Genomic DNA, 102,545 nt, shown 5'->3' with positions numbered 1-102,545 from the left:
GACGTGTCAGAACGCATTTTTGCTAATTTAAAGACGAGAAAATCCGCTTTGCGCCATGGCGCATGGTCTAAAAGGGTTGAGTTTATTTTCTTAATGAGTTATTGGTGTGTTTTGAGAATAAACCAATCAGAGTCTCATCTCCCATTCCCTTTAACAGCCAGCCGCGTCGCGCCATAAGCGCATTCGCTATTTACAGGACGTATAGTAAGTCTAAGTGGAAAAACTGAGCATTTCACTAGCAAACAGTTAACAGTTTTTTTTTACAGAAAACTGTTAAACAGAGCATCTACTGCATGAGAATGAGTGAGAATCGATCTACTTTCACTTTCGCTCTTGGATAGGGAAATCTTTACGCACAGACATCAATTAGTCTATAAATAATTAATTGCATTTGTTAAGCGCAAATTTTCGTTTCAAAACTATTTCTAAATTCAGTTCTAATTTCCAGCAAACGAATAAATGAACAATAATAACGAAGTGTGGTCAAAAACCTGAGTTATATCCTAATACACATGCTGTGCCCCATATGGTCTAAAACCTGACAGGTGGGCAAATCTAAGCTTGTATTTCATAAAACAAATATAAATATGGAGATAATAAATAATACTGCTAATAATAATAACATTATACAAAAGCAAATTGTTATGAATGAACTGAAAAAGCCCTCTGAGATGAAGAAGACATAAAAGCAGTGATTTTTCATATTCATGTAGGCTAGAAAATAATATGTTTTGTAATATTTTAATCCTTTATATTTATATCCTATATCTATTCTTATTATATTCTATATCCCTAATATTTAATTTTTTTCATATGTAAAGATTTGCCTATTGCTCTCTTGTGCGTATTAAGCAGTGTGTAAGCGAGGTGCAACTCTGCGCTGGAGTTTAGACCAGGTTTGATTTGGTCTAATTAAAAATCTATTTTTGTTTCGCAAAATAGCAACGCGCCAGCAATGCGCCTGAGAACGCCTTCCTTTTTAGACCAGAACGCCTATGGAAGCACATATGAGCGCAAATGCATTTGCTATTTAAACAGCGTAGCGCAACGCCTCAAAACCACTCTTGCGCCAAGCTGAAACTAGCAAAAGACTATTGCACCGCGCCTTGCACCACATTGCGCCGGGTGTATGATAGGGCCCTAAACATTAACTTGTATTTGAAATATAACGTTCACAATTACAATTTAAATTAGAGATTAGATCTGCTTACAGCGCGTCATTTACAGTATGTGTTTCAGAAAAGTGAGTGATTATAAATACCCTGAAGAAAATTCATAAGTGATTTATCAATTCATACATGCAGCATTTCCATGATTTGGTGGAATTGAGATCATATCATAAGTAAACCGCGGAGTTTGTGTAAACTGTGCATCCGACCACCGTTTTTCAGGTCGACTTGGGTAAGGTTTGCAGGTGCTCCGTCTGTGCACAAACTTCCATTTTGTGTTTTTTCAAGGTTCAAACATGGTAAAATTGGCTTTAATCTGTTCTGCGACCTGCACCATTTAACAAACCAAATCAAAAGCCACACCGCTAGGCTATTTACAAAACAAATATATATCGAAATATGTATCGGCTATACATCGAAAACACACATTATTTTACACAACTATGAACACGTTAACACGTTTGTGATAATTATTTCACCAATGATGCAGCTTGTAGAAACTCCTGAGTTTGCAGTAACTGAAAAGCACTTCACTAGTGCGTATCTGCTCGAGAGCTCCACAGTTTTTTTCAATCTTAGCATCTGATGACATGATGCACTAAACATACTAATAATAACAGTGTGATCATACAGTACAGGGAACAGCAAATGCTGATCACATCGGTGTTATCACACGCATCAAAGGGTAAAAGGGCGTTCATATATTTTTAATTATTATTCTGTGATTCCTCCGTGCACCACTAGAAGAAAGCCTGCGTACCACACTTTGAGAACCACTGGTATAGATAGATAGTTAGGCCTTTTCTGTGTCAGGTTTTTCCTTTTTCAGCTAATGGAGAGCAGGCAGAAGAGGGAGACTCAAAAGAGCATCGGTGGACATTTATCTAGAAAATGCTGGAGAACAGCAGGTAGGGCTCTGTCAGTACTGTCTATGGGTGTGTTCCAAATCACATACTTGTACACTATTCTATGCCATTTTGTAGTGTAAATGGTGTAAGTAGTGTGTGCACTAAAATATTCTCCTTTTTTCTACTTTTTTGCCTTTATTAGATAGGACAGTAATGGGACAGGAAACGAAGTGGGAGAGAGAGAAGGGGGTAGGGTTGGGAAATGTCTTCGAGCTGGGATTTGAACTCGGGAAGCCCTATTGTGCTACTGCACCATATGTCAGCGCATTGACCACAAGGCTATTGCGCTGACAATATTCTTTTATTTTAAAAAGATTAAGTTCACTTTAAATTCACGGATGATGCTCTTATTTAACCGTTTAAAAAGAAGTGTGGACTGTGCACTTGGGGCTGTCTTTGTTTGTTTGCTGATTGGAGTGGAGCAGATGGAGACTCACAAGCGGAATGGTGGAGATATACTGCAAGACCGGGAGCTCAGGAAGCAAGTAGAACTGCTTGAACAGACTGAACAATGGAGTTTGTTTCCAAAAAAATGTATTGCGATTAAAGACCTGATATCTTTCTCTTTGACAGGTTGGCATGGAGCATGTGGAGAAACAGCGAACCACACATCAGTATTGACAAGTACATCGTAATAAATTAGGTACAGACTTACATTTTTAGTTGAATCAAATTAACTTAATAAAACATTTTTAAATTATTGTGGCGAGGGGGCGTGGCCGAGAGCCGTGGGAACGGCTAGATGTCCTTCCAAGTGGAAGGGGGTGGTGGTGGGCATAGATTGTTAAATAGATGTTTTGTCTGTGGCTGTTATTTACATTGTAGATAATGAATCCTCAACAGGCGGAAGAGAGATACTCACGAAAGCATAAGTATTATAAATTATTTTTGATGCATTTTGAAATATAAGTTGCATGTACATATGATATATTTGTATGGGGGAGACCGGGGATAGTTGTACTTCTATTATATTTCTCTATATATCTTTGAGATCTTGAGTTACAAGTGTCTGCTATTAAATGGCAATTAAGTTATTTTTGCAGCGCAAACAGTAAATATGAACACTTTTTAGTTTCAGGGCGTACTCACACTATGCTATCAGTACCGTGCCCAGGCCCATAACGTTTGAGAAGTGTGAGTGCTCCGAATCTGGCTCAGGTGCGGTACACTTTGGCGGCCCTGGCCTGGTTGGAAGAGGTGTGCCAGAGCGCGGTTTGCTTGGGCTCGAAACTGAAGACGAGACGTGACTTTTAAGTAGGGTTGGGTACCGAAATCCGGTGCCATTATAGCACCGGTACCTAGGTAACCGGTACGTACCGGTATTAAATCAGCGTTTGAATTTCGGTGCCTAAGTTCGGTGCTGCGGCAAGGACGTTATGCCTGTTTCACACCGCAAGCGAAAGCAGTGCGTGAGCAGAGCGTGCGCAGCGCGTATGTCGAGCAGAAGCAGCACGCAGGCGTTTGCCTTTGACGCCTGTTTCACACCGCAAGCGAAAGCAGTGCGTGAGCAGTGCGTGTGGAGAGCAGAAGCAGCACGCAGCCGTTTGCCTTTCACACCAGCTGCGTCTGCAGCGCGCAGCTTTCCGGCAGCTGCTGCAGAGATCAATATATCTCTATTTCTATCTCTATGTCTATTCTATCTAGTTATGAACAGCTCTCGGGTGGAATAACTTGAGTGAACATGAAACAAAGCCGAGTAAAACTTTCTTCCTCAGCTTCAGCTGCACAGCACAGCACAAATTGAGCTCACATCATCCAGCATGCGTGTCGAACTACACTACCCACAATACACTTTGCTATGGACTACAACTCCCGTAAATAGCAAATCTTTAAGTGACCACTCCCCTCTCCTGCAACACTAGCGTGCAACTTAAGCAAAACTGATAGTAAAATAGTTTTACATTTGGTTTTGTAGTTCGGGCCTAAATAAATGTTTGTTGCAGTTTTTAATTGTTTTAAGATCATTTGAATGACTATATATAAATCAGTTGATATTATTAAAGCATTTATTGGGTAAAATTGCTACTTTTTACTGTCATTCAATGTGTCTTGGTCATTATCAATGCACAAAATAAACAATAAAAAATAGGACTTATTATGACTCCAGAATAATTATTTTTTAGGAAACAGTGCAAAAAATTTCAGAAACATTATTGTGAATAAATGGGAGGGCAAAATAAATTGACTTCAACTTTAGGCCTGTTAAAGTTTACAGGTGCAGCAATGTGCCTTGATGTACTTGAATGTTAGAAATATGTTCTCCCACACCAGTATAATGTTACTTGTCAAATAAATAAACAAGGAAGATTTTTTTGAGTTTAAGTTATTTAATTATCTTGTTTATGAAGACTGCAGAGTGATGCATGAAAACAAATCACTTGAAAAGTGCATGGCCCCTGCCCGCCCCCCACAGGTTAATAGTAAGCTAATGTAATTTCATAATGCAAATCTTTTTTTTAATAATTTTTTATTTGTAGTAGCAATAAACACAGTACAATGATTCCACTTAAGAGAAAACATTTCCCACTGCTTAACATTTTTCTTTTTCACAAACTCTAAAGTAACAGAACACAAAAAAATAAAAAAATATTAAAAAAAATAAATAAATAAAGGTTTCATCAAATACAATATATGAAAATAACAGTAAAAAGGTAACATAAATAATATCAATACTAAATTTCCATAGGTCAGAGAGGGTCAAATCTTTATTTATTCATTCAACTTTAGGTTATTATCAACTGTGAATTACTAATTTAAAAAGAGGATTAAGAGGGGGAGTGCAATGGGTCGTAAATTGAAAAAATGTTTGTTATGTGGATGGGAATTAGATAGTAATAGTTTTATATTTCTATGAAGATTGGATGGAGCAATCTAACGTAATCAGTCCACTTGGACCAGATGTTTCTAAATGTATTAATTTGGAGTCGAAGGGAGAATGTAATTTTTTCCATCACATAGATATTATATACTATCTCTAGCCATTCTTGGGTTGTTGGGGATTCAGGAAGTAACCAGTGTCTTGTAATTGCTTTTTTGGCTGCGATTATTAAAATATCAAGTAAGTATTTATCAGATTTACATATTTGGATATCAGAGCTTCCAAAATAAATAACTATAAATTGAAAGGGTAGTGTAATATTAAGTATGTTTTCTATTACTCCATGTACTTCTACCCAAAATTGTTTTATTACTGGACATTCCCAAAAAATGTGCCAGTGATTAGGTTCCTGAGACCCGCATAGTCTCCAGCACTTAGTGTTCTTTCCTGTGGTGTATGCTCTTTGTTTTGGCGTGATGAAAAATCTCATTAGACATTTCCATCCAAATTCTCTCCACATATGTGAATTAGTACATTTTGATGTAAATCTACATATGTCTAACCATTCTTCCACCGTAATAATGGAATTACTTTCCTTTTCCCATTTTTCTTTAACATATTCTGTTGAATGGGGTTTAATCGATCTAAATCCTTTATAAAGTTTTGAAATTATACCTTTACTCCCACTGCCTTTGTAGGCATCTATAAATATTTTCAGTATCGAGTCATCCAGATCTGTTTTAATTTTAATATTATTTCCAAAGTGGTTACGTAATTGAAGGTATCTATAAAAATCAGATTTATCCAGGTTATATTCTTTCTTCAGACTTTCAAAATCTTTCAAAAGGCCTTTCTCTGTGAGTGAGTAGAATGTTAATATTCCTTTAGAAATCCAGGATTTAAATCTATAGTCCATTTGATTTGGTTTGAATTCAGTGTCATAAGCACACCATTGAATTATTTGTAGTTTATCATTCAGTTTGTATTCTTCTTTTATAATGTTCCAAATTTTTAATTGGGCTTTAATCCATAAATTTTGCGTTTTTTCTATGTATCCCCCCAGGTTTTTATGTGCCAATATAGCTTGTAATGGGGGATCATTCATTAGTGTAATTTCAATGTCTTTCCATTTTGCTTGATATGTTGGGTTACATAGGTTAACCAGATATTTAGTCTGGGCTGAATAAAAGTAATCCTTAAAGTAGGGTAAAGCCATTCCTCCTTGTTCCTTTGGAAGTTCTACTGTTTTTAATTTAATCCTTGTTTTTTTCCCCTGCCAAATGAATCTAGAAATGGTCTTGTTAAATTCTGACCAATGTGTTTGGGGTATTTCTGTTGGGAGAGCTTGGAATAAATAGAGGTATCGAGGAAGGACATTCACTTTTATTGCGTCAATTCTCTGGCTAAAGCTCAAGAAAGAAACGGCATTCCATCTGTGTATATCATTTTTTATATTTATTAGTAGAGTATCATAATTTACTTTTGCCAATGTTGAAATCTCTTTTGTTAAATGAATTCCTAAGTATTTCAGTGATTTCTGATCCCATTTCATATTAAATTTGTCTTTTATAGTTACTGGGGGTGTATATTTAAAAGATAGGGTCTGTGTTTTTTGTATATTTAATTTATAACCTGCATAGGAACCAAATTTCTCCAGTAAAGTCATTAGTTCAGGAAGTGAGGTTGTGGGTGTGCTTAAATAAATCAAAATATCATCTGCATACAATGCCAGCTTGTGAATATCTCCATTTATGTTTATACCTTTAATATTTTTAGTTTGTCTTATCCATTGTGCCAAAGGTTCTATATATAGAGCAAATAACAATGGTGAGATTGGGCATCCTTGTCTTGTCCCACGTTGTAATGTTATGGTGTCTGTGAGGTATCCATTTATTTTTATCCGGGCTACTGGTTTATTGTAAATTGTACGAATGCCTTTTATAAAGTTTTCATGTATGCCAAATCTTTCAAGAGCTTTATATAAAAAAGACCAATTTACAGAGTCAAAAGCCTTCTCCTCTTTCCAGTCTTTTGGCGAGAATGCCTGTGTATAATTTATAATCAACATTTAAGATTGAGATTGGCCTATATGAACCGCATTCTAATTTATCTTTCCCCTCCTTTGGTAAAACAGAGATTACTGCTTCATTCCATGATGGGAGCATCTTACCCTCTTTTATAGTGATATTGCTCGCTTGGAGTAGGCTTGGAGTTAAGTTTGATCGAAAAGTTTTATACCATTCTGATGAAAACCCGTCGGGGCCAGGTGACTCATTTGATTTAAGATTAGAAATAGCGTTGACTAATTCAGTTTCAGTTATTTCAGCAGTTAATATTTTATTTTGTTCTTCTGTTACAACTGGTAGGTTGATAGAATTGAGAAATTGTTCTATTTGTTGGGCGTTCTTTAAATGTGGCTGAGTATACAAGAGCTTGTAATAGTTTTTAAAAGTCTTTTGTATTTCATGTTGTTTGTGTAGTGTATTTTTAGAATTCAAATCCCTTATTTTGTATATTGATCTCTCAATTTGTTGTTTTTGCATCCTTCTTGCTAACAATTTAGTGCCCTTTGGACCAGATTCATAGTATTTTTGTTTTGTAAATTTAATCTTTCTTTCAATTTCTTGTGCATATATTAAATTTATCTCGTTTCTGATTTTCTTTATTTTAGTCATTAAATCAGATTTTTTTTCCTTCTTATGTTGTAATTCCAGATCTTTTAGTTCTTCATTAAGGTTTGTTAATTTTAATCGTTTTTGTTTCTTTTCTTGAGCACATAGTGATATGATTCTACCTCTAATGACTGCTTTTAATGTATCCCATAATATGGCTGGGTTAACTTCTCCATTATCATTCTCGGTAAAAAATAACTTTATATCTTCCTTAATTTGAGTTTGAAATTGTTGATTATTCAGCATATTTGTATTTAATCTCCACAATGTTCTTCCTGGATTATCTCTAATATGTATAGTACAAGAGAGAGGGGCGTGATCAGATAGGTCAATCGTTCCAATATCACAGGTTTGTACTCTATGTCGATCTCGATTGAGTACAAAAAAATAATCTATTCGTGAGTATACATCATGGGGGTTTGAGTAAAAAGTGTAGTCACGGCCTGTTGGATAAAGATCTCTCCAGAGATCTACTATACCTAGCTCATTCATTAAAAATTTTATTTTTTTATGTAGGGGTGTGAGTTTAGAGTTTTTTGATGAATCTAGATTTGGATTAAGACGGATATTCCAATCTCCACCACATATAACAATTCCTTTGCCTTCTATCATTAAGTCAATTATTTTCCTATAGAAAGATAACTTGCTTCCTTGGGGAGCATATACATTACATACAGTTATATTGATATCTTCGACTTTCCCTGTTACTGAAATATATCTCCCTTCCGTGTCTGAAATTTCTGAGAGGTGTTCAAATGGTTTTTTTGCGAAATTAATATTGCTACTCCCCTTCTATGTCCTGATTTGTAAGAAGAATAATACACTTTGGAAAATCCCATTCTCTTTAATTTTTCATGTTCTATTGGTGTAAGGTATGTCTCTTGTTACAACACTATCCCTGCATTTTCTTTTTTCATTTTTAACAGTATTTGACTCCTCTTAGCTGGATTCAACACTCCATTTACATTAAATGTAATAACTTTAAGATTACCTTTATTCATATTTTTGTAGTTTACTAACCAATTTAATTCCCCTCTGCGTCTCTCTTATTGACCGTAGTGTATATTTTGACATTGCCTCTCTTAAATTATAGATACTAAACTGATACCAAATTAGAACAATTTTAAAGAAAATTACACCACCGTAACTAACAAGAACAGTTGCTTCCGGTGTAGAGGCTCGATTCTAAAGAGCCTTATGGGGCTTACTGCGTTTTAAGCCTCCGTAAGGGAAATGTCCACTTTATTCAAGAAGTGGGGCCCTATTAATTGGTCGTAAATTAGTCCAGACAACGCAAAAAAAAAAAAGTCTAACTCCAAAAGAAAATTATCCTCGGATGACAGTCAATAATCAAGTACCGACATTTTCAAACATTATTCGAACGCAATTAGGAATATAACGTTATTCATTCAGATGATTGTTTCAAAAACAGTCAGATAGGATAAAATATTGGTGTGAAAGACATATGAGATCTTAGCTGTTTTCCTGGATTAGATGTCTAGAATTCCGTTTTTGTTCATTTTCTAAATTGCTTAAGCTTCTCCTTATACTGACTACGGGAAGCTTTTTTGGGTTGTGCGTCACCGGCCACCTCTCCGTATCTCTGATCTTCTCCCCGGTCCCGTCGTTTCAGTACCGGTTGCCAGGTGGTTAGTTGTTTAGCTGTAATTTTCTCCTGTTCTATTGCCACGGAAGGTTTCACCACCGCGACCGTAAATCCACGCTTGACCAAGTCTTTCGTTGCCTCCGTCGCACTCTGGTACAGTTGGGTGCCATCCTCATAGAAAACACGCATCCTTGCCGGGTATGGGGTCTGGAATTTTATTTGCTTCTCCTTCAATACTTTCTTGACTTCGACATACTCTCCTCGGTTTTTAAGTACCTCTAAAGGGAAGTCGTGGTCTACGAAGAAACGAGTGTCATTAAAATACACCTTTTTTCTCTGCCAGGCCTTTCGAAGCACTTCTTCTTTCGTCCGGTAGCTCGAAAATTTCACTACTATTGAGCGTGGCTTTGCCTCCGGGTTACTGGGTTTCGGTTGTAACGCTCGATGTGCTCGTTCAATTCCAAGTTCACGGTCCCGGGGTAAGTCCAATGCGTTTTTCAGCAAATTATTTAGAAACTCGATCATGTCTGTGCCTTCCTTGTCTTCAGGTATACCGAAAATCCTTAGATTATCTCTGCGTGCCCGTCCTTCCTGATCGAGCACTCTGGCTTCCAGATTAGCTTGGCGCTGTATGAGGCGTTTGATTAACGTCGATGCTAATTGTAGCGTGGTCTCGGTCTCTTCAATTCTTTCCTCAGCCTCTTCCAGTCTATCGTTCGTTCTTTTTAATTCCTGTTTGAATTCGTCAAACTGCTCCATGTTATCCTTTCTGAATTCTCGAAGTTCGATGAGAATACACCGCAGACTGACCTCGGGGCCCTCTTCGTCATGAGGTGATGGTGTCCGGGAACGGCTTCTGTTTAACGTTACTTGACTTGTTTCAGGGTTGTTTTCTGATACATTTGATGTTATTTTGCTCCTTGTGGTGACCCCTTTCTCCATCATTACTTTTATACTCCCAAAGTTTCACAAAATCAGGTTTTAGGGGGTTATTTTGTTAACCGTCAGCGAGCTCGAAGATTAAGCAGTCATCCTGACGGTGGCGCAACCGGAAGTCCTCATAATGCAAATCTTAAATTCATGCTAACTGTAACGGGGAGACTGACACGGAGGGATCCATTTGCAGTATTTATTAAGTCACACTTAATCAACATACAACACGCACGACTGTGCGAACATACAACATACACATCAATGAGAATGGGCTGGAGATGACAGACACAGAGTGATTACCAGGCATGGGTCAGAGGCAGGCAGCGTGATTCAGAGTCCGTGTAACAGGCTTTGGTCGTGGGCAGGCAGAAGACAGAGCAGAGTCAGGAAACGGGCTGAAGTAGTAAACGGGAGATCAGGCAGGATAGAACGCTCAGAAATGCTGGCCGGGGCTAAACAAGACTTCGCACAGAAGAGAGAGTGGGTCATTAGTGGAATGGATATCAGGTGTGCTGGAATCAGAGTGGAGGGATGGCGTAATGTTAGAAGTCCGGAGATGGTGGCCTCTGCTGGCCAGCGAGGGGAATGACTGGGACCGAGTCGGTGACAGAGCCCCCCCCAACAAACGGCTCCTGAAGTGAGGCGAGTCTCGACGCCGGGGTCTTCCACGGGGGCGAGGGGCCGGCATATCCGGATGTTGTAAGTGGAACTCTTCCAGTAGTGTTGAGTCAAGAATGTCCTTGCGGTTGATCCATGATCTTTCCTCCGGGCCGTACCCCTCCCAATCGATGAGATATTGGAGTTGTCCACCCCGGCGTCTGGATCTCAGGATTTCGTGGATCTGGTAGGCCTCCTCTCCATCGATCATGAGAGGCGGGGGACCCTGTTCACCGGCTGCCACCTCCCTATCCGCCTCGGCTGGCTTGAGCAGGGAGACATGGAAAGTGGGAGAAATACGGTACTGATTAGGGAGTGTCAGTCGGAACGAAACAGGAGATATTTGTTTATCTATTTGGAAAGGACCCACGTACCTGGGGCTGAGCTTCTTGCAGGGTAGTCTGAGGCGTAAGTCACGGGTGGAGAGCCATACCCATTGTCCTGGGGAATACGTGGGACCAGGGCGTCGGTGTCGATCGGCTTGTTCTTTGAAATGCTGTACGCCGTGAGAGTGATGGGTGTGAGCTGCGTTCCATACTTTCTCGCAACTTTTGAACCAAGTATCTACAGCGGGGAGTTCAGTGGTCTCGCCGGACCAGGGGAAGAGAGGAGGTTGGAAGCCCAGGACGCACTGAAATGGAGTCAAATCTGTTGATGCCTTTCTCAGAGAGTTTTGAGCGTATTCTGCCCACATAAGGAATTTAGCCCATTCAGCCTGATTGGAATGACAGTATGTGCGGAGGAATCTGCCGATCTCCTGGTTCAGGCGCTCTGTTTGACCGTTGGATTGGGGATAGTAGCCGGATGTTAGGCTAACATTTACTTGGAGGTTCTTAAAGAAGGCGGACCAGAGTCGGGAGGTAAACTGGGACCCTCAATCCGATACGATGTCTTCAGGGAGACCATAATATTGGAACACAAATTCGCAGAGCAGTTCGGCCGTTTCCATGGCTGTAGGCAGTTTGGCTATGGGAATGAGGCGACAGGATTTAGAAAATCGGTCCACAACAGTGAGGATGGTGGTATTTCCTTGTGATACAGGTAAATCGGTGACGAAATCTATGGCAATGTGTGACCAGGGATGACGTGGCACCTCCAGGGGTTGGAGCAGTCCAGCTGGACGGTGACGGGAGTGTTTGGACATCTGACAGGGTGAGCATTTATTAATGAAATTGATGACGTCCTTGTTTATAGATGACCACCAGTATCGGGATTGGATTAATTGTGCTGTGGCAGTGCTGCCTGGATGACCGGAGCTGGGGTGGTCATGTACCTCGGCGATGAGTCTCTCACGGAGTGACGGGGGAACAAAGATCTTGTTTTCAGGACAGGACTGTGGCATGGAACTGTGTTCAGAGGCTTGAAGAATTTCATGCTCGATGTCCCACTGAATGGGAGTGATTATCAGGGGATCTTTGAGAATGGGCTCATCACCGTTATCTGATGTTTCCTCGTCTGAGAGGCGGGAGAGAGCATCTGCCTTAATGTTCTTCGAGCCAGGGATGTATGTGACTTGAAAGTCGAAGCGTGTGAAGAACAAAGCCCATCTTGCCTGTCTAGGGTTCAGACGTTTACAGGATCGAATGTATTCCAGGTTTTTATGGTCTGTGATGACGGTGAAAGGATGTTTGGCGCCCTTAAGCCAATGTCTCCCCTCCTCTAAAGCAGCCTTCATAGCGAGGAGTTCACGGTTTCCCACGTCATAGTTCCTCTCCGCGGAGTTGAGTTTGCGAGAGTAGAAAGCACAGGGATGGAGCTTCTTCGTAGATAGGGATCTCTGGGACAGAATGGCTCCAATGCCAGTGTTTGATGCGTCGATTTCAACCACGAAAGGTTGCTAGGGATTAGGATGACGCAGAATGGGTGCACTGGAGAACCGGGTTTTGAGCTGGGTGAATGCTCGAGTAGCGTCTGGGTTCCACTTGAGGCGAGCATTATTTGCCTTAACCATGGCGGTAAGTGGAGCAGCAACTGAGCTAAAGTTTCTTATAAAGCGTCGATAGAAATTGGCAAAGCCCAGGAATCGTTGCAGTTTTCGGATAGTTTCTGGTTGTGGCCATTGCATTACTGAATCGACCTTCTGTTGATCCATGGCCACGCCCTCGGGGCTGATGATGTAACCCAGGAACGATATACATGTTTGATGGAACTCGCACTTGGAAATTTTAGCGTATAACTGGTTCTGGATGAGGCGTTTGAGCACCGCCCTGACGTGCTGAATATGCTCTGATAAGGAATTGGAGTAGACCAAGATGTCATCAATGTACACTATGACCCATTGGTTGAGCATGTCTCGAAATATCTCATTTACAAAAGCCTGGAACACGGAAGGACTGTTTGCTAGGCCGAAGGGCATAACGAGGTACTCGTAGTGGCCGTTGATTGTAGAGAACCCGGTTTTCCACTCGTCTCCCTGTCGGATGCGGATGAGGTTATATGCACTGCGGAGGTCCAATTTGGTGAAATACTGGGCTGAGCGGAGTTGTTCGAGGGCTGCTGAAACCAATGGTAAGGGATAGCGATATTTGACAGTGATTTCGTTCAATCCTCGGTAGTCGATGCAGGGGCGTAAACTGCCATCCTTCTTTTTCACGAAGAAGAAGCCAGCTGAAGCAGGTGATGTAGATGGTCTGATAAAGCCCTTTTCTAGCTCCTCTGAGATGTAAGTATTCATAGCTTCAGTCTCAGGTTGAGAGAGAGGGAAAATTCGACCACATGGTCGATGGCACAGTCATTTTCACGATGAGGAGGGAGCTTGGTAGCTTTCTGCTTATTAAAAGCCTCGGTTTAGTCGTGATAAGCCTCGGGAATTTGACAGAGTTCAGGGTCTTCGGTGCTGGTAATCGTGTTGATCTGGACTGGGGAAACAGAATGCAGACACTGGGTAAAGCACTGATCGCTCCATTTAATGATCTCACCAGTTCTCCAGGAAACTTGAGGGTCATGTAGTTGTAACCATGGTAACCCGAACATTACAGAGTTTCGAGGGGAGTCGATGGCAAGAAGGGAAATCTCTTCGTGGAGAGAGCCTGTTTGAAGAGAGATTGGTAGAGTCTGGAATTTTATGTGTCCCTCTCCTAGTGGGCGCCCGTCTACAGCAGTGATGGCTAGGGAGGAATCACAGGAGGTTAGAGGAATGGAGTGAGTGATAGCAAACGTGTAATCGATAAAGTTGCCAGCGGCTCCTGAATCGATCATGGCCATGGTCACAATCTCATCTCCTTTGTGTTTCAAACTGACAGGTATACTCATAATGTCATTAGTGGTCGTGAACATTGTGGTAGCACTCACCGGAAGGGTTTTAGGGGGAGGCTTGTTGGGACATAAAACCTTAGTATGACCTGGAAGTCCGCAATAGATGCACAGGTGATTTCTCCTCCTTCGTTCTCGTTCCTCAGGATTCAGGCGGGTTCTGCCCAGTTGCATGGGTTCAGCGGAGGTTTCAGGGGATACAGGACTGAAAGCAATTGAGCACAGTGGGTTACGAGTGCGGAGGAGAGTGTCTAACCTTATGGATAGTTCAATCAGCTGGTCCAGTGTTTTTCCCTCGTCACGACATGCCATCTCTTTTTGTAGTTCTGGTTTCAGAGCCTTTCTGTAGAGCGTAGTAAGTGGATCATCAGCCCAGCCTGTTTGCGCTGCCAGAGTGCGGAAATGCAGTGCGAATTCAGCTGCAGAGCGATCTCCCTGTTGGATAAACAATAGCTCCTCGCCAGCATTACGACCACCCTCAGGGTGATCGAACACAGTGCAAAAACGTTTGAGAAAGTCTTTAAACGAGGGAAATATCGGGGTGCTGTCTGGCCAAACTGCAGTAGCCCAGTCTAATGCTTTCCCTGTGAGCAATGAGGACACAAAAGCAATTTTCCATTCTCATCCTTCAACAGATGGGGCTGTTGGGCGATAAACAGTTTACATTGCAACAGAAAGCCTTTACATTTTGCTTGGTTACCTGAGAATTTGTCAGGAAATGCCAATCGAGCTCCGGAGACCATCGGGGGTTGTGTCACAACAGGTGGGCTCCGAGAGTAGTTGGCGGTGAGTTGCGCTGTGGGAGCAGCTTGCAGGTTTTGCAGTGATTTTCACAAGTTCGTCTGTCAACTGAGATAAGTGCGTTAGTTGCTGTTGATGAGTGGTCAATACCTGAGCTTGAGCTGTGACTTTGTGAGACAAAACCTGTATGGCTGCTGGATCCATGTTGGGCGAAGTCTTCTGTAACGGGGAGACTGACACGGAGGGATCCATTTGCAGTATTTATTAAGTCACACTTAATCAACATACAACACGCACGACTGTGCGAACAAACAACATACACATCAATGAGAATGGGCTGGAGATGACAGACACAGAGTGATTACCAGGCATGGGTCAGAGGCAGGCAGCGTGATTCAGAGTCCGTGTAACAGGCTTTGGTCAAGGGCAGGCAGCGAGTATCAGAGTCCGTGTAACAGGCTTTGGTCGTGGGCAGGCAGAAGACAGAGCAGAGTCAGGAAACGGGCTGAAGTAGTAAACGGGAGATCAGGCAGGATAGAACGCTCAGAAATGCTGGCCGGGGCTAAACAAGACTTCGCACAGAAGAGAGAGTGTGAGCTGCTTATAAAGGGTACGTGGGTCATTAGCGGAATGGATATCAGGTGTGCTGGAATCAGAGTGGAGGGATGACGTAATGTTAGAAGTCCGGAGATGGTGGCCTCTGCTGGCCAGCGAGGGGAATGACTGGGACCGAGTCGGTGACACTAACCAACAAATGATCAAAGAAAATGTATTAATGTAATACAATATGAACTGATTTTTACTTTAAACTGTAATTATTTATTATGTATTATTAATTAATCATTCATACAGTTCAATGAACGCAACCTGTGGTAGATTATTAAAGACACAAACCCCTCACTGCATGACAGCTGCACCTGTAGCAAACCTCTTAAGTCCTGCAGCGCGATGACTTTATAATTGTTTATGAGCGTCAAACATGGCGGATCTGTTCGGCAAAATAATTAACTGCGTGTCACCGCATCCCAAATGATTTACGTGAAGTTTATTTATAAACTAATTTCCAGAGGATCACGTGATTTTGATTGAACACGGCTGGTTCTGCATTAGCATGTATGATCCACCAATCACGGCATTCCTAACCCACTGTAAAGAGCCAGGGTTTCCCACTACAGTCATCTTCAATTTGAAGAATCCCCCCTTCCACCCTTACCTCTCCAGCTTTCCCTTCAAAGGGTGGCACGGTGGCCCAATAGTTAGCACTGTAGCCTCACAGCCAGAGCGTCACCGGTTCTAGTCCTTTAACAGGCCAGCTGTCATTTCTGTGCATAGTTTGCATGTTTTTTCCGTGCTCGCGTGGGTTTTCCCCAGGTTCTCCGGTTTCCTCCCACATTCCAAAAACATGTACTACAAGTGAATTGATCAATCTAAATTTAGCACTACAGTCAAACTCTCATCCAGCAGCACAAATTCTGTGAGTAAGCCCTCAAACAGGAGGAGTGAAATGTTACAATTCAGCCCACAGTCGGGGTTAGTTGTAACATTATAAAATGAGAATTATGACATAAAAATGGATTTGAAAGCTTTTTATTCAGCATTGAGCTTTCAGTATAGTTTGTGTGTCTCTGTGTTACAAAGCTGAATGAAATGTGCAAATGTGCATCAGCTTCAACAATTGAACACTATTTGTGTTTGCAGGCTTCATGAGCCCACAGAGGTCAAACACTGAACTCAAACTACTTTTGACTTTCTCTTTTATAAGCTATAGCAATACTGAAATTAAATCATATAAATACAGTTTTAAATCTGCTTGGGGTTGGTGGTAACATTTCACTGATGTGACTAGCAAGTTACTAGCTTTTGTTGTTTCAACTGACCCAGCATTATGTGGCCATGAATCTGTTCTCCTACAGCAAACAGCTGAAACATTATCACCAACAATGTGGATTAAGTATATCCACAATCAGACACACAGATTACATGGGTTTAACTACAAATCAGGCAATAATATCTTAAAAATAATTAATTAGCTAATCTTAGCTGAAGTGTAGTTTTTCTGTCTAATATCTGCTGTGTCTGTCACAGGACTTTTTCATATGTGGTATGAGGACTAAAATGAGCATGTGTGAAGTGAATCAGCTGATTTGTAACTAGTTCCTTGTTGTAGAGATTTTAAGTGTTACAACTATCCCCGGTCTCTCTCTTCAAATCTAAGAGCTCTATTTTGACGGTCCATGCGCAGAGCGCAAAACGCAGGGCGCAAACGCTTTCAGGGCGTGTCAGAACGCATTTTTGCTAATTTAAAGAGGAGAAAATCTGCTTTGCGCCGTGCTGCATGGTTTAAAAGGGTTGAGTTTATTTTCTTAATGAGTTATTGGTGTGTTTTGAGAATAAACCAATTAGAGTCTCATCTCCCATTCCCTTTAACAGCCAGCTGCGTCGCGCTATAAGCGCATTCGCTATTTACAGGACGCAAAAGTAAGTCTAAGTGGAAAAACTGAGCATTTCACTAGCAAACAGTTAACAGTTAACATTTTTTTAACAGAAAACTGTTCAACAGAGCATCTACTGCATGAGAAGGAGTGATAATCGCGATTAATTGCGTTTGTTAAGCGCAAATATTTGTTTCAAAACTATTTCTAAATTCAGTTCTAATTTCCAGCAAACGAATAAATGAACAATAATAACGAAGTGTGGTCAAAAACCTGAGTTATATCCTAAAACACATGCTGTGCCCCATATGGTCTAAAACCTGACAGGTGGGCAAATCTAAGCTTGTTTTTAATAAAACAAATATAAATATGGATAAAATAAATAATACTGCTAATAATAATAACATTATACAAAAGCAAATTGTTATGAATGAACTGAAAAAGCCCCCCGAGATGAAGAAGACATAAAAGCAGTGATTTTTCATATTCATGTAGGCTAGAAAATAATATGATTTGTAATATTTTAATCCTTTATATTTATATCCTATATCTATTCTTATTATATCCTATATCCTTATTGTTTATTTTTTTTCATATGTAAAGATATTTGCCTATTGCTCTCTTGTGCGTATTAAGCAGTGTGTAAGCGAGGCGCTGGAGTTTAGACCGGGTTTGTTTTGGTCTAATTAAAAATCTATTTTAACGCCTTCCTTTTTAGACCAGAACACCTATGGACGCACATATGAGCGCAAATGCATTTGTTATTTAAACAGCGAAGCGCAACGCCTCAAAACCACTCTTGCGCCAAGCTGAAACTAGCAACAGACTATTGCGCCGCGCCTTGCACCAGATTGCGCCAGGTGTATGATAGGGCCCTAAACATTAACTTGTATTTGAAATATATGATTCACAATTACAATTTAAATTAGAGATTAGATCTGCTTACAGCAGTACAGGGAACATCCAATGCTGATCATATCTGTGTTATCATACGCATCAAAGGGTAAAAGGGCGTTATATATTTTTTTAATATATATATATATATATATATATATTTTTTTTTTTATATATATATATAATATATTTTTAATTATTATTCTGTGATTCCTCCGTGCACCACTAGAAGAAAGTCTGCATACCACACTTTAAGAACCACTGGTATAGATAGATAGTTAGGCCTTGTCTGTGTCAGGTTTTTCCTTTTTCAGCTAATGGAGGACAGGCAGAAGAGGGAGACTCACAAGAGCATCGGTGGACATTTATCTAGAAAATGCTGGAGAACAGCAGGTAGGGCTCTGTCAGTACTGTCTATGGGTGCGTTCCAAATCACATACTTGTACACTATTCTATGCCATTTTGTAGTGTAAATGGTGTAAGTAGTGTGTTCACACTGAAATATTCTTTTTTTTTTTGGCTTTTTTGCCTTTATTAGATAGGACAGTAATGGGACAGGAAACGAAGTGGGAGAGAGAGAAGGGTGTAGGGTTGGGAAATGTCTTCGAGCTGGGATTCGAACTCCGGACGACCTATTGTGCTACTGCACCATATGTCAGCGCATTGACCACAAGGCTATTGCGCTGACAATATTCTTTTATTTCAAAAAAGATTAAGTTCACTTTAAATTCCTGAATGATGCACTTATTTAACCGTTTAAAAGAAGTGTGGACTGTGCACTTGGGGCTGTCTTTGTTTGTTTGCAGATTGGAGTGGAGCAGATGGAGACTCACAAGTGGAATGGTGGAGATATACTGCAAGACCGGGAGCTCAGGAAGCAGGTAGAACTGCTTGAACAGACTGAACAATGGAGTTTGTTTTTAATATTAAATAAAGACCTGATATCTTTCTCTTTGACAGGTTGGCATGGAGCATGTGGAGGAACAGGGAAACGCACCTTAGTAATGACAAGTGCATCGTAATAAATTAGATACAGCCTTAAATTTTTTAGGTTGAATCAAATTAACTTTATAAAACATTTAAAATCATATACTTTCATTTGTACATACTAGATGATGGTCTGGTATCTCTTTAAGTCAGATAAATGTCTTGTCTGCGGCAGGTGTTTCTTTTTCCTGTAATGGACACACAACAGACAGAAGAAGGAGACTCACAAGAGCATCGGTGGAGATTTGTCTGAAAACCGCTGGTTAACAGTTTATGCATTTCTGGAGTTCAGCAAGCATGTAGAGCTCTGTTAGTTGTGTCTTTATCTTTTCCAGGCTGGAGTGCAGCATGTGGAGACAAATAGGAATCACACACCTCAGCAATGGACACTGATGGTCAGGAATATCCTTTAAAGGCAGATGAATGGGTGCATGGATGGATGTCCTTCCAAGTGGAAGGGGGTGGTGGTGGGCATAGATTGTTAGATATATGTATTGTCTGTGGCTATTATTTACAACTACAAAAGGCAGAAGAGTCAGACTCACAAGCAAAATGGTTAATACTTATCTTAGGAACACTGAAGAACGTTTGGTTTATTGATGCAGATCATCCAGCAAGTAGAGCTTTGTTAGTCTTGTTTTTGTCTTTTGCAGATTAGACTGGGGCCTGTGGAGAAATGGGACTCGCACCTCAGCATGACTGGAAACTGATGGTCTGGGCTGCGTTTCCCAAACAACAAAGTAACTCACGGCTAAACTATAAAAGTCTGATGCATAGTTTGAGAAAAGAATGATGTAGTGACGAGTGTTTCCAAAAACCTGTAGTTTCTCTGTCGCAGCTCTATCGCTTAAACCAGGTTAGTTATAATTATGATAAAATGCCCGTAATGATGCTCTAAACTACGTCTTTAGAGAAAAGAAACTTAATTTCTTTGTGCAAATTATACACGCACACGCATTTAAAATAGAATTCAATATTAGATTTAGTAAAAATATGCACTCGCTTTCCATATTAACTGAAATATATGTAAATGACACAAACAGGGCTAATGTTTGCTTTACTAATATTATTGAGAAGTTAAACATTACACATTCTATTCTAAAACATATCACTTACAAAAGCTAACACGTATTCTAATATCATATAAATCATAAAAATAAATAAATAATAAAGGCTATTTATTATAAAATGAAATGTAATATTTTTTATTTATTAGAAATGAAAAAATGATACTTTAATAATAATATTAATGATGGTGATGATGATGATTCTTATTATTATTAAGAAGGATATTTATTTATTTATTATTATTATTTTTTTAAATCTACTTTTACAATTTAACACATGTAAACCACTTTAGAAAGTTCTAACTGGCAGGCCCATGTCATATACAGTACAGATAGTTAATAAATGACCCAATATAAATGAAAAGAATTACCGTATGCTTTTTGTTTTCACAAGCTTTGGAGACGTAACATAAATTCCGCTTTTAAATAATAGGTCACCTATAGCTTTCACCATGAGGCTGTGTTCAAAATGACATCAATGTTTTCAAAGTGCACTGCGAAGGGAGCACAGTTGTAAACTGTAAGATCTGTAAGATCACGAAAACTGAACTGTAAAAATAGTTTGAATGCAAATTACACCTAAGAGAGATGACTTTAATGTTTTTTTTATTTTTTAATAATTGCAACTTTGAATGTTAAAATGTTCTAAATGAATAGGGCATAGGGGGATAACTGAGAATAGAACACAGTCAGGAACAATGTTTCTAACTACAGCTCCAGATAGTTGGAAAGATGTCTTCTTTGTGGCAGCAAAAGTATCTTAAATCAATCAAATGTAAAGACACAACTGGAATGATTTAATTATGTTAATTATTTAGAGAAAAAAGTATTATTATAATACAAATATTAAATAATAATAATAATAATAGGGCATAGGGGGATAACTGAGAATAGAACATAGTCAGGAACAATGTTTCTAACTACAGCTCCAGATAGTTGGAAAGATGTCTTCTTTGTGGCAGCAAAAGTATCTTAAATCAATCAAATGTAAAGACACAACTGGAATGATTTAATTATGTTAATTATTTAGAGAAAAAAGTATTATTATAATACAAATATTAAATAATAATAATAGTTTTATTTATAATATAATTCAAATTTTAATTTAAAATATTCAGTATAGCTATTTATATATGGGTAAATAAATGTTTTTTTTTTGGGTGGGGTGCAGTTGAGGGGGGCTCGTGGCCCAGTAGAGCTTTACCCCTGAGACTAACAAGGGGAACAGTGGAGATAAACTGGAAGACCTGGAGCTCGGCAAAGAGGTAGAACTGCTTGAACAGACTGAAAAATGGAGTTAGTTTCCAAAGAAATTTATTGAGATTAATTATAGACCTGATATCTTTCTCTTTGGCAGATTTGTACGAAGCATGTGGAAGAACAGGGAAACACACCTCAGTAATCACAAGTGCATCATAATAAATTAGGTACAGCCTTACATTTTTAAGTTGAATCAAATTAACTTCATCAAACATTTTAATTTACATATTTATATTTTTACAGAGTGATAGTCGGGTATTTTCTTTGGACGGACGGACGGACGAACGGATAGATAGTATTGAACAAGCAGGTAGAGCTCTGTTGATGTTTTCTTTGTCTTTTACAGAGTGGAGTGGAGAATTTAGGGAATCACATCTCAGCAATGATAAGAAACTGCTGGTCAGGTATCACCTATCACCGAAAGATGTCCAAGAGGAAGGGGGTGGTGGTGGGCTTGAGCTGGGCTCAGACTATAGGAGTTTTAAAAACCTAACCGATAATGAAATCTGGTTGCTGTGAACACATGAGGAGAATCTTTGGCGAGTTTATTAGCCCACCTCAAATCTTAAATATGTGCAAAGTACAAAATATGAAAACTGCGCCACAGCACACAAGATGTTAAGGTTATCCTGACCGATGGAGCACATCATTCTCTTTGTCAAAAATTACTATTTATTATTTTACTAATATTAGATTATTAAATTATGCGGTGGTTCGGTTCTGGGTTTTTCGGGGTCGACTGCTATTCTCGACTCCTAATTTTGGAGTCAGTAGAATCGACTCAAGAATCGACACCTTTTACATTCACTTAAAATAGTGCAAGGATTAAACATGCTGTATCATATCGTTCTTTATACAAGCAGTTCTCCTGTGGTCAGACAAAATCAGCATTTTAAATCATCTGCAGTCAAAATAAAATAATAATCAGCCTATACTTTTTTTTAATTTAGAAAATTACATTGCGACCTTCGAGACAGAAAGTTAAAACCTCAATTTATTATCAAAATATTTAATGAAAAGATGTGTAGCAGCAGTTCAATAACAAATTAAAAAACACCCCAATTGAGCCCAAACAACGCTTAAATAAAAATCATGAAATACCCTTAATATCTTCTTAATATAAATGTTTGATACATGAATACAGAGTATGAGTGAACAAAATAATCTGGAGTAGTGAACAGTCTGAGGTTGTTTAGTACTATATTTGTTTTAAAGGCAACAGAGGCTCTAACTCAGGGGTGTCCAAACTCGGTCCTGGAGGGCCGGTGTCCTGCAGATTTTAGTTCCAACTTGCCTCAACACACCTGCAAAGATGTTTCTAGAAAGCCTGGTAAGAGCTTGATTAGCTAGCCCAGGTGTGTCTGATTGGGGTTGGAACTAAACTTTGGAGGACACTGCCCCTCCAGGACCGAGCTTGGACATGCCTGCTCTAACTGATTAATAAACAATATAGCTAGATTTCAATTTGATTTAATGACAGATTAAATATTAACCCCCTACACAAAATTCATAACAAACCTAAAATAATAAATAAAATCAGCTGTGCCTCAAAACATATCATATTGCTCTCTCTTGTAAATTAGATTTTTTTATGTGTTCTTTTAAACAGCCTATTACTTTACTTTTAAATATCACTTTTGTTTTGTGCAATTTGTTCATTGTAGTTAAATAAGGGTTTGTTTATGGGACAGCATAAGCCGGAAGAAAAGGAGTGAGTCAGAGCTGTTTTTGAACTTAGCCTTGTCTCTATTTGTATTTAAAAATCCTCTTTTTGAAATGAATTTCGTTTGTTATTAATTGTATTTTAATTTTAATGTATTTAATTTGTAGTTATTTACAAAATAAACAAGAAGAATAGCCCAAATATTAGAGCTAAATTGTATTGATAACACAGCAAACTTGACATCGCAGGCAGATCATCTTTAAAACCAAATTGCACAAAGTTGTGTTTCATAGGTATTTAAAAGTGAAAGCAAACTTTCTCTGCAGCACTAAATTTATAATTGCCTTCAGAGTTCATCGTGCTCGAGAATGAGCATTATAACTGCAGCTTAAAACAGCTTCATTCAGGAGGATTTGAAAAAAACAGACTCAACTCTCATATTCCTGTCCTGAAGTCGATTTCAGTACTAGGTTCATTGAGAGTCGAGGAGTCGACTCCCCGTCCCTAATGCCCAGACAAATGTCTAATAATAATAATAGACTTATAATCTCTCCATCATGCCACGATGTGCTGTGCTTTCTTGCTCAAAAGCTAAATTGTTACCTGTTGCACTGCCTATATTGTGTGTAAAAATAATCTGTTATAGCATATAGAGCTACTCTATGTCGGTTTACGGCACTAGACACAGGCCTCACAGAAAAGATATATCTGTGATTTCTAAAAGCACATTTTAATGTTGAAGCTTTTTGTTTTTTGGAGATAACTAGCAATTTAGTAGGCATAGCTACCCAGCTACATCTGGCTCATAAATATTCACACACAGAATAACGTTAGTGGCTAATGAAAACTGATCATTTAAGCTTATTATAAATGAATTATATTTATTTATTTTGTAAAAGTAACGTGATTCTCTTCAGCTCTTTAGTGATGCTTGGAGTTCGTTGTCCTATCCACAAACTGAATAACTCACTTTTTTAATAACTTATTATTAATTTAGTAATATTTGACCAACTGCCACTACAGGAAAACACTAATATCCTGCACTCGAAATAGGCTACACTACGTCTCAGTTTGCGTAGCTGTTCATGCAGTTAGCCTGTAAAATTTAATTAACACACGCAAGTTGAGCCGCAAGTGTCTTTTCAATTTGCTCTCACACACAAACATTCATTTCATAAATGCGTATTATATATAGCTAATAATAATTGGCAATTGGGATGTTTATAAGGGTCTGACATGCAGGCAGTGGACAGCAGAATGAAGAAATGTTGATTTGATATGTCTAAACGAATGTTCAATTATAATTATATCAATTATTCACACACATACACTATGGCCAATTTAGTTTATTCAGTTCACCTATATCGCATGTCTTTGGACTGTGGGGGAAACCAGAGCACCCAGGGGAAAACCACGCGAACATGGGGAGATCATGCAAACTCTACATAGAAATGCCAACTGACCCAGCTGGGACTCAATCCAGCAACCTTCTTGCTGTAAAGCGACAGTGCTAACCACTGAGCCACCCTGTCACAATGATATTACTATTTATGACAATAATTGAAATCTCTCCATCTCTTGCTGCGATGGCTGTGCTGTGTTTGACTAGCAATAGCTCGGCTTTTAGATTGCTAGAGCCTCTTTAAAAGTGAAATTGTACCTGTCACGCATTTAATAAGCACAGTAGTGTAGAAAAATAAAATAATTCACTCAGTGCAACACCCCTGATCTTCAGTTATCACTTACTGTCAAATTATTCTCATAGATTAAAATATTGTTTACTGGACTAGGCTATATAGACGTTGACCTAATGATTTTATAGGCTATTGAACTCATTCTATCCTCATCACAGAAAAATAAATAAATTAATGTATAAAAACACAGTTTAGTTTTTCTCAGTGGCTTTGGTGCATTTCTCACAACACTTTTTACATTTGCACAACAGTTAATGCATTTCTCAAAACAATTAGCACAAACTGCAAAACCTAGTTGATAACCTGAAAAAGTGAGTCACCTACTCAAAATGGATAGCTCATTCCTCAAAAGCAAGTATTGATGTCAATGAGAGTGTCAGTGTCATCAAGAGGAAAAGTCCTGGCAAGTGTTTATAAAAAGATAGTCAAATGGCTTTGTCATGTTTTTATTATGACAGTTTGCTCTATTTTTTTCAATGCAATAAAGTCTGATTTTGGTGGCACTTTCTGAAAATGCTCAAGACAGCACTATATACTATTTGCTCAGCCATTTGAAAACTACAGTAAAGTTAGACATCACTGCATTTAGTGAGGAATCTGATTACAAGACACTGAATATGTATGTTTCACATTTTTACTGCAGATGCTCTTTGCAATTCTAATTTATTCACAGCATTGTGCAAAAGAATAAATACACTCTTATTTACAACAAACATAAACTCCCTTTGGGCAGAGCTGTGCACAACTGTAAACAATATGTGCTGTGCACAACTTTCAAACATTAAGTACATATTGCAACTGAACCTACAACATACACAGGTCTGTAAATCATTCATGAAATTGTTCAATTTAGAAGACATTTTCTGGAAAATAAAGATGTAAAAGTTTTAATAAAATTTTCTTGTCAGATTTCGACAACTAGTTCAACATTTTTGTATGTAATGACTCAAGTAATGAGATGAGGACTATTAGTTTTTAAATGGAATGACTTTTCAGCATTCACAAGTTTAGTTTATTTTGACTGACATGACATAAGCGAATGATAATTTTATAAACAGCAGAGAGTTGTATGAAAGCAATTGATACATGTCCAAAAGCATTCACAATTTGTTGGAAGGAATGAGAAACTGCTACTATGATGTGCACAAATGACTAATAGTTTTGAGAAATGCATTAACTGTTGTGCAAATGTAAATAGTGTTGTGAGAAATGCACCAAAGCCACTGAGAAAAACTGTAATATGTTGAATCATTTTGGGTTTTGGAGATAACTGGCAACGTTCTAGTGCCCGGCTACACATGTGTCATCAATATCTGCACACCGCTATAAGAATAACGTCAAATCTGGCTATTAATAAAGGATAATTCAAGCTTATTAAAAAAATGATATATTTATTTATTTATTGAAAGCAACATGATTCTCTCCAGCTCATGGCTTTGTTAATACTGAATAGGTTTGAACTGCTGTGATCAGCCCGATTTGAAATTCTGGATTTCAATCATGTCTGTTATGATCAGGGAGGCTGCGATTTGTGTTCAAGATGGCGAGGTGCAAGATTCTATCTTTAAACGGCTCACATTACCAGATAATCTGCGCTGAGAACCGATCAAAGTCCTCGACAAGATTTCATCTCCGATTCTCGGGAGGTCAAAATAAATTGGACTAAAACTTCTGTAGTCTGAGCTCAGCTTTAGATAGATAGATGTATTCTCTGCGGCAGGCGTTTCTTTTTCAGGTAGTGGACACACAACAGACAGAAGAAGGAAACTCACAAGAGCATCAGTGGAGATTTGTCTAAGGAACGCTGGAGAACATTTAGTGCACTGCAGGAGTTCAGCAAGCATGTAGAGCTCTGTCAGTCCTGTCTTTGTCTTTTACAGTCTGGAGTGCAGCTTGTGGAGAAATATAGGAATCACACACCTCAGCAATGACTGGACACTGATGGTCAGGAGTGTCCTTTAAAAACAGGTGGATAGGTGCATGGCATGAATGTCCTTCCAAGAGGAAGAGGGTAGTGGTAGACATGGATTGTTAGCTAGATGTCTTCTCTGTGGCTGTTATTTATTGTAGGTAATGGACATACAGCAGGGAGAAGACAGAGACTCACAAGAGCATCAGTGGAGATTTTTTTTAAATTGCCGGAGAACCGCATGTGCATTGCAGGAGCTCAGCCATCAGTTAGGGCTCTGTTGGTGCTGTCTTAGTCTTTTGCAGACTGGAGTGAAGCAGAAAGAAGAGAGTCACAAGGGAACAGAGGAGATATGTCTGAAGAGCACTGGAGAAAACTTTGTTTATTGCTGGAGATCAGCAGCATGTGAAGTTTTGTTAGTCTTGTTTTTGTCTTGTATGTCAGATTACACTGGGGCATGTGGAGAAACGGGACTCACACCTCAGCAATGACTAGAAACTGATGGTCTGGTTAGTCATTTTACTGAATAGATAGGTGGATAAATGAATGAAAAATAGATGTCCTTCCAAAAGGAAGGGGGTGGAGGTGGGCATAGATTGTTAGATGTCTTCTCTGTGGCAGTTATTTAAATTGTTCACTGTTAACCCTTGATGTAGATTATGCGGTAAATAACTCTAAAATAGCCAGTGTTCTGCTGTAATGAAAGGAAACAGTATTTTACTGTAAAACCAGCAGGATTTGTATGAAATTAGATCATGCAAAGAACTAATGACTGTAATTTACTTTATGTAGCCATTACAGGTAGTAACTGTGGTAATAAATGGTAAATTACTGTTCATCTACTCTGATGCTTTATGTGGATATTTATAGAAAGTGGCATTTATTTTAAGACAGAAAACAATGGTTTAGGCATTAACACACACATACACTGGCTGTCCGTCTTATTCTAAACACAAATGTGTTGCCCATTAAGGGAGCCACAGGTGTTTGATTTGTTTACTTCTGAGTGTGCTCTATTCTCTGTCTGTCAGTTCAGATGCAGAGTCTGATGTGTTTTAAGCTCTAAATAAGAATCTACAATGAGTGTAAAGGAGTAAATGTGTTCAAATATTTTGAGGGTTTCTAAAATAATGTCTGTGTGTTAAATCCAATTGTTGTTATCCTGAACTGTGCACTTGAAAGCTACATCGTTAGCTAGTTAACATCTCCTCACACTTCTTACATGACTTTCATTGAAGTATATGTATTAATTGGACAACTCATCTTTAATGGTTTTGCCATAATGTACAGATGCAAACAGTGTAATGTGCCTTTCTGGAACTAAGCAGATTTTATACACATTAAAATCCTTCAATTTTTTTTTATCTCCTCAGTTAGATAACGTGCACAGAAATCCTCACAGGGAATCATAACAAAGGATTCATACTGTACAGCCATCCACACACAGACCTCCACTGTCAGGTTGTAAATTTGTTAATGTGTTACTTGTTACTTGGAAAAGTCATATTATTTCATAACTTGTGTTACTTGTAATGCGTTACCCCCAACACTGTAACCATCGATGTCAAACTCAGTTCCTGGAGTTCCCCCCCTACTTCAACACACAAGTCCTACTGTATATACACTGCATGTGTTGTTCATTATTGAACCTTTTTGTTTCATTGTAAATAGAAAATGTCTTCATACCTGCTGATTTGTTTAATTTTGTTAGACTTTTTCTGTTGTTTGTTTGTTTGCTGCCAAAACAATAAAATACATTTGTCTGAAGAATTGATTTGCTTTTTATTTTTCATAACAGTTCAGAAAACTGATTAATTTGAGTTAAACTACAATAACTACTGTATATATGATTTACCATTAATGTGTGTGCAGTAGCGATTATGCTGTGAGTACAGAACTACAGTACAGTAATTAACTGTAAGCAGTTTCCAGTTAGTTTCCGCTACTGCTCTGTTACACTAACACTGTTCCCAGTATTCCACTGTAAAAAAGTCAAACCTGGTAAGATCTAATACATTTATTACAGTATTTATTATTTGTTAACATTAGTTAATGTAAATAAAGTTTCATTGTTAATTCATGTGAACTCACTGGACATTAACTAATATTAACAATTTAATTTAATATTACATTAATAACAAAACAGCCCAGACCTGGCAATGGTCATGCAAGCAGACTAGCTTTTCTCACACTGAAGCATATATATGCATAAACACTCCTCAAAGATCTCTCTTAAATGAATGTTTTCTGCAGAATGCTTTATTTTAATATATTTGTGCATAAACATTAGATCAGTCAATATCAAAGTCAAAACTGTAAACAAAAAACTTCAAAAAAAATCTTAGGATTACATTTAAAAAATGAGTTCACCCAAATGGTTCACGCCACTGGTACTTCACAGCTACTGTGGGGTCACCCATTGTGGAGAGATCTCAGCTGAGATGCCCAACCAAGACAAACCACCTGATTCTGGACAGCAGAAGATTGGCCCGACGCCCAGAAAGAAGATGTTGCCTGAATGACCGGAAGAAACTTTAAAATGACCGGAGTTACAGATGGACCAAGCTACTGTAAGCTCTTCTCTGGAATAAATATAACACACACACACACACACACACACACACACACACACACACACACACACACACGCATAGAATAACACGAAATAAGTCTTGCAGACATTAAGAATTAAATATTTATAGGTCAAATATTTATTAATAACCTTCATTTAAAGAATATTTTAATAATAATAAAATTAAAAAAAGTTTTCAGTGTCTTGAAATGGCCGAGTACTTTCACTAAAACACATTGAAATGAAGGGATTATTTCATCAAACATGTAAAACTTACGATCCTGAGGAAAAATAAAAAGAAGTGACCACTATAAAGTTATTGGTTATCCTGAATTAAATTAATGCAAATTATTGAGAAAATTCCATGTTTAATGTTATAAAATTGACTCGAAAAAGTGAAAAATTTTCAATTCATCATTGTGTTAAATGTGAAAAGAAGCAAGTAAACACACAAAATAATCTACAATAAAAAAGAAATTGATTTAAATGACACAAAATGTGTAAATGACACAAATTTTGACACACGCACAAATGTATGTGGAGTCGACCATCCTGCCGCCAAACAAATGTCAGAAAGGGCTGAGCCCGAAATAGACGCTTTGGAGGCCCCGACAGCCCTTGTGGAGTGGGCCTTAACAAATTTAGGTGCAGGGCGTCCAGCAGCCTGATAGGTAAATGAGATAGTCTCAACTAGGGTCCGAAGCAGACCAGTAACTGTTCACTCTTTCTCCAGTTGATAACCCGGTTAACATATGTATTCAGAGCTCTAACTGGGCAGAGTAAGTTTAACTTCTCTTGGTCTGACGACTGAAATGGGGGCGGCCTGTAGCACAGCAGGTCTCACCACATGAGTGGGCACCTTAGGCACGTACCCCGGTCTGGGATAAAGAAAGGCTTTGGACATGCCTGGAGCAAACTCCAAAAATGAAGGTGCAACCGACAAAGCCTGGAGGTCACCAACCCTTTTTAAGGAAGAAATAGCTAATAAGAAAGCTGTTTTTAGTGTCAGAAACTTATCTGACGCCTCCTGCAGTGGCTCAAATGGGGGAACAGAGATGCCCCCGAGCACCAATGTTAAATCCCATGTCGGTACCCTGTGTGTGCTGACAGGCCTTAGCCTTATGGCTCCACGAAGGAAGCGACGAATTAGCGGATCCTGTCCTAGTGACTCATCATCTAGGGGAGAACGGTAGGCCGCTATAGCTGACACGTACACTCTCAGAGTGGATGCAGCTAACCCAGCAGACAGGCGATCTTGGAGAAATTCCAGCACTGAGGCTGTCCTCCCGCCTGGGACAGAAGGTCCTTACTGATGGGGATCTCCCACGAGAGACCCGCCAGCAGGGCTATGAGGTCCGAAAACCAAATCCTGGTAGGCCAAACCGGGGCTACCAGCAGTAACTGTACTCAGTCTTGACGGACCCTCTCCAGGACTCCTGGGAGCAGAGCGATCGGGGGAAAAGCATACAGACGTAGCCTCGGCTATGTCTGAACCATGGCAACCAGTCCCAGAGGGGCTGGATGCGAGAGAGAAAACCATAGTACGCAATGCGTGGTCTCTTGGGAAGCAAACAGGTCTACCTGCGCTTTCCCTAATCTTTCTCAAATGGACTCCACCACCTCGGGGTGAAGAAGTTTCCATTCCCTGAATCTCACCCCCTGCCTCGACAGGAGATCTGCTCCCATGTTCAGATGGCCCGGGACATACATTGCCCTGATGGACAGGATTTTGTTCTGGGCCCACAGGAGGATCCGATGTGCTAGTTTGCATAGCATTCGAGACTTCAGACCCCCCTGCTGGTTGATGTAAGCGACAACCAATGTGTTGTTTGTGCAGACTAAAACATGATAGCCCCTTAGATCTGGGAGAAAGTGTTTTAAGGCCAGAAACACGGCCATCATCTCCAGGCAGTTTATGTGCCAGTAACGATGATGTTCTCCCCATCGTCCCGCTGCGGGAAGCCCCCTCAGGGTTGCTCCCCAGCCCGTTAGAGAAGCATCTGTCATAAGCATGACGCGATGACAGACAGCCCCCAACACTAGGCCCTGGGACAGGAACCAGGGCATTTTCCACATACTTAAGGCTCGAAGGCTCATGAGATCCAACAACCTCTGAAAGTGTTTCACAGTGATGAACTGGCCTAGTTTGACTCTGTGTACGGTTGACTGAATCGAAGCGATTCATGGCGGGGACAGACGTGCTCGCATCGTCATGGAGTCCCATAGCACATCTAAAAAAATGGTCGTCCTGGCTGGAACAAGCACACTTTTTGCGGTGTTTAACCGAAACCCCAACCTTCTGATATGGGTGAGAACGACATCTCGATGCCGAACTGCCATATCGTGAGTCTGAGCTAGAGTTAGCCAATCGTCTATGTAGTTTAGGATACGTATACCCTGCATACGAAGTGGAGCTAGTGCCGCTTTGACTATTTTGGTAAAGGTTCGAGGTGACAGAGCTAGGCCGAATGGAAGAACCCGATACTGGAACGCTTCGCCCCCGCAGGCGAACCTCAGGTATTTCCTGTGTTGGGGAAGGATGGAAATATGGAAGTATGCGTCTTTCAGGTCTATCGTCACAAACCAGTCCTTGGACTGAATTTGTGACACCACGTTTTTGATGGTTAACATCCTGAACCTGAGGGCCCTGACGGACCGATTTAGATTTCTCAGATCTAATATGGGACGCAATCCCCCATCCTTTTTGGGAACTATAAAATACCGACTGTAAAACCCTGACTCTCTGTCGAGTGGGAGAACACGCTCTATTGCGCCTTTTATTAATAAGGCCAGTACTTCCTGTTCCATAACCAGAGCCTGTTCTGGCTTCACTATGGTGGGTGCAATACTGTTGAAGCGAGGTGGGCGTGCACAAAACTGTATTTTGTAGCCATGTTCTACTGTGAACAGGACCCACTGGGACACCATCGGCAGGTGTTTCCACGCTGCCAAAAAATGTGCTAGGGGTACCAACCTCTCGAGACTGGCATCTGGTTGTTCTTTGACCCCCCTGCAGAGGGGGTGGGGCCCCCAATGCCCTCAGACACTGAGGAACGCCCACCCCGGGAGACACAGAGCCCCCCACCAACATAAGTGGTGAGGTGGCCTCTCCCTTTCTCCACGGACCCTGGTTCAGTGAGAGCGCTGAATGGTGCTCTCGGTGTCCAGGGGGGGCCCTGGAAAGCCTGACTCCCAACACGTCAGGACTTTGTTTTATCCTTTGTACTTCATGATATGAGGAGCTGGTTGACGGCTGGGGCTGTCTTTTAACAGCCCCCTGACTTTTTGATCTTGGGGGGAGAAAGTCCCAGATGGAGCTAGAGCGTTTTTTAACTCTGTCGAAGGATTCGGCGACGCGATCGACGGCGTCACCGAAGAGCCCTGAGCTCGATATTGGAGCGTCCATAAAAATAGCTCTATCGGTTTCTGACACTTCTGCTTGTGTCAGCCAGAGGTGCCGCTCAGTAGCCACCAGGGTAGCCATAGATCGCCCCAAACTAGAGGCTGCCTCTTTAGTAGCTCTTAAAGCTAGATCTGACGCCCGAAGAGCTTCTCGAAGCTGTTCGGGTGTTGCTCCCCCACCATCTAGGCACTCTTTAATTAGGTCAGCCTGATATGCCTGCAGCACTGACATGGTGTGCAGGCATCCAACAGACTGACCAGCCGTCATATATGCTTTGCTGACTAGACCCGATGTTACTCTAAATGGTCTCGACAACAAAGGAGGGACCCTTGCAGATTTTAGATCTGAACGACGATGACGTGCTAAGTCCTCTTCTATCATTGGCATTACTGTACATGCCTTTTCCCCTAGCCCACGAACTGCTGAATAAATAGCTGTTTTTGGTGTCATTAACCGTGCTGAATACGGATTTTTCCATGATTTAGAAACCGCATCATGTAGTTCTGGACAAAAGGGGAGGTCCCTTAGTGGAGGATCTACTCTGCTGGGTAATTCTCTCTCATCCAGCATTCCTGTCAGACGCAGCTGCTGCTGCTCACGTGCTGGCTGCCAATCTATTACTTCGAACCTGTCAGCAGCACGTGAAATCACCTCCACTAACTCCTCATATTCCACTGACTGGGGCGGCAGATTCCCCGACCCTCTTTGTATTTGTTGCTGCAGCGCCTCGGTTTCCTCGGAAACGAAGGACGCCGCCCTCCCACGAGGCGCAGAAGAAACCGCAGAGCGTGCTTCTGACGCTCCCGAAGGAGGATTAGATCTCACGGATCCAGAGAGAGAAAGGACAGAGTCCGTCTCCATCTCATCCGCCAGATCTAGCTGCGAACCCCACGACCGAAGTCGACGCTTAGCCTCAGCACGAGCGGGACCCGAACCGCGAGGAGCATGCACCACGGGAGCTTTATTAAAGAACTCCCTCCGACTACGCAGCTCTTTACGGGAGAGAACGTCACAGTGTCCACAGTCAGCATTCTCAAATGCTGCCAGGGCATGCTCTTCTCCCAAACACTCTAAACACAAATCATGTGAGTCACCAGTGTTGTAAAAAAATAAATGAATGAGTGAAAAAAGAGAAGAGAGAGAACCCAGTCCAGGAGACTCGAAACAAGCAGAATTCCTTTATTGAGACGTGTTGGTTAATCTGCAGTCAAACAGCGTCTTCAAGATGTCTATGTGTCTGCAAGAGCCTACTAGAGGTCCGCAGTCTGCAAGTTCTTTCACAAGTCTCTCACAAGTCTCACACAAGTCCGATTAGTCTAAGATTTCATGTCTATATTGTGTTCTTAGGAGGAGGGGATTTGGCTAAACAAAGCATGCAAATTAAGGGTTGTGGTCGGCAGGGTAAACTGCTTCTCAGGTCTAATCTCATCATGTTCTGGAGACAGAAACCGCCTGACCATTTGATCGAAAAGAGAAAACAATAGACACCCCATGCTGTGAAACTGATAATTGCATCACTTTGGCTTAGTCTGTAGTCAGCATGGGAAAAGTTAAATGACCCTCCTAGCTGGCATGTCAATGAAATAAAATAATTAAAAACCAGAGAATATAACTTTTTAGTTATACGTAGATTATTGTTAATTTGAAATTAGATGATAAAAATTTATATTTCCACACCAGCCGTAATAAAGCGAGGGCATGGAGGCACACAACGTTTAAAGTTTTTCTCTGCCATACCAAAATAAAAAAGTAAGTTGTCAGTTTTTTTGTATTTTGTGTATGCAAATCAGTAATGAAAGTTCACAGAAAGAGGGTGTATTTTCACGTGCGTGCTTCTTGAAAGCAAAGAAGTTGATACTGAATGCTCAGTACAGGCTTTTATACTCTCTGGTCTGACGACACCTGCTTAATTACATTAGATTGATTTCACATGTGCTTCAAGACGCGTATAAAAGAGGTGTTCCCCTAGCGTTCTGGTTAGACGCAGTGTTGAAGTTCCCTAGATGGGGAATTATTATTTTCTCACCCCATTACCACACACATCATTCGTCTATTACTTAAACTGATTTCTTCTTTTACTGATCTCTTCTTTTTCATAAAATATATTTCATCCTTTTGGCATCTTTGACAAATTATATGTTTGATTCCATTTGTACCTTTACATTTTGTAACAGACCCAAAGGAAAAAAATTCACTGCAAATAGCCATTAATTAAAACTTCATCATACCTTTCTCGTTTTATCCTTTTTCAATCACCTTCATCATTATATTCCTTTAATAATATACATTTACACAACTTTTTCAATTGATTATTATCCTGACATTGTTTGGGAGTCTGATCTAGACTGTTCCATAATTTCACATCACAGACAGACATACACAAACTTGTTAAAGTTGTCCTTGTTTACAACCTCCTAAACCTTAGTTCTTCTCTCAGATTATATCCTTCTTGTCTTTCTTCAAATAATTTTTGCATGCATTTTGGAAGTAATTCATTCCTAGCTTTAAACATAAATTGTGCTGTTTAAATTGAACCAAATCATTGAACTTGAGTATCTTTCATTTTAAAAATAAAGGATTTGTATGCTCCAAATAGCCCACATTTTCCATCAGTCTAATGACTTTTTTGTATTTTAAATGATTGATTGTATTTGAAAACAACATCAATTAGGACTAACAAAAACCAGAAACAACTATCTAACTAATGCTGAGATGACTTATGGATATTTGTGTGCAATAATTCCAAAATGTATGTCTAATCATTATTAAATATTAATGATGACAATAATACTAACAATGAATTACATCTCTCATGATCGTGCTGCCCTGAATGTGCTTGAATGTAAGTTTATAAATAAATTCATGGTTTGCATCAAACTAAAATGAAGAATTGCAGTAAGAAATATTTATTTTGCACTATTGTTTTTATCTAATAAATAATATTTCTGCTACAAAACAAACAAAAGATTATAATAAATCATTTAATTCAAGGCTGAAAGCTGCAAAACTGTTTTTAGTTAGTAACTCAAGAAAGAATGGACAATAGAAATTAATAAAAGTCTCACTTCTATCACTCTTTAAAGGTTTTGATCTGGGTTTGTGTCATTTTAAATGCTCAGTCTTGTTATGAGCTGATTTTCTTTCTTCTGTTTGTGGAAAGCAGGCGAGTCAGCGCACTAATTTATAAGCAGGCAGAGCAGGATTCTCGTGATGACCACCGGCACAATACTGCTCTTTGTTATGAGCCGCAGATTCAGTTTAAACTTAGCAAAGGCGAGCTTCTTTGTCGATGATGTGTACAGTGTTAGATTTCACATTTAGCGGACATTTGCGCTGAACACGCAGTGAATGCAACGCATCGAGCTACAGGCACCTTCTGTAATATTCGAGCTACAGGCACCTTCATAATGTAAATTATAAACAATATTGGACCTAAAACTGATCCTTGTGCTATGCCACACTTTATATTTAGATATGAAGATTTATGGTTGCCAATTTCCACAAACTGTTGCCTATTTTTTAAATAACTGCTTATTCAGTCCAAGGCTACTTCTCTAATACCAAACCTTTATCATTTGTTTACCAATATATTATCATTTATTGTTTCAAATGCCTTCTTTAAATCTATAAAAATTCCAACTACCTTCTCCTTTTTCTGATCTGGACGTAAGTGCCAGATAGAAAACCTCCTTGAGAAAGAAGGTCCTTTCTCAGGAGAATCTGTCAGGGAGGGTCTGTCCCGAGGAGTGTGAGTTCTGGAAACCAGGTCTGGGTGGGCCAGTGTGGTGCAACCAGCAAGATCTGCTCCTCGTCCTCCCTGACCTTGCACAGGGTCTGTACAAGAAGACTCACTAGGGAAACGCAAACTTGCCTGATACACATGTCCGAATCCAGCAGTGAGCCAGTGCATCTGTGCTGAGCGGAGCAGTGGCCGGTCTTGGGTAAAGCAAACAGGTAAACCTGAGTTTCTCCAAAACACCCCCATATCAGCTGGAGTACTTTAGGGTGAAGTTGGCACTTTCCTGGGAGTGTGAGCTGCATGACATTCCTTGGTGCTTCCCATTGACATCCCTGAGACATGCAACAAAAACCTAAAATTAATAACGAAATTTAACATGAACCTGTTTATTATAAGAACAATTAAGAACAATCAGTAAATAAAAGTGAATAAAAAGTTAAATGTGAAGTGCCATTAGAAACTCCTGGAATGTCAGTCGCTTTGTAAAAATGAACAGTATTTTACTGTAAATCAGGAAATTCTCCATTAGATTTATTAGTGTTTTATAACAGATTTGGACAGTTGCACAGTTTAACCATGCTTAATGTTGTGTTCAATGTTCTCTGTATTTCTCAGTTCTCCTGCATTTGTTCTGTTAATAGGTGTGGATGCCAGTTCACAGGCCAGTACTCATGAACTTTGAGAGACAGTTTTTGGGGAAACTGTATCATAGATAGGGGTGTAACGATACACTCAAGTCCTGACGATGCACTGAGGTCTTATGAAGCAAAGGAATCTCTCTCTGTGCAACAAAGTGAACATTATTTACAAATGTATCATCTGTAATATCTCTGTGGTAAACAAACGTGTGATTTCACGGCCATGAAACAGCATTATCAGCGTAATACAGGAAAACAGAATTGACCTTTTTGGGTGAAAATTAACCTTATACAATAAGTCGAGTACTGCAAAAAAAACAAGTTCAGTATTGCAAGTCCTTTCGTTTACACAAGCGATGCACATCAGCACATTTATATTTCACAGTTTCACATTATGATGTATCGTTATACCCCTAATCAAAGAAGAATGTAAAGAACACGCCTTGAACTCATTGTAATCTGTCTACTTTATATTTTCAGCTAATAGGCTGTATAATTGGACGTCAGGGCACCAAAATTAATGAAATCCGTCAGATGTCTGGGGCTCAGATCAAAATTGCTAATGCCATGGAGGGGTCATCAGACCGCCAGATCACCATTACTGGAACACCTGCCAACATCAGCCTGGCACAGTATCTTATAAACGCCAGGTGAGATTCAAAGCAAGTAACAGAATAAATGCTAAACACAGATGTGTGCAAGTTCTGAATTAAATGTACTTAATATTTTTATTTTAAAAAATACTGTAATCAAACGTAAAGGAATGCAAAAGTTTAAAGAGAAGTGTTATAGATACCAAGGCTGAATTTAATTGATGAATAAATAAAGTAAATGTACAACAATCTTTTATTATTACAGATTTATTTTTAAAGCTAAAGCTCACTTTTTAATGATCCTCACTAAACCAATGTTTCTATCTTGTCTTCAAAAATAATTCTATACTGATTTTTATTTAGGAAATATATTATTATTATCAGTAGTAGTAGTAGTAGTAGTGTTAGTAGTTAGCATAGCAGTAGTGGCAGCAGCAGTTTTTTTTTTCTTAGCAGTGTGGTTGAATTTGGTGGTGGTCAGTATTGCCAGGATAACATTTTTATTTTTTTTGAAAATGCAGTTGCAGGAAAGAATAATTCTTAATTAAATCTAGTTTAGAGTTATAGCACAGAAACTTAGCATGCTGAATGTCTAGCGGTTATTACTCTAATTTATTTCAAACTAATTGTTTTATTCATATTATACAGTATATTCAAATATATTTAAGTTATCATACATGTAATGTGAGCAATAAATTGTATGAAAATATGCTTCATTTTAAATTTGTAAGTGGCGAAACGGGCAGTCATGAATGTTGTGATTCTGAGAAAAATGAAATCTCATTTTAATTACGCTGTAAAAAGCAATTAGTTGACTATAAAAAGGTAAGTTAAGTCAACTTAATAGGTCCTCATATTTTTAAGGGAAGTCAATTGGTCACTTTTAAGGCAGCGGTTTTGATCCCTTCATTAAAGTAACTAATCGCTTTTTATAGGAAACAAAATGATGTTTTACATTTGAAGGTGACATTTATTCTTAATTTATTCTTAGTAACACAGTTTGTTTCATTCAGCACATGATATTCTTTGGTCTGAAAATAGTTATTGATTACAAACCAGATGATAGTCAGTGTTTAATGATTTATTTCAGCCTTCAGAAGGGCCTGATTGTTTAATCTTTGACATTTTTACTTGGCTCAACTTCATTTATGTTGACTGTGCTTCAAGTAATTGTAATAGTTTATAAAGCAATGTACTTTGTTTACATCTTTGTTTATTACCGTGATTTGCTGCATTGAGATTATTTGAGATTATATTGAGATTGACTTGGAGAACTGAAAGTGTGACGGTGTCACATTCGTCCAGACATACTTAAGAAAGATTAATTTAATCATGTAAGAACTGACCCTTTTGGGCAACGCAACTGTGATTAAAGTAAAGCAGCAAGTAACAGAAGCTGATTTGAATGTAATGTTGTGACTTTTTAACAGGTCATTTGCTGTTAAATTTGTATAATAAATAATAAATATATTCAAGTTTTTTTCCAATCTTGGTTTCAATAGATAGTGACTACATTGTGAGTTCTATTGTATCTCTGCTGTATTTGCTCAATGTTACAGTTCTCTGTTCAGAATGTTTATTATTTATATCACAGAAATGGGATTCATTCAAACGTAATGTATTATGTATGGATTTCAGTGTTGACTGCTGTAAGATTTTATGTGATTAATAATATGACATAAAATCTCATTTTTCATTGCAATCTCATTTTCACATCATTGCAAGGATACTTATGAAGGTAAAAATGAATATGTATTTGCTTCTGTCATTTCTATTTCTAAAGACAGTTAATTGTGCTCCAGTGACTTATAATTGTATAATCATGGCCATATTCTGAGTCTGAAATAGTGTTATTCTGAATGTCTTAACACCCTTGGCAGTCCTTATCCAGTATAACATCATATAACAGGTTATGTCACCATATACAAAATAGATCATGCGTTTTGCAAAGATAATCATTTATTTTAGGTCTGTAAGAATTGAAATATTACAAATATTTTTGATGTCTTTGACAATTCAAAACATGAGCTGAAAACAGGGCCAATGGACTCCACAACCCACCAGGGGGGAATGCGGGAAAAACCAGTTCCTGCTGCATTTGCATCTGAGTATGCTGAAACTCAGCTTCATCCCCCCAACTCACGCATATGGTCATTTCAATGTTTGAATGTTCTAGATTAACCAAACTGACTTTAACTATCATGTTTGATATCATTTGAAATGTCTCAGTGCGATTGGTACAATGGTCTCGTTCTCTCAGAAATAGACATAATCAAAACAATTGTCGTATTTTGTAGGATAAGGCTCTAACAAATACAAATTTACTTTAATCAGTACATGTGTGCAATTGTGTCCCCCCCACCCCCAATCATGGATCAGTCCAGCAGTCAAATCAGATGAAAATTTAGTTTCAGAAAACAAATAGTTTGTTCATTATTTTTAGTTGTGAACTCATTTTAAGCAAACAAATCTTTTAAAATGTGGAGATTGTGTTAAGATAAAAATATAGACAGGAAGACAGAGTGATATAAGATAAAGACAGCTAAATAAATAAGCAAATATAAAAAGTGCTTATTACTGAAGGACTTCTGGGTCTCATGACTCGAATTGCTTAGGGCCCCCAAACACCTAATCCAGCCCTGCTCATAACAAACAATCATCATGATCACGGTACAAAGTGTAGAGTAAACAATGTTATTAACACTATGAGCTGTATTTGTTAAAATAAATGTTAAATTATTGTGTGTTTCATTAGACAAACTGTTGAGATGATGAAAAACACGCAGTCTTATACGTTTTAGTTAAATTGTGATTCTCTGTGCTGAACATTGCCCCCTTGTGTTGTCTATGATCACTTACTGAGGAGAGACGTGACCCTGCACCACAAAAGCACTTTTTTATTTCTTTTAGTTTGAGCACATGCTTTTTAAAATGATTGAGTTGTTGAAACTTTGACCTACACATGAAAAAACAATATGTACATTTTAAATTATTTTCAAAATTATAATTGTATTCTAACCTGAAACTGAAGATCGTCTTAAAAAGAGATTTATTGCGCTATATTGGGATAATTTGCAATTTGATGTGCACAAAAGAAGAAAAACACAGTAGTGTTTACTTTAAATTCTCGTAAGAAGTTTAGTATTTGTATTTTTTCTAACTTTGAATTGAAGATTATATCAAAAAACTATTCAGCACGCTTCAATGTTGAAATTTTGTAGTTCTATGTCCACAAAAACACAATATTGTTCATTTCAAATTCTCATAGAAACTTTTCTTTTTTACCTAAAATTGAAGATCACTCAAAATAAAAAAACATTTGTTAAATATTAGCATGCGTGTATGGACATTTACTGAGTTTATTATCGACAGATCTGTGTTATAGTAAAACAATTCGGCTAGTTTAGATTTTTATGTTTTAAATTCAGACATCAAATATTGCAAATAAAGGTTTGGTCTAGTTAGTTCAGCACACTACAGACAGCATGATCATATCTAACTTAACAGTCTCCTGATTCCTCCAGTGTCTGTGTTCATTCATTCATTTTCCTTCAGCTTAGTCCCTTTATTCATCAGGGGTCGCCACAGGGGAATGAACTGCCAAAATATCCAGCATATGTTTTACACAGCAGATGCCCTTCCAGCTTCAACCCAGTACTGAGAAACATCCACACACTCTCACATGCACAAACACACTATGGCCAATTTAGTTTATTCAATTCACATAAACCACATGTCATTGAACTGTGGGGGAAACCCATGCCAACACATGGAGAACAATCAAACTCCACACAGAAATGCCAACTGGCCCTGCTGGTACTCGAACCAGCGACCTTCTTGCTGTGAGGTTACAGTGCTAACCACTGAGTCACTGTGCTGCCCTTGGTTTGAACATTTACATTTTAGTGAAACCAGTAAAGACAAAAAAAACTGCTGTAATTGCGTATAAAATAACTTTATTGTTTATGATTTATTTAACACCTTCCCCTGTTTTTCTCTAAGTGGTCTAGAAACTGTACATTTGTCTACTGTAGACTAGCTTGTGTGTGTGTGTGTGTGTGTGTGTGTGTGTGTCTTCAGCTCGTACAGCTTCACACAGAGCCTCACAGATGCAGCAGAGGAAGCTCAGGATCAGGATCTGTTCTCCTCAGTTCCTCTGCCCCTCCTGCTCTCCTTCTACAAATCATTGACAGCATTTATCTACACTGAACCTGACAATGCAACCCAAGCCATGACTGCTGGATTTAGATAAGTGTAATGTCACTGGCCACCTGTGCAGTGCAACCAGGGATGGCTCTCAATGTCATCTAAACTGGGCCGATCAGCCGGTGCTGCACTGAGACACCAGCGAATCAGCTGACGGCACTCTATTACACACAACACCGTCTTCAGAACCACACAACAACACACTTCTGCTCGCTCACTAGGCTATCTCTAAATGTGTCTGAATCTCTTACCTGTTGACAAGCTCCTAGGGAAGGTCAGTCTGCTTCTGGACGTGACCCTCTGTGCGCCTCTGAATGGGAAACGGTCACACAGGATGTTGTAGAGCGTCACTCCTACTGACCAGACTGTAGCTGGAGTCGCATGGTAGCGATGTCTACGAAACCACTCAGGAGGAGCGTATGCAGGAGTGCCTGAGAGACATAAGAAGACCACAAACATCTGCTCAACATGCTCCAGTACAGACAAATTCCCTTTAGTGGATCAGCAGAAGTTCACAAACATCAACAGAACGTTTCCTTCTGTAACTCAAACTCACCTGCAAAGTATTTGTAGGCCGAGCGCTTCAGCAGATCTCCACAGCCGAAGTCCAGCAGCTTGATGTCCTGGGACTCTGTGGAGATCAGGAGGTTTTCTGGTTTGACGTCCCGGTGCAGGACGCCGCGGCTCTCGCAGTGTTTAAGGGCCGCAATCAGCTGCACCAGCACTTTCTTTGCAAGACGCTCATCCAGACAGCCGTTCTCCTCACAGAAGCTCTGGAGATCTTGGCAAGGATCCGGTCGCTCCAGGATCAGGATGTAGCGTCTGGGACGGTCAAACCAGTCCAGCAGCTGCAGGACACTGGGGCAGGCAGGAGCTGACATGACACGGGTCATCAATGCCACCTCCAGCGGCAGCCGACCCTGACCATCCTGCAGGACAAACCCTCCATTATATCCAGAACTCAATCAAACACAGCAAACACAACAGATTCACATCAAAACATACAACTTTCAGTCGCTCGGGGGTCCGGTCCTTCGACACGTACTTGATGGCCACCTGCAGACAGGAAAAGCAGAGTAAATCACACCTGCCTGATTGTGACACATGACATTTACTGACAGCAACATTTCTAAAGCATGTCTGAACAAAGGAGGGAAGAAAATCTCTTACTGGCAGTCCATCAGACCTGCGCATCCCAGCAAACACAGAGCCGAATCCACCTCGTCCCAGCAACGGGCCCTTCTGGTACAAGTCTGCAACACAGAAGAGCACAAGAAATGAAGAAAAGAGAGAAAGAGAAAACATGCTGCGGTCTCTTCAATGACAAATCATTTCCTAACTGAGCCATAAGATCTAGAAGATGAGCTGTGCTGACCTCTGCGAGAGCGTTTGGCTGGTCTGCTGGACGAGGTGGACGCCGTTTGCTGGCTGCTGCTCTGCCTTTTCCTCTTGCTGTTCCTCTGGTCTGTGGATGCAGAATCAGCCAAATGTGAAGGCAGAGGAGCCAAAAAACCAGGAAGCTTAGTGGTGCCGTTCCGTGTATCTTCTGTATATCAAAACATTTTTAATGAATCTTTTTTGTTAACTTCTGTAATCCTTTTCATATTAGTCAAACATCATACAGCATCATACAGTGATATACAATGACAAACAAATGAAAAATTAAAAACACTCACCTCCTCTTTCTTCACCCATGTGGGACATGGACAATCTCCTCCAACCTGCAATAAAACAGACAAAAACAGAGAAATATAAAAAATAAATGTAAAACAAAGTAAAGAAAAAAGAAGAAGAAGAAGGAATGAAAAAAGAGCAACAAAATTGTGTTTATAAAAATAATCAAAAAAAGAACTAAAATAAAGATGATAAAAGAAATTGTGCTCTTTAAAATAAGTCTTTTTCTCTCAGAAATCCTCCAAAAGCTTGAAAAATCTCAGGAATCGCACAGAAATGGTCTGCAAAGTCGCCTCGTCTCTCAACCAACAGATTGCGATAGGTTTGATTGTTTTTTATATGCAGTCAGAATTCATATCATAACACGCGTTGCTATAGCAACTAAAATTGTAAAATACAAATAGCCAAAAAGGGGTATAAATCCGATTAGTTCTATATAAAAGCTCTTGTTATTAAATTAAAAATGTATAAAAATTTAATTTCCGGGGTAATTTTCAATTGGCCAATCAGCTTTCATCAATACTGCGTCATCACCATACACTGATTGAGCTATCGAAATTAAATGAAATGAAATACTAAAAGCCTTATTTAATTTAATATTATTGTTGTTTATTATACAATTTATTTCATTTAATAATATAATTCATTAATATACCTAAATTGTGCGTTGGCCATACATTTACTACGCAAGGAGTGACGTCAGGGACGTCAGTCACATGACCTTTCGTAATGCCCTGCTTCAGCGTGATTCGGCAATAATATGAAATTTAGCGTAAACTCCTAGAAATGTGTTCCTCAGAAAATAATACAATAATTTTTCTGAAAACAGTTTATGATTCCTGTAGCTCTCCCGAATGGAGAACAATTTCATCTTTGTCCACTTTTTCATTATAGTAAGTTACATTTATAGAAGAGCTCGTTTGTTTGGTAATGTTTATTAAAAACTTTATTCTTGAATTTCTGTGTGATTTTCGTTAAAGATTTCTCTGCTGCTAATGTCGGTGGTGACGCTATCAAGTTTTACTCAAAGCTGATGTTAGGCCTATTAAAATGATAGTTATTTAATTTTATAACAAGAGCTTTTAATTAATTATTATTAATAATTAAGATTTAGGACATCGAATAACTGCATGAATTGTATTCATGAAAATAAAAAAAATATCTCAGGCACGCAAGGTCACGCCATTATTAGTTGCTATAGCAACGCGTGTTATTGTATGATTTCTGACCGCATATACAATCAAACCCATCGCAATCTGTTGGTTGAGAGACGAGGCGACTTTGCAGAGCATTTCTGTGCGATTCCTGAGATTTCTGAAGCTGTTGGAGGATTTCTGAGAGAAAAAGACTTATTTTAAAGAGCACAATTTCTCTAATCATCTTTATTTTAGTTATTTTTCTGATTATTTTTTTAAACACATTTTTGTTGCTCTTTTTTCATTTCTTCTTCTTCTTCTTCTTCTTCTTCTTCTTCTTCTTCTTCTTCTTTACTTTGTTTTACATTTATTTTCATATTTGTCTGTTTTTGTCTGTTTTATTGCAGGTTGGAGGAGATTGTCCATGTCCCACATGGGTGAAGAAAGAGGAGGTGAGTGTTTTTAATCTTTCATTTGTTTGTCATTGTATATCACTGTATGATGCTGTATGGTGTTTGACTAATATGAAAAGGATTACAGAAGTTAACAAAAAAGATTCATTAAAAATGTTTTGATGCACAGAAGATACACGGGACTGCACCACTGAGCTTCCTGGTTTTTTGGCTCCTCTGCCTTCACATTTGGCTGATTCTGCATCCACAGACCAGAGGAACAGCAAGAGGAAAAGGCAGAGCAGCAGCCAGCAAACACTGTCCACCTCGTCCAGCAGACCAGCCAAACGCTCTCGCAGAGGTCAGCACAGCTCATCTTCTAGATCTTATGGCTCAGTTAGGAAATGATTTGTCATTGATGAGACCGCAGCATGTTTTCTTTTTCTCTCTTTTCTTAATTTCTTGTGCTCTTCTGTGTTGCAGACTTGTACCTGAAGGGCCCGTTGCTGGGACGAGGTGGATTCGGCTCTGTGTTTGCTGGGATGCGCAGGTCTGATGGACTGCCAGTAAGAGATTTTCTTCCCTCCTTTGTTCAGACATGCTTTAGAAATGTTGCTGTCAGTAAATGTCATGTGTCACAATCAGGCAGGTGTGATTTACTCTGCTTTTCCTGTCTGCAGGTGGCCATCAAGTTTGTGTCGAAGGACCGAACCCCAGAGCGACTGAAAGTTGTATGTTTTAATGTGAATCTGTTGTGTTTGCTGTGTTTGATTGAGTTCTGGATATAATGGAGGGTTTGTCCTGCAGGATGGTCAGGGTCGGCTGCCGCTGGAGGTGGCATTGATGACCCGTGTCACATCAGCTCCTGCCTGCCCCAGTGTCCTGCAGCTGCTGGACTGGTTTGACCGTCCCAGGCGCTACATCCTGATCCTGGAGCGACCGGATCCTTGCCAAGATCTCCAGAGCTTCTGTGAGGAGAACGGCTGTCTGGATGAGCGTCTTGCAAAGAAAGTGCTGGTGCAGCTGATTGCGGCCCTAAAACACTGCGAGAGCCGCGGCGTCCTGCACCGGGACGTCAAACCAGAAAACCTGCTGATCTCCACAGAGTCCCAGGACATCAAGCTGCTGGACTTCGGCTGTGGAGATCTGCTGAAGCGATCGGCCTACAAATACTTTGCAGGTGAGTTTGAGTTACAGAAGGAAACGTTCTGTTGATGTTTGTGAACTTCTGCTGATCCACTAAAGGGAATTTGTCTGTACTGGAGCATGTTGAGCAGATGTTTGTGGTCTTCTTATGTCTCTCAGGCACTCCTGCATACGCTCCTCCTGAGTGGTTTCGTAAACATTGCTACCATGCGACTCCAGCTACAGTCTGGTCAGTAGGAGTGACGCTCTACAACATCCTGTGTGACCGTTTCCCATTCAGAGGTGCACAGAGGGTCACGTCCAGAAGCAGACTGACCTTCCCTAGGAGCTTGTCAACAGGTAAGAGATTCAGACACATTCAGAGATAGCCTGGCGAGCGAGCAGAAGTGTGTTGTTGTGTGTTTCTGAAGACGGTGTTGTGTGTAACAGAGTGCCGTCAGCTGATTCGCTGGTGTCTCAGTGCAGCACCGGCTGATCGACCCAGTTTAGCTGACATTGAGAGCCATCCCTGGTTGCACTGCACAGGTGGCCAGTGACATTACACTTATCTAAATCCAGCAGTCATGGCTTGGGTTGCATTGTCAGGTTCAGTGTAGATAAACGCTGTCAATGATTTGTAGAAGGAGAGCAGGAGGGGCAGAGGAACTGAGGAGAACAGATCCTGATCCTGAGCTTCCTCTGCTGCATCTGTGAGCCTCTGTGTGAAGCTGTACGAGCTGAAGACACACACACACACACACACACACACACAAGCTAGTCTACAGTAGACAAATGTACAGTTTCTAGACCACTTAGAGAAAAACAGGGGAAGGTGTTAAATAAATCATAAACAATAAAGTTATTTTATATGCAATTACAGCAGTTTTTTTTGTCTTTACTGGTTTCACTAAAATGTAAATGTTCAAACCTAGGGCAGCACAGTGACTCAGTGGTTAGCACTGTAACCTCACAGCAAGAAGGTCGCTGGTTCGAGTACCAGCAGGGCCAGTTGACATTTCTGTGTGGAGTTTGAATGTTCTCCATGTGTTGGCATGGGTTTCCCCCACAGTTCAATGACATGTGGTTTATGTGAATTGAATAAACTAAATTGGCCATAGTGTGTTTGTGCATGTGAGAGTGTGTGGATGTTTCTCAGTACTGGGTTGCAGCTGGATGGGCATCTGCTGTGTAAAACATATGCTGGATATTTTGGCGGTTCATTCCCCTGTGGCGACCCCTGATGAATAAAGGGACTAAGCTGAAGGAAAATGAATGAATGAACACAGACACTGGAGGAATTAGGAGACTCTGTTCAGTCAGATATGATCATGCTGTCTGTAGTGTGCTGAACTAACTAGACCAAAACTTTATTTGCAAAATTTGATGTCTGAATTTAAAACATAAAAATCTAAACTAGCCGAATTGTTTTACTTAAACACAGATCTGTCGATAATAAACTCAGTAAATGTCCATACACGCATGCTGATATTTAACAAATGTTTTTTATTTTGAGTGATCTTCAATTTAAGTAAAAAAGAAAAGTTTCTATGAGAATTTGAAATGAACAATATTGTGTTTTTGTGGACATTGAACTACAAAATTTCAACATTGAAGCGTGCTGAATAGTTTTTTGATTTAATCTTCAATTCAAAGTTAGAAAAAATACAAATACTAAACTTCTTACGAGAATTTAAAGTAAACACTACTGTGTTTTTCTTCTTTTGTGCACATCAAATTGCAAATTATCCCGATATAGCGCAATAAATCTCTTTTTAGGACGATCTTCAGTTTCAGGTTAGAATACAATTATAATTTAAAAAATAACTTCATTTAAACAATATGTTTTTTTCATGTGTAGGTCAAAGTTTCAACAACTCAATCATTTTAAAAAGCATGTGCTCAAACCAAAAGAAGTAAAAAAGTGCTTTTGTGGTGCAGGGTCACGTCTCCCCTCAGTTAGTGATCATAGACAACACAGGGGGGCAATGTTCAGCAGAGAGAATCACAATTTAACTAAAACGTATAAGACTGCGTGTTTTTCATCATCTCAACAGTTTGTCTAATGAAACACACAATAATTTAACATTTATTTTAACAAATACAGCTCATAGTGTTAATAACATTGTTTACTCTACACTTTGTACCGTGATCATGATGATTGTTTGTTATGAGCAGGGCTGGATTAGGTGATTTGGGGGCCCTAAGCAATTCGAGTCATGAGACCCGGAAGTCTTACAGTAATAAGCACTTTTCATATTTGCTTATTTATTTAGCTGTCTTTATCTTATATCACTCTGTCTTCCTTTCGTTATTTTTATCTGAACACAATCTCTACATTTTAAAAGATTTGTTTGCTTAAAATGAGTTCACAACTAAAATTAATGAACAAACTATTTGTTTTCTGAAACTAAATTTTCATCTGATTTGACTGCTGGACTGATCCATGATTGGGGGTGGGGGGACACAATTGCACACATGCTATTTAAGGTAAAATGTATTTGTTAAAGCCTTATCCTACAAAATATGACAGGAAATTACATTATTAGTATTTATTGTCTGCCTCCAGACTTTCTTGGGGCCCTAAGCGGATAATATAACTTTTCATTAATAAAAATACCAAGTTTTGGCATCAAAGGTGTGTTTAACTTACTCATTAGGCAGCAACAAACATTTAATTCATATTGTAAGTTCTCTGAACTTAACATTTAAATTTCTTTAAATGATTCACCATGTCATTTAAAATGATTGGTTGTGCTTGAGATTCTGCCTTGACAACCGTGCTGATTGGTCAATATATGTTATATGACACAAGGTGGTCATTTTGCTTGTGATGCTGAATTCTCCTGAAGCGCAGCAGGACAGAGGCACTACCTGAACCCATCTGACGAAAGAGAAAAGTTAAATTAGTCAGTAGATATTTAAATGCTTGTATACATCTTTCTTAATTGATATACACGCTGGGGCAACACAGTGACTCCGTGGTTAGCATTGTCGCCTCACAGTAAGAAGGTCACTGGATCGAGTCCCGGCTGGGCCAGTTGGCATTTCTGTGTGGAGTTTGCATGTTCTCCCCTCGTTCACGTTAGTTTCCTCCAGGTGCTCTGGTTTCCCCCAAAAGTCCAAGGACATGTGCTATAGGTGAATTGGGTAAGCTAAATTGTCCGTATGTGTGTAGAGCAGACTGACCTTCCCTAGGAGCTTGTCAACAGGTAAGAGATTCAGACACATTCAGAGATAGCCTAGTGAGCGAGCAGAAGTGTGTTGTTGTGTGTTTCTGAAGACGGTGTTGTGTGTAACAGAGTGCCGTCAGCTGATTCGCTGGTGTCTCAGTGCAGCACCGGCTGATCGGCCCAGTTTAGATGACATTGAGAGCCATCCCTGGTTGCACTGCACAGGTGGCCAGTGACATTACACTTATCTGAATCCAGCAGTCATGGCTTGGGTTGCATTGTCAGGTTCAGTGTAGATAAACGCTGTCAATGATTTGTAGAAGGAGAGCAGGAGGGGCAGAGGAACTGAGGAGAACAGATCCTGATCCTGAGCTTCCTCTGCTGCATCTGTAAGGCTCTGTGTGAAGCTGTACGAGCTGAAGACACACACACACATACACACACACACACACACACACACACACACACACATGCACACACACCAGCTCAGAGTGTAAACTAGTATGTGTTTTTAAAATGAGAATATGCAATGAAACAAATATATAATATAAATGAGTAAAACAAGCCAAGAGTAATCTAAATGTTTTTCATAATTAAAAATGGTTGTTTATATTCTGTACAAGAATTCTGTCCTTTTCAAAGAAAATGAACAATAAAATTGAATAAAAAGTAAAAAAAAATAAAAGTCTTTACTGTTTTCAATAAAATATAAATCTTAAACTTTTTTTCTTCTCCAGTAAACAAAATGTTTAAAGTCTGCATGAACTTGAAGTTGCGACTTTTTTTTGTATTGTGACGCAGTTCTTAGAGAAACTGAATATTAAATGACAGCGAGCTAATTGGATGTAGTAAAGTAGGCATTTCATTTAGTAAGATTGGGAAAAGTGTTTGGCCAAAGATATTACAACCTAACAGACTCATCCTGCTCACCATTTCTGCTTAGTGTCAAAACTGACAGTTGGAGCAGCGTGGTTAAATATGTTAGTCATGCCCAATTCCTAAGATGTACGTAATCTGACAATTTAACAGAAAAACAAACAGGAAGTGCATTTTTGTATTTCAATTAAGATTATAAGGGCAAACAAGTTTTGTTTTTTAATGACATGCACAGATAAATAGTTCACCACAACACTAGCAATGTGAGCTAACAAAATCATACGGTTAATTTTGTCATAAGTTAACGGGGACTTTAAAATTAACAGAGACTCACTCACTATCAGTATGATCCTTTAAGAGAAATGGAAACACAGATCAAATTATTTATTGATATAATACATGCTTTATACAGCAAATAAGTTATGCTAGAATACAAGCACAAGATGCTAAACTACATGGTTAGCACTTTCCCATAGAAAACCATTCTAAAGTAAACACTAAACATTCAGTTACAATATCTTACTCCAAATGTTTACAATTTGTTACTTTGATCAGTTCATGACAAGGGTTACAAAGCATGTTTACAAACATCTGCTTTATAATAAACTACAGTAAGGGCTAACAGAGTACAGTTAATAAATAATCATGTTGCATTTCAGTAACACACTGATAATAAATATACATATGTGTTTCCATGACATAAATGACCAGGTATTATTTCTGCTATAAATATGGCAATAAATAAATGCAGTGGGGCTGGATGGTATCATGTATATATCATTACCGTGGAATCAAATGTGTACTGAAAAAGAGTTTTCTATTCTGTTTATATTTCGAAATGTAGGTGTAGTTAGCTCACGTCTAGCATGCGTAAGGCTGAGAAAGACTCTCTGGCAGTGTTGTCAATTGCTTTATATTTGTGCTGCTCGATATTGGAAAAATCTGACATTGCATTTTTTTTTTTTTTTGTTTTGCTGCGATATACATTGCGATAGGAATATAATTTCACCAGATGATTTGAATAGCTATATTTGGAAAGCTTTTATTAATTTAGATCGACTTGGATGAAAAAGACTTTTTCTATGCAGTTCATCTGCATTAATTATAACAAATTACTAGCAATAATAAATAAATAAACAGTGCTTTATGCTTTTCTGGGGAGTGGAACAGTATTCAAGTACAGAAACGAAACAATCAAATGTAAAATAACATGGTCATCATTGGATAAATAATGTCAAATTTTGATAATATTTTTATCTTTTAATCATTATTAAAATTAATCCTGCAATGTGACTATTGCAAATACGCACATTGCGATTTTGATGCTCAAACAATATATTGTTCACCACTACTTTATATTTTCAACAAAAAGGATCACAAAGTTTATTCATACAAATTTTTATACAAGAAATGTAATATTTGTATTTTAAAGGGGAAAACAACTGTTTATTTCCTTAAAGTGTTTACATGTTTGTTATTTCATTTTTGAGTTATTTACTTGGGATATATTTTATATTTGTGATAAGATGTTACTTGAGAAATGTTTATAATAATAATAATAAGGTTTGACCATAAAACTGTGAAATGTGAGATACAGTGGAATTTGTTGTTCATCTGAAGTCATATTTTATTTACAAAATACACCAGAGATGTTAATGTCTGTTAACTTTACCAGGTAATGATCATCATTTTTGTCATGAAGACTCCTGCTCCGCACCAGAGCCAATGCCTTCCACTGATTGACCAATGGTTCCTGTTCCTGGTTTACCTGTCGCTGGTCAGAAAGAGCAGGATCTGAGGGATTGTCTCAACATCCATCAGTCCACTCTCAGCGGGATTAGAAACACTTGGGTCAGTTTATTTATTTAATTTACTTGGCGCAGTTGGAATTTGGATGTCTCCTAAGGACATTAAAGCCACGAAGACAAGTGTGTGTTCGGCAAGAAGACTTACACCTAGTTATCATTAGCTGTGTTACCATCCAAAGAGATTTATCCACAAAACTGGAATATTGCATAAGACATTTATGAATAAAGCACTGTTTCCATCTAAGAGAACAAAACTGGTCACTTCCTGATAAACCGGCACCAAATATAAAAAAGAAAAAGGGAAATTGCTGTGGTAGGAGAAAACACTGTGGTCCTTTCTCTTATATAATAAATGACTTGCGCCTGGAGATAATAATACTGAACCAGTCTAAGGATGAACTTTGGCTGAATGATTTTAGAATGGCCAAAACAACATTTCAGATGCTCTACATTGTGGTCGGTCCACTTGTTTGCCTAATGCTGTACCATCACTCCTAGTTATCTCATAATCTGTTCAAACAAAATTACATGACTTTCTTTGATGCGCATGTTGGAATTTATTTCAGTAAATGTCTTTCCATCATAGTTGGATGATTCAATTTAGCATTTTAATTCTATGTTTGACGTAATCTCAACTGAAACATGGAGAGAGGGTGGGAAAGATTAGACAAAAAAAACAATCAGCCAATATTGTATTTATATCAATATCACATATCACAGCTCTGCCAGTGAGGGTGGTTGAGCTCAAGCGCATCAAATGAAAAGCAAATGGGAAGCGTCTTGAAAATGGCGGGTTATGTCAGATACTAGAGAGCATTTGAATGATCAAGATTTGATGAGAAACTGAAGTATGAGGTGATGGGGAAAAAATCATTGATCCAATTAGATGAAAGTGAGAAACTGCAAGCTTTGGATGCTTATATCAGTTTTATATCTTCTAAAGACAAATTCTGTCACTCGCTGACATGTAAAAAATATATTTTAATTTCACATTATCTTCAAAGCAACAGTCACCAAAATGACACAATTAGGATCAAAGCCTAAGGGCCCTATCACACACTCACCGCAATAAGGTGCAAGGTGTGTATGGCGTGATTAGTTGCTATTTTCAGATCAGCACAACTGTAATTTTCATGCTTTGCACCACGTTGTTTAAATAGCAAATCCATTTGTGCCACTTTGTGGACTCATGGGTGTTCTGGTCTAAAAATGTGGTGTGTTAAGGCGTATTGTTGGCGCATTGCTATTTTGAGGAACTGAAATAGGCCACGCTATTGACCAGATGAATGCTGGTTTAAAGTCCTGTGCAGAGCGTTAGCTAAAGTTAAAGAGTAAAAGTAAAGCAAAGAGAAATTAAAGAGGCCGACTGGAGGAGGCTCAGTCTTCATCCTCGAACAGATGATTTGTCTAACTGTTTTCTCACTAGTGAAGCGTTTAGTTTTTCCACTTACAAAGTCCACCATGTATATAGAAAATGAGCCATGGTGCAACACAGCTGACTCTTACTACACGTTCACACCGAAAGCATCAAGAGCGTCAAAGGTCGCTTTGGGCGCCCTGGTGACAACGCTGTCTGCCTTCACCTTTGGCGGCAAGAGCGTCAAAATTCGCTACATTGATCTTGTATTTAAAGGGGCCGTTGCAGCATATCAGTCACATTACCACATAAAACATGCTTTCAAGCGTGAAAATGTTGCACACTTTTTATCAAATTTATTTAACAATGGAAGATCAAGTTGCATGTGGTGTGGCTTTGCTGCACTTAATTATCTAATGTGTCTATATGTCTGAAATATTCTGAAGCAGCAATACTGTTTTGTGCTGAGAAAATATATATAACATTAATTCACATGAGTAACTCACCAGTAACTTTTTAATGTATGTTCCTGTGAGAAAACATTGCAAATAATTGGAAATCCAGTGACCGCAATAATCAAACCTGTGGAAACAACTGTGGTCAGAACCAAAGTTCACTGTGGCTGTGTTCTCTGGACTGCTCTCGTGCGGCAGACTTCTACATTCTGATTGCTTGCTGCCGAACCACATCATAGCTCATTACCAAAAAGTTAACTTGATTTCAACTCTCTTCGACGCCCACACCGGTGAAGGCGCGCTGCACTATTCCTCACTGCCGACTTTCATTGAAAATGAATGAATTCCGGCTACTTTGGCGCTGTCGCCGCTTTCGGTGTGAACATACGGTTAAAGATGAGACTCTGATTGGTTTAATGCACATTTTGCTGAAAACACACCCATAACTCATGAAGAGAATAAGCACAACCCTGTCGGACCATGCGCCAGAGCACAGAACATATTTTCCTGTCCTTAAAATAGCAAAATTGGATTCGGACATGGTCTTAATGCTTTTGTTCCATGCACTTTAGACTTTATGCTTAGATTGATAAAATAGAGACCTTTAAGGGGCAGTTTCAAAGAGTTATAAAATAATTTTGTATGGTATTTTGAGCTGAAACGTCACATACACACCCCAGGGTCATCGGAGACTTATTTTAGATCTTGTAAAAAGGGGCATAATACTGTAGGTCCCGTAACATTGTTATTTCAGACTGGGTCTCTGCTTCATCAGTGTCTGGGTGATTGCCTGTCACTGTGGACCAGTAGTTGACATGTCCAAACACTACTTTATTTCCAATACGAGGCACAGAGAGACAACTCATTTGTATTTAAGGCACATACACAGAAACAACACTTTTTAATCTGAAAAAACAACTGACATTTTCAACAGTTTAAAACAAAAACAATGTATATAAATAAAGATATGTAGAGTATTTAAAGCTGAAATTTCACAGACACATTCTGGGGACACCAAAAATAAAATAAGTGAATAATAGGTGCCCTTTAAATGATTAGTTCACTTCCAGAATAAAACGTTACAGATAATGTACTCACCTCCTGACAGTGTGCCACTGCAATAGACACATTTCATGGTTATTAAGTTTGATGAGTCGTCAATAAATGATGATCAATTAAGGGAATTTATAATATCATGCATCACATACAGCATTACTCATATTGAGCAGTTCTATCACTTTAAACACTGGGTCGGTAATGTGCAATGCTTTAAAATGTGCAGTTTTATTCTGAAACAGGAAGACAATGGCCAGTTTCAGCATCTTGAATGGGGTGGGACAAATCAAATACCAGAAGAGCATTTGATTGGTCAGCAGATGTGATGAGCATCTGAAGTTTGAGGTGTCATCAAATAATTTCTTGTTTCATTTTGCTGGAAATGGCAAATCCTAAAAAAGTATTTACATTTTTTTAAGAAAATGACCAATCATCATGCTAGGCAGGCGAGGCAGTGGTGCAGTAGGTAGTGCTGTCGCCTCACTGCAAGAAGGTCGCTGGTTCGAACCTCGGCTCAGTTGGGGTTTCTGTGTGGAGTTTGCATGTTCTCCCTGCCTTTGTGTGGGTTTCCTCCGGGTGCTCCAGTTTCCCCTACAGTCCAAAGACATGAGGTACAGGTGAATTGGGTAGGCTAAATTGTCCGTAGTGTATGAGTGTGTGTGTGAATGTGTGTGTGGATGTTTCCCAGAGATGGGTTGCGGCTGGAAGGGCATCCGCTGCGTAAAAACTTGGCACTGTACTAAAATGTTGTGTGTTGTAAATGTATCTGATCAGGGGACATAACAGATACAACTATAGTGACTGTGATGATGAAAATTTATTTGGAAAAAAGAGACTGGAAAAGAAAGGCAGAATGGAGGATCTTTCAGAAATTGATGCAGCACCGCAAGTACCATCACCACCAATGACTATGGCAGAATCCTTAAGAACACCATCAAGATGCACAGTTACTTTACGTTCCAGTACCCCTAGGAACATTTACAGTCCTTGTTCCAGTGCAGTTGGAGATCAAGACAGAACTTATTGCAACTCGTCATGTCTTTGTAAGAATTCAAAACATCAGTAAATTTGTAAAGGCTTAATGTAAAGCTAGAAAGTAAAGATTAACTAGAGAACAACAGCAGTATCTATCCCACTGTTGAGATATATGAGATGTTATACTAATTCATTATTTGTGTTTTTTAGCATTACTGACTGAACTTATAAAATCACAAGAGGTCATAAAGCAGCAACTGGACCTGATTCTCAAAAATCAGCAAAAACAAAGCAGTACTCTGCAGCGGGATGAAACTCCAGATGCAAGCACATTTGACCTTCCTTTGTCCAATTTATTTGATTTAGAAAAGCTTGAACATCAACTAAAGGAGCAGCCCGAACAAAGGAAGAAAGTGGTAAGTTCAAGCTCTTTTGTATTTCATAGATTTTTTTTTTATTTTAATTTATTTTTTGTTTGTTAGTTTATTTTACTTATTGGTAGGTTTTCCACTAAAGAAGCAGTGTGGCGTATCCTAGGAAAGCTTTCCTTGGCTAAACAAATGAACTGGAGTGGGGCAAACCAAAAAGTGGCTTTTCGTGCACTCACCCTAAGGACTGTCGTAGTCAGTAAGTTGATTTTAAATATACATTTCAATACATTTAGAGGCTGTTATTCATCTGTGCCAAAATACCTTTTATGCTGAATGTGTATTTAAATCACCAGAGGAACAAAGAATCTTTATATAATGTGATTTTAAGTCCCATTTAGGTTGTACTTATGTGAGAGCAAACATGAATCTGTTTTTTTTTTTTCGATTAACATTTGTACTTGTTCACAACAAATCATCTGTTTATCTTTTAATCACAGATGCAGTGAGGACAAATGTCCATACCAATAGCGCCACTGATGAAGAGGTGGAGAAATCCTGATAGGGTTGATGGAAGGAAGGAAAGAGAGCAGCTAATGTGTCAAATGTCTAAATCACTTTATTTTTTTTAATTATTTTATTTTATAACAACATTTTAAGTGTATTAAGATGGTCCCTGATACTTGGGCAATTTGTTTCTTTCACTTTCTCTCTATATATAGAGAAAGTATATTCATGCTATATTCATATATATTAGCTATATATATTCATGCTATTTCTTTATATATACAAACATATATATATATATATATATATATATTATACTATATTTGCTATTTCTTAAACTGGTTTCTGTTCAGGTTTTTTATAAAAAAAATAGCTGTTTTAAGATGTCTTGTGCAATTTCATAGATTTTTACATGGGTATTTTAAGTTGTTTCCTTTTTTTAATTTTGTGCAGTTTCTAAGCTTTTTTTTTACAGTCTATTTGGAAACTTTTGTGCATGTGCAATTTCAGAATTTTTAAAAAATCTTCCTGTTTACTTAAATTTGTTTATAATGTGTCATTATTCTGCAGCTTCATTGTTATTGCTTTATTGAAATTTTTAATTCTTGAGCAGTACAACATGTATTCAATTTTATTATTATTTGTTTAATACTTGTTTAATCAATAAATGTTTTTTTTGTTATTTATTGTGTCCTTTGTTTGATTATTTGCAATGTAGAACATGTATGCTGTTTGCAATTTATTCAAAGGTTAAACGCTTATTTACTGTTATATCAACACAAATGGTCTATAAGTTGTGACTATATTGTTCTCTGGTGACTTAAACTGTATTTACACACACACACACACACACATAAATAAATAAATATAAATTAGAGACACAGCTTAGATACCGATTGAGGGACGTAAACAACAACAATGGTTCTCATTCTTTCCTGGATTACATTTTTAATTAGCTCCCAGGAATCCAAAAAGGTCCACATATTGATTTTATAATGGAAGTCGTTTTAACATTAAGATATGATTAAATTGCCATTGCTTATATACTTAAAAGATGGCGTTACAGGGACCCAAATCCTAACAGAATTATTATTATTATTATTATTATATTCTACAGTGCTTCACGGAAATCATACACTGCACGTTTAATCAGGGTAATTGCATTTGGTGGCGCGGTGGCGTTGCTGTGGTTACTATAATCAGTGACGTTCTAAAAAAGAATGTGTTCGAAAAGCCGTCGATGACGTTGAGAAAGTGTGAGCTGCATTAAGTGTCTGACCATCGCTGACATTAGCGGTATGTAAAGATCTTTCTAAAAGTATCATTTTAAGTTGTTATATTTGGTTGTTTCTACGTGCTTTTGGTGACGGACAAAGATTTTACTATTTCTCTGTCTAGTTACTCTGTGGATTGTACTGAATGTTGGTTGGAATGTGAGATTGCCTTCTTAACTTATTTTGGCGACTTGTCAATTTTAGGCATTTGAATATATCTATTTTTCTAGTTTGTGTATTCTGTTGTCTTCTTTAGCAGCTTATTCATTATCGTAGAATGATTTTTGTTATGTTGTCAAGTTGGTAAACCGATAGATAAAACATTTTTGTTTGTTTGTATGCTTCATTTGTATATTGCTATTTAAAATTTGCAGATTGTTATTTGTTATATCATCAGATTAATTGATCTGTTATAATGTATTTGTATGCTGTCAGCTTTAACACATATTCCATATTACTGCTGTATTTATTTACTGTTTTATTTAATTGTAATTTATGTCGGCGGCCTGTTCAACATTTGTAGCTTTTGATTGTTATTTCTTTTATTTACAGCTTTACTAATTATTGTAACACATTTATTTATTATAAGTTCATAGATTGTCATCTAGTAGAGTATTTACTTATAGCTGCGAAATATTAGTTAGAACAGAATCAGACTGGAGACAATGGTAGATGAAACCTTCAAAGAATGGTGTTAAGTTTAATTAAGGACTTGACATCTTTTTTAATTGTATTTTGCAGATCAGAAGGGACCACATGGAGAAAAAAAGGAAAATTACACACCACAGCAACGACTGGAAATGGAAAAACAGATGGACGGCTGCATCGATGGAAGTCCTTCCAGGATGAAAGGGGTGTTGTTAAGTATAGATAAGTGGTTCTCAAACTTTTTCACTTTAGAAAGAATTTGTCTCTCGAAGTACGACCTATGCCTATATAAAATGTGTTTAAATTAAGTTAATTAAAATCATTACCATTCGTAAAAAGTAAAAAAATAAATAAATGCTGTACTTAAAGGTAAAGTATTAGCATATAGGAGCCTATATTCGTCAAAACCTGGAAATGTAGCTCGGGCCTCATAAATTTATGTCATCATATTCATATCATATACAAACCAAATTGCATGTACATATGATATATTTGAATGGGGGAGACCAGGGATAGTTGTGCTTCTATTATATTTCTCTACAGATCTTTAAGATCTTACTTTACAAGTGTCTGCTATTAAATTGCATATAAGTTAATTTTCAGCGCATACAGAAATCGTGAACTCTTTTTAGTTTCAAACAGGAGGAGTGAAATGTACAATTCAGCCCACAGTTTGGGTTATTTGGGTAATTTAACATTATAAAATAAGAATTAAGACCTAAAAAATGGATTTGAAAGCTTTTCATTCAGCATTGAGCTTTCAATATAATTTGTGTCTCTGTGTTTCAAAGCTGAATAAAATGTGCATCAGATTCAACAATTAAACACTATTTGTGTTTGCAGCCTTCATGAGCCCACAGAGTTCAAACACTGAGCTCAAACTACTTTTGACTTTCTCTTTAAAGAGCTATAGGAATACTGAAATTAAATCATATAAAGACATTTTTGAATCTGCTTGGGGTTGGTGGAAACATTTCACCGACGTTACGAGCAAGTTATTAGCTTTTATTCTTACAACTGACCCAGTGTTATGTGGCCATGAATCTGTTCTCCCACAGCAAACAGCTAAAACATTATCACCAACAATGTGGATTAAATATATCCACACACAGATTACATGGGTTTAACTACAAATCAGGCATTGATATCTTAAAAATAATTCAAGTAAAAAATATTACTTAGCTGAAACGTAGTGTTTCCTCTCTAATATCTGCTGTGTCTGCCACAGGACCTGGTCAGTCATCCACGGCCAGAGGGGTTAGGAAGTGCGAGATTGATTTGTGACTATTTCCTGGTTTCTCCCCCGTGAAATCTAAACATTAACCTGTATTTTTAATATATGATTTAAAATTACATATTTCAATTAGAGATTAGATCTGCTTACAGTGCGTCATTTACAGTATGTGTTTTAGAAAACTGAGTGATTATTAGGGATGCACCGATACCATTTTTTTATAAAACGATATGAGTATTTTAATTTATGTTCTAGCCGATACCGAGAACTGATACCAATACTTCATAGATTTGGTTTCGAGGAAGTTTATTTATTTATTTATTAATTTAGTTTTTGCTTGTTGCAAGGATAACCACAAACATCTTTAAGAGAAGGCTTTTCCAAGCCAAAAATATACACACATTGTTGATAAACCTGCAAATCCAGACCTTATCTATTAAAGATTAACTGTGGACATTTAAATGATGAGTTATCCTTGCGCTGACATCCCTCCACGACTTCACACATTACATAAAGTGTGTGCAGTGTACGTTAACTTTTGAAGTCACTCTCTTACACTGCATATTCGGGAAGCATAAAACCCTGTTATGGGCGATTTTTTTCATATTTACGAGTCCTGCCGTTAATCCGCAGGTCAGGTATAAAGTAGGCTATACTTGATGCTATACTTTAAGTTTAACTATAGGTGGGTCACGGCTAGATAAGATCAATAGCCATAATTACTCAAAGCATACTCTCATTTTAAAAATCATGCGACCATCATCTCACAATGTTTAATAATAATCTTATTTTTATTAAAACGAGTGATTTAGCAATGCCGCGCCACTGACAAGCCAACTGCAGATCAAACAAAGCAACTATCGCGGCAACCTTTTTCTGAATTTCAGCTGTTCTTTTTTGCATTTGATTATTATGCGTTCAATGTTAAAAAAATCAATAATGAATAGAGTGTATCCTGCGTTTGTGCGTTTTATCACTGAAGCTGCCCTTTTTCAAAACTAAAAGTTGCTTTGTCTCTCTGGCAATATTTCAGCTTTATCTAATGAAAAGTTAATTTAGATGAGCCAATATTCAAAAATTGCAGTAAAGTAACTGTGACGTGCGGCCACACATCGAATCTGAGGTCTGTTCTCATCTCTCTCTCGCTGTCATCCAGACATTGATACGTAGACACCACACAAGTCATGTCGCAAAACTGAGGCTGGTACCAGCTGACAGGTAGAATAGCTGAAGCCTTTGCGAAATCTGTCAAATACAGCACTGAAATGAACAGGCATAAATGTCTTTGACCCAAAAAGTCTATCAGTAGGATATCTGTAAAAACGCAATCAGAGCCAATGTTATGTAGAAATTGTGTAGCCTAATAATTATATTAATTTTAATAAAAAAGAAAATCAAAATAAATAATTCATTGCATTTTTCGTTTGCTAAAAAATATACAAAGGGTGGCTAGTTTGTATTAATGTGTTGTAATATTAATTAAATGTGTTTAGCCTATTTAAGCTTAACGGTTATATATACTGCCAATAGGCAAGCCATTCAAAAAATATTATTTTATTGTGTACTGGGTTAGAATTAGGGATGCTCAAAATAATCGATTAACCGTTAACCGAAAGGGTGCGTTTGTGACCGATTAATGCTATCAGTTAAACGATTAAAATTATTATTTTATATATTTTTAGTTTGGCTGCATAAGCGGCCGATTGAATGCGCCTTTGCGTTTAGAGGGGCATCTTTTGCACGCGGCTCATCCCAGAGCAGCAGTTTGTGTTGTCAAGACAACTACAGAGAACTTTTAAAGAGCTTGGTTTCCGCTACATTCATTCTTCCATGGCGGGGACCAAAATGCATCCCGCCACGGCTACATTACCCATTCAAAACATTCAGTTATTGTTGTTGTTGTTTTTAATAGCGGATTATAATCGCAACAAAACGTATTAAAAGGTAAGTGAATTATAACAGCGCAAACTTTTTTGTAACCATATAGTGCTGTGCGCTATTGTTTAATCCTTTGGGGTTACGTGCTGACTGACTGAATGACTGACAGGTGCGCGATGCGTGAGGCCAGCAAACACGCAGAAGCTTTCAGTTAAGATGAACAGTTTCTATAGTTATACTTTATTTATAGATAAAGTATGACTCTACATATAATCACTCTATCTTGCTGGCGTTTATGGCCGTTTCGCTTTACTTCAGGACGCATTAACACCGCTCTGAAGGTCTAATCGCTGTTTTAAGTTATCCAGAGCTGTATGAATGTACAAATCTTGAATATCATAATATTATTAAATATTACAATTTTATCAACATAGACAGCAACACTTTTGCACAATTGATACCCAGCTGATTCAGTCGTTTCATAAGAGGACCGCGCTTCTTCTCTTCTTTTTTCCTTGTCAACATAAAGGCAGTGAGGTGCGCCTCGCGTTTTTGGAATGAAAAAAGCACGTTAGCTGTGCTCGGCCACTTGTTCAACTGCAAGACATACTTAACTTGCGAGACGATAATGTATAACCCGTGCCTACAGACACATTTGCCAAAGAAGCAAAATTGAAGAAGAATATTGCTTCAAACAGACGTGTTGATGCCAAAAAAAGCGCTGATGTTGACCTGGATCTGCATCATAAACGCAACAAATAGGCTTTACCTTTTATAATATAAAGCATGTATGCACATTAATGCAATATCATATTTAAACAAAAAAACTGTTTACAAAAAGTCAACATATGCGCGCGTTGTTGTCGTCTTTTCATCACGCAGCGCGCGCACTTGAGCCGCGATGGAGAGAAAGGAAACCATAGCAAGACATAATCTTTAAAATAATGATTTCTATTAAAAATGTAAAAAGGTTTTGTGATTATAATAATAACAGCGGGGCATTAACTAAATGCATATTTTCCGTGGAGCGAGCGATTTGAGGAAGTCAGCTATTTTATTTGACGGAAGACAAAAATATGATTGGAAAAAAATCAGTCAGTGTTTTCGATTTGTAATATAAATTACTTATTTAAGTGCAAAATAATTTAGGGCAGTCCTATTTATTTTATTCATTTTATTTAGATTATTCTGTTCTTCTGTGCTAAACACTGCAGGTACGTGAAAATGCTCTGTTGTATTGTTATTAATATGCTAGCATATAAAAATAAATCAGTATTTTATGCAATATTTAAAGTGTCAGACACAAAATAGACATGTCAATTTGTTTAATATAAAATTAATAGTAATCTGACCAGTTAACCGTTAATAACCGATTATTGAGCGGCAGTTGTCGGTTAGCAAAATTAACTAACTAAACTAAAACTATATGTAGCATGTCTCGCTGTCATTTAAAACATGCAATTCATTACACACCAGAGCTGTAGGCCTACACTTACAGGGCGATGTTGGTCAATAGTCATACTGCGCACCACGTTATTGAGCTCAAATATCTCTGAGGGAGATTATGTGACCCGATAGCCATTATTAACTTGAGAGATTTTAAAAATAAAAGGCCTTTTAAAAAAAGGAACAACACACAAATCGGCAACAAGTAAAACTGGTCCCTTGGAGTTCAGCACTTGTCATCTTGCCAGTGTATGCTGCGTGGTGTGTATAGCGCCCTTATGCGGCGCATGTCAACTGCCACTGGTGAGAGAGAGCGTGCCCGTGAGAGCTCAGTGCAAGTATCGATATAATCACAAGCAAAATCATATCATTATAAATATTCTATTAACAATACTTATCAAAATATTCATACACTTACATGGTATTTATTGAGATTGTGTGATCTGTATAGGCTGTCTGATCTTTACAGATGCTGTAAACTGAGACGGGCGCAGTGACCGCAGTAATGTTCAGCTCTGATGAGGTGCTTTTATTTACCCTGTAGTCTTTAGATTTTTTACATAATGTTCCATTACTTAAAATTTCTTTCGTTTTTTTTATTTATAGTTTATATTAACATGAGTGCTAGCTTGTTTTGCTGTGATCATTATGCAAGGATCATATTTCATGTTCGGTTTATTCTTCAGTAGCCGATAGATTCATTAATAATGTATTTTTAAAAGGATTGTTTATAAGGACTAAGCTATAAATATATAATACATTAGGCTAATTATTAAGACAATGGTCAGGTAGGATAACAAATCACATCCATGTAGTAAATTACTGTTGAGTGGGATCTGTGCGTGGTATCTGCCTTTTTATGTACGATATGAGTATGAGTATTTTAAGTGTCGCCCCGATACTGGTATTGGAATCGGTGCGTCCCTAGTGATTATAAATACACTGTTTGACCAATTCATGCGTGATGTATCAATTCATAGATTCAGCATTTCCATAATTTGGTGGAAGTGAGATCATATCTTAAGTAAAACATAGGGCCCTATCATACACCCGGCGCAATGCAGCGCAAGGCGCGGCGCAAATGTTATTTGCTAGTTTCACCTTGACGCAAGTGTTGTTTTGCTGTTTTGCACCACGTTGTTTAAATAGCAAATGCATTTGCACTTATATGTGCGCCCATAGGCGTTCTGGTCTGAAAAGCAAAGTGTTCTGAGGCGCACTGCTGGCACGTTGCTATTTTGAGAAACTATAATAGATTTTTCATTAGACCAAAACAAACCCGGTCTAAACTCCAGCGCAGAGTTGCGCCTCGCTTACAGACTGCTTAATAGCCTACACACAAGATGTAGAGCAATACGCAAATATCTTTACATATGAAAAAAATTTAAATATTAAGGATATATATAGGATATAATAAGAATATAAATATAGGAAATAAGTATAAAGGATTAAAATATTACAAATCATGTTATTTTCTAGCATAAATAAATATGAAAAATCACTGCTTTTATTTCTTCTTCATCTCGGGAGGCTTTTTCAGTTCATTTATAAAAATTTGCTTTTGTATAATGTTATTATTATTAGCAGTATTATTTATTATCTCCATATTTATATTTGTTTTATTAAAAACAAGCTTAGATTTGCCCACCTGCAGGTTTTAGACCATATGGGGCACAGCATGTGTATTAGGATATAACTCAGGTTTTTAAGCACACTTTGTTGTTATTGTTCATTTATTCGTTTGCTGGAAATTAGAACTGAATTTAGAAATAGTTTTGAAACGAATATTTGCGCTTAACAAACAAAATTAATTATTTATAGGCTAATTAATGTGTGTGTGTAAAGGTTTCCCTATCTAAGAGCGAAAGTGAAAGTAGATCGATTATCTCTCATTCTCACGCAGTAAATGCTCTGTTTAACAGTTTTCTGTTAAAAAAAACTTTTAACTGTTTGCTTGTAAAATGCTGAGTTTTTCCACTTAGACTTACTTTACATCCTGTAAATAGCGAATGCGCTTATGGCGCGACGCAGCTGGCTCTTAAAGGGAATGGGAGATGAGACTCTGATTGGTTTATTCTTAAAACACATCTATAACTCAATAAGAAAATAAACTCAAACCTTTTAGACCATGCGCCACGGCGCAAAGCAGATTTTTCTGTCCTTAAATTAGCAAAGATGCATTCTGACACACCCTGAAAGCGTTTGCGCCCTGGGTTTTGCGCTCTGCGCATGGACTGTCAAAATAGAGCCCATAGAGTTTGTGTAAACTGTGCAACTGACCACCGTTTTCAGGCCGACTCGGGTAAGGTTCCGCACCATTTGAATCACATCCAGATTAATTTAAATCTGAGGCAACAAACTAAATCGAAAGCCACACCGCTAAACTATTTACATAACAAATGACTTCAGGCTATAAATCATAAATGGATTTTTTTACACAACTACTAACACATGTTAACACATTAGTGATAATTATTTTACCAATAATTCTCCTGAGTTTGCACTGAAGTAACTGAAATGCCAACAGGACTTGTCTGTAAAAGCACCTCTCTAACATGTATCTGCTTAAGCCCTCCACAGTTTTTTTTAGATTCTTAGCATCTGATGACATGATGCACTAAACATACTAATCATAACAGTGTGATCGTACAGAACAGGGAACAGCCAATGCTGATCACATCTGTTATCGTTTGCATCAAAGGGTAAAAGGGCGTTCATATATTTTTAATTATTATTCAGTGATTTCTCTGCATACCACTAGAAGGAAACCCGCGTACAACACTTTGAGAACCACTGGTATAGATGGGTGGTTAGGCCTTGTCTGTGTCAGGTTTTTCCTTTTTTCAGGTATTGGAGAGCAGGCAAAAGAGGGAGACTCACAAGAGCATCGGTGGAGATTTCTCTAAAAAATGCTGGAGAACAGCAGTTGGGGTTTTGTTGGGGCTGTCTTTGTTTATTTGCAGATTGGAGTGGAGCAGAAGAAGGAGAACGGTGGAGATATACTTGAAGACCTGGAGCTCATGAAGCAGGTAGTGCTGCTTGAACAGACTAAACAATGGAGTTAGTTTCAAAAGAAATGTATTAAGATTAGTTAAAGACCTGATATCTTTCTCTTTGACAGGTTGGCATGGAGCATGTGAAGGAACAGGGAAACACACTGTAATGACAAGTGCATCGTAATAAATTAGGTACAGCCTTAAACTTTAAGTTGAGTCAACTGAACTTTATAAAACATTTTAAACTTATACAATTACATTTTTACAGAGTAAGTGTCACAGAAGGGACGACATTCAGTTCAGTAATATAACAGGACGTCAGGTGAGTATAAGCAGGTGAGTTTATTGATGCAGATAATAAGTCCATTAACCTGAATTGGATATTTGATTATGCAGGCTTGGAGACTGGAGACGGATACCACAGACAGCAAACAGGATGAAGACTAAACGAGGAACCAGGAGACACCTCACTAGGAGAGACACTGGAACTCACAGGAGATGTGCTTGTGGTGCTTCAGTGAGTGGAAAACCTGGTCTTAATGGGGCAGTAAGTGGTTGTCAGATATTTCCTTCAGATAGACAGAAATAGATACAATATTTTTGTTTGTTTGTATGATTCAATTGTATATCGCTATCTAACTTAACATTTGCAGATTGTTATTTGTTATATGATCGGATAAATTGATCTGTTCTAATTTATTTGTATGCTGTCAGAGTTACCACATTGAATATTACTGCACGTCTGTTGTCAGATAGATTGTCTGGCTGTTGTATTATTTATTAGTAATTTATGCTGTTGGCCTGTTCAACATTTGTAGCTTTTGATTGTTTTTTGTTTTATTTACAGTTTTACTAATTATTGTAGCACATTTATCTCTTCTAAGTTTATAGATTGTCATCTAGTAGAGTATTTACTTATAGGTGTGAAATATTATTTGTTAGTTTTAGAACAGAACCAGACTGGAGACAATGGTAGATGAAACTTCCAAAGAATGGTATTAGATTAATGAATGACTTGACATCTTTCTATTGTATTTTACAGATCAGATGGCACCACATGGAGAAAAGAAGGAATCACACACCTCAGCAACGACTGGATGGTCAGGAATTTAATTTTTTTTTTAATTAGGTGGACGTGTGAATCGATGGACGTCCTTCCAAGATGAAGGAGTGCTGGTTGTTGTAGATAGTAATTAGGCCTTGTCTTTGTCAGGTTTTTCTTTTTCAGGTAATGGAGAGAGAGCAGGCAGAAGAGGGAGACTCACAAGAGCATCAGTGGAGCTATCAGGAGCCTAAGTTTGATTACTTTATTTTGGATTATGAAAGCAAAATTCTCCAACAAGAGTGATTATGCTGCTTCCTGATGGTGAAAGTGATTATACTCATGGCAAGTATTATTTGACAGTTTGGTCATTTGTTTCACTAAGGGCCTACTCACACTATGCCATCCGTACCGTGCCCAAGCCCGTTTCCCGGATCGTTTGAGAAGTGTGAGTGCGCTGAATCAGGCTCAAGCACGGTTCACTTGGCCGGCCCTGGCCCGGTTGGAAGAGGTGGGTCTGAGTGCGGTTCACTTGGGCCCGAAACTGAAAGCGACACGTGACTTTTAAGGGACTGTTTCATATGGATTTATTAATCATTCTTACTGTTCATTGAACGCAAACTGCCGTAGTTTATTAAATACGCAAACTTCTCAATGCACGACAGCTGAATTTGCGGTTAGTAAATAACCGATTGTGTTCTATTTGGGACACTACATTCATATACTATGCTGTTGAGTGTGTAAGTGCATAAGTACATAGTGTATAAGTTCATAGTGTATAGCGTGCCATTTGGGACGCAGCTTTTGTCATTTGTAGGTTGGAGTGGAGCAGAAGTAGAAGAGTCACAGGAACAGTGGAAATATACTTGAAAATCTGGGGCTCAGGAAACAGGTAGAACTGCTTGAACAGACTAAACAATGGAGTTTGTTTCCAAAGAAATATATTGAGATTAAAGACCTGATATCTTTCTCTTTGACAGGTTGGCATGGAGCATGTGGAGAAACAGCGAACCACACATCAGTATTGACAAGTACATCGTAATAAATTAGGTATAGACTTACATTTTTAGTTGAATCAAATTAACTTAATAAAACATTTTTAAATTATATACTTTAATTTGTAAAGACTAAGTGATGATTGGGTATTTCCTTCAGATACAGTAAATAGTTAGATAGATGTCTTGTCTGCCGCAGGTGTTTCTTTTTCAGGTAATGGACACACAACAAACAGAAGAAGGAGACTCACAAGAGCATCAGTGGAGATTTATCTGAAGAACGCTGGAGAGCAGCTTGTGCATTGCTGGAGTTCAGCAAGCATGTAGAGCTCTGTTAGTCGTGTCTTTGTCTTTTACAGACTGGAGTGGAGCATGTGGAGACCAATAGGAATCACACACCTCAGTGGTGACTGGACACTGATGGTCAAGAATATCCTTTTAATGCAGAAGTATGGGTGCATGGATAGATGTCCTTCCAAGTGGAAGGGGGTGGTGGTGGGCATAGATTGTTAAATAGATGTTTTGTCTGTGGCTGTTATTTACATTGTAGATAATGAATTCTCAACAGGCGGAAGAGAGACACTCACAAGAGCATAAGTATTATAAATTATTTTTCATACATTTTGAAATATAAGTTGTATGTACCTATGATATATTTGTATGGGGGAGACCGGGGATAGTTGTACTTCTATTATATTTCTTTATATATCTTTGAGATCTTGAGTTACAAGTGTCTGCTATTAAATGGCCAAATAAGTAATTTTTGCAGCGTAAACAGTAAATGTGAACACTTTTTAGTTTCAGGGCGTACTCACACTATGCTATCAGTACCGTGCCCAGGCCCATAACGTTTGAGAAGTGTGAGTGCTCCGAATCTGGCTCAGGTGCGGTACACTTTGGCGGCCCTGGCCTGGTTGGAAGAGGTGTGCCAGCGCGCGATTCACTTGGGCTGGAAACTGAAGACGAGACGTGACATTTAAGGAACTGTTTTATATGGATTTATTAATCATTCATACTGTTCAATGAAATGCAAACTGTCGTAGATTATTAAAGACGCAAACACCTCACTACATGACAGCTGCACCTGTAGCAAACCTCTTAATTCCTGCAGCGCGATGACTTTATAATTGTTTATGAGCGTCAAAAGTGGCTGATCTGTTCAGCGAAATAATTAACTGCGTGTCACCCCTTCCACCCCTACCTCTCCAGCTTTCCCTTCATAGGGTGGCACGGTGGCCCAGTGGGTAGCAATGCAGCCTCACAGCAAGAGCGTCACCGGTTCTAGTCCTTTAACAGGCTGACTGTCATTTCTGTGCATAGTTTGCATGTTCTTCCCGTGCTCGCATGGGTTTTCCCTGGGTTCTCCGGTTTCCTCCCACATTCCAAAAACATGTACTACAAGTGAATTGATCAATCTAAATTTAGCACTACATTCAAACTCTCATTCAGCAGCATATCTCTTCATAGCATTTATTTTAGTCATCAGCTCATATCATGGGGGGAGTTGTCGAGATCTACCTGAGGCAAACGGGAGGGAGCCCAGGGCTCAAGGACCTTTTGAGCTCAGGTCTCTCTCCCGGGACAGCATGCTAAACTTGCTTATAATCAGTCATCAGCTAAGTGTGAACTCTTGAAAACGATATAACTAAAGAAATTTCCACTGTGCTGAGTGAGAGCGCTTCTTACTGAACTGTGCATCATTGATGACGTAAGCATGCTCAGTCCCAAATGCGATGTGAGTGCGGGCCGTCAGGTGAGACGGGAGGGGGGACAAATGTGCTTCGGCCCGGTTCAAGGCAACTGTAAATAGTGTGAGTAAGCCCTCAAACAGGAGGAGTGAAATGTTACAATTCAGCCCACTGTCTGGGTTAGTTGTAACATCATAAAATGAGAATTATGACATAAAAATGGATTTGAAAGCTTTTTATTCAGCATTGAGCTTTCAGTATAGTTTGTGTGTCTCTGTGTTACAAAGCTGAATGAAATGTGCAAATGTGCATCAGCTTCAACAATTGAACACTATTTGTGTTTGCAGGCTTCATGAGCCCACAGAGGTCAAACACTGAACTCAAACTACTTTTGACTTTCTCTTTTATAAGCTATAGCAATACTGAAATTAAATCATATAAATACAGTTTTAAATCTGCTTGAGGTTGGTGGTAACATTTCACTGATGTGACTAACAAGTTACTAGCTTTTGTTGTTTCAACTGACCCAGCATTATGTGGCCATGAATCTGTTCTCCTACAGCTAACAGCTAAAACATTATCACCAACAATGTGGATTAAGTATATCCACAATCAGACACACAGATTACATGGGTTTAACTACAAATCAGGCAATGATATCTTAAAAATAATTAATTAGCTAATCTTAGCTGAAGTGTAGTTTTTCTGTCTAATATCTGCTGTGTCTGTCACAGGACTTTTTCATATGTGGTATGAGGACTAAAATGAGCATGTGTGAAGTGAATCAGCTGATTTGTAACTAGTTCCTTGTTGTAGAGATTGTAAGTGTTACAACTATCCCCGCTCTCTCTCTTTAAATCTAAGGGCTTTTTTTTGACGGTCCATGCGCAGAGCGCAAAACGCAGGGCGCAAACGCTTTCAGGGCGTGTCAGAACACATTTTTGCTAATTTAAAGATGGGAAAATCCACTTTCAAGGGTTGAGTTTATTTTCTTAAGAGTTATAGGTGTGTTTTGAGAATAAACCAATTAGAGTCTCATCTCCCATTCCCTTTAAGAGCCAGCTGCGTCGCGCCATAAGCGCATTCGCTATTTACAGGACGTAAAGTAAGTCTAAGTGGAAAGCATTTCACTAGCAAACAGTTAACAGTTTTTTTAAACAGAAAACTGTTAAACAGAGCATCTACTGCATGAGAATGAGAGATAATCGATCTACTTTCACTTTCGCTCTTAGATAGGGAAACCTTTACGCACAGACATCAATTAGCCTATAAATAATTAATTTTGTTTGTTAAGCGCAAATATTTGTTTCAAAACTATTTCTAAATTCAGTTCTAATTTCCAGCAAACAAATAAATGAACAATAATAACGAAGTGTGGTCAAAAACCTGAGTTATATCCTAATACACATGCTGTGCCCCATATGGTCTAAAACCTGACAGGTGGGCAAATCTAAGCTTGTATTTCATAAAACAAATATAAATATGGAGATAATAAATAATACTGCTAATAATAATAACATTATACAAAAGCAAATTGTTATAAATTAACTGAAAAAGCCCTCTGAGATGAAGAAGACATAAAAGCAGTGATTTTTCATATTCATGTAGGCTAGAAAATAATATGTTTTGTAATATTTTAATCCTTTATATTTATATCCTATATCTATTCTTATTATATTCTATATCCCTAATATTTAAGTTTTTTCATATGTAAAGATTTGCCTATTGCTCTCTTGTGCATATTAAGCAGTGTGTAGGCGAGGTGCAACTCTGCGCTGGAGTTTAGACCGGGTTTGTTTTGGTCTAATGAAAAATCTATTTTAGTTTCGCAAAATAGCAACGCGCCAGCAGTGTGCCTCAGAACACCTTCCTTTTTAGACCAGAACGCCTATGGGCGCACAAATGAGCGCAAATGCATTTGCTATTCAAACAGCGTATCGCAACGCCTCAAAACCACTCTTGCGCCAAGCTGAAACTAGCAAAAGACTTTTGCGCCGCGCCTTGCATCACATTGCGCCGGGTGTATGATAGGGCCCAAAACATTAACTTGTATTTGAATTATATGATTCACATTTACAATTTAAATTAGAGATTAGATCTGCTTACAGCGCGTCATTTACAGTATGTGTTTCAGAAAAGTGAGTGATTATAAATACACTGACCAATTCATAGGTGATTTATCAATTCATACATGCAGCATTTCCATGATTTGGTGGAATTGAGATCATATCATAAGTAAACCGCGGAGTTTGTGTAAACTGTGCATCCGACCACCGTTTTTCAGGTCGACTTGGGTAAGGTTTGCAGGTGCTCCGTCTGTGCACAAACTTCCATTTTGTGTTTTTTCAAGGTTCAAACATGGTAAAATTGGCTTTAATCTGTTCTGCGACCTGCACCATTTAACAAACTAAATCAAAAGCCACACCGCTAGGCTATTTACAAAACAAATATATATCGAAATATGTATCGGCTATACATCGAAAACACACATTATTTTACACAACTATGAAAATTTTAACACGTTTGTGATAATTATTTCACCAATGATGCAGCTTGTAGAAACTCCTGAGTTTGCAGTAACTGAAAAGCACTTCACTAGTGCGTATCTGCTCGAGAGCTCCACAGTTTTTTTCAATCTTAGCATCTGATGACATGATGCACTAAACATACTAATAATAACAGTGTGATCATACAGTACAGGGAACAACCAATGCTGATCACATCTGTGTTATCATACGCATCAAAGGGTAAAAGGGCGTTATATTTTTTTTTATATATATAGATATATATATACATTTTTTTTTTTAAATATATATAATATATTTTTAATTATTATTCTGTGATTCCTCCGTGCACCTCTAGAAGAAAGCCTGCGTACCACAATTTGAGAACCACTGGTATAGATAGATAGTTAGGCCTTGTCTGTGTCAGGTTTTTCCTTTTTCAGCTAATGGAGGGCAGGCAGAAGAGGGAGACTCAAAAGAGCATCGGTGGACATTTATCTAGAAAATGCTGGAGAACAGCAGGTAGGGCTCTGTCAGTACTGTCTATGGGTGCGTTCCAAATCACATACTTGTACACTATTCTATGCCATTTTGTAGTGTAAATGGTGTAAGTAGTGTGTTCACACTGAAATATTCTTTTTTTTCGGCTTTTTTGCCTTTATTTGATAGGACAGTAATGAGACAGGAAACGAAGTGGGAGAGAGAGAAGGGTGTAGGGTTGGGAATTGTCTTTGAGCTGGGTTTCGAACTCGGGACGCCCTATTGTGCTACTGCAGCATATGTCAGCGCATTGACCACAAGGCTATTGCGCTGACAATATTCTTTTATTTTAAAAAGATTAAGTTCACTTTAAATTCACGGATGATGCTCTTATTTAACCGTTTAAAAGAAGTGTGGACTGTGCACTTGAGGCTGTCTTTGTTTGTTTGCAGATTGGAGTGGAGCAGAAGAAGGAGACTCACAAGCGGAATGGTGGAGATATACTGCAAGACCTGGAGCTCAGGAAGCAGGTAGAACTGCTTGAACAGACTGAAAATTGGAGTTTGCTTTCAAAGAAATCCATTGAGATAAAATAACGACCTGATATCTTTCTCTTTGACAGGTTGGCATGGAGCATGTGGAGGAACAGGGAAACGCACCTTAGTAATGACAAGTGCATCGTAATAAATTAGATACAGACTTACACTTTTTTAGGTTGAATCAAATTAACTTTATAAAACATTTAAAATCATATACTTTCATTTGTACATACTAGATGATTGTCTGGAATCTCTTTAAGCCAGATAAATGTCTTGTTTGCGGCAGGTGTTTCTTTTTCCTGTAATGGACACACAACAGACAGAAGAAGGAGACTCACAAGAGCATCGGTGGAGATTTGTCTGAAAACCGCTGGTTAACAGTTTATGCATTTCTGGAGTTCAGCAAGCATGTAGAGCTCTGTTAGTTGTGTCTTTATCTTTTCCAGGCTGGAGTGCAGCATGTGGAGACAAATAGGAATCACACACCTCAGCAATGGACACTAATGGTCAGGAATATCCTTTAAAGGTAGATGAATAGGTGCATGGATGGATGTCCTTCCAAGTGGAAGGGGGTGGTGGTGGGCATAGATTGTTAGATATATGTATTGTCTGTGGCTATTATTTACAACTTCAACAGACAGAAGAGTCAGACTCACAAGCAAAATGGTGAATATTTATCTGAGGAACACTGGAGAACGTTTGGTTTATTGATGCAGATCATCCAGCAAGTAGAGCTTTGTTAGTCTTGTTTTTGTCTTTTGCAGATTAGACTGGGGCCTGTGGAGAAATGGGACTCGCACCTCAGCATGACTGGAAACTGATGGTCTGGGCTGCGTTTCCCAAACAACGAAGTAACTCACGGCTAAACTATAAAAGTCTGATGCATCGTTTGAGAAAAGAATGATGTAGTGACGAGTGTTTTCCAAAACCTGTAGTTTCTCTGTCGCAGATTTATCGCTTAAACCAGATTAGTTATAATTATGATAAAATGCCCGTAATGATGCTCTAAACTACTTCTTTAGAGTAAAGAAACTTAATTTATTTGTGCAAATTATACACGCACACGCATTTACAATAGAATTCAATATTAGATTTGGTAAAAATATGCACTCGCTTTCTATAATAACTGAAATATATGTAAATGACACATATAGGGCTAATGTTTGCTTTACTAATATTATTGAGAAGTTGAACATTACACATTCTATTCTAAAACATATCACTTACAAAAGCTAACACGTATTCTAATATCATATAAATCATAAAAATAAATAAATAATAATGGCTATTTATTATAAAATGAAATGTAATATTTTTTATTTATTAGAAATGAAAAAATGATACTTTAATAATAATATTAATGATGGTGATGATGATGATTCTTATTAATATTAAGAAGGATATTTATTTATTTATTATTTTTTAAAATCTACTTTTACAATTTAACACATGTAAACCACTTTAGAAAGTTCTAACTGGCAGGCCCATGTCATATACAGTACAGATACTTAATAAATGACTCAATATAAATGAAAAGAATTACCGTATGCTTTTTGTTTTCACAAGCTTTGGAGACGTAACATAAATTCCGCTTTTAAATAACAGGTCACCTATAGCTTTCACCATGAGGCTGTGTACAAAATGACATCAATGTTTTCAAAGTGCACTGCGAAGGGAGCACAGTTGTAAACTGTAAGATCTGTAAGATCACGAAAACTAAACTGTAAAAATAGTTTGAATGCAAATTACACCTAAGAGAGATGACTTTAATATTTTTTTATTTTTTAATAATTGCAACTTTGAATGTTAAAATGTTCTAAATGAATAGGGCATAGGGGGATAACTGAGAATAGAACACAGTCAGGAACAATGTTTCTAATTACAGCTCCAGATAGTTGGAAAGATGTCTTCTTTGTGGCAGCAAAAGTATCTTAAATCAATCAAATGTAAAGACACAACTGGAATGATTTAATTATGTTAATTATTTAGAGAAAAAAGTATTATTATAATACAAATATTAAATAATAATAATAGTTTTATTTATAATATAATTCAAATTTTGATTTAAAATATTCAGTATAGCTATTTATATATGGGTAAATAAATGTTTTTTTTTTTGGGTGGGGTGCAGTTGAGGGGGGCTCGTGGCCCAGTAGAGCTTTACCCCTGAGACTAACAAGGGGAACAGTGGAGATAAACTGGAAGACCTGGAGCTCGGCAAAGAGGTAGAACTGCTTGAACAGACTGAAAAATGGAGTTAGTTTCCAAAGAAATTTTTTGAGATTAATTATAGACCTGATATCTTTCTCTTTGGCAGATTTGTACGAAGCATGTGGAAGAACAGGGAAACACACCTCAGTAATCACAAGTGCATCATAATAAATTAGGTACAGCCTTACATTTTTAAGTTGAATCAAATTAACTTCATCAAACATTTTAATTTACATATTTATATTTTCACAGAGTGATAGTCGGGTATTTTCTTTGGATGGACGGACGGACGAACGGATAGATAGTATTGAACAAGCAGGTAGAGCTCTGTTGATGTTTTCTTTGTCTTTTACAGAGTGGAGTAGAGAATTTAGGGAATCACATCTCAGAAATGATAAGAAACTGCTGGTCAGGTATCACCTACAGTATCACCAAAAGATGTTTAAGAGGAAGGGGGGCGGTGGTGGGCTTGAGCTGGGCTCAGACTATAGGAGTTTTAAAAACCTAACCGATAATGAAATCTGGTTGCTGTGAACACATGAGGAGAATCTTTGGCAAATTTATTAGCCCACCTCAAATCTTAAATATGTGCAAAGTACAAAATATGAAAACTGCGCCACAGCACACAAGATGTTAAGGTTCCCCTTCGGGGGGAACTTCAGCACTATAAGTGGATTTGATTTGTAAAATCCACGCATTGGGAGGTTCGGTTCAGAAGCTACTCGTCTGAAAGAGTATTGAACGGGCCAATTAAGAATGAATTGGCAGCGCAAGCCTGCGCAGGTGAGCGGCATAAGCAATCAACTGAGTATATAAGCTCACCTGGCGCCAGCAGACGCTATCCTTTTCGCTTCAGAGACTTTCTGATCGAGTCGATGAGGGTTCCTCCTGCTGTGACCAGCGATTCTGAGCGAACGAGAGCATTCTCCCGGTCCAGAGTGTGTACACGCAGTGGCAGACGGTCGAGCTGGGTTTCTCCCTTGCCTGGCGTTCTTTGGGTCCGGTCCTCCAGAGCGGTGCGTATAAAGTTGCAAACTTCACAGAAAGAGCAACACAGTCGTGCAGCACGTCCTTATCAGGACGGCGCTCCGACTGTGCGTTTCTGGATGCGGTGGTTTCCTGTCCTCGGATGATGGGCGCGGGCACAGCGTTACATGTCTGGGGGTCCAGCATGTTAATGCGCTGCTCGCGGGCAGTTCATGTCGTCATTGCGATGCCATGACTGTTGCGCAAGATCGCGGTTAGCCTTTGCAAAAGGGTGAACCACCCCAGTTGTCCCCTGCTCTGCAGCGGGCACTCGGGCAGATCTGAGGGTTTCAGCGAGAGATAATCCGTCGCCCACGGGCCCGCGGACCTCCCGCTCCTCTAAGCGCTCCATCCAAGCTTCGGGCGGGGGAAGCGATCCGTCTAACAGATGGTAGCCCTTACGCCCGATGACACCGGAGACCAGATGTCCACCGCGGCATCGGAGGGTGGGCTTTCATTGTCCGATGATGATCCAGACCCGCTCGCCCCCTTCGGGCTGGTGAGCGCTGTCACTACGGATCCTGAAACGGACATGTTAGCCGTGCTTTCCCGGGCTGCTTCGGCCGTGGGTTGGAGATGGTTTATCCCCCAGCTCCGCGGCCGGACCGACTAGAGGGGCGTTCCCTTCTTCCCGGAGGTGCACAGTAGGCTCACGCGGTCTTGTAAAGCACTTTTTTCTGCTCGTGCTGCGTGTTCCTCCACCCTAACCACTCTTGACGGTGAAACAGCCAGGGGGTATGTGGCGATTCCTCAGGTTGAGTGCGCGATGGCGGTAAATCCGCGCGGCGCCTCTTCTTGGCGGGGTCCGCCTCGTCTCCCATCCAAAGCCTGTAAGTTATCTACCTCCCTCGGAGCTAGAGCTTACATAGCTGCGGGCCAGGCTGCTTCCGCCTTGCATGCGATAGCCACCTACCAGCGCTACCAAGCGCAGGCGCTGGCCGAGCTGCACGAGGGTGGGTCCAACCCAGGCTTACGAGCTTCGCACCGCCGCCGACTTAGCTCTTCGGACTACTGAGTCCGCTGCGTGTGCGTTGGGGAGGACGATGTCCACATTAGTGGTCCAGGAGCGCCACCCCTGGCTGATATGCGCAAAGTCGACAAAGTCCGCTTTCTTGACTTCCCCATATCCCCAGCCAGGTTCGGCGACACTGTCTGTGAATTCACCCAGGAATTCAAGGCGGTGAGAGAGCAGTTGGTGGGTGATGTCTTATCGGCGGTCCGTAGCCCGCTCCGCCCGCCGTGCCATTCATACCTGCTCCTCGCCGAAGGCGCCCGCCTACGAGAGCTGCTCCGCCCCCGCACACGCCTCAGGCGAAGCGAGCGCGTCGGGCACCTCGGAAGCAGGCAGCCCCCCTGCCCAGAACACCGCTAAGTCCGGCAACGGACCGCGAAGCGCCCCTGGGACAGGCCATCTGGAGAAGAGGGAACTTGCTCTTTCCCCGCTGGAGGGCGGGGCCCCATTTCCAACGGCACTTTTTACTGCCATGAAAACATTATGAAAGGGCACTTTTCACTTCCCCAGATGTGACAGCCCGAAATCTGCCAGTCTGGGACGCTATGCTTTCTAGCTTGCAGATTCGGTGCGTTTCGCCAGTGGCTCACGAGCGCTGGGAGGACGGTCTCCTTTCTCCCACCCCTCGAGCCTCCCCTCCGGAGCTCGGGTTTGGAGTGAGAGCAAATATCTCACCTCCAGCTTTTCCGTGGGACCCGCGAGCTTCCCGGATCAGCACACCCACTCCGCGCTGCCCCACTGCTGGTACGTCAGCGATTGTAGCGATGAGTCCATTAGCGAGAGCTCTGCCTGCCTGGTTAGCGCGGGCCAGCTCTTCGCGGTGGCTCATACGCACAATCAGACTCGGCTATGCGATTCAGTTCGCGAAACGGCCCCCCAAGTCACGGGTGTGTATTCACCAGGGTCAGCCCCCTGTCCGCCCCTGTCTTGCGAGAGGAGATTGCTGTCCTCCTGGCGAAGGATGCAATCGAGCCGCTCCCTCCAGCCGAGATGGAGAGTGGGTTTTACAGCCCACGCTTCATCGTGCCCAAAAAGAGCGGTGGGTCACGGCCAATCCTAGATCTGCGCGTTTTGAACCGCTGCCTGCACAAGCTGCCGTTCAGAATGCTCACGCAGAAGCGCATCCTCCGGTGCGTTCGTCCTCTGGGTTGGTCTGCAGCATTAGACCTGATGGACGCGTATTTCCATGTCTCCACTCTTCCTCGCCACCGACAGTTTCTGCGGTTTGCGTTTGAAGGTCGAGCTTGGCAATACAAAGCCCTCCCCTTCGGGCTCTCTCTGTCTCCGCGGGTCCTCACCAAGCCCGCGGAGGGTGCCTCAGCGCCCCTTCGGCTCGCGGGCATCTGCATACTCAATTTCTTTACGACTGGCTGATTTTTGCCCTCTCTCGGAGCAGTTGATTATGCACAGAGACAAAGTGCTCTGGCACTTCCACCTGTGGGGGTTTCAGGTCAACCGAGAAAAGAGCAAACTCGCCCCCGTGCAGAGGATCTCTTCTCTCGGGCTGGAGCTGGACTCGGTCACCATGGCAGCGCGCCTCTCCGGAGAGCGCGCTCAGCTGATGCTGTACTGTCTGAGAGAGCTCGACAGTAAAATAGTGGTCCCACTGAAACTATTTCAGAGGCTCCTGGGGCATATGGCATCCGCAGCCGCTTCATGCCGCTCGGATTATTCTATATGAGACCACTTCAGCACTGGCTTCACGATCGAGTCCCCAGACGCGCATGGCACGCGCGCGCACACCGAGTCTCTGTTACTGCGCTGTGTCGCCGCGCCCTCAGCCCTTGGAGCGACCCCTCGTTCCTACAGGCCTGGGTGTCTCTAGAACAGGCGTCCAGTCTTGTTGTCGTTTCAGCAGACACTTCCAACACGGGCTGGGGGGCTGTGCGTTGCGGGCATGCGGCTGCGGACCTGTGGAAAGGTACCCAGTTGCATTGGCATATCGCCTGGAGCTGTTGGCAGTGTTCCTCGCTCTCCACCGTTTTTTTTCCGGTGCTGGAGCGGCAACACGTGCTGGTCAGGACGGACAGTTCGGCGGCGGTGGCGTATATCAGCCGTATAGGGGGTATGCGCTCTCGCCGCATGTCTCAGCTCGCCCGCCGTCTGCTCCTCTGGAGTCATCCGCGGCTGAAATCGCTGCACGCCATTCATATTCAGGCAAGCTCAACCGTGCAGCCGATGCGCTCTCACGGCAGCCTTGCGTCCTGGAGAATGGAGACTCCACCCCGAGTCTGTTCAGCTGATATGGGCGCGATTCGGGGAAGCCCAGATCGATCTGTTGCTTCCCCCGAGATCGCTCATTGCTAGTTGTTCTTTCCCTGACCGAGTGCTCTCGGCACGGATGCACTGGCTTACAGCTGGCCTCGGGGCACGCGCAAATACGCGTTTCCCCCAGTGAGCCTGCTCGCGCAGTTACTGTGCAAGGTCAGGAAGAGGACGAGGAACAGGTTGCTGGTTGCGCCCCTCTGGCTCAACCGGACCTGGATGTCAGAGCTCTCCCTCGCGATAGCCCTCCCCTGGCAGTCCCTTCGAGAGAGCACCTACTCTCTCAGGGACAGGGCACCACCTGGCACCCTCGCCGATCTTTGAAGAGATTTTAGACGCGAGGAAGACTTAGGTAACCTCCGATTGCGGTGGCTAATACCGTCACTCGGGCTAGAGCCCCCTCCCCGAGCGCGCCTATGCCCTGACGTGGAGTCTATTCACTGAATGGTGTGTCTCTCGCTGAGAAGACCCCCGTAATTTGCCAGATCAGCGTTGTGCTTCCTTTACGCCGAGAGAAGCTGGAGAGCAGGCTGTCGCCCTCCACACTCAAGGTTACGTGGCTGCCATCTCCGCTCTCATAACGCGGTGGCTGGCAGCACCGTGGGAACGCATAACCTCATCATCCGGTTCCTCAGGGGCGTTAAGCGAATTAATCCACCCCGCCCCCTCTCATGCCCTCTTAGGATCTCGCCCTCGCTACACAAGCCGCGTCAGATCCCTTCGATCCTCGACTCAGTATCTTTCTGTCCCTGAAGACAGCTCTGCTGGTCGCGTTGATATCGATTAGAGGGTCGGGGACCCGGAGGCATTTTTCGGTCAGTGACTCGTGCCTGTAATTGGGCTGGCTTCTCTCACGTCCTGAGACCCCGCCCGCGATATGTGCCCAAGGTTCCTACCACTCCGTTTTAATACGAGGTAGTGAGCCTGCAAGCGCTGCCCTCGGAGGAGGCAGACCCAGCCCTTCTTTATTGTCCAGTTCGCGTTTTGCGTATTATCCGGACCGCACTCAGAGTTTAGATCATCTGAGCAGCTCTTCGTCTGTTATAACGGTCGGCAGCAGGGAAGTGCCGTACCGAAATAAGTTCCCACTAGATTGTGGATGCCTTTCTTTCACTATCAGAGCCGAGATAAGCCGCGTCCCCCGAGAGCGCGTGCGCACTCCACTCGGAGTTTCGCATCCTCTCGAGCGCGCGCACGCGGCGCCCCTCTAACAGACTTCTGTAGAGCTGCGGGCTGGGTGACACCCAACACATTTGCAAGGTTTTACAATCTGCGAGTGGAGCCGGTTTCCTCAAGGGTATTAGGTAACCCTTGGTGATTGAGGAAACAATTCGGTAGGGTGTTGAAACACGCTTGCTGCGCCATTTTCCCTAACACGGAGATACGTGCGCCTTTTTATCTGTCAGTAAAGTTCCCCGTCAGGTGAGCCCTGCAGATTCCTCCATGGCCCCCAGCACTGACTCAGCGGAGGAGTCACTTGCTGGCCCACTACGTTGTAGGTCTGCCCGCTGGTCAGCCCGCGTTTTGGGTAAAGGTGCCTGCTATGCGTGGTCCCCACTAGGCGATCCCATATGCTTATTCCGCCACGGTTGAGTCCCCCCCTGGGCGGACCCGTGTCTTCCCTCCCCGCTAACCACTCTTTTGCTATGCGTACTCCCCCTTTTTAGGGCTAGTCCATATGTAAATTCTGCCATCTATCCCCCCTTGGGTAACGGATGGCCTCCGCAGCGTCCTCCCTATCGGGATTGCACGCTTCCCAACGTACTGTCGTATTTTCCTAGAATTATCTAGATGCTCACGACTTCCCAAAAAATATATCTAAATCCGTAAAACTTCTGTTGAAGTAGGATAAATTAGGGCCAGGGACACGTTGGAGGACCGCGCCCCCCATGATGCGGGTGCGTCACGCTTGCTTGACTATCTCCTCATCGGGGGTGTTGGTAAGGTGCAGTCATTATGGCGCTTTCAATGGGCTCCCAATGCGTGGATTTTACAAATCAAATCCACTTATAGTGCTGAAGTTCCCCCCGAAGGGGAACGTTCGAGGTTACTAAAGTAACCCTTCGTTCCCCGAGGAGGGGAACGGAAGCACTATACTCCGTCGCCATAATGACTGTCCCTTAGCTGTTGAAAGTCTCTTCAGCTTAAAAAGGATAGCGTCTGCTGGCGCCAGGTGAGCTTATATACTCAGTTGATTGCTTATGCCGCTCACCTGCGCAGGCTTGCGCTGCCAATTCATTCTTAATTGGCCCGTTCAATACTCTTTCAGACGAGTAGCTTCTGAACCGAACCTCCCAATGCGTGGATTTTACAAATCAAATCCACTTATAGTGCTTCCGTTCCCCTCCTCGGGGAACGAAGGGTTACTTTAGTAACCTCGAACGTTATCCTGACCGATGGAGCACATCACTCTCTTTGTCAAAAATTACGCTTTTTTTTTTTTTACTAATATTAGATTATTAAATTATGCGGTGGTTCGGTTCTGGGTTTTTCGGGGTCGACAGCTATTCTTGACTCTTAATTTTGGAGTCAGTAGAATCGACTCAAGAATCGACACCTTTTACATTCACTTAAAATAGCGCAAGGATTAAACATGCTGTATCATATCTTTCTTTATACAAGAAGTTCTCCTGTGGTCAGACAAAATCAGCATTTTAAATCATCTGCAGTCAAAATAAAATAATAATCAGCCTATACTTTTTTTAATTTAGAAAATTACATTGCAATCTTAGAGACAGAAAGTTAAAACCTCAATTTATTATCAAAATATTTAATGAAAAGATGTGTAGCAGCAGTTCAATAACAAATTAAAAAATACCCCAATTGAGCCCAAACAACGCTTAAATAAAAATCATGAAATACCCTTAATATCTTCTTAATATAAATGTTTGATACATGAATACAGAGTATGAGTGAACAAAATAATCTGGAGTAGTGAACAGTCTGAGGTTGTTTAGTACTATATTTGTTTTAAAGGCAACAGATGCTCTAACTCAGGGGTGTCCAAACTCGGTCCTGGAGGGCCGGTGTCCTGCAGATTTTAGCTCCAACTTGCCTCAACACACCTGCAAAGATGTTTCTAGAAAGCCTGGTAAGAGCTTGATTAGCTAGCCCAGGTGTGTCTTGAAGGATTCGGATTTCTGCTTTCCAGTCCATCTCATCATGGACCAACGTTTATCGTTTTCATCATCCTGTTTCTCAATATTTAACTGTGAATTGATTTTAATTAATGAATTGAGATCTTGAGTGGAACTGAGGACTGGAAGCAACTGTTTCTATTGTTATTTCTAGGAGTTAATACTGTCTAAAATGTCTAAAGTGATTTTGCTATAGTTTTACGGTTAAATCTTTTAAAGTGATTCTACTTTTTATTCAAGATAGACTTTGTGTAGTAAGAATATAACTGCCTGAATGTAGATTATACCAGTTTTTAACCAGTTTTGATAAAGACGGCGGACGGTACACTCAGCCTTGGATAAGAAACAGATTATACTTAAAGTGTGTGTGTTCCATTTGATTGTTGATCCGTTTCACAGGTCTGGAGTCAGCTCTAATCAGTCTAAAGGGTGTCTGACGTTTATGCTTAGATATTGTTCAGAATTGTACGCACGAACCTCACGTGGAAATGTTCCTAGTCTATCTGTGTTTTAACCAATCAGGTTAGAACACCTTTATGTATGACGCAGTTAATGACGTTATGTGAGAGTATAATTGTTATTGATTGGTGATTGTAAGCAGAGTGGCCTAGGAACTCATTGCGAGTGTTGAAGCTGGGTTCTGCGGATGAAACTGCAAACTATCTTCAGTAAACTTGATTTATTTATTTAAATCTCTGACTCCGGCTCTTCTTCATTTACCAGACTGGTCATTCTTTGGGTTAAACTGTAAACTATCCCTACAGTCTGATTGGGGTTGGAACTAAACTTTGGAGGACACTGCCCCTCCAGGACCGAGCTTGGACATGCCTGCTCTAACTGATCAATAAACAATATAGCTAGATTTCAATTTGATTTAATGACCGATTAAATATTAACCCCCTACACGAAATTCATAACAAACCTAAAATAATAAATAAAATCAGCTGTGCCTCAAAACATATCATATTGCTCTCTCTTGTAAATTTTTATTTTTTTATGTGTTCTTTTAAACAGCCTATTACTTTACTTTTAAATATCACTGTTTGTTTTGTGCAATTTGTTCATTGTAGTTAAATAAGGGTTTGTTTATGGGACAGCATACGCCGGAAGAAAAGAAGTGAGTCAGAGCTGTTTTTGAACTTAGCCTTGTCTCTATTTGTATTTAAAAATCCTCTTTTTGAAATGAATTTCGTTTGTTATTAATTGTATTTTAATTTTAATGTATTTAATTTGTAGTTATTTACAAAATAAACAAGAAGAATAGCCCAAATATTAGAGCTAAATTGTATTGATAACACAGCAAACTTGACATCGCAGGCAGATCATCTTTAAAACCAAATTGCACAAAGTTGTGTTTCATAGGTATTTAAAAGTGAAAGCAAACTTTGTCTGCAGCACTAAATTTATAATTGCCTTCAGAGTTCATCGTGCTCGAGAATGAGCATTATAACTGCAGCTTAAAACAGCTTCATTCAGGAGGATTTGAAAAAAACAGACTCAACTCTCATATTCCTGTCCTGAAGTCGATTTCAGTACTAGGTTCATTGAGAGTCGAGGAGTCGACTCCCCGTCCCTAATGCCCAGACAAATGTCTAATAATAATAATAGACTTATAATCTCTCCATCATGCCACGATGTGCTGTGCTTTCTTGCTCAAAAGCTAAATTGTTACCTGTTGTACTGCCTATATTGTGTGGAAAAATAATCTGTTATATCATATAGAGCTACTCTATGTCGGTTTACGGCACTAGACACAGGCCTAAGGATTTTTTTTATACTGTACATAGCACTAATCTATCCCCTATCCTAAACACAGCCCTCACAGAAAAGATATATCTGTGATTTCTAAAAGCACATTTTAATGTTTAAGCTTTTTGTTTTTTGGAGATAACTGGCAATTTAGTAGGCATAGCTACCCAGCTACATCTGGCTCATAAATATTCACACACAGAATAACGTTAGTGGCTAATGAAAACTGATCATTTAAGCTTATTATAAGGAGGTCGTTGTCCTATCCACAAACGGAATAACTCACTTTTTTAATTGCTTATTATTAATTTAGTAATATTTGACCAACTGCCACTACAGGAAAACACTAATATCCTGCACTCGAAATAGGCTACGCTACGTCTCAGTTTGCGTAGCTGTTCATGCAGTTAGCCTGTAAAATTTAGTTAACACACGCAAGTTGAGCCGCAAGTGTCTTTTTAATTTGCTCTCACACACAAACATTTATTTCATAAATGCGTATTATATATGGCTAATAATATTTGGCAATTGGGATGTTTATAAGGGTCTGACATGCAGGCAGTGGACAGCAGAATGAAGAAATGTTGATTTGATATGTCTAAACGAAAGTTCAATTATAATTATATCAATTATTCACACACCCATACACTCTCACATTCACACACATACACTATGGCCAATTTAGTTTATTCAGTTCACCTATATCGAATGTCTTTGGACTGTGGGGGAAACCAGAGCACCCAGGGGAAAACCACACGAACACAGGGAGAACTTGCAAACTCCACACAGTAATGCCAACTGACCCAGCTGGGACTCAATCCAACGACCTTCTTGCTGTAAGGCGACAGTGCTAACCACTGAGCCACCCTGTCACAATGATATTACTATTTATGACAATAATTGAAATCTCTCCGTCTTGCTGCGATGGCTGTGCTGTGTTTGACTGGCAATAGCTCAGCTTTTAGATTGCTAGAGCCTCTTTAAAAGTGAGTCACCTCCTAAAAAATGGATAGCTCATTCCTCAAAAGCAAGTATTGATGTCAATGAGAGTGTCAGTGTCATCGAGAGGAAAAGTCCTGACACCATTGTCTATTCACAAGATAGTCAAATGGCTTTGTCTATTTTTTTCAATGTAATAAAGTTCGATTTTGGTGACACTTTCTGAAAATGCTCAAGACAGCACTATATACTATTTGCTCAGCCATTTGAAAACTACAGTAAAGTTAGACATCACTGCATTTAGTGAGGAATCTGATTACAAGACACTGAATATGTATGTTTCACATTTTTACTGCAGATGCTCTTTGCAATTCTAATTTATTCACAGCATTGGGCAAAAGAATAAATACACTCTTATTTACATCAAACATAAACTCCCTTTGGGCAGAGCTGTGCACAACTGTAAACAATGTGTGCTGTGCTCAACTTTCAAACATTAAGTACATATTGCAACTGAACCTACAACATACACACGTCTGTAAATCATTCATGAAATTGTTCAATTTAGAAGACATTTTCTGGAAAATAAAGATGTAAAAATTTTAATATAATTTGCTTGTCAGATTTCGGCAACTAGTTCAACATTTTTGTATGTAATGACTCAAGTAATGAAATGAGGACTATTAGTTTTAAATTGGAATGACTTTTCAGCATTCCCAAGTTTAGTTAATTTTGACTGACATGACATAAGCGAATAATAATTTTAACAGCAAAGAGTTGTATGAAAGCAATTGATACATGTCCAAAAGCATTCGCAATTTGTTGAAAGGAATGAGAAACTGCTACTATGATGTGCACAAATGACTAATTGTTTTGAGAAATGCATTAACTGTTGTGCAAATGTAAATAGTGTTGTGAGAAATGCACCAAAGCCACTGAGAAAAACTGTAATATGTTGAATCATTTTGGGTTTTGGAGATAACTGGCAATGTTCTAGTGCCCGGCTACACGTGTCATCAATATCTGCACACCGCAATAAGAATAACGTAAAATCTGGCTAATAATAAAGGATAATTCAAGCTTATTCAAAAAAATGATATATTTATTTATTTATTGAAAGCAACATGATTCTCTCCAGCTCATGGCTTTGTTAATACTGAATAGGTTTGAACTGCTGTGATCAGCCCGATTTGAATTTCTGGATTTCAATCATGTCTGTTATGATCAGGGAGGCTGCGATTTGTGTTCAAGATGGCGAGGTGCAAGATTCTATCTTTAAACGGCTCACATTACCAGATAATCTGCGCTGAGAACCGATCAAAGTCCTCGACAAGATTTCATCTCCGATTCTCGGGAGGTCAAAATAAATTGGACTAAAACTTCTGTAGTCTGAGCTCAGCTTTAGATAGATAGATGTATTCTCTGCGGCAGGCGTTTCTTTTTCAGGTAGTGGACACACAACAGACAGAAGAAGGAAACTCACAAGAGCATCAGTGGAGATTTGTCTAAGGAACGCTGGAGAACATTTAGTGCACTGCAGGAGTTCAGCAAGCATGTAGAGCTCTGTCAGTCGTGTCTTTGTCTTTTACAGTCTGGAGTGCAGCTTGTGGAGAAATATAGGAATCACATACCTCAGCAATGACTGGACACTGATGGTCAGGAGTATCCTTCAAAAACAGGTGGATAGCTGCATGGCATGAATGTCCTTCCAAGAAGAAGAGGGTAGTGGTGGACATAGATTGTTAGCTAGATGTCTTCTCTGTGGCTGTTATTTATTGTAGGTAATGGACATACAGCAGGGAGAAGACAGAGACTCACAAGAGCATCAGTGGAGATTTTTTTTAAATTGCCGGAGAACAGCATGTGCATTGCAGGAGCTCAGCCATCAGTTAGGGCTCTGTTGGTGCTGTCTTAGTCTTTTGCAGATTGGAGTGAAGCAGAAGGAGAAGAGTCACAAGGCAACAGTTGAGATATATCTGAAGAGCACTGGAGAAAACTTTGTTTATTGCTGGAGATCAGCAGCATGTAGAGTTTTGTTAGTCTTGTTTTTGTCTTGTATGTCAGATTACACTGGGGCATGTGGAGAAACGGGACTCACACCTCAGCAATGACTAGAAACTGATGGTCTGGTTAGTCATTTTACTGAATAGATAGGTGGATAAATGAATGAAAAATAGATGTCCTTCCAAGAGGAAGGGGGTGGTGGTGGGCTTAGATAGTTAGCTAGATGTCTCGTCTTTGGCAGGTGTTCAAGTAATGGACACACAACAGGCAGAAAAAGGAAACTCACAAGAGCATCAGTGGAGATTTATCTAAAAAACACTGGAGATTATCTTGTGCATTGCTGGAGTTCAGCAACAAGTAGAGCTCTGTTAGTCGTGTCTTTGTCTTTACAGACTGGAGTGCAGCATGTGCAGTAAAATAGAAATTACACACCTCAGCAATGACTGGACACTGATGGCTAGAGGTTAGGTGTTTCCTGAATGGATGAATAGGTGGATGGATGGATGGATGGATGGATGGATTAAAAATAGATGTCCTTCCAAAAGGAAGGGGGTGGAGGTGGGCATAGATTGTTAGATGTCTTCTCTGTGGCAGTTATTTAAATTGTTTACTGTTAACCCTTGCTGTAGATTATGCGGTAAATAACTCTAAAATAGCCAGTGTTCTGCTGTAATGAAAGGAAACAGTATTTTACTGTAAAACCAGCAGGATTTGTATGAAATTGTGTCATGCAAAGAATAAATGACAGTAAAGTTTTTTTTAATCATTATTATTATATGTGTGATTGAGATAAATGTTGCCAGTTACTTTGACAATGTGCCGTATACCATCAGTGTTGGGGAAAGATATTTTAAAAGTAATGCAATACAATATTGAGTTACTCCCCCAAAAAAGTAACGTTATAATGTAAAGCTGTGTTACTTATACTTATTATGGAAAATAATGTGTTATGTTACCTTTGAGAAAAAATCCTTTTTTTATACCAGGCTGAGGCTTGATCTCTTTCAGAACTTGCAGGTTTTTTCCTTCTTTTTTTTAAATAGAGGAGCTCTGCAATTAACAACACACTCTATAACCTTTATTTACCTCTAAAAACACATCAGATAATAATGATTAAGGAGAATGTTATCTTCTGAGAACTTCCTGAGGCCAGAGCTCTACATGCCGTATACTGTTTAGAGATTAATGACAGTTTTAAGCAATGTGTTTGATGCTTTTGTACTTTTAGTCTTATTAGTGAAGTAAAATGAGCATTTGACACAAACAATCCCCGTTTACTTGTCCTCCATGTGTTCAGAAAAATGACAATACTTTCAGTGCAGAAATGTAAGGCTCTGCCATCTTGGGTTCTGTTTGTTTCTGCTGGGAGAAAATTATTATTATTATTATTATTATTATTAATTCAACAATTTATTTTTTAAAAGAGAATTAATTAAACTAAGAAGTAACTTGAATACTCCTTAATTTGTTAATGTGTTACTTGTTACTTAGAAATGTCATATTATTTCATAACTTGTGTTACTTGTAATGCGTTACCCCCAACACTGTAACCATCGATGTCAAACTCAGTTCCTGGAGTTCCCCCCCCTACTTCAACACACAAGTCCTACTGTATATACACTGCATGTGTTGTTCATTATTGAACCTTTTTGTTTCATTGTAAATAGAAAATGTCTTCAAACCTGCTGATTTGTTTAATTTTGTCAGACATTTTCTGTTGTATGTTTGTTTGCTGCCAAAACAATAAAATACATTTGTCTGAAGAATTGATTTGCTTTTTTATTTTTGAGAACAGTTCAGAAAACTGATTAATTTGAGTCAAACTACAATAACTACTGTATATATGATTTACCATTAATGTGTGTGCAGTAGCGATTATGCTGTGAGTACAGAACTACAGTACAGTAATTAACTGTAAGCAGTTTCCTGTTAGTTTCCGCTACTGCTCTGTTACACTGACTAACACTGTTGCCAGTATTCCACTGTAAAAAAAAGTCAAACCTGGTAAGATCTAATACATTTATTACAGTATTTATTATTTGTTAACATTGGTTAATGTAAATAAAGTTTCATTGTTAATTCACGTGAACTCACAGGACATTAACTGATATTAACAATTTAATTTAATATTACATTAATAATAAAACAGCCCAGACCTGGCAATGGTCATGCAAGCAGACTAGCTTTTCTAACACTGAAGCATATATATGCATAAACACTCCTCAAAGATCTCTCTTAAATTAATATTGTCTGCAGAATGTTTTATTTTAATAATCGTACATAAACATTAGATCAGTCAGTATCAAAGTCAAAACTGTGAACAAAAAAAACTTTAAAAAAATCTCAAGATCACATTTAAAAAATGAGTTCACCCAAATGGTACACGCCACTGGTACTTCACAGCTACTGTGGGGTCACCCATTGTGGAGAGGTCTCAGCTGAGATGCCCAACCAAGACAAACCACCTGATTCTGGACAGCAGAAGATTCTGGACCACACCATAGTCTTCAAAATAAAAATCTAAAACTTCCAGTAGGTGGTGGTAAATATATACACTTACATACCTTTAACTACACATGACATTTTACTCTACCTTACATATTACTCACCCGGATATATATAATTGTATAAGGGTCATTCTCACAATAAAGTGCCTTCGAGACATCAAAATTATAAAACAAAATTGTTTGAGAGCTTTGATTTAACCACAGTTGTTTTAATTAGACCTTATTCCAGGGATGGGCAAACTTGATCCCCGAGGGCCGGTGTCCCTGCAGAGTTTTGTTCCAACCCTAATCAAACAGACCTGAACAAACTAATCAGTGTCTTCAAGATCACTTGAACTCTATAGGGAAGTCTGTTTGAATAGGTTTGGAGCTAAACTATGCAGGACACTGGCCCTCCAGGATCAAGTTTGCCCACACCTGCCTTGGACTGTAAGAAATGAATGTTGGTCAAGCTCCTGCACTTTTTACAAATAATCTGCAAGTAGAAAAACAGTAAACAAACCTCACATTGTGTCAACCCTGTCATGGACAAATGTAAAGTATCAGTACAGTCAGAGCATCTGGAAAGTTTTCATAGCGCTTCACTTTAACCACATTTTTATGTTACAACCTTAATTCAAAATGAGTCAAATTCATTTATTACCTCTAAATTCTACACACAATACCCCATAATGACAATGTGAAAAAAATAAATAATTTTAAATAGTTTCAAATCATCTCACAAATGTTTTAAGTGTTGCCCAGCCCGCAGCTCTACAGTTGTCTGTTAGAGAGGCTCTGCTTGCTAATGCCCAGGAGGATGCGGGACTTCTAGCTGAGTGTGCACTTATCCCTGAGGACACACCTTGATTTGGGTATGATACACAAGGGTGATGGCATCCACAACCCAGTGTGCCAGCCTCTGCTTGATATGGCACTTTCCTTCTGCCGACTGCCAAAACAGACACAAAGCAAAATAAAACAAAAAGAAAAAGAAAAAAAACAGACTAGAGAATGCTCTGTTTGGGCCACGTAAACACCCAGTGTGCGACCTCATCACAGCAATGGAGGGGTTAAGTAAGCCTCCTCCATGGTCAATGGTTGAAGTCTCACTACCTTATCTGGAAATGAAGTGGTAGGAACCTTGGGCACATAGCCAGGCCAGAGTCTCAAGACTATGTGAGAGTTAGCTGGCCCAAATTCCAAGCATGATTTGCTGACAGAAAATGCCTCCAGGTCCCGGACTCTGTTAATAGAAGCCAGTGTGATGAGCAGAGCTGTCTTCAAGAATAGAAAACTTAAAGATACTGAATCAAGCGGCTCTCTTTGCAGTGCGCAGAGGACCACAGAGTGATCCCAAAAGGTCATGAGAGGTCAGCTAACGATGCTGGCAGGTCACTTAAGGTTTCTATGTCATGTCTATAGATCACACATGAAGGTTTCAGAGATTTGATTTGATTTATTTATTTTCAAACAGAAATATCATACATAAAACATCATTAACAAAAAATACATTTCAACATGGTGGAAAATGGAGTGGGATGAAGCACAAGCTTATTATTTTCCCACTTCATTACCACACACATCATTCGTCTATTACTTAAACTGATTTCTTCTTTTACTGATCTCTTCTTTTTCATAAAATATATTTTATCCTTTTGATATCTTTGACAAATTATATGTTTGATTCCAGTTGTTTTTAACCAGGTCAACAAGTTCTTAAACTTCAGGGGGTGTTTAGACAATTTTCAATCGGGGTTCAGAGCACATCACAGTACAGAGAGCGCTCTTATAAAGATAATCAATGATATACGCCTAAATACAGATTCAGGTAAAATAACAGTGCTGGTATTGTTGGATCTCAGTGCTGCATTTGACACTGTCGATCACAGCATACTTCTGGATAGGCTGGAAAACTGGGTTGGGCTATCTGGCACGGTCCTCAAATGGTTTAGATCTTACCTAGAAGGTAGAGGTTACCATGTCAGTATAGGTGACCATAGGTCGAGGTGGACACCCATGACGTGTGGAGTCCCACAAGGCTCGATTCTGGCACCTCTCCTGTTCAACCTTTACATGCTCCCTCTGAGCCAAATAATGAGAAAGAACCAAATCTCCTACCACAGCTATGCTGATGACACTCAGATCTACTTAGCCTTACTGCCTAATGACTACAGCCCCATTGACACCCTCTGCCAATGCATTGATGAAATGAGCAATTGGATGTGCCAAAACTTTCTTCAGTTAAACAAAGAGAAAACTGAAATTATTGTGTTTGGAAACAAAGATGAGGTTCTCAAGGTAAATGCGTACCTTGGCACTAAAGGTCAAATGACAAAAAATAAGGTCAAGAATCTTGGTGTGACTCTGGAGTCAGATCTGAGTTTCAACAGTCATGTCAAAGCAGTCAGTAAATCAGCATACTATCATCTCAAAAACATAGCAAGAATCAGATGCTTTGTTTCTAGTGAAGATCTAGAAAAACTTGTTCATGCTTTTATCAGCAGCAGGGTGGATTACTGTAATGGACTCCTCACTGGTCTTCCTAAAAAGACAGTCAGACAGTTGCAGCTCATCCAGAACGCTGCAGCCAGAATTCTAACTAGAACCAGAAAATCAGAGCACATCACACCTGTCCTCAGGTCTTTACACTGGCTCCCAGTTACATTCAGAATAGATTTTAAAGTATTATTACTGGTCTATAAATCACTAAATGGCCTAGGACCTCAATACATTACAGATATGCTCACTGAATACAGACCTAACAGATCACTCAGATCATTAGGATCATATAAACTAGAAGTTCCAAGAGTTCAGTCAAAGCAGGGTGAATCGGCTTTTAGCCACTATGCCCCTCGCTGCTGGAATCAGCTTCCAGAAGTGATCAGATGTGCTCCAACATTAGGCACATTCAAATCAAGACTGAAAACACATCTGTTTAGCTGTGCCTTTACTGAATGAGCACTGTGCTGCGTCCGACAGATTGCACTATCATGTTTTTCTCTTCTTCTTCATTCTTTATATCACATTTTACCTGTATTTATGTTTTGTTTTGTTTTTATGCATTTTTATTATTTGTTTTTATTTTTATTTTACTTGTTTCTTTTATTCTTCTTTATGTAAAGCACTTTGAATTGCCATTGTGTATGAAATGTGCTATATAAATAAACTTGCCTTGCCTTGCCTTGCCTTGTAAAAAATACACTGCAAATAATTAAAATGTCATCATACCTTTCTCGTTTTATTTATAAAGGATTTGTATGTTCCAAATAGCCCACATTTTCCATCAGTCTAATGACTTTTTTGTATTTTAAGGGATTGATTGTATTTGAAAACAACATCAATTAGGACTAACAAAAACCAGAAACAACTATCTAATAATGCTGAGATGACTTATTGATATTTGTGTACAATAATTCCAAAATGTATGTCTAATCATTATTAAATATTAATGATGACAATAATACTAACAATGAATTACATCTCTCATGATCGTGCTGCCCTGAATGTGCTTGAATGTAAGTTATCTATTTATTTACCAATATATTATCATTTATTGTATCAAATGCCTTCTTTAAATCTATAAAAATTCCAACTACCTTCTCCTTTTTCTGATCTGGACGTAAGTGCCAGATAGAAAACCTCCTTGAGAAAGAAGGTCCTTCCTCAGGAGAGTCTGTCAGGGAGGGTCTGTCCCGAGGAGTGTGAGTTCTGGAAACCAGGTCTGGGTGGGCCAGTGTGGTGTAACCAGCAAGATCTGCTCCTCGTCCTCCCTGACCTTGCACAGGGTCTGTACAAGAAGACTCACTAGGGAAACGCAAACTTGCCTGATACACATGTCCGAATCCAGCAGTGAGCCAGTGCATCTGTGCTGAGCGGAGCAGTGGCCGGTCTTGGCTAAAGCAAACAGGTAAACCCGAGTTTCTCCAAAACACCCCCATATCAGCTGGAGTACTTTAGGGTGAAGTTGGCACTTTCCTGGGATTGTGAGCTGCATGACATTCCTTGGTGCTTCCCATTGACATCCCTGAGACATGCAACAAAAACCTAAAATTAATAACAGAATTTAACATGAACCTGTTTATAATAAGAACAATTAAGAACAATCAGTAAATAAAAGTGAATAAAGAGTTAAATGTGAAGTGCCATTAGAAACTGCTGGAATGTCAGTCGCTTTGTAAAAATGAACAGTATTTTACTGTAAATCAGGAAATTCTCCATTAGATTTATTTGTGTTTTATAACAGATTTGGACAGTTGCACAGTTTAACCAAGCTTAATGTTGTGTTCAATGTTCTCTGTATTTCTCAGTTCTCCTGCATTTGTTCTGTTAATAGGTGTGGATGCCAGTTCACAGGCCAGTACTCATGAACTTTGAGAGCCAGTTTTTGGGGAAACTGTATCAAAGATAGGGGTGTAATGATACACTCAAGTCCTGACGATGCACTGAGGTCTTATGAAGCAAAGGAATCTCTCTCTGTGCAACAAAGTGAACATTATTTACAAATGTATCATCTGTAATATCTCTGTGACTGACTTTTTCTTCATGAATATGTTGTGAATTTAAAGACGAGACAAACCAGGAGGATTTTTTGGGTATCTTCAGAGCAGAATCCTTTAATAAGAACTCGCCGTTGCTGTGATTCATCAAGAAAATCTCTCAACTACTGCAGCTGACACTCAGTTAAATACACAAGTTAGTGGGCAGTGCTTATTAGTAGAAACAGAAACTGCCATTACAGGTTTAGTACAAAAGTCTTTTTTCGGCTTTTGTCAGACAAAAGACACAGCCGTGTCTGAATAGAGGATGACATGGGAGGGAATTTTCACTTCTGTCCCGTTCCCACTCTCACAGAAAGAAATCTTTTCCCGTCCCACTCCCAGACCAAAGTTTAAAAAATGATCCTGTCCCATCCCGCTCCTATTTAAAATGACTCCCGCTCCTGTACCGCTCCATATATATTTTTTCTTCATTTAGTCTTTAGGTAATACATATAATTTGATTTGATCTGCTCCCCATCCCGTTTTAGACCAGCTGCTGAGTCCCTGTTTCTAGATTTTCTGGAGATCAGTTACAGTGAATGAAAGAGTAGTTCACACCATGTCTACAATAGTTTAATGAGCCCAAACAGCACATGAAGCTGCATTTAACTCATTTATTGAAAACTGTTTAATTAAGAAGAGCTTCTACTATTACAGGCAGCAGCTCTTTCACTAATTTTGTTGGAATTGGGTCCAACATGCATTTAGCTGGTTTAGAACCATTTATCATTTTATCTAGCTCGTCCTTCCTGTTCTGTGATTTTGAAGCACTGTAAATTATCTAGATGCAGTGGAATGTTGAGAAGTATAAGGCGGTGCAGAAAGTTTAGCGTCTGCTATTTTCTGTCTGAAGGCTTTTATTTCATCACTAAAAAAATCATCACTACTAATTTGCGGTGGGACATTTTGTTCCAAAGATGACTGATTATTTGTTAATTTAGCAATGGTGTTAAATAAAAATCTAAGACTGTTATGATTATTTTCTATCGGTTTGTGGAGGTGCTCAGTCCTGGCAGATTTTAGAGCTCTCCTATAGCTGTGGGAAGCACTGAATCTTATAGTTACGACATTTTCATTTTGTTAAAAATAATGTTTCTCATAAGAAAGGTGGGGGATGGGATTAAAACTGACATTACATTCTTAAAATCAGAGGAGTGTAATAATTGAGTGTTTAAAATGGCTTTTCTTGACTGTGAACACTCTTATTTGTCAGTCACTGATCATTATGCTCTACATGCTTAACTGTGTTTTTTCTACTGTGCAGGTTCAGAGATGTGGCAGCCATGTGGACGGACCCTTCAACCATGACCACCTCCTGAAGTCACATTATGCTCTATTTATCGAAGATGTTCTGCTCTCTCTTTGAACTATTTGGGCCTCATCAATTCTCTTGATCTGGGATATAGTCTGAAGATTGTTTCTCAGGATTACTGAAATCGCATTTACTGTAATTCACCCGATTAAAATCAATCATTCCATCACAAAACAAACAAATCTCTGTGCATATACTGTATTTACTATTGTCTGCATTGAAATTATTCTAATAAGCATTATTTAGGCAGTTTTGGAATCGTGTCTGTGTTCAAGAATATGATGCATCGTCTTCTTAATTAAATCTAGTTTAGAGTATTAGCACAGAAACTTAGCATGCTGAATGTCTAGCGGTTATTACTCTAATTTATTTCAAACTAATTGTTTTATTCATATTATACAGTATATTCAAATGTATTTAAGTTATCATACATGTAATGTGAGCAATAAATTGTATGAAATTATGCTTCATTTAAATTTGTAAGTGGCGAAACGGGCAGTCATAAATGTTGTGATTTTGAGAAAATAAAATCTCATTTTAATTATGCTGTAAAAAGCAATTAGTTGACTATAAATAGGTAAGTTAAGTCAACTTAATAGGTCCTCATATTTTTAAGGGAAGTCAATTGGTCACTTTTAAGGCAGCGTTTTTGATCCCTTCATTAAAGTAACTAATCGCTTTTTATAGGAAACAAAATGATGTTTTACATTTGAAGGTGACATTTATTCTTGATTTACTCTTAGTAACACAGTTTGTTTCATTCAGCACATGATATTCTTTGGTCTGAAAATAGTTGTTGATTACAAACCAGATGATAGTCAGTGTTTAATGATTTATTTCAGCCTTCAGAAGGGCCTGATTGTTTAATCTTTGACATTTTTACTTGGCTCAACTTCATTAATGTTGACTGTGCTTCAAGTAATTGTAATAGTTCATAAAGCAATGTACTTTGTTTACATCTTTGTTTATTACTGTGATGTGCTGCATTGACTTGGATCTGAAAGTGTGACAGTGTCACATTCGTCCAGACATACTTAATAAAGATTCATTTAATCATTTAAGAACTGAACCTTTAGAGCAACGCAACTGTGATTAAAGTAAAGCAGCAAGTAACAGAAGCTGATTTGAATGTAATGTTGTGACTTTTTAACAGGTCATTTGCTGTTAAATTTGTCAAATGTTCACTCAGTTGAAACAAACAGCTTACAGCATCAATAAATATATTTAAGTTCTTTTTTTTCCAAACTTGGTTTCAATAGATAGTGACTACATTGTGAGTTCTATTGTATCTCTGCTGTATTTGCTCAATGTTACAGTTCTCTGTTCAGAATGTTTATTATTTATATCACAGAAATGGGATTCATTCAAACGTAATGTATTATGTATGGATTTCAGTGTTGACTGCTGTAAGATTTTATGTGATTAATAATATGACATAAAATCTCTTTTTTTCATTGCGATCTAATTTTCACGTCATTGCAAGGATACTTATGAAGGTAAAAAATGAATATGTATTTGCTTCTGTCATATCTATTTCTAAAGACAGTTAATTTTGCTCCAGTGACTTATAAATGTATAATCATATCTATATTCTTCTGAGTCTAAAATAGTGTTATTCTGAATGTCTTAACACCCTTGGCAGTCTTTATCCAGTATAACATCATATAACAGGTTATGTCACCATATACAAAATAGATCATGCGTTTTGCAAAGATAATCATTTATTTAAGGTCTTAGAAAACAAGAACTGACTACAATCTTTAAGTTATGATTGCTGCTGAATGACGCATTGTATGACTTCATTTCATGATTTTTCTTTCAATAAAGTCTCTTGGTCTCACGTAGGTTTTGTTTGTTTTCTGCGCCAGTGATTTATACTTGAATATGTTTACGAGGTGGGTTGTTAGCCCAACGATTAACCCTCAACCTGGAGGACCAGGACATACACACATACGGACAATTTAGCTTACCCAATTCACCTATAGCGCATGTCCTTGGACTTGTGGGGAAAACTGGAGCACCTGGAGGAAACCAACGTGAACGAGGGGAGAACATGCAAACTCCACACAGAAATGCCAACTGGCCCAGCCGGGACTCGAACCAGCGACCTTCTTACTGTGAGGCGACAATGCTAACCACGGAGTCACTGTGTTGCCCCAGCGTGTATATCAATTAAGAAAAAAATATATCAGCATTTAAATATCTACTGACTAATTTAACTTTTCTCTTTCGTCAGATGGGTTCAGGTAGTGCCTCTGTCCTGCTGCTCTTCAGGAGAATTCAGCATCACAAGCAAAATGACCACCTTGAGTCAAATAACATATATTGAAAAATCAGCGCGGTTGTCAAGGCAGAATCTCAAGCACAACCAATCATTTTAAATGACATGGTGAATCATTTAAAGAAATTTAAATGTTAAGTTCAGAGAGCAGTCGCTTAGGGCCCCAAGGAAGTCTGGAGGCAGACAATAAATACTAATAAAGTCATTTCCTGTCATATTTTGTAGGACAAGGCTCTAACAAATACATTTTATCTTAATTAGTATGTGTGCAATTGTGTCCCCCCACCCCCAATCATGGATCAGTCCAGCAGTCAAATCAGATGAAAATTTAGTTTTAGAAAACAAATAGTTTGTTCATTATTTTTAGTTGTGAACTCACTTTAAGCACACAAATCTTTTAAAATGTAGAGATTGTGTAAAGGTAAAAATATAGAAAGCAAGACAGAGTGATATAAGATAAAGACAGCTAAATAAATAAGTAAATATGAAAAGTGCTCATTACTGAAGGACTTCCGGGTCTCATGACTCGAATTGCTTAGGGCCCCCAAATCACCTAATCCAGCCCTGCTCATAACAAACAATCATCATGATCACGGTACAAAGTGTAGAGTAAACAATGTTATTAACACTATGAGCTGTATTTGTTAAAATAAATGTTAAATTATTGTGTGTTTCATTAGACAAACTGTTGAGATGATGAAAAACACGCAGTCTTATACGTTTTAGTTAAATTGTGATTCTCTGTGCTGAACATTGCCCCCTTGTGTTGTCTATGATCACTTACTGAGGAGAGACGTGACCCTGCACCACAAAAGCACTTTTTTACTTCTTTTGGTTTGAGCACATGCTTTTTAAAATGATTGAGCTGTTGAAACTTTGACCTACACATGAAAAAAACAATATGTACATTTTAAATTATTTTCAAAATTATAATTGTATTCTAACCTGAAACTGAAGATCGTCCTAAAAAGAGATTTATTGCACTATATTGGGATAATTTGCAATTTGATGTGCACAAAGAAGAAAAACACAGTAGTGTTTACTTTAAATTCTCGTAAGAAGTTTAGTATTTGTATTTTTTCTAACTTTGAATTGAAGATTATATCAAAAAACTATTCAGCACGCTTCAATGTTGAAATTTTGTAGTTCAATGTCCACAAAAACACAATATTGTTCATTTCAAATTCTCATAGAAACTTTTGTTTTTTACCTAAAATTGAAGATCATTCAAAATAAAAAACATTTGTTAAATATCAGCATGCGTGTATGGACATTTATTGAGTTTATTATCGACAGATCTGTGTTTAAGTAAAACAATTCGGCTAGTTTAGATTTTTATGTTTTAAATTCAGACATCAAATTTTGCAAATAAAGGTTTGGTCTAGTTAGTTCAGCACACTACAGACAGCATGATCATATCTGACTGAACAGTCTCCTGATTCCTCCAGTGTCTGTGTTCATTCATTCATTTTCCTTCAGCTTAGTCCCTTTATTCATCAGGGGTCGCCACAGGGGAATGAACCGCCAAAATATCCAGCATATGTTTTACACAGTGAACCTTGCTGTGAGGTTACAGTGCTAACCACTAAGTCACCGTGCTGCCCTTGGTTTAAACATTTACATTTTAGTGAAACCAGTAAAGAAAAAAAACTGCTGTAATTGCGAATAAAATAACTTTATTGTTCATGATTTATTTAACATCTGTCCCCGTTTTTCTCTAAGAGGTCTAGAAACTGTACATTTGTCTACTGTAGACTAGCTTGTGTGTGTGTGCGTGTGTGTGTGTGTGTGTGTGTGTGTCTTCAGCTCGTACAGCTTCACACAGAGCCTCACAGATGCAGCAGAGGAAGCTCAGGATCAGGATCTGTTCTCCTCAGTTCCTCTGCTCTCCTTCTACAAATCATTGACAGCGTTTATCTACACTGAACCTGACAATGCAACCCAAGCCATGACTGCTGGATTCAGATAAGTGTAATGTTACTGGCCACCTGTGCAGTGCAACCAGGGATGGCTCTCAATGTCATCTAAACTGGGTCGATCAGCCGGTGCTGCACTGAGACACCAGCGAATCAGCTGACGGCACTCTGTTACACACAACACCGTCTTCAGAAACACACAACAACACACTTCTGCTCGCTCGCCAGGCTATCTCTGAATGTGTCTGAATCTCTTACCTGTTGACAAGCTCCTGGGGAAGGTCAGTCTGCTTCTGGACGTGACCCTCTGTGCGCCTCTGAATGGGAAACGGTCACACAGGATGTTGTAGAGCGTCACTCCTACTGACCAGACTGTAGCTGGAGTCGCATGGTAGCGATGTCTACGAAACCACTCAGGAGGAGCGTATGCAGGAGTGCCTGAGAGACATAAGAAGACCACAAACATCTGCTCAACATGCTCCAGTACAGACAAATTCCCTTTAGTGGATCAGCAGAAGTTCACAAACATCAACAGAACGTTTCCTTCTGTAACTCACACTCACCTGCAAAGTATTTGTAGGCCGAGTGCTTCAGCAGATCTCCACAGCCGAAGTCCAGCAGCTTGATGTCCTGGGATTCTGTGGAGATCAGCAGGTTTTCTGGTTTGACGTCCCGGTGCAGGACGCCGCGGCTCTCGCAGTGTTTTAGGGCCACGATCAGCTGCACCAGCACTTTCTTGGCCAGACGCTCATCCAGACAGCCGTTCTCCTCACAGAAGCTCTGGAGATCTTGGCAAGGATCCGGTCGCTCCAGGATCAGGATGTAGCGTCTGGGACGGTCAAACCAGTCCAGCAGCTGCAGGACACTGGGGCAGGCAGGAGCTGACGTGACACGGGTCATCAATGCCACCTCCAGCGGCAGCCGACCCTGACCATCCTGCAGGACAAACCCTCCATTATATCCAGAACTCAATCAAACACAGCAAACACTACAGATTCACATCAAAACATACAACTTTCAGTCGCTCGGGGGTCCGGTCCTTTGACACATACTTGATGGCCACCTGCAGACAGGAAAAGCAGAGTAAATCACACCTGCCTGATTGTGACACATGACATTTACTGACAGCAACATTTCTAAAGCATGTCTGAACAAAGGAGGGAAGAAAATCTCTTACTGGCAGTCCATCAGACCTGCGCATCCCAGCAAACACAGAGCCGAATCCACCTCGTCCCAGCAACGGGCCCTTCTGGTACAAGTCTGCAACACAGAAGAGCACAAGAAATGAAGAAAAGAGAGAAAGAGAAAACATGCTGCGGTCTCATCAATGACAAATCATTTCATTTCTGAGCCATAAGATCTAGAAGATGAGCTGTGCTGACCTCTGCGAGAGCGTTTGGCTGGTCTGCTGGACGAGGTGGACAGTGTTTGCTGGCTGCTGCTCTGCCTTTTCCTCTTGCCGTTCCTCTGGTCTGTGGATGCAGAATCAGCCAAATGTGAAGGCAGAGGAGCCAAAAAACCAGGAAGCTCAGTGGTGCTGTCCCGTGTATCTTCTGTATATCAAAACATTTTTAATAAATCTCTTTTGTTAACTTCTGTAATCCTTTTCATTTAGTCAAACACCATACAGCATCATACAGTGATATACAATGACAAACAAATGAAAGATTAAAAATACTCACCTCCTCTTTCTTCACCCATGTGGGACATGGACAATCTCCTCCAACCTGCAATAAAACAGACAAAAACAGACAAATATGAAAATAAATGTAAAACAAAGTAAAGAAGAAGAAGAAGGAGAAGAAGAAGAAGAAGAAGAAGAAGGAATGAAAAAACAGCAACAAAATTGTATTAAAAAAATAATCAGAAAAATAACGAAAAAAAGATGATTAGAGAAATTGTGCTCTTTAAAATAAGTCTTTTTCTCTCAGAAATCCTCCAACAGCTTCAGAAATCTCAGGAATCGCACAGAAATGCTCTGCAAAGTCGCCTCGTCTCTCAACCAACAGATTGCGATAGGTTTGATTGTTTTTTATATGCAGTCAGAATTCATATCATAACACGCGTTGCTATAGCAACTAAAATTGTAAAATACAAATAGCCAAAAAGGGGTATAAATCCGATTAGTTCTAATTAAAAGCTCTTGTTATTAAATTAAAAATGTATAAAAATTTAATTTCCGGGATAATTTTCAATAGGCCAATCAGCTTTCATCAATACTGCGTCATCA

The 102,545-nt window shown here is 39.2% G+C and overlaps 3 protein-coding genes, 4 long non-coding RNA genes and 1 pseudogene across 29 annotated transcripts; 6 read left to right on the top strand and 2 right to left on the bottom strand.

The window, feature by feature from the left end:
• Positions 1-28,897: 28,897 nt before the first annotated feature.
• Positions 28,898-43,983, bottom strand: LOC137488043 (serine/threonine-protein kinase pim-3-like). 4 transcript variants are annotated; one of them, XR_012407856.1, is made up of 8 exons: positions 43,490-43,975; positions 43,189-43,359; positions 42,984-43,066; positions 42,819-42,869; positions 42,370-42,742; positions 42,065-42,244; positions 36,509-36,708; positions 28,898-29,244 (listed from the first exon to the last, which is right to left on the bottom strand). XR_012407856.1 is itself a non-coding variant. In XM_073953960.1 (8 exons), exons 1-8 carry the CDS (start codon positions 43,515-43,517, stop codon positions 41,755-41,757), a joined length of 1,011 nt encoding a protein of 336 aa, XP_073810061.1. In that variant the 5' UTR covers positions 43,518-43,954; the 3' UTR covers positions 41,540-41,754. The 4 variants fall into 4 exon arrangements, 2 of the variants coding, with proteins under 2 accessions (XP_073810062.1, XP_073810061.1); XR_012407857.1 differs by having other exon boundaries at positions 28,902-29,239; positions 43,490-43,956; XM_073953960.1 differs by lacking the exons at positions 28,898-29,244; positions 36,509-36,708 and adding exons at positions 41,540-41,783; positions 41,879-41,974 and having other exon boundaries at positions 43,490-43,954.
• Positions 43,984-44,745: 762 nt separating this feature from the next.
• On the top strand, positions 44,746-62,830 carry LOC137489963 (serine/threonine-protein kinase pim-3-like). Of its 5 annotated transcripts, XR_012407858.1 has the most exons (9): positions 44,746-45,075; positions 45,206-45,376; positions 45,499-45,581; positions 45,696-45,746; positions 45,823-46,195; positions 46,321-46,500; positions 46,591-46,686; positions 46,782-46,870; positions 51,862-52,236. XR_012407858.1 is itself a non-coding variant. In XM_073953962.1 (8 exons), the coding sequence occupies exons 1-8, from the start codon at positions 45,048-45,050 to the stop codon at positions 46,808-46,810; spliced, it is 1,011 nt and encodes a 336-aa protein (XP_073810063.1). In that variant the 5' UTR covers positions 44,746-45,047; the 3' UTR covers positions 46,811-47,018. The 5 variants fall into 5 exon arrangements, 2 of the variants coding, with proteins under 2 accessions (XP_073810063.1, XP_068074041.2); XR_012407859.1 differs by lacking the exons at positions 46,591-46,686; positions 46,782-46,870 and adding an exon at positions 58,728-61,248 and having other exon boundaries at positions 51,862-52,037; XM_073953962.1 differs by lacking the exon at positions 51,862-52,236 and having other exon boundaries at positions 46,782-47,018.
• On the top strand, positions 52,958-56,849 carry LOC110438031 (uncharacterized; annotated as a pseudogene).
• Positions 62,831-63,513: 683 nt separating the features above from the next.
• LOC137495954 (uncharacterized) lies at positions 63,514-71,257 on the top strand. Of its 9 annotated transcripts, none has more exons than XR_012407871.1 (9): positions 63,514-66,221; positions 66,314-66,380; positions 66,457-66,510; positions 66,585-66,735; positions 67,231-67,288; positions 67,402-67,575; positions 68,032-68,122; positions 68,211-68,280; positions 68,425-71,257. It is a non-coding gene; the product is annotated as an uncharacterized lncRNA (long non-coding RNA). The 9 variants fall into 9 exon arrangements; XR_012407876.1 differs by having other exon boundaries at positions 66,585-66,705; positions 68,425-71,222; XR_012407875.1 differs by having other exon boundaries at positions 66,585-66,705; positions 68,013-68,122; positions 68,425-71,222.
• A 1,598-nt stretch (positions 71,258-72,855) lies between these two features.
• On the top strand, positions 72,856-73,825 carry LOC141386242 (uncharacterized). 3 transcript variants are annotated; one of them, XR_012407898.1, is made up of 3 exons: positions 72,856-72,939; positions 73,350-73,427; positions 73,520-73,623. It is a non-coding gene; the product is annotated as an uncharacterized lncRNA (long non-coding RNA). The 3 variants fall into 3 exon arrangements; XR_012407899.1 differs by lacking the exon at positions 72,856-72,939 and adding an exon at positions 73,723-73,825 and having other exon boundaries at positions 73,308-73,427; positions 73,520-73,560; XR_012407900.1 differs by lacking the exon at positions 72,856-72,939 and adding an exon at positions 73,723-73,809 and having other exon boundaries at positions 73,308-73,427; positions 73,520-73,577.
• A 40-nt stretch (positions 73,826-73,865) lies between these two features.
• Positions 73,866-83,779, top strand: LOC141386241 (uncharacterized). Its single transcript, XR_012407897.1, has 6 exons — positions 73,866-73,962; positions 74,201-74,287; positions 75,568-75,661; positions 75,754-75,823; positions 75,900-75,966; positions 82,927-83,779. It is a non-coding gene; the product is annotated as an uncharacterized lncRNA (long non-coding RNA).
• A 5,425-nt stretch (positions 83,780-89,204) lies between these two features.
• LOC141386246 (uncharacterized) lies at positions 89,205-93,448 on the top strand. Its single transcript, XR_012407906.1, has 2 exons — positions 89,205-90,464; positions 90,540-93,448. It is a non-coding gene; the product is annotated as an uncharacterized lncRNA (long non-coding RNA).
• LOC141375044 (serine/threonine-protein kinase pim-3-like) lies at positions 91,705-102,322 on the bottom strand. Of its 6 annotated transcripts, XM_073953942.1 has the most exons (9): positions 101,998-102,322; positions 101,698-101,868; positions 101,493-101,575; positions 101,328-101,378; positions 100,879-101,251; positions 100,574-100,753; positions 100,388-100,483; positions 100,213-100,292; positions 91,705-94,292 (listed from the first exon to the last, which is right to left on the bottom strand). In XM_073953942.1, exons 1-8 carry the CDS (start codon positions 102,023-102,025, stop codon positions 100,273-100,275), a joined length of 1,002 nt encoding a protein of 333 aa, XP_073810043.1. In that variant the 5' UTR covers positions 102,026-102,322; the 3' UTR covers positions 91,705-94,292; positions 100,213-100,272. The 6 variants fall into 6 exon arrangements, with proteins under 6 accessions (XP_073810043.1, XP_073810041.1, XP_073810044.1 ...); XM_073953944.1 differs by lacking the exon at positions 91,705-94,292 and having other exon boundaries at positions 100,189-100,292; positions 101,698-101,787; XM_073953940.1 differs by lacking the exons at positions 100,213-100,292; positions 100,388-100,483 and having other exon boundaries at positions 91,705-94,312.
• Between the last annotated feature and the right edge of the window lie 223 nt (positions 102,323-102,545).

Source organism: Danio rerio, chromosome 6 (assembly GCF_049306965.1).
Source record: "Danio rerio strain Tuebingen ecotype United States chromosome 6, GRCz12tu, whole genome shotgun sequence".
Classification (NCBI taxonomy): Eukaryota; Metazoa; Chordata; class Actinopteri; order Cypriniformes; family Danionidae; genus Danio; species Danio rerio.
Note: the sequence above shows the minus strand (reverse complement) of the source record. Positions and strands in the feature narration are given on the sequence as shown.

Coding starts and splice junctions, on each gene's coding strand:
- LOC137488043 (XM_073953960.1), bottom strand. CDS start 43,517: ATGTCCCACATGGGTGAAGAAAGAGGAG. Junction 43,067..43,188: donor AGCCAAACGCTCTCGCAGAG/GTCAGCACAGCT, acceptor TCTGTGTTGCAG/ACTTGTACCAGAAGGGCCCG. Junction 42,870..42,983: donor GCAGGTCTGATGGACTGCCA/GTAAGAGATTTT, acceptor TCCTGTCTGCAG/GTGGCCATCAAGTACGTGTC.
- LOC137489963 (XM_073953962.1), top strand. CDS start 45,048: ATGTCCCACATGGGTGAAGAAAGAGGAG. Junction 45,747..45,822: donor CCCCAGAGCGACTGAAAGTT/GTATGTTTTAAT, acceptor TTTGTCCTGCAG/GATGGTCAGGGTCGGCTGCC. Junction 46,687..46,781: donor TCCCTGGTTGCACTGCACAG/GTGGCCAGTGAC, acceptor AATGATTTGTAG/AAGGAGAGCAGGAGGGGCAG.
- LOC141375044 (XM_073953940.1), bottom strand. CDS start 102,025: ATGTCCCACATGGGTGAAGAAAGAGGAG. Junction 101,869..101,997: donor CATGGGTGAAGAAAGAGGAG/GTGAGTATTTTT, acceptor TTTGATATACAG/AAGATACACGGGACAGCACC. Junction 94,313..100,573: donor CCCCAGGAGCTTGTCAACAG/GTAAGAGATTCA, acceptor TATTAATTTTAG/GTTTTTGTTGCATGTCTCAG.